The sequence below is a fragment of the Pogona vitticeps genome, chromosome 3 (genome assembly GCF_051106095.1).
Source record: "Pogona vitticeps strain Pit_001003342236 chromosome 3, PviZW2.1, whole genome shotgun sequence".
In the NCBI taxonomy this organism is placed as follows: Eukaryota; Metazoa; Chordata; class Lepidosauria; order Squamata; family Agamidae; genus Pogona; species Pogona vitticeps.
The window spans coordinates 6,771,369-6,893,264 of NC_135785.1; the positions used below are offsets into that span (position 1 = coordinate 6,771,369).

General features: G+C 44.5%; 5 protein-coding genes, 1 long non-coding RNA gene and 1 pseudogene across 8 annotated transcripts; 5 read left to right on the forward strand and 2 right to left on the reverse strand.

Annotated features, from left to right (window-relative positions):
• The first annotated feature begins 4,964 nt into the window (after positions 1 to 4,964).
• On the forward strand, positions 4,965 to 25,300 carry LOC110091591 (cytochrome P450 2J6). Its single transcript, XM_020815762.3, has 9 exons — positions 4,965 to 5,159; positions 7,369 to 7,531; positions 12,503 to 12,652; positions 12,873 to 13,033; positions 15,682 to 15,858; positions 18,378 to 18,519; positions 21,615 to 21,802; positions 24,121 to 24,262; positions 25,050 to 25,300. Exons 1-9 carry the CDS (start codon positions 4,992 to 4,994, stop codon positions 25,244 to 25,246), a joined length of 1,488 nt encoding a protein of 495 aa, XP_020671421.3. The 5' UTR covers positions 4,965 to 4,991; the 3' UTR covers positions 25,247 to 25,300.
• Positions 25,301 to 29,694: 4,394 nt separating this feature from the next.
• On the reverse strand, positions 29,695 to 30,471 carry LOC110091590 (5-aminolevulinate synthase, non-specific, mitochondrial pseudogene; annotated as a pseudogene).
• A 3,047-nt stretch (positions 30,472 to 33,518) lies between these two features.
• LOC110091597 (cytochrome P450 2J2) lies at positions 33,519 to 53,339 on the forward strand. Its single transcript, XM_078389752.1, has 9 exons — positions 33,519 to 33,836; positions 39,387 to 39,549; positions 42,629 to 42,778; positions 42,909 to 43,069; positions 44,335 to 44,511; positions 47,620 to 47,761; positions 49,429 to 49,616; positions 50,742 to 50,883; positions 53,147 to 53,339. Exons 1-9 carry the CDS (start codon positions 33,666 to 33,668, stop codon positions 53,323 to 53,325), a joined length of 1,473 nt encoding a protein of 490 aa, XP_078245878.1. The 5' UTR covers positions 33,519 to 33,665; the 3' UTR covers positions 53,326 to 53,339.
• A 3,265-nt stretch (positions 53,340 to 56,604) lies between these two features.
• On the forward strand, positions 56,605 to 92,818 carry ABCF3 (ATP binding cassette subfamily F member 3). Of its 2 annotated transcripts, XM_072996296.2 has the most exons (22): positions 56,605 to 56,756; positions 60,596 to 60,743; positions 61,197 to 61,276; positions 63,143 to 63,195; positions 64,030 to 64,127; positions 66,942 to 67,064; positions 70,343 to 70,609; positions 70,735 to 70,815; positions 74,461 to 74,520; positions 74,800 to 74,856; positions 75,738 to 75,760; positions 78,610 to 78,665; positions 80,190 to 80,466; positions 80,874 to 80,899; positions 81,634 to 81,710; positions 83,470 to 83,514; positions 84,364 to 84,496; positions 85,392 to 85,480; positions 86,833 to 86,924; positions 88,244 to 88,376; positions 88,920 to 89,007; positions 91,634 to 92,818. In XM_072996296.2, the coding sequence occupies exons 1-22, from the start codon at positions 56,681 to 56,683 to the stop codon at positions 91,790 to 91,792; spliced, it is 2,241 nt and encodes a 746-aa protein (XP_072852397.2). In that variant the 5' UTR covers positions 56,605 to 56,680; the 3' UTR covers positions 91,793 to 92,818. The 2 variants fall into 2 exon arrangements, with proteins under 2 accessions (XP_072852397.2, XP_020671424.2); XM_020815765.3 differs by lacking the exon at positions 80,874 to 80,899 and having other exon boundaries at positions 56,606 to 56,756; positions 80,190 to 80,390.
• A 3,130-nt stretch (positions 92,819 to 95,948) lies between these two features.
• On the forward strand, positions 95,949 to 103,737 carry LOC110091594 (PHD finger protein 13). 2 transcript variants are annotated; one of them, XM_072996297.2, is made up of 6 exons: positions 95,949 to 96,413; positions 96,889 to 96,932; positions 99,866 to 99,958; positions 100,101 to 100,653; positions 101,057 to 101,104; positions 101,331 to 103,737. In XM_072996297.2, exons 1-6 carry the CDS (start codon positions 96,251 to 96,253, stop codon positions 101,555 to 101,557), a joined length of 1,128 nt encoding a protein of 375 aa, XP_072852398.2. In that variant the 5' UTR covers positions 95,949 to 96,250; the 3' UTR covers positions 101,558 to 103,737. The 2 variants fall into 2 exon arrangements, with proteins under 2 accessions (XP_072852398.2, XP_078245877.1); XM_078389751.1 differs by lacking the exons at positions 95,949 to 96,413; positions 96,889 to 96,932 and adding an exon at positions 97,602 to 97,806.
• Positions 103,738 to 105,422: 1,685 nt separating this feature from the next.
• On the reverse strand, positions 105,423 to 116,172 carry LOC110091595 (uncharacterized). Its single transcript, XM_020815767.3, has 3 exons — positions 116,019 to 116,172; positions 109,324 to 109,404; positions 105,423 to 107,522 (listed from the first exon to the last, which is right to left on the reverse strand). The coding sequence occupies exon 3, from the start codon at positions 107,495 to 107,497 to the stop codon at positions 106,352 to 106,354; it is 1,146 nt and encodes a 381-aa protein (XP_020671426.3). The 5' UTR covers positions 107,498 to 107,522; positions 109,324 to 109,404; positions 116,019 to 116,172; the 3' UTR covers positions 105,423 to 106,351.
• Positions 116,173 to 119,645: 3,473 nt separating this feature from the next.
• On the forward strand, positions 119,646 to 121,573 carry LOC140706080 (uncharacterized). The gene is made up of 2 exons (XR_012085816.2): positions 119,646 to 119,822; positions 120,453 to 121,573. It is a non-coding gene; the product is annotated as an uncharacterized LOC140706080 (long non-coding RNA).
• The last annotated feature ends 323 nt before the right edge of the window (positions 121,574 to 121,896 follow it).

The following is a 121,896-nucleotide window of genomic DNA, read 5'->3' on the forward strand; positions in this document are numbered from 1 at the left end:
ATGGGAGAACGATTTAGAAGGGAACTTTTGGCATATAATGGGGACTCAAGAACTTACTTTTAGGGTGCTTAGCTATCCCAACAGTAGGAAGCTTTGCTCTATTGCTGTTTTCCTTGCTTCAGAAATGAAGCTATGCTGTCCTCACATTAAATAAGTGTTAGATTAGCTTAATTGTTTTATTGAACGTCCTCTTGTTTTCTGTAAATCTGTATTGCTTTTTTATTTCTTGTTCTTTTTGCCTTCTTGTTTTTGAATAAAATACAATCTTTTCTCCACGTTAAAGCCTGGTTATTGTGTAGAAATTTGGTACTACATCCAACCTGAATCCATCGATCAGGAATTACAACACACACAGTGTGTGTGTGTTGTAACAGTTTTATCCCTGGACTGGTCTGAAAGGGAAGGGCACAGATTTATGGGCTTTGGAGTCCCTGGGGTCACTGCCTACTCAGAGCCAGGCTATATGTGCTTGGAACTGAGGTTGCCATTAGAGTTTGTCGCCAGGGGTCAGTCAGCCTGCCTGAGTCTCTCACACACTTAGGATGTGAAAGGTAGCATGGCAGAGGGGCTAGATCAAAACCTGGGTATTGTCACAGAGTCAATTCGGCCATGGATGCTCTGAAAGATAAACTTATCCATGTGGCCATAAACTAGATCTTGTCTGTGAAATCTGTTCTTTTACTTGCCTAGAGTCCTCTGCTTTGTCCGTTCACACATTCAGATAACCATGGGCAGTCTATAGAGTGGTCTTACCCAGCTGTGTCCCATGTTAGCCTAGAACCAAACTTAAAATTCAGAATATTAAAAGGCACAGCACTGCTCTTTCAGCTAAGGTTGCACAATCAAGCAAGCACACGCTCAGTCAAAAAATTACTGTCGTGAACCTCGTAATTTTGTTTGTCGAATGGACACCTTTCCAAACACAAACCGTCTCGAAGTCTACAAATGGGCCAGGTTTTCTAGTGTAACACTTCTAAGTTCTGGGGGATAATTGTTTACTTAGATTTCTACTGATAACCTCGCAAACACAATTTCACAAAATGAGTCTCTTCTTAATAAACAGTTACTGTATATAGCAAACGAGAGGAGCAATCATAACAACAAAATGCTACAATTTCTGCACCCAAATCCTTGGCAAACAGCACCGATACAGAAGTTGCTTGTAAAATTGCAAAGCTGAAGTGTCGTTTTAAAATAAATTCAAACAAAAATCCAAGATAAATTCCTCAACTGGATGGAGTATCCATAAGAAAGAACAATCAAGCCCACAGGCAGAATCCTCAAAACCCTAGAATAAAACATAATTCAATTGGGTATGCATGAATTTCTTATGTGGATTTTCACCCCTCTGTAGTGCTAGGAAGGACAACCTGCTAAAGGGTTATGGTGTCTTTTCCAGATGCTATCTTCCTATAAGGCAGTAGGTCCCAACCTTGGGTAACCCAGGTATTCTCAGACTACAACTCCCAGAAATTGTGGCTAGCAGAGCTGGTGGTAAAAGCTTCTGGGAATTGCAGTTCAAGATCACCTGGGTTACCCAAGGTTGGGAACCATTGGCATAGGGCATTCCCCAATATTAAAAGTAGGAATTTTGTAAGAAGCAAGATCTGGGACAAGGAAGGGGATTCTAGAGAGTGAGGAACTGTTTAATAAACAGGGCTTGTGAATGGCATTAGAGAGTCAACATTTTGCTAAGACTGCTTACTGGGAGGACAGATCCTGAAGCTTGGCCATCTCATGAGAAGAGAAGACTCCCTGGAAAAGACCCTGATGTTAGGAAAGTGTGAAGGCAAGAGGAGAAGGGAATGACAGAGGACGAGATGGCTGGATAGGGTCACCGAAGCAACGAACATGAATTTGACCCAACTCCGGGAGGCAGTGGAAGACAGGAGGGCCTGGCGTGCTCTGGTCTGTGGGGTCACGAAGAGTCAAACTTAACAACTAAACAACAACAAAAACTCATGGCTGTTTTCCTATCAGTAAGCAGCCCAGCCCATTAATTTTATCTGGATCTTTTTATCAGATAAATTATGGAAGGTGAAGTTCTCTTATAAGCAGGCTGAGAAAGGTGGGAAGCAATGAAAGCAAAATGAGATCATTTCCAGGGTTGATGTAAGTTACTTTGCTTGACAGACAGATCATTGATGAATAGGAGAAGGAAAGAGTATGGTGAAGTCCTTTGCATGCGTACTCGGGAGTAAGCTTTTCGGGTCATAGAGGGGCATTTTCATGTACAGTATCTCCCCAGCTAATGATGTGGGAGTGTTTTCAGAATAATTCTATGACCTGGAAATACTGCAAATCTTTTGCATGCATTTATACATTCATATACACCCCACCTTTCTCCCAGTGCAAGGATCCAAGGTGTAGGTCAGAGAAAATTCATGTATGAATCCAGAGCACCAGCCAGTGGTGGAAGAGAAAATAGCAGACGCCTTTTGCTAGTTCCCATTGACAAAAAGCCACTGAATCAACCATTGAACAGTAATTCAGTACATAGAAGAATTCCATTGATTTAATAAGTTTATTGCAAATGGAGCTATAAATATGATTCCGGCTTATAGGAGTATAAACACAGAGGGTTCATCTTGACATTTTAATTTGAGTCTAGTTCCACCCTGGCTTGATTTGCTGGAAGGAGGGACAGAAGGGAAGGAATAAAGCCCATCAGGGTTTATGCCCACATAATTGTACAGGATAAGAGTATATACTATGTTGGCTCAGTAAAATTATATGCGAGACAGGAGATTAGACCACCTTCACATAGAAAGGAAAGACCAAGATCATCCACACGATTGTATTTCCAGTCACCATGTGACTGGTGTGAGAGCTGGACCGTTAAGGAAAATGATGGGGGAAACTGATTCATTTGAAATGTGGGGCTGGAGGAGAGTGTTGTGGATAATCCAGATGTAATCCGTTTTCACAGGTACAGTAAACCCTTTGCCTTCAGGAAAGAAAAATGTGGTTCCAATCACTGCTGCTATACGCCACAATCCTATAATGTAATATAGGTCAATTAGAAAATGGCCCTAGAAATCCAGCTAGACAAGTCTGTAGGGCCACATCCACCCAACGCTGCTGAAATGTAAATGGTATGTTGTTTAGTGAAATCATCCATCAAGTAAATCAGCTTAGCATTGCCACATCCAGTCACCACTGACACCGTTCATTATAGACTACTGGAAGGGTGTATATCTCTAGACTCTCCCTTTTAATTATAATTCAGCACAAAAGGAGCCTTCCAGATCATTCAAAAGCTGGATCCCTCGTTGGTGATATTTGCTAACGCCTAATCATGGCGTGGGCCTAGTATTTATTCTCTCATTTGTTTTCTGATAACCAGACCTTAGGACATTACTAACTTGCAGTCATTGTTTGTTTGAGGTGCACACGGAGACTCACAGTGAAGTCTAACGTTGATCTTGAAAGGAAATCCTGACCAACACAGTAATTTTTCAAAACCGAGGGAAATTCGATCGTCAGAAAAATCTGGCAATTTGGCACGAGAGTTTAGGCTGTCTCACGAGGACTCAAATGCCACAAAGCCTGAGAACGGGAAGCTGGTGCCTTCTCTAATTCACCCTGTAACCGCTGCTCATCAAGATGGCCCTCATGACGCTTTATGCAGAGTAAACAGTGTGTTTATTCTGCTACTCATAAAATGCACATATCTAAATCACGCGATAGCTGTGTCTTCAGAATACACAAGAAGTCTTTTATCTTTTTATTAATGGTGATTTTTTTAAAAATGGTGAGAACTAGGCCTATTAGTAAAAGAGCTACTCACATTACAATTGGGGGGGGGGTTTAATGGGAGAAGGGCAATCCACACACATACAAAACACATCTTACCAGGAGAAACCTCGTGGCACGGTGGTTAAACTACAGAACTGCAGTTGAGACTCTGCTCATGACTGGAGTTTCATCCCGGTGGACTCAGGAAGCCAGCTCCAGGTTTGACTGCATCTTTCTGAGGTCAGATAACGGAGTAGCCAGCCCACAGGGATGGAGGAATTGGGTATTCTGCACAATAAATTTGCAAATCATCCAGAGAGTGCTTTATGTGCTACGGGGTGGTATATAAGCAACACACTTTGTTTTGCTTTAGCAGACAGACACACAAACTGTTGGATCGCTCAGTGGCTTTAAGCCTTCAGTGGCAGAGCCAGACGTTGGGAATTAACTCCCAAGGGCTGGACTTGATGATTCATAAGGTCCCTTCCAAATCTGCAATCTAAATCATCATGCAATATAAATCATCATGTTGATGATGATTTATATTGCACTCTATACCAGAGCGCATTCCAATAGTCAAAAACAGTTAAAATACAACTGTAACATAATTACAATGATAAAAACATAGAGTAAACCATCATCATTCCATAAGACAATAAACAACAATCAAAATAACAGTAATAACAATATAATAATTGAAGTACAGTAGTTCTATCCCAATAATTGCCTGTTTCCATGGTCCCCACCCCCCTATGGTTCCAGGTTGGACGCGCAAGTTTTTAGGTCTCGTTTGAATTTGTCCAACTCTAGTTCCACACGAAGGTGTTGCAGAAGGGAATTGCATCATTTGGGGGGCCAGATGAGAAACCAAGGGTGATCCCTTGTGAAATAAAAGCAACTGTGTCCTATGAAGTATAAGCCACAGATCTATCATGACGATCCGTGGGCGCACAGTGAGCTTATATTTGGAACATACAAGGATTGGATGAAACTAACTTTTGCTGTGCTGACCTCTTCCCATAACAACGAACACAGTTAAGTGACAGATATCCTGCCTGTCGGATCGCATTCCAACACTAAGTAGCTCGGTGTGGCGCAAGAAACCCCGTTGCTCACCTGTCTGAAAATAACAGGTGTTTAGCAGCTCAACTGACAAGCCACATCGCCTCTGAGGGAGACAAGTAGCTATTAAAGAAGTCAGGATCAGCCCGACCAGATGGACTGGACAAGAGAGAGAAAGAGAAGGCAGGAGGATGCTGAGGGCACTGGGAGGTTGGGTGACGTTGGTCCCGCGGCTGATCCTGCACTATGTGAAACAGCTGTGGTCCCACCGGCGTTACCCTCCTGGACCGGTTCCTCTTCCTTTCATTGGAGGCCTCTGGCGGCTCGGATTCTGGCTTACTCGGGATACTTTCACTAAGGTACTTTCTTGTTGTCGCTGTTATGGGTCACCAACTCGCCTCCGACTTCGGGCGACCCCGTGAATGGGCAATCTAAAGAAGGCCCTCTCCTCAACAGCCGCCCTGATCATCAGCTCTTGGAAACGTTTAGGGAGTTAGTCCATTGCATGTTATTGGGTCTTCCTCTTTTCCTGCTGCCTTCCACTTTTCAAAGCATGATTGTCTTTTTCAGAGAACCCTGCCTTCTCAGGATGTGCCTAAAGTAGGAGAACCTCAGTTTCAAAATACAATTGAAATACAATGAAAAGATTAAAACATAGAAAAGATTAAAATTACCTGCAAAAATGGGGTTCAGGGATTCAATTGCAAGTGTTTAAAGCCTGCCTGAAGAGATGGGGTCTTTGGCTTTTTTCGGAAGGATAACAGGGAAGGGGCTCACCTGATCTCCCGAGGGAGAGCGTTCCATCGCCTGGGAGCTGCCACCAAGAAGGCCCTCCTCTCCCGGGTGTCCCCATCAGCTGGGCTTGTGCTGGCAAGGGGACCGAGAGGAGGGCCTCCTCTGCTGATCTTGATTGCCAAGAAGGTGCCTATAGGGAGATACGGCCCTTCAGGTTGCCTGGACCCAAGCTGTAGAGGGCTTTATAGGTAATGACCAATACTTCGAATTGGGCCCAGAAACGGACTCTGGTAGCCAGTGCAGTTCTTGTAACCCGTGCATTATATTCTCCGTGTAGCTGTCCCCAGTTAGTAGTCTGGCTGCAGAGTTTTGCACCCGCTGAATTTTCCGAACTGGAAACTTTAATCCTATAGCTTTGCACAGAAATTCTTCAGTCCTTTGCAGTTTGTTTAGCTGGGATGTTTCTTGTTGAATCTCTAACTTGAAGTTAGAGATTCAACATCTGGGCGGGGGAGCGTTCAGAGGAATCAACTCCTTTTGATCTCAAGGTCTTTTGAAACGTCTTCTTCTGTGTCAGATACACAGGAAATAACAAAGAGGTACAAACGCAGCTGTTTTTCAAGGGTAAGAGTTCAACTCTTTATGCTCGGTATTTTTTTAAACAAAATTATAGGTCCCAAATATTTTAATTTCTCCACACTTTGTAAATGCCATCAAAAGTTGCAGCTTGATTGGAAGTAGACCAAGCAGGGAAAGTACCTCTCTTGACACATTGATGTGACGTCCTTCTCCAACCTGTTGATCCACAAGCTAATTTTAGTTGGAAGAATGAAAGAAGAGAGAAAGAAGACAGGGATCGGAGAAGGAAGAAACAACTCGGAGTGAGAATGGATAGAAAGGAGAGATGAACTACAGTAGGACCGTAGTATCCACAGGGGGTCAGTTCCAAACCCCGATGGGTGCTTTACAAATGCAGAATTATCAAAGGCTATACATTACACATGGGCTCCATGGTCACTGCAGATGGTGACAGCAGCCACGAAATTAAAAGAGACCTGCTTCTTGGAAGAAAAGTGACGACAAACCTAGACAGCGTCTTAAAAAGCAGAGACATCACCTTGCCGACAAAAGTCCACGTAGTCAAAGCTATGGTTTTTCCAATAGTGGTATATGAAAGTGAGAGCTGGACCATAAAGAAAGCTGACCACCGAAGAATTGATGCTTTTGAATTGTGGTGCTGGAGGAGGCTCTTGAGAGTCCCCTGGACTGCAAGGAGAACAAACTTATCTGTTCTGAAGGAAATCAACCCAGAGTGCTCACTGGAAGGACAGATCCTGAAGCTGAGGCTCCAATCCTTTGGCCATCTCAGGAGAAGAGAAGACTCCCTGGAAAAGACCCTGATGTTGGGAAAGAGTGAAGGCAAGAGTAGAAGGGGACAACAGAGGATGAGATGGTTGGACGTGTCACTGAAGCGACCAACATGGATTTGAGTCAACTCCGGAAGGCAGTGGAAGACAGGAGGGCCTGGCGTGCTCTGGTCCACGGGGTCACGAAGAATTGGACATGACTTAATGACTAAACAACAACAACAAATACATTACATGGGCTCTGGCTCCCCCTAATGGCCAGTTCTGGAAATTGCACCCTGGAAATACATATAAATAGGTTTTACTTTTAGCTAGCGGATAAGTGAATCAGCAGATACTAATCCCACAGATAGGGGGGTCCTACTGTAGGTGAAATTTCTGTAGAAGATAAGCAATTTAGTACTTTTATAATAACTTGGTTATTTATGCGTAATACTTTTGTTCTCTCGATTGATCTGAATGGCAGCTGAATAAGCATTATGGAGAAGTTTACACCTTATGGATTGGACACCTACCTGTCGTGTTCTTGTCCGGCTTCCAAGCAGTGAAAGAAGGCCTGATCACCCATTCAGAAGACTTAGCAGACCGACCAACAACTCCCTTCCTTGAAGCTGCATTAAAACATAGAGGTAACGTGTTATGAGCTTTTACCAAGGTTCAATCCTGGGAAATCTGAGTCAGGCAGGATCTCTCAAATCTGTGCACTTCATTTTTAAAATTCATATCCAGTTCCATATGTATTTATATATTATTTTTATGAGGGGGGGACCTTTAAAAGTTTTGCACATTTTCCAAATCAATACAGAATTCAGGTGTGCATGCCCCATTGACCAACAAATGTTTCTGCACAATAACGAAATACACACAGTCTTTTTTGGACATTTCCACACTACAGATGTTATGCTCTCCCCCCACCTCAGCTTTTACTGGAAGTCATTACAAGCATGAAAATGTGGATTTCTAAGCTGTTTGTCCAGGAGATGCAGAATCAAACAAATGCATTTTTAAAAATCCATACTGGAATACAGTAAGACCTCTATATTCATGGGGATCGGGAAACCGATTATAGCAAACACTATTATACAATAACAGGGAATGCTATTCATAGCATGTTTTCTAGCTCCCTCTAATGGCCAGAATTTTCAGACCATGGATAAGTGAATCAACAGATAGTGATCCTGCAGATAAAGGGGTCCTACTGTCCATTTGCTACACATCCTTAAAGAATTGATGTAACAGCAGGCAAAGGAGGACACAGTAAAGCCCTGGCTGTATCAGGTGGTGGTTGGATCTGAAAGTAGTTGTAGTGAATTTCCAGCAACCTCATTAATTACCACGTAATCTGCATCACAAACTCTTCCACAAAGCAGAAGACAACAAAGTTGATGTGGGAATTTACTGTGAGCTGAGAAACGTCCTTGCAGAAAGGTTTCACAATGACCGTTGTACTGTCTGCCTTGGGGATGTTTAAATTGTGGTGTCTGGCTTTCCGGACTATGCCACTGGATTTCTCTTGCTTATTGCTTCTGGATGCCACAACTGTGTTAAATGTTACTTTTGAAAAGGGAAACAACTGTAAAATCCCACAGCCAAAATCACCAGTAGTCATGCTTGGCTTCATGATGCTGGGAGTTATAATTATTATTATTTTTTAAAAAAAGAACTTTAGGAAGTTCTGCAACCTGGTTGTATGTTTTACTTCCACTAGGGGGCAGACGGAGGTCACGTTATGGCTCTTATGAAGCTCTTGTGCCATAGCTGTGGCCATTTATTATCTCTCAGGCTGAAGGTACAATTCTGTGCCCACCGAGCTGGAAGTCAGTCAGGATTGGATCATTAAATATGGCTTCATACAGACTGTGGTGTTCTCTCAAAAAGATCCAGACCTCTTGTTTACTTGGGAACGTTTTTGGCTTGCTAGAAATTAGACGGCATTCCCTTTAAGATTATTGTGTATACTGTAATTTAAAACCTTATAATTATTCATAATGATGATGACAGTAAATTCAACAAATGCCCTCCGACCTCTTCAGCACACACAGTAAGGTAGGGTGCAAGTCGATTTTTGTTCAATCCTTAAATACATTTTTATGAAAGTAACATTTTCCCCAGTTTTTGCTCTGTGCACCTCCAAAAACTATAAGCAGTCTTCTTTATCTTCAAGTTAGGTATTTTGCGTGTGTGTGTGTGTTTATTTTTACAAGTGGGAAAAATGGGCAAAATATACAGATTACATTCCTTATCAAAAAGGGCAAAGAGAAAGGCCGCATGAAATTGACGATTTAGCAATCTGATCAAAAGAATATGTATCAACTTAAAGACGCAAGACAACTGCTGGTTAGCTCAGTGGTTTAGGCCTCCGGCTGTGGCCAGAGGTTGGGTGTTCAAATCCCCACTGGGCTTCCACAAGAACGGTTGGACTTGATGACCCAGACGTTCCCCTTGCAGATCTTCAGTTCTAAGCTTATTAAAGGTTTAAAAGGATGGACTTACATTATGTTGAAGACTTGATTCCAATAAATACGAAATAAAACTCAGTTTCTCATATGTTTTATCAGTTATTACCGTATTTTATTTTTATTACTGCTATTTATTTAAAATATTTTTAGCCCGCCTTTCTCCTAAACAAGGACCTGAGGTGGTTTCGCATCAATGAAAAGACAAGATTTAAAGCTGAAAACAATGAGTTTACAATGGTGATTTACATCATTAAAAGACAACATTTAAAGCTGAGGACAATGAGTATACACATATTTAAAAGGAACAGACAAATGTCACTCTGAGACATGGCAAACCCAAGTAGTCCTAAAGACCCAGTCAAAGCACTAATGCATAACAATTCTATTTTTATATCACACCCTCTTAATGGCCTTGGCGTTACTCTGGGCATTTTCCAGCAGTAGAATAAACATACAAAGAACAGTCAAATCCCACACGAACCAAAAATATAAAAGATACTGTAGATAACAAAACAACGCGTCTAAAAGTTAAGATGGCGACAATGGACAAGATAAGGATTACAGGATGTAATCGTCAAAATAAGATGAAATGACCAACAATGATCAAGGAGGGATACCATGAAATGTCTCTCTGAAAAGCAAAGTTTTTGTGTGCTTCCTGAATATTAGGAGGGGGGAAGAGATCCGGCACATCTCCACAGTGAGAGCCTTCCATAAAGAGATGGCCAGAAAGCCTAGCACCTTTATTTCTTCCATTCATTCAACAACAATCAGAAGAAAAGGAAGAATCAGTTTATTTATTCAAGCTGTTGATCTTATCTTCCTAAACCAGTCTGACCTAGAGAGAGGATTTAGAGCAGTGGTCCCCAACCTTTTTTAGCCCCGTGGTCCGGCTGGGGGAGGCAGGGCACCCCCTGTGCTTGTGCGCATGTGTGAAGGAGCACTCTCTCTCTTGCACGCGCTTGTGCGCATGCGCAAAGGGCAGCAGAGCACTCGTGCTGGCGCGCTCACACGCAGGTGCAAACAGGCTGTGCGTGGAGGAGTGCGTGTAAGGGTGGAGGGAGGTCTCTCTCCGTGGCCCAGTGTGGCTCAGGCCACGGAGCGGCACCAGGCCGCAGACCAGGGGTTGGGGACCTCTGATTTAGAGGTTTCCCTTTAGGCACTGCACATGTTCTGGCAGCTAGTCAAAAACCAATTCTCTAGCTTGAGACCTCCATGGAATCTGGGGGAAGTGGATTAACTGATCTCCCCCTATATCTCTAAACCCTGCAGCATCAGCCAAGGTAGAAGATAACACGTCACAGGCTGATTTGCTGTGTTCCTTTCTTACAGTCTCCCTATACAATGTGGAGACGGCTTAGCGACTCCATGTGCCCAGCTGGGGTAGCTTGACAAGCATGGATCAGACCCATCTGAATGGAAGGGGTGCCTTCAGACCCCAAACCACAGTCAGTCTTGATGACAAATTGCTGTTCATGAATAAAGTGCTCGGGGTGTTTCTGGATCTGAATCTGATCTCAATAGCAGGCACATGCCAAGGAATACCCTAACACCTCAAGGGATAATTTGCCACCAAGGTTTATGTGATTTCCCCTTGACATTTAGTCCAGTCATATCCGACTCTAGGGTGCGGTGCTCATCCCCATCTCGAAGCCATAGAGCCAGCGTCTGTCGGAAGACCGTTTCCGTGGTCATGTGGCCAGCATGACTAGACACGGAATGCCTTTACATTCCCACCGAGATGGTACTTATTTATCTACTCGAATTTTTTGCATGCTGTCAAACTGCTAGGTTGGCAGGAGCTGGGACAAGCGACGGGAGCTCACTCCGTTGCATGGATTCGATCTTACGACTGCAGGTCTTCCAACCTTCGAGCACAGAGGCTTCTGCAGTTTAACCCGCAGCGCCACCACGTCCCTCTAATTTGATTTCCCATTGGTCAGCATAAATTGACAATAAAAGTGGCCATTGACAGTGAGACTTCAGTTGGTGTTAGCAGCAGCTCCACCCCAATACAACCCCTATGAAATATTGGTTCAGCCCAAAGGGATGGGACTACGAAAGAGAAGGGATGAGAATAAGAGGTTTGGATCTTAGAAAGAGCGGGAGAGCCAAAGAGGCCGGAGTTGCTGTTGCCCGTTGGATGACTTGGCAACTTGGTTTAGGGTTCTGGAGATTCTTCTTTGTTATCGATACCCAACCCAGCTGAGGAAGATACCTTGGATTTTTGTATCACTTAGAAATCAAAAGGACCCTTGATCTTTGCAAATTATGCAAGCAACTTCTGTATTGGTACTGTTGACAAGGTCTTGGGTGCACCAACTGTAGCATTTTGTTGTTGTTAGAATGGTTCGTGTTGGCTGTTATATGAATGCAAAACAAGAAGAGATTTATTCTGTGAAATCTTGTTTGCAAGGCTCACCAATAGTAAGCAAATAGCCCCACAGAACTTGAAAGTGTAATCCATCCATCCATTCAAATCATATCCATGTGAGGGTGGGGGAATCTTGATCAGGACCAAAGAAGGCAGCAAAGGATTGAAGCCCATTGTCCTCCAATCCTTGTCCTGATCTGGATTAAACCCTCCGTGCCTCATAACTAGTTTCCAAATTTATTCATCAACTTTCCATTTGTTTGAATGGCAAATGTGTGGCCATGATTCTGCATGAGCCTTGTTGTTCTGAAATAGCCTGTTGTCCTCTAATTGCATGGACGGGACATGGTGGCGCTGCGGGTTAAACTGCAGAAGCCAGAGGTCAGAAGACCAGCAGTCGTAAGATCGAATCCACGCGACGGAATGAGCTCCCCTTGCTTGTCCTAGTTCCTGCCAACCTAGCGGTTTGAAAGCATGCAAATACAAGTAGATCAATAGGGACCACCTCGGTGGGAAGGTAACAGTGTTCCGTGTCTAATCGTCCTGGCCACGTGACCACGGAAACTGTCTTTGGACAAACGTCAGCTCTACGACTTGGAGACGGGGAAGAGCATTGCACTCTAGAGTCAGACATGACTGGATTAAATGTCAAGGGAAACCTTTACCTTTAGCTAAACCGTACTCCTCCTCATAATCATGACAGGAAGCTGGTACATTTCCTTCTCCTGTTGTGACAATAATTTATCCTTGATTCCTGGTGGCCTCAGGTATTATGTTTTCCAACGGCCACACCTGGAAGCAGCAGAGACGGTTCGGTTTGGTTACTCTGCGGAAGCTGGGACTGGGGAAGAAAGGTATGGAGCGCCAAATAGAAGAGGAAGCCCAGCAGCTGGTGGAGACTTTCGCACGTGCAAAGGGTAGGTGATATCTGGGGATGGCGCTGGCTTGTGTCCCGGTCCCTCTCCTGTTTTGTGGAGTTCTTTGTGCATTTTGTACTGCATCTGGAATTTGATCTGTTTAGTTTCTTGCTTATGAGAAAACTCAATGCCCTAAGAGATTTCCGTTCCCCTTTGCCCCACTGTGACACCCCAAGTCTTGGCTTGATGTCAATATGGCTTTCCATGACTTCTTCTGCAGGGCAGCCGTTTGATCCTTCACGACCTATCATGAAAGCGGTCTCCAATGTCATATGTGCTTTGGCTTTTGGGCACCAGTTTTCTACCGAAGACAAAAACATGAAGAAACTGTTGGAAACGCTTGAGCTCGGCTTAAACTTTGGAGGAAGCCTCTTTCATGTTGTGAGTGGACATCTTTTTTTAGATGCTGCATTTGGAGATGCTTGGGATAGGAATTAAACCCTCCAAAAGTAAATGAGCCAAAGCTCAAACAAGGCAGGACTTCCTCTCTGTCACGTTCCCCGTTTTTTCCCCTGCTACTTAGCGGACTGCAGGGGAAAGGAAAGGTTGCCTTGCCGGAAACAAAGAGAGAACACATGATGAAGACCTTTAAAATCAGACTGGAGCCTGGCTGGCCTACAGGCTGCTCTTGATGGTGCCCCTAGCCTCTCTCTGAACCCCTACTGCCCCCCAAATGCTCTCAAATTGCCTGGTCCTTGTGTCTTAAAGAGGCACTTTGAAGCTTAAAAAAATTCATGATTTAAGTGTCCACCCCCTTGAAGCTGGTGGGGGTACAGTTTACAAATTGTGGGTATTGAGGTATTGGAGGGAGTGTGGAGGCTTCAAAGGTCAGGAAATGTCTCGCAGACGCATGAAAGAGGCCCCACCTCTGAACTAGGGGAATCATAGAATAATTGAGTTTGAAGGGGTCTATAAGACCATTAGGTCCAGTGCAGGTATCCCTCCCCCAGCATAAAGAAAGCAGGCGTGTGGGCCATGTGGAGGGTGCAAAGTGAAGGCTCCACTGGCACTGAGCCCCCTCCCCTGCCACTTCCTAAGGTGACCTTGCCCCAGGTGCGGGCAACCCACACTATGCCACTTTCTGCCCTTCCTCTGTAGGAATACCTTTCAAGAATTTGAAAAGTCCTATCCTATCTCCCTTTAGTCTTCTTTTCTCAAAGCTAAACATATCCACTTTGTTCAGTCTTCCCTCATAGGAAGATCTGTCCTCAAAGGGTCTGAATGATTGCACCTGCTATGCTCCAAAAGGCCTTTGCTGCAGGTTAGCACTAACAAGTCACTGCTACAAATAACTTCTTGGTCAATTACACTCTCACCCTGATTAATAGTAAAGGTTGGATAACCCTTGATCATACTCCGTAGGATGGTCCTCCATTTGATGGCCTTATGGAGTTACCATCCTCTTTTTCAGGGTGTCTTCCATTTGAGAGGTGCTCTAATCCAAGTCTGATTTAGTGATACAGAACCATAAGAAAGAGGGAGGTCAGGCACCATGGCGTTTCCCACTAACAGGTGGTACATGGACAGCGGGCTGGTATACAAGTCACAGGTCTTCCATACTCCAGCAAGATGCTTTGTCATTCTCTTTACAGTATAAAAATCATTTCTAACTTTCCTTCTGTACATATACATAAGTGTTGAGGGAAGTGCCTCCTCAGTTGGCTGCGCTGGGGGTCTCTAACATAACGCTACAATAAGCATATGAAATATTATGCAAATCAGTAACCTTTTTGTCCTCTGTTTTGGTGATGTATGTCTCCACTGAAATCCATGGGACCCAAGTTGGCCATGATGAACATATCGTTAGGCAAGATAATGCAATCTGCTCTGTATCACATTGGCTGAAATCCTGTCCCTTAGCATTGTTAAATCACAGCAAGTTGGCCCATTGAACCAGCAGGGATTTGATGAGTCAACTCCTGTGTAAGTTCCATCAATTCAAATGAGCCTTCTCTAGTTATATATTTAGTATAGCGAGTCACAACTAGAGTAAGCCCATGTGACTCAATGGAACTTATGCAGGAGTTAACTCACCAAATTCCTCACTGGTTCACACTACTCTGGTGTGACTTCATATGCTAAACTACAGGGTTTCAGTCATTGATCTTAATGGATTCAGACTTAATACAACTAAATATGGATTTAACTATATTTCAGAACCCACTCCAGCTTAGTCCTGCTGTTCACTTAGGGCCTGTCCAGAATGGCCATTTTGGTGCAGGCCAGAATGGAGTGCAAATAAATGTACTATTTGGCATGCTCCTCCAATCCCAATGGTATATCCATCTTTATGTTCATTAAACACTTCCCCGGTTATCTGCGGAGGCTCAGGGGAAGTGAAATTTTTTCCATGTCTGCTAGAGCATTGCTGATGCAATGAATCACTTTGATTAAATTTTTAAAAAATATTTTTTCTTTGTCTGTGTATTGCTGATTGAGAAAACTACCTGCAGCCGCAGTTTTGGTTGCCAATACAATATATTTTTAATTTGATTGCATTTATTTATTGTATCAGCAACCATCTAGCAGATGCAATAACAAACAATTTCACTTCCTCCAACCCTCCTCAGATTATCAGGGGAAGTGTTCAATTTCTGATATCCTGAAAAAACTTGTAATTCAGGATACCAGAAATTGACATTGGGAGGAGCTGCAAGGCTCGGGTTTAATCCATTCCAAACAACCACATATACTGGGAATGGACTAAGCTGAAGCTCTCCAAGACACATCCAAATAGTAGAACCCCCAGACAGAGGTTCAAAAAGTGAAAGTTGAAGCAGATTGGTTGTCTCCAGTCATGTCCATGCATGGACGCCAGAAAGAACAGACCAACTCAACCCATCAGAGCACCAAACGGCAGAACAAATGCCAGGGTGGACCCACTCTCAGTTCAAGGTAAGTTTAATGCATTAGCCTTCAAGAATAGTTCAGACCAGTTGCTATCAAAGACATAACCCAATGAGTCTGACTTGCAATTGAATTGCTGTACCTTCTCCTCGAGAGTAATTTGCTTTTGCTTTTGCTTTAAGCTCTATGAACTATTCCCACGGCTCATGAAACATCTGCCTGGCCCCCACAAAAAGGCGCTGTCTGCCCTAGAGATGGTGCTTTCACTTGTAAAGAAGGAGGTAGAGGAGCATAGAAAGCACCAGTCCCTGCATGAACCACAGGATTTCATTGACTTCTACCTCCTTCAGATGGAGAAAGTATGTATCTACTGCGTGGTTGTTCAGCAAATTTGCTACTGTGATCAAATACAATTATTGTTCGTATTACTGTAGTTGTACACACAATTATTATTATTGCCCTACAGCAAGTCCCAAACTAGGTCCCCCTTTCCAGGATGTGAAGAAACATTGACAATGCCTTGGAGTGTTGTTGTTGTTGTTGTTGTTGTTGTTGTTGTTGTTGTTGTTGTTGTTGTTGTTGTTGTTGTTGTTGTTGTTGTTGTTGTTGTTGTTGCTCTTTTTAGTTTGTAATGCAGACAGATTGTGTTGAGTCTTGATGTTGCCAGATAGTTTCCTGAGGATCCTGGCGCCCCCATCGTGAGAGAACTTGTCTGCCATACAAGAGCAAGTTCTTTTCTTTTCATGATCCTGATTTCCACAGTTTGCACAAAACATGTCTAACGTTTTTCCCCTTTGGGGAAAATTGTGCATTCACATAAATGTGCCAGTATCAATTACATGTCAACTTTTCATCCCTGGCTTGGCAGGAGAGAACCTCACCTCTCAAAATAAGGAGGGGAAAAAAGTCCCTTGTATATTAAGCAAAAGCAAACCAGGTCAGGCCACTTAACACTTAATCCCCATTGTCAACATGTGTTGATTTGGGAAGTTAAAATCAGGGTGAACGGTGTGACTAAGATCACATTTAGTTTTACCCAGAAATTTTAGGGAGAAGGACTTTTGTACAGGCTACGGAATTAGAGCTAAAGCTTTCCAGGTCTGATTCAGGGATCTTAGGAACGGGCAACGGAAGTGACATACAGCCAAATAAATGCCCGCTGTGTTCTCTACCAGAAGTCGGAAAAACGTACATGTGTGGATGCCTTTTCCTAGCCGGAAAGAGGGCAGGATTCTGGGAAGGCGGACCTGTTCCTCCCATTGGTTGGGTGCAAGCTGTTCATAAACCAGGGATGGAAATTTGAGTTGCGGGACCCGCTGTCAAGTTGGGTTTATGTCATACCAATGACTCAACTTGGACTTGACTTGGGAGTTGTTGTTTTTCAATGACTCAGACACAACTCGCAACCTTGAAGCCGCCCACCCCTCCCTTTTTTCTAGGGGAAAAAGCTTGTTTTAAATAGGAACTTGGACCTGGGACTTGGGACCCGGAACTTGGTATTAAAGACTTGGGCTCAGATGTGGACCTGGGACCTGAACCGAAAGACCTGCCAACATCCTTGACATAGGCTGCATCAGGCCAATGAGGTCCTACAACCACCTCCAGCAACAGGAAAACTAGATCTGACTCACAGTAGCACATTGGGCCTTCTTTTTGCCACGTGATTAAATCAACTCTTAAGACTGTAGCATTACATCTCTCCTATGGTGTGTGTTCCTTACACATTCCATAGCTGCTAGTAAACCATCCCATGAGTTGGACTATAATGGCTTTATGTCCATGGTTGACAGCTGATATCTACATTGCTATTCATATTGTTGAATCTTGCCAATGTTGTTGCTATTGTTATTACAGTGATGCCTCGCTTAACAATGATAATCCGTTCCAGGAAAAACGCTGTTAAGTGAAAACATTGTAAAGGGAAATAAAAAACCCCATTGAAACGCATTGAAACCCGTTCAATGCGTTCCAGTGGAATAAAAACTCACCGTCCAGCGAAGATCCTCCATACAGTGCCCATTTTTGCTGCCTGTATAGCAAGGAATCCGTCCCTAAGCACAGCAGGGAGCCATTTTAAGTACCGGGTGGCCATTTTGAAAACCCGACGATCAACTATTTTTGATCGTCGTAAAGTGGAAATCGGTTCCTGAAGCAGGGAACTGATCATCACTAAGTGAAATTCCCCCATTTAGACCATCATTTTGCAATTGAAATTGTGATTGCAAAAAGATCATCGTAAAGCAGATTCATCGTGATGCAGGGCAATCGTTAAGCGGGGCACAACTGTATGTGCCATCAAGCACATTCTGATTTAAGGCTGTTCTATGAATGAATGACCTCCAAAAAAGTTTTAGCATTAACCATCTTTTCAAGTCCTAGAAGCTCAATCCCATGTCTTCCTTTATTGAGTCAACCCACCTCATATTCAGGCTTCCTCTTTTCCTGCCGCCTTCCCACTTTTCCCACATTATTGTCTTTTGCCATAGGTCTCATCTTCTCATAATTTGCCCAAAGTACAGTAGCCTCAGTTTAGTCATTTTTGTTTCCAGGGCAAGTTCAGGCTTTGTTTGCTCTAGCACTCGCTTATTTATTTTCCTGGCAGTCCATGGTATTGGTAAAGCTCCCCCTCCAACACCACATTTCAAACAAATCATTTTTCCCTATAGGTTTTCTTCACTGTCCAACTTCCACATCTGTATTTAGTAGTAACCTTAAATACTGGTTGAACATTAACCTGTCCTTTAACATGTCTCTCTTCTTGTTGATGACAATTTCAATGACGTTGGGCCTTGCATTAGTGCTTGAAACACATACTGTTATCAACAATGTATGGCGCAGTATATTCAAAAATAGAATTATTTCTTATTTTCAACAATAGAGTAAAGATGACCCCGATACGACCTATGACGAAGAGAACCTGGCTGAGTGTATTATTGAGTTTTTCGGTGCGGGCACAGAGACAACAACCACGACCCTAAAGTGGGCATTGCTCCTGATGGCAACCCATCCAGACATCCAAGGTAAGAGAGATCTGTGTAACAAAGGTAAGGCCAAGCCTCGTTGATTGGTTTGTTCCATTAATCCTGTAGTGCTCGCTTTGGATTTCTCTAAGACCTGGGTAGGCAACTGTGGCCCTCCAGATATTTCTGGTCTACAAACATCCCATCAGCTTTAGCTAGTATAACCAGTAGTGAAGGGTGCTAGGAAATTCAGTCCAAAAACATCCTGTGTGTGTGTGTGTGTGTGCGCGCGGGCGCACACGTGTGAGTGCATGTGCGTGTGCACGCATGCATGCACGCACACAAACAAACAAACAGACAAACACACACACACACACACACACACACACACCAAAGAAATTCAGGTCAACAGATCAACTCCTCTCACTGAAAACAAGGATACAGTATGTTCTAGTTGTTGTTCCAGCGTCTCATTAAGTCTCACTTCCGCCTTACGGAAACGTTCTGAATTCATGACCTCCCATTATCTTATCATTAACAGCCCTGATCAGATCACACTGATGAACCCTTTTGTTATCTTAATTTGTACCCACCCCAAGTAAACACGACAACATAATTTCAGTAACCACTCCCTACATAGTATATTACTATGAAGAGTTGAAATGCAACACAGGTGTTGTTTGTGAAAGGCATTTGCAATCAATAAGTTTGCAATGCAGTCCAATCCATCCTTATGAAATCTTAACTTGTTCCAGCTGAATCCTATCTAGAGCAAGGAAATCTCTTTGTGTTTAATTGGCTTAGTTATGGTAAGCTGGTGTTTTTTCTCTCTCTCTTTTGGGAATCAAACAGCAGAGAAAACTTATTGTGTTTATTTGGGGTAGAAGTTAAGGTAAAAAAGAGAACCACTGATATGCTTATGTTTTGAGGGGGCTTGATCAGTGGCATGACTTTCTTTTCAGAGTATAGCTGTAGGGTTATTTTTCACTTCCATTTGAGAATTTCCCTGTTTTCTTAATGTATAAGGACATAATCAGTGTTGGGAAAACAAAGTCCATCTGTTCTGAACAACTTAAGGTAATAGAAAAAAATATGTAAGTGTCAATATAAATAACAAATGAAACCATTGACAACAGCATTAAATGTCAGAAACCCACTATTGCAAATCTAATCTCTTTCTGAATCCTAACATGATTTTACGCATTGTGTAAGGTATTCTGTGGCAGCAACACAGGCATTTTCCACACACACCCCAGAGGTGGCCCAGGGCTGGGAAGTTGAGGAGGAAGGCAGCCGTTCCACTGCTTCCAGGGTTCTGGCCCACCCTCATGTTCTTGTGTTTGTGCCTCTCTTTGGGGGAACATTAAAAGCAACCAACTTGTTCTGGGAGAGGCAAACGTTGAAAGAGATATTTCCTCAGGCTCTGGATGGCATGGCCTGTGTCCTGAGCACACTCCTGTACTGCAATGAGTCCTGGACCCTCTGTGCACGGCAGGAGAGGAAGCTGAACACCTTCCATATCCGTTGCCTCCAACAGATTTTTGGTCTCACCTGGCAGGATAAAGTTCCAAATAGAGTAGTACTAGATCGAGCTGGAATTTTTAGCATGTATACATTACTGAAACAACGTCTACGTTGGCTTGGGCATGTCGTGAGAATGGCTGATGGTCGGATTCCAAAAGATCTCCTGTTTGGAGAATTAGTGCAGGGAAAGCGCCCCAGAGGGAGACCACAGCTGCGATACAAGGAGATCTGCAAGCGGGATCTGAAGGCCTTAGGAATGGATCTCAAGAGATGGGAAACCCTGACATCTGAGCGTTCAGCCTGGAGGCAGGCGTTGCATCACAGCCTCTCCCGATTTGAAGAGATCCTTGTCCAGCAGGCCAAGGCCAAGAGGAAGTCCCGAAGCCAGCAAAATCAGGGAGCTGGACGGGGGACAGATTGTATTTGTCTTTAGTGTGGAAGGGGTTGTTGTCACTCTCGAATTGGCCTTCTCAGCCACACTAGATGCTGTTCCAAGTCCTCCATTCAGAGCACGCTACCATAGTCTCCCGAGACTGAAGGATGCCTACTAGGACGGCATGGCCAAGCCAGAGAGGGCACAGTCTATGGTGTTGCTCTTATTTCATGCAGTGTCCTGGCAACAAGCCAACAACTGTCTTTTACCCCTGTAGTGGAAAATTTACTTCCGTATTCCTTCTGTAGCTCAGTTGTTATTCTGGTTTATTTAATTGATTGATACCCTGATTATCATCTAGGCCCAGGAATCAAGGCCACTGGCAGGAAGATACAAAAAGAGTACTGCTTTGTTTAAAGAGATAAAACAGATAACTTTATAATGTTAAAACACAGTTAATTAAGGTATAATAATAAAACGGTATTTCATTATAAATCAGTTAAATAATACATTAGTAAAACAGGATAGCACCAGTTCATGAAAGCATCCTTTCTCGGTAGCCCGTCAGTTAATGCGAGAATGACCACATAAAAAGGTCTCTGCCTGCCACTGGAAGGACAGAACAGAGTGGACCAACCTCACACCCCATGGAAGGCAGTTCCATGGACTGGGACCAGCCACCAAAAAGACCTTCTCTTGTAGCTCTTAAAAACAGCCTTATGAAAGTGAGAGAAGGGCCAACCCTAAAAATCTCAGAGCCCAGGTAAGTTTGTATGAGAGAATATAGTCCTTCAGATAACCAGGAGCTAAACCATATGACGTGGTGGCGCTGCGGGTTAAACCACAGAAGCCTCTGTGCTGCAAGGTCAGAAGACCAGCCATCGTAAGATCAAATCCACATGATGGAGTGAGCTCCTGTCGCTTGTCCCAGCTCCTGCCAACCTAGCTGTTCGAAAGCATGTAAAAATGCGACTACATAAATAGGTACCACCTTGGTGGGAAGGTCACGGCGTTCCGTGTCTAGTCGCACTAGCCACATGACCGCGGAAACTGTCTTCGGACAAACTCTGGCTCTACGGCTTGGAGATGGGGATGAGCACTGCACCCTAGAGTTGAACAAGACTGGACTAAATGTCAAGGTGATCCTTTACCTTATAGATTTCTTAAGTTGAAGTGTATGGAAAAATCACTGACTGTTCTTGAGATGAATCACAAACTCAATAAAAATTAGAGCTCATTTGCCTGTCCTTTCTCTCAGAGACTGTCCAGAAGGAAATAGACGATGCCTTCGATTCCTCTTACTCAATCTCCTATCAAGATCGGAAGAAACTGCCTTACACCAATGCTGTGATTCACGAGGTTCAGCGTGCCAAATACGTCTTCTTACTGGGGGTCCCCAGGCAAAATATGAAAGATATAAACCTACTTGGTTCATTGATTCCCAAGGTATTGGTTATATTATCAGCGTTTCAGGACCATTAAGCCCCATGACTGCCACTTTCCCCTGCAGATTCCTATGCCTACCAGTTGAGGACAATATACAATAAATTATACTGTTTGAGGGTTCTGCTTTAAGAGATGTATCATCCATAGACGTTTCTGTCCTTTTGTTAGATAGAATCCTATCACTGATTTCCTTATACAGTGGTGCCCAGCATAGCGACAATAATCTGTGCAGCAAAAATCGCTGCAAAGCAATTTCGTCGCTATGCGAAAATAAAAAGCCCACAGGAACGCATTAAAACCCGTTTAATGCGTTCCTATGGGCAAAAAACTCACCTTTAAGCGAAAATCCTCCATACGGTGGGCGGGATATAAATAGAATAAATAATAATAATTTTCGCTGTCCGGTAAGCGAGGAATCTGGGTGAAAACACAGTGGGCGGCCATTTTTTTTAACCCAGCGGCCATTTTGGAACCGCCAATCAGCTGTTGGGAAATCATTGCTATGCGAAAATCGGTAAGTGAAACAGCTTACCGATCATCACAAAGTGATTTTTTACCATTTAAATCATTGCAATGCGATCACTTTTGCGATCGCAAAATCTTCATCGCTATGTGGATTCGTCATTAAACGAAGCGCTCGTTAAGCGAGGCACCACTGTATACTCTAAGTCTTGGCAGGAAATTGATGCTCATTAAGTTCAGTTCCTCAACATTTTTCTGATTGTGCCATTAAGCATTTCCCCAGGAATGCAACCAGAACCTTGCTAATAGGATCCTGACCATTTTATTTTATTTTTGTTATATGGCTGAAACAGACTAAGGATGCAACTACACAGCAGAAAAAAACAGGACTGGATCTGCTGTGAAGTCATACATGGGAAGTCATGTTTCCCTAAGTCAATTTGTTTCAGGTGGCAATATAAGAGTCAGCAGAGGAGACTGTTATCAGTCAACCTGATTTGTTTGTTACTTTTAGAGGTAGCTTTTCTCTGGCCATCCAGATTTGCAAGTGGCATGACGAGAGGACAACTACCTTAACAGGCTGTAAACAAGGCTGATTGATAACTTCCTCCTCTCTCTCTGCTGACCCTTCACTTTCTTTTTCTTGTTTGACCATCTAGCTGTCCTACTGCTAGGACAGTAAGCTTTTAAAAGGGGGGGGAAAGGAAGGGAACAGAATGGAATGGAATGGAAGAGGAATAGAAGAGGAAAACAAGCAGACCCAGGAACCAGGTTTAGGGAAAAGAGGGTTCAAATGGCAGCCAGTTTCCCCACTGCAGCCAGATGCGATGGCTTCAGACAGAACAGCTACAAATCTCTCCACATTGACTAAAGAGCTCACACCATCTGAACCAATGCAAATGCACTATGTTCCAAAAAAAAAGTAGAAGCCCCAGCAGTGGAGAGAAAAACACTGTGGGTTGCAGGGAAGAACTCTGGGCTGATTCACGTTGACTTGTATGCCATACAGTCAATGAAAAATAATGTGAATCTGACCATTCCAATCACAGAGCATTTCTAGCATTATTTGTCAATGTAGCACAGCTATCTCTTTGAAAACAGAAATGAAAGTCTTCCTTGTTTCCATTAGCCGAATTAAATAGAAGTAGCTATTCCTATCATAGGAAGAGCCGTGCTGTATTTGCCCTCCGATATAAATGATTAAGGATGAGCCTCTGAGAAAAAAGAGGTAGCAACCTTAATTTAATGCTAACATGGTCAAATGCGCAGGGATTCAACCTTGGACTTTGAAGAAAAGTTGGAACACTTGATCGGATGCCCCCAGGTTCTGGTCTTGCATGAGAGGGAAAAGAGCTTCCCTCTCTCCACTTGATTCATCCCCTGCATCATTTTATCCATCTCCATCATGTCCCCCCTCAGGTGCCTTTTCTCTAGACTCAAGAGCCCCAAACGCTGTTGCCTTTCCTTATAAAGGAGGTACGCCAGCCCAGTCATCATTTGAGTCGCTCTCTTCTGCACCTTCTCCAGTCCCACCATGTCTTTTTTGAGGTGCAGCCCCCAGAACTGGACATAATACTCCAGGTGCGGCCGTACGAGCGTTTTGTCCAAGGGCATTCTCATATTGGCTGTTTTCGATCCCCTTTTTAATGATAGAGGTGAGCTCTCGCGCCTGTCTCTATCAGGGCATTCTTTTAGTGAAAGGCGGGCCCAAAGCAATTTTAGAAATCAGATGCAGATGTGCCTCATACGGCTGGGCCAACAAACAACGATGTTTCATACTCGTCTTAGATGTTGAGGAGTGAATCTGACATATGAAGGTCCAAACATATTCTAAGCCAATTGTTCTTTCCTTTCAGGGAAGTTTTATTATGCCTGATCTGCGCTCCGTTCTTGTCGATCCCAAGCAATGGGACACCCCGGAAGAGTTCAATCCACATCATTTTTTGGACACGGATGGACATTTTATCGATAGAGAAGAGTTCCTTGCATTTGGCGCAGGTAAACGCTGACTGGGAAATACTAGGTTTGTAATCCAGTGGCTTAACTATCTGGTTGAGGAGCCTATAGTTGGGAGTTCAATTCCCCCGTTGTGCTTCCTAGGAAAAGAGCCAGGCCTGTGGATCTTCAGGTAAACTGCGGGGCGCCTCCAGAAGAAAGGAAACAGAGCCAGAGGTTGGGGGTACAATGATTATTTAACAAAGGCTACAACACATATATTTAACAAAGGCTGACCCACAATTCCCCAGAAAACATGTTGTAACCCTTTTGAGGGTCACAATCCCCAGGTTGGGAAACAGAAAGAAAGTACAGTGGTGCCTTGCTAGACGATGGTAATCCGTTCCACTGAAATTGGTGTTTAGCGAAATCATTGTCTAGCGAAAAGCATTTCCCCATTGGAATGCATTGAAACCTGTTTAATGCATTCCAATGGGGAAGAATCGTCATCTAGCGAAGATCGGCCATAGGAAAGCCAGTTTGCTAATTGCCGATCAGCTGTTTAAATCGCTGTCTTGTGAAGCTTAGGTCCCGGAAACACCTGTTTTGCAAGCGCAGAGGGAGCTGTCAAAATCATCATCTAGCGAAAATCGGTTTGCGAAGCAGAGACCAAACATTGTCCAGCGAAATTCCCCCATAGGAATCACTGTTTTGTGAATCGCTATAGCAATCGCAAACAGTCAATGTCTAGCGAAAAAACTGTCATGCGGGGTAACTGTCTAGCGAGGCACCACGGCAGCTGGAATAGGATTTTACTCACTGCATGTCTGTCCTTTTATTTTCTCTATAGGATCTCGGGTGTGTCTCGGGGAGCAACTGGCACGGATAGAAATATTCATCTTCTTCACCAGCTTGCTGAGATCTTTCAGCTTCCAGCTACCAAAAGGAGTGAAAAAAATCAGGACAGAGCCTGTGGTTTGGTTGACGATGCACCCCCATCCTTATAAGCTGTGTGCTATTCCCCGCAATGGTTCACCAGGAAAATAATTATAGGGACTTATTTATTTCCATTAATATCTGTGTCATTCTTTTCCGCGCTTCATCCAGTGGCTTACTCACATTCACTCTTACCCTTTACAATTTATTAGCCATGTAAGAACTTGAGGCATACATATCACTGAGAGAATTTCACATTGCTATCTGTTTTTTAAAAAATTAGAGGAAGGAAATAAAGGCAAGAACACCTTCCTGCTGCTATGGTTATTCTCACATTCACACACACGGTGGGGGGGGGAGCTCTTCTTTGAGAGGAATCATGGCTGCCAAACTGTCACTCCCTCCATCTGGACACTTGTGAATAGAGGGATGGTTTGCAGGTGGCTACTTTGATCCATAGCAGAGACGAGAAGGGAAACAAAATGCAAGGGAGATAGGGAAAGTTACAGAAAATGGAATGCGGACTTCCAAAGAATAGCAAGGAGAGACAAGAGGGCCTTCTTAAATGAGCAGTGCAAAGAAATAGAGGAAAAGAATAGAAAGGGAAAAACCAGAGATCTGCTCAAGAAAATTGGAGATGTTAAAGGAACATTCTGTGCCAAGATGGACATGATAAAGGACAAAAATGGGAGGGACCTCACAGAAGCAGAAGACATCAAGAAGAGGTGGCAAGAATACACAGAGGAATTACGTATACCAGAAAGATCTGGATGTCCCGGACAACCCAGATAGTGTGGCTGCTGACCTGGAGTCAGACATCCTGGAAAACAAAGTCAAGTGGGCCTTAGAAAGCATGGCTAACACCAAGGCCAGTGGAGGTGATGGCATTCCAGTGGAACTATTTAAAATCTTAAAAGATGACACTGCTAAGGTGCTACACCCAATATGCCAGCAAGTTTGGAAAACTCAGCAGTGGGCAGAGGATTGGAGAAGATCAGTCTACATCCCAATCCCAAAGAGGGGCAGTGCCAAAGAATGCTCCAACTACCGTACAATTGCACTCATTTCACACACTAGCAAGGTTATGCTGAAAATCCTACAAGGTAGGCTTCAGCAGTATGTGGACCAAGAACTCCCAGAAGTAGAAGCTGAATTTCGAAGGGGCAGAGGAACTAGAGACCAAATTGCTAACATGCACTGGATTATGGAGACAGCCAGAGAGTTCCAGAAAAACATCTACTTCTGCTTCATTGACTATGCAAAAGCCTTTGACTGTGTGGACCACAGCAAACTATGGCAAGTCCTTAAAGAAATGGGAGTGCCTGACCACCTTATCTATCTCCTGAGAAATCTGTATGTAGGACAGGAAGCAACAGTTAGAACTGGATATGGAGCAACTGATTGGTTCAAAATTGGGAAAGGATTATGACAAGGCTGTATATTGTCTCCCTGCCTATTTAACTTATATGCAAAATACATTATGCTAAAGGCAGGACTGGATGAATCCCAAGTCGGAATTAAGATTGCCGGAAGAAATATCAACAACCTTAGATATGCAGATGATACCACTCTGATGGCAGAAACTGAGGAGGAATTTAAAAACCTCCTAATGAGGGTGAAAGAGGAGAGCACCAAAAATGGTCTGAAGGTCTACATCAAAAAAACTAAGATCATGGCCACTGGTCCCATCACTTCCTGGCAAATAGAAGGGGAAGATATGGAAGCAGTGACAGATTTTACCTTCTTGGGCTCCATGATCACTGCAGATGGTGACAGCACCCACGAAATTAAAAGACGCCTGCTTCTGAGGAGGAAAGCAGTGACAAACCTAGACAGCATCTTAAAAAACAGAGACATCACCTTGCCGACAAAGGTCCGCATAGTCAAAGTTATGGTTTTTCTAGCAGTGATGTATGGAAGAGAGAGCTGGATCATCAATAAGGCTGACTGTTGAAGATTCCTTAGCAGTCTCATGGGCAGCCCTACATAGAGAACCTTACAGTAGTCTAATCTTGAGAAGGCTGACTGCCAAAGAATTGATGCTTTTGAATTGTGGTGCTGGAGGAGACTCTTGAGAGTCCCCTGGACTGCAAAGAGAACAAACCTATCCATTCCAAAGGAAATCAACCCTGAGTGCTCCCTGGAAGGACAGATCCTGAAGCTGAGGCTCCAATACTTTGGCCGTCTCATGAGAAGAGAAAACTCCATGGAAAAGACCCTGATGTTGGGAAAGTGTGAGGGCAAGAGGAGAAGGGGACAACAGAGGACGAGATGGTTGGACAGGGTCATCGAAGCTACCAACATGAATTTGAGGCAGTGGAAGACAGGAGGGCCTGGCGTGCTCTGACAAATGGGGTCACGAAGAGTCGGACACGACTTAATGACTAAACAACACAACTTAATCCATCATTACGAAGAAAAACGTATCTCATTTATTTACTATTTATGCACTAGTGGTTGGTATTACATTCTTGCAATGTAGGGGCAAGTTTAACCATGCATGGTTTTTTTGCAAAATACAGTATTGTACATTTATCCCATCACTGATTCCCATTCTGTGGCCACTGCCAAGAACCTATGGGTTCTTTCAATGTCATCTTGGGTCATCTTGAAATTTAGAGGTCGGCCACTGAGGTGGGGTTATTCTGTAAGAGAATAGCACCTTGCCAAAACCAAGCTGTGCTCAATCCAATCTATAACACAAAGCCCATCCTTGACTTAGATCAGCCCCTTGCTAGTCTCTTATCAGCTCTTGAAACGGCTTCTCATGACAGCTGGTAAGATGATACGGCACCTCAGCAGGTTTGTTATCTGGCACACCACCCCATCATTTCACTCCCATTGCTCAGAGGCACTTACACAATCTTTCGATGGAGAAAAAACACTGAGATTCAGGGGAGAAAACACTGATAAAAGTGTTGCTTCATTTCCATGTCACTGATGCTCGGCTGTGACAGCAATAAGCCTGAAAAGTGGGTGCCTTTAGCTCCCAGGAGTAGGAAATTCTGCCTATAATGCAGCTATATTTCCCTGCAGTGGGGACGGGTGTCACTGTGGGTTAAACCGCTGAAGCCTCTGTGCTGCAAGGTCAGAAGACCTGCAATCGTAAGATCGAATCCATGTGACGGAGTGAACTCCCGTTGCTTGTCCCAGCTCCCGCCAACCTAGCGGTTCGAAAGCATGCAGAAATGCGAGTAGATAAATAGGTACCACCTCGGTGGGAAGGTAAATGGTGTTCCATGTCTAGTCGCGCTGGCCACATAACCACGGAGGATTGTATGTGGACAAACGCTAGCTCTATGGGTTGGAAATGGAGATGAGCCTAGAATTGGACACGACTGGACAAATTGTCAAGGGGAACCTTTACCTATTTCCCTGCAGCAAGCATTGCCTCTACACGCTTACCCACCTCACATATTATGTGTGTACAAGTGACTACCATAGCATGTTAAACTCTCTTAATTCTGGATGTGTTGGCTGTAATGCTGTTGCTTGGCATTGGAAGTTGCAACTGGAGGAGGCCATTGAATGAATGGAATTTGTGGAGGAAGAACAGCACCCTGATGCACATAATTAGATGGGACACCGATGGAGCTACAGTATTGTGAAAGGTTCTTCCAGGAGAGCAGAAGACACTAGCCTCCTGCTTGGACTTATATGATGTCCAGAAGGGCTGTGGCATGAAATCCTACATTTCAGAACAAGTTCCCGGGAGACTATGAGATATTGCATGTCAGCGGAACATTTGCTAAGCCCTTATCATAAAAGATATGCCAACGCAGAGCTGACCCTACATATACGACGGGAAAAATATTCAGTCAAAATTCCATTCAGTCTTAAGACAGACTTTATGCTGCTCTTCACTGATTTCTAATTTCAAGCGTTACGTCAAAGAGTAGCAGTCGTTGACAGAAATAGTGTTCAGCTGAGGAACGTGGGTTCAGCGCCACCCGTCAACTTCCCATTAGCATTTTCTTTTTTTAAAAGTTCATCATCTGTGGATTGTGATAAGGCATGGGGTCAATTTGCAGGAGCTTTTTAGCACTGGTTAAGCCTCATCCAGAGTAATGGGCCCAGTTCTAGATACCACGTTTCACGAAGGATGCCAACAAACTGCAGCAGGTTCAGAAGAAGGTAGCCGGGATGTTCTGGGGACTGGAAACCAAGCCCTGGGAGGAAAAAGTGAAAGAATTGGGCATGTTTGGACTTGAGAAAAGAAGACAGAGGGGAGACAGGAGAGCACTTTTCAAATATTTGAAAGGTAGTCCTACAGAGGAGAGGCAGGATCTGTTCTTGATCATCCCACAGTGCAGGACACATAATAATAGGCTCAAGCTACAGGAAACCAGATTTAGGTTGAATATTAGGAAAAACTCCTTAACTGTTAGAGCTGTAGAACAATTGAACCAATGACCTCGGGAGGTCTCGGTGAGCGCTCCAACGCTGGAGGCATTCAAGAAACACAACCGTCTCTCAGATCTGCTTTGATTTGGACTCCTGCTTTGAGCAGCGGGTCGGACTCAATGGCCTCGTAGGCCGCCTTCCATTATTCTATGATTCTATGGCACGGTGGAACAGTATATTGCTTGAACCGAGGTGATAGGCTGGCTCATCATTTTGGCACAAATTTCAGTGTTTGTAGCAGCCTCTGCCACCCTCATTAGGATGATGTGATTGGGACGATGCACTCCAAGGAGCCCGCGATCCCACAGCACCTGCCTCACCAGTTTGAGGCTGTGCTGGTACTGGTGGTGAAGAATTTGCCCCTTAGCATTTTTTCAGGCTTCTCACAGATATTCTCACATGCCAGCTTAAACCAAGGGTGGCAGGTGATGTTGCAAAGATAAAGCAAAGCAAAGCAGCATAGGATCAAAGAGGGTTCACCAGAGAACTAGTACTGGCAATATAGCCTCCCACACAACCCAAGCTTTCTCAAGTGTTCCAGAGATAAGGTCCATTTTATGAATTACTTGGTCTCAGCCTCCCATTTCATCACCGTGAGTCACGTACAGTTGAACTGCATGTACTTCACCTATACAGGTTGTGGTAATGAGTCTCATTACAAAGTTCTTCCAAGGAACAGAAGACACCATCCATTGAATGGACAGTTCCAAATGTAGCCACGCTCAGAACAGGTGGATTGGACTTGTTTAACCGTTTTCAAAGAGGATCAAACATGTGCTACAGCACTCTGCTGTTTAAAATCCCTTGCATTGTGGAAGCAGGAGTGCCTTCGTTTGAATAAATTTCACAACCTGGCAACATTTTGGCCAACATGTTGAACCATTATCAACAAAGAAAGAGGAAAACAACAGGGCAGCATCTTTTCCATTCATTCATTCATTCATTCATTCATTCATTCATTCATTCATTCATTCATTCATTCATTCATTCATTCATTCATAACACCTATCCAGCTGCCAAGGCTGCTCTGGGTGATTTACAACATAAGAGATAACAATTTTAAACAGTAAACATAAACCATAAACATCACAATTAACAATCAAAATTAACACTGGTACATATAGTAAGAACGACATAAAATTAACTAAAAATGAATAAGGTAAATTAAAGGCAAGGTAGAGGAGCGGATAATTTGAACACTGAGACAACCCCTGTGTTATGATGTTATGGGCTCTGGGAAAGCCTGTCCGAAGAACTATGTTTTTAAGGACAATTAAAACATTCCCAGTGAATGGACCAGGGGAATTTCAAGTGGGAGGTTGTTCCAGAAATTGGGATCAACTGCTGAGAAGGCTCGGTATTTGGACCCTCTCTCAGGGTCAATGTTTTCAACCACCCAGCCTGGGAAAATCTTGTGGGACAGGCAGATCTCATTGGAAGGAAGCATTCTGCCAGGTATTGAGGTCCCAAACCATTTAGGGCTTTGTATGTAATCATCATCATCTTGAAGCTGGCATGAAAATGAACAGGAAATCAGTGTAAGGTGGTCAGAATAGGGGAGATATGATCGTATTTATTTACTCCACACGATAGTCTGGATGCCATGTTCTGAACCTGCTGAAGATTCCATAGCAGCCGCATGGACAGCCCTATGTAGAGAGCATTACAGTAGTCTAATCCTGAGAAGGCTGACCGCCGAAGAATTTATTCTTTTGAATTGTGGTGCTGGAGGAGATTCTGGAGAGTCCCCTGGACTGCAAGGAGAACAACCCTATCCATTCTGAAGGAAATCAACCCTGAGTGCTCACTGGAAGGACAGATCCTGAAGCTGAGGCTCCAATACTTTGGCCATCTCATGAGAAGAGAAGACTCCCTGGAAAAGACCCTGATGTTGGGAAAGTGTGAAGGCAAGAGGAGAAGGGGATGACCGAGGACGAGATGGTTGGACAGCGTCATCGAAGCGACCATGACTTTGACCCAACTCCAGGAGGCAGTGGAAGACAGGAGGGCCTGGCGTGCTCTGGTCCACGGGGTCACGAAGAGTCGGACACGACTTAATGACTAAACAACAACAATGCATATAGAATTTATTGGTCTTTATAATGTACTTGGAATATGATTTTAATGTGGATATGACATTGTCACATGGAATGGGAAAGGGAAGGTGGGAAGGAAGAAGGGTGCTGGGATATATGTGTGCATATATTTATTTATTAGAAGAATAAAATTTAATTTTTAAAATGGCATGGGTTTGTTTTCCTATTGTGCTGCCACTCATCATGTGGTGTTGCGTTGTACCGCTGTCTGCTTGCCGTCATTAAAGCAGGATAATTCTTTCAGACCAAGATTATAAAATGGAAAGTTTAATTAATCTCACTGAATGTATAAAATATGAACCTGACTATATGAGAGCCAAAGTAAAACTGGTATAATGAGCAAAACTCGCAGGGCTTAGCCTGCTGAAACACCCGCCAGTCCAGACTAGTTAAAACAGCTTGAGGGCATGACCACACCAAAGCTTGTCCCAAGTTGATGTGAATATCGGTGCATTTAAATCGCTGCCGTGGTTCACACATAAATATTTTATTTTGTCATCCAGGTGCATTTCAAGAGCCCAGACAAGCCCACCCCCACCCCCGACTGTTCTCTGCCATTATCACCACCCTCTTCTTATCAACCCCTTTTGCTGGCCTTCCAATCTTTTAAATATTATTATTTTATGTTTAGCACATGAAACAGCGCTGAAATGACAAGGCCTCGTGAATGTTTGAATTAGTGCTGTGTCGGTTTTGCGATAAATTGCTAAGCCGGGGGTGGAGAGAATATTTCTAGAATTACATTTTTCAAATTACATCACAACTATAGTCTTTACCAGTAAATAATGCAACTGGAAACATTATGAAGAAAGCACAAGTCCTCTGCTGGCTGGACCATGTCTTTATTTATCATAGATTTCTGACATTTATATAATGCCCTGTTAGTGCATAGCGCTATTCTGGGCAGTGTACTGTATATATAAAAATGAATGAAATAATGTAATCAAGCACACAAAAAAACAGATGACAACAAGCTAAAATAAAACAGATAATAAGCTCAGGTGGTAAAGCGACAACATGTACCACATGCACATGCCAAAAGGCCGGCTCTGCATGGGGTTGATCATGTAGACAACGGAACACATATCGGAACGTGAGAAGCAGCATAAACAGTGGGACAAATATCTGTCTAGGCATGCCCTGTGTATCCAGCTTTGTATCTGTATATAATTTTAAAATGGGGGGGGGGGGGAGAGTAAATCCTTTTTTTCTTTTTTGAAAGAACAGACTCCATGGAGCTGGGTGGAGATCAGAAGAGATATCACTATAGGTTCCAGATGTAAGATATAGGAGAACTCCACACAGAAAATTCACAAAGGAGGATGTGTTTGGGAAAGGGCTTGAAAATAATGTACTGAAACCAGAGTCTCCCCAGAGGAGAGAGAGAGAGAGAGAGAGAGAGAGAGAGAGAGAGAGAGAAAAGAAAGAAAGAAAGAAAGAAAGAAAGAAAGAAAGAAAGAAAGAAAGAAAGAAAGAAAGAAAGAAAGAAAGAAAGAAAGAAAGAAAGACTTATCACTGACTTTGTGATAAGTATTGACTGTAGTGTTGAGGAAAACCAAGACATCATCATCATCATCATCATCATCATCATCATCATCATCATCATCATCATCATCATCATCATCATCATCTTTTGGTGCTTAGTTTTTCAGAGCAGTGTATTCACCCTCTTCTAGACTGTGTAATTATAAGATTTTGTGAAGGTTGCTTTGGTGTAGCGATGGCTCCTTTCTTCCCTTCCCATTAAATGGGGGCGTAGGATTGCTCAGCAAAGCTGTCCTTCTGTCAACTACTTAATTGAAAAATATCACATATAACCATCTCAGCCCTGACACTAATATTCCTTGGCAAGTAAGAACAAATCCCATTCATGATTGCATTACTCCATGGATGGAAAAACAGAGGAGAACAGAACTGACAACCCCTGAGAGAAAGGAAAAGAAGAAAGACGATCCGTTGGAGGAAATACGTTCAATACTCTACCTCTGCTAGACTGGCTGAAAGAGAAAGGACCTTGAAAGAGAAGGGAAATGTTGGGCATCTGGGCATTTTTGATGCTTTTGATGGCAGGTCTTCTGGTTCAGCACTATGTGAAACAGCTCCGGTTATACAGATGCTACCCTCCTGGACCTTTCCCGCTTCCGATCATTGGAGGAATCTGGAGAACTGGGATCCGACTGGCTCCAGACCTTCTCATTAAGGTACTTCTCCCTCGGGAGGGGGAAAAATCATAATCAGCTTTAGTGGATAGAATTAGGACTCACTTTTGTTCCCAATGGTTATGATGATGGCAAATGTGTTGTTATTAACAATGCATTCCAGACAATGATTCTTGGGGACAAGAGACTTCTCTTTGACAGCACGCCTTGTGATATTTGTGGTCTCTTTAAAGAAACTGTGGATCATTTCACAAATATTCGGTATCCTAGATGAGAGGGTTCATGACTGGGGCAGGGTGGGTTCCTCCTCCCGAATTTTTGAAGTGAGGCACCACTGTGGTCCCTGAGCCACCCTAGATCCCAGGGATACCTACATGTACACAGAGCTATTAATGTGGGAAGGATGTCATTCTACTGATCCCGTCTTATCAATCATGTCCTTCGGCTTATTACTACTCTGACAATAATGATTTGTTTTATTACGTAATAGCAAGATACTCGGCAACATAACGGGTTTGATTTACTTTCTTCCATTAAACTGAACGACGCCCATTGACTTATATAGAAACGAATGGGGGTTGTCAACTGGTCGCCCGATTAAGGTGGAACCAAAGGTAGAACTGGGATCAGGTGAAATATCTGTGGTGTACCACCCTTATTCTACTCTGCATGCTCTTCCACTTAATCAAAATAACAGCTGAGACCATAGCATACCAGTCTCATTAAAGCCCAAACCTGTCAGAAGTTTGACACTGGTGACAATGTGTAATTTTGTAGTTTTCTTATCCTGCCCCGCTGAGATTCAATGACCCAGAGCTAACCACTCTGCCACAATGCCCTTTTTCTCTTGAGGTGGATGAGACCAGGGGAAAGCAAGCTGGAGAGGAGACTAAGGAAGCAGACTGTATTATTCCCCAAGCACTCCAATTTATTCTGCCCTGTCCATGCTTCCAGGGAGTTAAAAACAATCCATAAGAAGCATGCGCCAACCTGGCAAGGTAGAAAGAGCTGCCATCCCACCTACTCACAAGTACCAAAATCCCGGTACCTGGGTCAAGGCGAGACCTGCTTTTAGTACCACAGCCCTCTCAGCCAAACATCCAGACAGCTGCTTGAAAGGATTTTTGTATTTTATTAAAAAGGGCGAGGGTGGGGGTTAAAACGTAAACGTTCCAAAATATTACAAGAAAGTTGCAAGAGAGACTTGTAGCAAAAGACAGAGACTGTTTCGGGCAATGTAAGAGAAACACACTAGAAAACAACATCTAAATTTATCTGCCTAATACACCTTAGCAGAGCAGTAGCTTGGATCTGGGGCATACACAGAAGGCATCATTCCCTGGTATAGCTTCATCAAACAGTAGGTAAGCAAACAGGCAAGCTAAGCTAACTAGTTTTCCTAATCGCCTTTTATACAAATAAACCAGGATCAATCACATACAGTACCTGTTACCATCAACATCTCAATCCTTTTTCATGCACCTCAGAACAAACATACAGTATATTCCTTCCGATTTTCTTTTCTCACAGTTGCGATCTCCATAACTCCAGGGGAGGGAAGAGGACTTGTTTTTTTCAAGTCCAGAATTAAAGTGAAAGCATTCAATTCCTTTCTGGGCTGCTTTGATATGCCCTCTAATAAAAAATAAGCATGGAGGTGTCAGTTCCCCATTTAGTCATTCCTTTGATGTGTTCATTAACAGGAGATAAATGAAAGGTGTGAATTGTCCTTTTATTCTGGGCACCTACTGACCTCTGCTTGTTTGGCCAGCTTCCCAATACCCACAAAGAAGCATCAAAGCTTCCAGTAACTTAATCTCATGTTCCATATTCCCCCATTCCTCAGTTTCTTCACATAAATTAAATACTTCCCCACGGTACACTTTTTTAATCTTGTAAGAAGGCTCAGATCTGGTACTTCTTTTCTGGGAAGTCAGTTCCCTTACCAGATACTCCAGGGAAAAAGCCACACAACCTTGAAATTGCATAGTATCAAACACTGTCTAATTTGAAGTACTAATTTGCAATGTTGTTTTTTTGACTTATGTACTGTGCCATACTGCTTAGAGCACTATCTGGGCAGTTTATAACATAATTATGCAAACATCAACTTGCCCCCCAGTGCATTAGGTAATTTTATGATGTTGGAAAGATGGAAGGTTTGAGTCAACCTTGAGCTGCCTACCTGCACCCATCAGGATTAAGCTCAGGTTCATGAGCAGAGGCTTGACTGCAGTACTGCAGTTTAATCACTACACTATGAGGCTCAAAATTCACTTTCAGAGGTGGATTTATTTGAGCATCATGGGATCTCAAGGCAAAAAGGAGGAATTAAATGGGGATTGGAGGTAGTGATGTAAGACTTGGGTCTACATAACTGTTCTCATTTACCAAGCTTGCTTTCTGAAGTAGATAACTTCACCAAACACCAGGAGACCACTTTGGAAGATAAGAGAAGTAAGACTCTTATCTTCCAAAGAGAACAAGGAGGAAACTTTCCTGATGCTTTCATCAAGCTCCTTGCGGTCCTGGGGACTCTCAAGAATCTCCTCCAGCACCACAATTCAAAAGCATCAATTCTTCGGCCGTCAGCCTTCTTTATGGTCCAGCTCTCACTTCCATACATCAGTACTGGAAAAAGCACAGCTTTGACTATGCAGACCTTTGTTGGCAAGGTGATGTCTCTGCTTTTTAAGATGCTGTCTAGGTTTGTCATTGCTTTCCTCCCAAGAAGCAGGCATCTTTTAATCTCATGGCTGCTGTCACCATCTGCAGTGATCATGGAGCCCAAGAAAGTAAAATCTGTCACTGCCTCCATATCTTCCCCTTTTATTTGCCAGGAGGTGATGGGACCAGTGGCCATGATCTTAGTTTTTCAGATGTTGAGCAATACCAGTACTGTAATGTTATTGGAACAGGTACAGCAATGAAGGGGCAGCGGGACTGAATGCTACTTTCTAAAAGCCAGTGTTAACTGTGGCCCTGCTCATGTTTTATGGGTTTTATTGCATATATTATCATGGTTTATACCTTCTGTCTGTAAACTGCCCCTGGGAACCATTTCTACTGGAGGATGACACAGATATATTTTTAAGAGCAGCAGTACAGTATTTATTATATATACAAAAACTGGCACTAATGCAAGGAACTAATGCAAAGCTGGTTAATCTGTACTCTATCACTAGGGGAAAAATTTTCTTCTTCTTCTCTTGACCAAGATGAACTCAGGTCAAAAAAAGGGCAGGAAAAGTTTTTTTTCATTCGTAAGTCGAAGCTCTGTTCGCAAGTCAAAGCAACATTTTGCGAATGGAGCTGTTCGTAACTCGAAACGTTTGTAAGTAGAGATACCACTGTATATCCAGTTAAGAAGCATGATCCCAAACCTGACAGCAAGGAACAGGGCCTTTTCTGTGGTGGCCCCTTGTTTGGGAAATTAGCTTCTGCATGGTACATGAGTATGGGCCTCACTTCTAGACATTAGAGAGTGATACAGAACCCTATTCATTAAACTGTCATGTTTAGCAGAATGGGGCTGGCTTCATGGAAGAGATTTTTGAGTTGCCTTTTATTGCTCCTCTTGACTTTATATAAATCTGCTTTGCGTTAAGCCTTTTCAGAGTGCTCAAGCTTTGTATGCATAGACGAGAAGTGTCATTGATAAATGTCCAGTGCCTATCAGACCTGGCCAATATAGACAACAGTTGTGGCAATGAGAACTGTATTCCAAGAAGCTCTGGTCCCGGCTTTGCTGCTAGTGGCATGGTTTCCCTTTCATCTGCAAAGAAGCCGGTACTACATAAAAGGTGGTGGAGAGTCCATGACTTTAAATTCTAGACTCCAAAATGAACTAATGCATTATTGCTGGCCAAGGAAGGAGGAAGCAGGAAGGAATCACTGGGCACTGGAACTTTCTTGATCCTCTCCTAGAGCTGCAAATTGGAGACCTGCATCACAAATGTAACTACATTAAACTGGAAAACTGGTAATAGCAACAACAACAACAAAACAGCTGAATCTCAGTTTGCCCACTATTTTGGCAAGTGTAGATTATTAGGTCAATTTGCATTGATATGAGAGTGTACAAATTTCTCTCCATCTCTTACTTGTCCCTCCTGCTATTTAACAGGTTCAGAAAACCCGTTTTTGAGGTTACCCAGGGATTTAGAATGCACTGCTGATTGTAGTTCATCCTTCATTTTTTAAGACCGTGTCCATCATACTCACAAATTAAAGGGGAAAGAAAGAAATGAGCAGTTAAGGTTGGGGATTAGCGCATTGATTGGCACACAGATGGCTAACTAGCCCAACATGGGTACAGAAGATACATGAACAGGATCAGGTCAGGTCAGCTGATTCTGGGCTAGCTGGACCATTGAGGTGTTACATCCTTGCTTTGTGTTCTGATGACACACAGCCCTGCTTGTCTCTTTCCTTAGATGCAGGTAAGGTAGTGAAGGAGATTAACTAGTGTCTGGCTACTGTGGCAGCCAAAATGAAAGGTCATAAACCGAAGTTCAATCCAGATTAGACGGAGAGACTTTTGGCAACATCATGAGAAGACAAGGCTCAATGGAAAAGACCACAATGTGAGGGAAAGTGGAAGGCAGCAGGCTAAGAGGGAAGGCCAAGGATGAGTTGGATGGACTCCATTAAAGAAGCCACAGCTTACCCTTTGCAAGACCTGAGCAGGGTGAGGATAAAGGGCCAGCTGCCTATGTCTGTGGACAGTGCAGTGGAAAAGCAGGTTAAAAGCTTTATTTTTCACCAATTGGAAAACTTCTGTCCAGGCTACCTGAAGGACCTTATCTCCCTATAGGCGCCTTCTCGGCAATTAAGATCAGCAGAGGAGGCCCTCCTCTTGGTCCCCTCGCCAGCACAAGCCCAGCTGATGGGGACACCCGGGAGAGGAGGGCCTTCTCAGTGGCAGCTCCCAGGTGATGGAACGCTCTCCCATGGGAGATCAGGAAGGCGCTTTCCCTGTTATCCTTCCGAAAAAAGCCAAAGACCCTATCTCTTCAGGCAGGCTTTAAACAATTGCAATTGAATCCCTGAACCCCATTTTAGCAGGTAATTTTAATCCTTTTTATGTTTTCATGTTTTAATCTTTTAATTTAATTTTAAATCATATATTGTTTAATTTGTCTTTTAATCTTTAATTTATTGTGTTTTTAATTGCATAAATGTTAATATTGTGAGCCACTTTGGGTCCCTTGTTAAGAGAAATGCAGCATATAAATAAATCTGATAATGATGATGATGATGATGATGGTGGTGGTGGTGGTGGTGGTGGTGGTGGTGGTGGTGAGAACCATTAAGCCACGACGTGGTGGGTGTCCCATCGCTGAGAGGTTTTCAAGACAAGATTGGACAGCCATCCATTCGGGATGGTAGGAGGTCTCCTTTCTTGGGCAGGGGGTTGGACTAGAAGACCTCCAAGGTCCCTTCCAATCCTATGGCCGTTCTATGATTCTATGACATGCACTCAGGCATTGCAAAGCTGAGAAAAGGTGAAATTGGCTTATTGACTTGAAATGCTCCCTCTGCTTGCTTTGAATGTGACCTATCTTTTCTCTAACTTGATCCGCATGGCAGCTGGCTAAGCAATATGGGAACATTTACACTGTGTGGATAGGCCGTGCGCCCATCGTGGTACTGTCTGGATACCAAACAGTGAAAGAAGGTCTGATCAATCATTCAGAAGGTTTGTCTGGGAGACCAGTGACCCCTCTGCTTAAGGAAACGTTTAAAAAGAAGGGTAAGTGCTTGTGAAGTGGGCAGTGTTTTAATACTACTTCCTCCAGTGAAATAACAGAGGAAGAAGGAGTACTTCTTTCAGCAAAATAAAAATTTCTGGACGCATCCGTCAGCTGGAGTTTCTCCCATTGCACCTTGTTTGCTAGCTATCTCATTAGGCACTCAGATAAAAAGACAGCAGAGGCCATTTTTTATCTGACTAAAGATATACAATCCTATATGTCCACAAAGTCTGGGATATATGCAGTGTATCACAGAAGTGAGTACATCCCGTCACATTTCATAAATATTTTAGTCTACAGTGGTGCCTCGCTTAACTATTGCTTCGTTAAACGACGAAACCGCTATACGATGACTGTTGCGATCGCTTTTGCAATCGCAAAACGATGTTTTAATAGGCAAAATCCGCTTTGTGACAATCGGTTCCCTGCTTCGGGAACCGATTCTTCGCATTATGACGATTTTAAAACAGCTGATTGGCGGCTTCAGAATGGCTGCCCGCTGTGTAAAATGGCTCCCCGCTGTGTTTTTGGACGGACTCCTCGCTATACAGGCACCGAAAATGGCCGCCCCTATGGAGGATCTTCGCTGGGCGGTAAGTTTTCAGCCCATTGGAATGCATTGAACGGGTTTTCAATGCATTTCAATGTGATTTTTTATTTCACTTACAGAGGATTTCGCTCTACAGCGATTTCTCTGGAACGGATTATCCCCGTTAAGCAAGGCACCACTGTATCTTTTCATGTGACAACACTGAAGAAATGACACTGTAAAGCAGTGAGTATACAGCTTGTATAACAGTGTCAATGTGCTGTCCCCTCAAAATAACGTAACACACAGCCATTGATGTCTAAACCGCTGGCAACAAAAGTGAGGACTGCTAATTCCACAAGTTTTATTTACCTACGCAGAACTCGAAGTCTAAAAATAATCATACATGGTGATTGTGCAAAGCACAGTGGTTTCAGTTTTTTGGTTTTTCATTCCAAAACAGCCATGCCGACTTTGGGTGTTGCTCTCTGTGGGAAACTGGGTTTTAGTGATTTGTTGGATTAATTAAACATACTCTCATTCTGCTGAGCGAATCTTGAAGGAGGTGTGATTTTTCCCTGCATCCAGATTTTCAAAGGACATCTTGATTTTCAAAGAGCTTTTGAAGTCACTGAGTTTTCTGTCTGGACAGTCTATGTACCCTCAGGCTCCCTGCTGTATTCAAAGGGAGCTTACAAGCCATTGATGAAATGGGCTTTCCAAAACCCTGAGGAGTCAAAATGTATAAGATAAAGGGAATGTCCAAGCAGCCTGGCTAGGCAGGCCTGAAGCTTATTCCTATTAGTAAGGATAAGCTTGGAATCTTACTGTCCTAATTGGCAATGTGTATCCACATAACAATTATTTTTCTAACCTTGAACTTGTTATTTTCCATTGTCAACCATCTGTTTCATTCTGTTATTTTTCTTTATATGATTTCTTTTAATAAACCTTCTAAAGTCTGGTCTACAGGCTAACAGGGAGAGGGGGGTGCAGGTCGGTGTCCCGTCTCGGCCCTTTGGACATTTCTGAAGGGTCCACAGGTTGATAAAGTGCCGACAGTCCCTTGAAACCCGAAAATCTCGGGTGGTGGAAATAACCAAAACATGGAAAACTGCCTGGGGTCCCTGGAAATGTGATCTTGAGGCAGAAAACCTTCAGCCTGAGACTAAGTGGGGAATGGTGAATCATTACACTCTCTGCAGCATGGCGAGTGGTTCCAAATGAAAATGCAGTGGATGGCCACAAAAATGGCCTAACGGCGTGCGAAATTCTCAAATTGTATCTCTGGCCTTAATATGGTAAATAGGAAAGCCAATTAGATTTGCATAAGCCTGGGAGTTAGGAAAGTTTTAAGGATCAGATCATACTTTTGCACTATTAAAGAGCAGGCCCAGTAGGTGGGGCTCGTCAGCCATGGAAGGCAGCCCATCTAGGAGAAGGAAAACTCCGATTTCAAACCTCCACTGCCTTGTGGCTATATCCACTCATGGAAAAGGCTTCAGGAGTTAACCTCGAGGCAAAATCCGGAGCTGGAGTCCCGAAGGCAGCATGTGTCGTTCTGCCAACTCCTGCGACGTTGCTGGAAACAGTTGTATTGGCTCTTGCCTTTCCATTAGACCATTTCAGCAATGTGGAGAGGGGGGATCTGCTGCTTGGGTAACAGCCTATCCTCCATATTACCTTACCCGGGCTTCATGCTCTGGAGAGGACACTCCTCGATTCAGAGCATGTTACCATAGTCTCTCAAGACTGAAGGATGCCTATACAAGGCCACAAAAAGGATCATGCAGCTGGTACAGCTGACTCACAGTGAAGGCTTTTTAAAAAATATACACACACTCCCATCCCCTCAACCATCTCCTTAGGCAAGCCAACAGTGTTATATGTAGGCATCCTTCAGTCTCGAGAGACTATGGTAACGTGCTCTGAATAGCGGTCTGGGAACAGCCTCTAGTGTGGCTGAGAGGGCCGATTCGAGAGTGACCATCCCTTCCACACTGAAGACAAATACAATCTATCCCGTCCCCTGATTTTGCTGCTTTCGTGACTGCCTCTTTGCCTCAGCCTGCTGGACAAGGGTCTCTTCAAATTGGGAGAGGCCATGATGCACCGCATGCCTCCAGGCTGAAAGCTCAGAGGTCAAGTTTTCCCATCTGTGGAGGCCCATTCCTAAGGCCTTCAGATCCCGCTTGCAGATCTCCTGGTATCACATCCTTGTATTTATTTCTGCTAAAGTTGGTTCGCTGTCCAACTCTTCCAAGACAGGCAAGCCAACAGTGCTAAAACACAGAGAAGGCGAGCCTTGGACTCCAAAAGCAAACGTCTTGGACCACTTTCATTTAGGACAAATCGTTCTATTAAACCAAGAGGATGCTCTGTTCATTATGAGTCTAGAAGCTCTCTATTCGCTTCCCTGGTTGAGGTGCACGTTGGCTGCAGTTCTCCAAACGCTGGCATGCTCCTTGGAAGGCTAAGGGTGGTTGCACTAACCTAAAATGAATTCTGTTTGCATGTAATGGTTTCTTTCTCGTTATTGATCCTTTCAGGTATTGTACTTGCCAATGGGCACACCTGGAAACAGCAGAGGCGTTTTGGCGTAGCTACTATGCGTGCTCTAGGACTGGGGAAAAAAGGCATGGAGCACCAGATTGAAGAGGAGGCCCTCCAGCTGGTAGAAATCTTTGCAAAAACAAAAGGTATGCGATACTCAGTAGTAATGGGAAAACTGCCTCCCATTGTAACAGAAGCTGCATCAGGATACATTTCTGTAGTAACAGGCAATGCAGAATAATAGTTATACATTAACCGAAATTATTTTATTTCCAGGGCAACCGTTTGATCCTTTACTAGCGCTTACTAATGCTGTTTCCAGTCTGATATGTGTCTTGGCTTTTGGATACCGGTTTTCTCTTGAAGATGAAGAATTCCAGAAGCTGGTGGCCGCTGTTGATTATCTGCTAAAATTTGGAGGCAGCTTCGTCCATGGTGTGAGTTGTCTCCTTCCCTCTTCCTGAGTCCATGGGTGTTCACAGAACCCTAACGTCAGACTTGTTAAGTTTTGGGTTTGTCAGGGAAAAACCTATGTTTGACGATCTGTTCATCCACATCGTCGTGTTCCCTTTCATTGCCTTCTCCGTTCCTTTTTTGACCAGAACTTTCCAAAATGTCAACTATTTCTTCAGCAGAAAAAGAAAAAAAATTGGAAATGTCACTTTTCATGTGAGCACAAGCAGATCTGACCAATGACGTTATTCCAGCAGCGAGTTTTAGTCCTTAAAAGTCAGGCTTTGAATCCTTTCTATTCAGCCCATGTTTTGTTATTCCTTTTTAATGGGGACAGGATTGGGGGTGAGGGGATTTTGGGGCTGAGGGAATGGTTATGGGTAGGGAAAAGGTAAAATTCCAGAGAGTGAGAGAGTCCTTTTACATCCACTTATAAAATTATACTAAAAGAGGAAGATAGCAACAAAGAACAGCTTAAAGGGATTTACCAGAATTGCTATAGTGACTAATCTCTCCATTCCCTAAAGGGACCTTCACATTCTTCATTTATCTATGCTTTCCAATCCATATGGTATTGAATTAGGGTGGCTGTCCCTCTTTTCTGCTAGTCAGGGACGTGGTGTCGCTGCGAGTTAAACCGCAAAAGCCTCTGTGCTGCAAGGTCGGAAGACCAGCAGTCATGAGATCAAATCCACGTGACGGAGTGAGCGCCCATCGCTTGTCTCAGCTCCTGCCAACCTAGCCGTTCAAAACCATGTAAAAATGTGAGTTGATAATTAGGTGCCACCACTGTGGGAAGGTCACAGCATTCTGTGTCTAGTCACGCTGGCCACGTGACCACGGAAACTGTCTTCGGACAAACGCTGGCTCTGCGGCTTGGAGACGGGGATGAGCACCGTACCGTAGAGTCAGACCACAACTGCACTAAATATCAAGGGGAACCTTTACCTTTACCTTTACCTTTACATGGCAGGCAGGTAGAATACGATCCATCTTTAAGAGCTGCATGAGAAGAAAATTACTTTCAATATTAAACATAGCAGCCACGATGGAGAATTTGGGAACTTTGTGCGGTTTACGTCCATGCAAGAACTTACAGTACCAAAGTTTTCTTCATAAATTGGATGGAAACATATGTGAGAGAAGACAAAATGGACAAGAGTGTTAATCCAAAGGAAGCAATGGCTGGGATGCCCTGCCGAGCCTTCATAGGACAGCAGAACGAGTTGGCTTTCTTTTTTCCCTACAGATCAGTGAAATCTTCCCATGGCTGATGAAAAAACTGCCAGGGCCTCAACAGAAGGCCTTGTGCTCCGCAGAGCTGGTGCTTGCTTTCACGAGGAGAGAGATTGAGAAACATAAGGAGCGACACTCCCTGCATGAACCCCAGGATTTCATTGATTTCTATCTCCTTCAAATAGAAAAGGTTAAGTATCTGTCCTGTTGCAACCTGAGACATTTTGCAGCCAGAAGGAGACGCTAAATCGCTAGCATGACCACCGGGGCCAACAGTTTGAACATCATCCAAACAGTACATTGGGGTGGATGACATGACATTCCTTAACACCTCCCCATCCCCCATTTTATTCATGATGCAAGAGCAATGTTTTAGTTTAAACCACCCAGTTTTGCAAGATATATATGTTTTGGTGTGTGGAATGTCATAATCACATCTCCCTGAAGAGATGTTTGGACAGGGAGTCACGGTGGGCGCAAATCTACCCCCTTTATCTCTGAGGTTGGCCCTCTAGGCCTCAGAAGTGCATAGCGTAAGCCCCATGGACTATCCTGGCCTTAAAAGGAAACCTGTGCTTACTTTCCAAGTAACCAAGCATTGGGGTTGTGCTTCCTTAGACAGCACAACAGCCTTGTAGAGTAGGATCTCTCAACGGTAGCTACTTAGCGACCTTCTCAAATCTCCCCTAGATTTAGGTGTAAGTCCTGCTGTGATCCAGAGACCAGTCCTCAGCTTAAGAATTATATTTGTTTTTATTAAGAAAATAAAAGACTTTCATTAGTATACACTTGTAGCATTAAGGCATAAGCTTTTAACATATCCAACCATTGTTGTTTAGTCTTTAAGTCATGTCTGACCCTTCATGACCCCATAGACCAGAGCACGCCGGGCCCTCCTGTCTTCCACTGCCTCCCGGAGTTTGGTCAAATTCATATTGGTCGCTTCGATGACCCTGTCCAGCCATCTCGTCCTCTGTCGTCCCCTTCTCCTCTTGGCTTCACACTTTCCCAACATCAGGGTCTTTTCCAGGGAGTCTTCTCTTCTCATGAGATGGCCAAAGGATTGGAGCCTCAGCTTCAGGATCTGTCCTTCCAATCCAACCATTACAATGGTTAAATAAAGCTGCTATTTCTAGATACAATAAGAACAACTCAATCTCTACTACGTACAGTCGTGCCCTGCTTAACGATTACCCCGCATCACAACGAATCCACTTCACGACAATGTTTTTGTGATCGCAATTGCTTAACACGACTCTCCACCCCTATTTCACATGAGACCCACAGGTGTCTTTTCTCGCTTCCAGTTACGCGGTATTCTTGTCTGGTCTTCATTCTAGGCCCCTCTGGCCTTGCCGTCTTTATCTCCATATCAGGCGAAGGAACTCTCTGCAAAAACAGTCTCGCACATTCCATTGCCTTTAATGCATCTTATTCAAAACCTAACAGACTCCATCTTTATAGGACTACAATTCCCAGTATCCTTCAATTCATTACATGCCTCCCCTTGGAAGGGGAAGGGCTGGAGCATGGGCATCCCAGAGATCTCTGGAGGTTGCTCACCCCCCTTCATAACACTCGTCACGTCTAAGTTTCTGTCTTCACCCTTTCCTATCATGACATTGCTTCACGATTCTGCCCAAAATGTTCATTTTGAAACCCAGCAAATGTGTAAGTGTATGAATGATCTGCAAATATTCGTTGCCCATAGAATCAATATTTGCAAGATGGGTTCTTTGCTCCATTTAGCAAATCTCATGGCATATTGGCTAAACTGCAGTATTGCAGTTAAGCCTCTGCTCATGACCCGAATTCAAATCCAAAGGGTTCAGATAGCCAGCTCATGGTTCACGCAGCCTTCCATCTTTCTGAGGTCAGTAAAATGAGTACCCAGATCACCGGGGGGCAAAGCATTGTTTCCATTATTATATTGTAAACTGCCCAGAAAGTGCTATAGCACTATGGTGTGTGTGTGTGTTTAAGTCAAAACAACAGAAACAACAACAATAACTTAACCTCAAGTCATTTCTTTTGTTTCAAATTGATTAAATCCCTTGATCAAATTATTGTTTCAAACAGCAAATTGATCAATTGACCATACTGTGAACGACTTTTGAGCTAAAGCTACATCCAGTAATGAAAAATGTGTTTAAGATTTACTGAAATAACAGTCAAACTAACATAACAGCCAGTGCGGCAAAAACATATACAAAATTGTGTGAGAAGGTGAGGACATAGTGTAAAATAAAAAATGTTTCAAATCCTGTTGTTTAGCATTGTACATTACAATCAGATTAGGGCTATTGAATCGATGGAAATGACAGAGGATTTGACTCATTAAATCCCGACGGATTCCTACTCTTAGACTTGCTAAACTTAGCAACAGGATTCCAGCCAATAAGTCACACCAAGTGGTTAAAATGTTGAGGGCATAATCATTGAAGTAGTTAACATGTGACTACCAAATGTACATACTGCAGTTTAGCCACTATTTGACTCAACTCCAGGAGGCAGTAGAAGACAGGAGGGCCTGGCGTGCTCTGGTCCATGGAGTCGCGAAGAGTCAGACATGACTAAATGACTAAACAACAACACCACAATGGAGTAAGGATTTTTAAAAGAAAAGAATAATAACTGCAAATGGTGACATTATTCCACACACCTTCTCCTTCATCTGGATGGGTTAGACACCCTGGCCAAGGAATTTGCCAACTTACATGGGATTTGAGGAGGTAACAGTATTTTCTCTGCATTAATATGCCAAAGCAATTTGGGATTAAATTGTTGTTTCTTATATTGAGCCTTTGTTTCTGTTGTTTTCCAAATAGTCACCATTTTCACTGCTTTTAGTAATTTTTCCCTGCTTGTACTGATATAATCATTTAGGCTTCTTTTTTTTTTTCCTCCTCTACTCCCTGCTGTATTTGCAGCAATCCATGGCCTCTGATTTTTTGTGGCAGATATAATCTGTCCACATCACTTTTTGGATGTAGTACCTGATGCATGTTTATTAGTTTCCATGTTTTTCGATCCAATTCTTCGAATTCATTTTGAATCCAATCTATTATTCCAGCTGGATATATAATTACTAGAACAAGGGCCTCTTTTATCGCTTTGATTGTATTTCCCCATTTAATTTTGATTTTAAGAGTTTCCACAGTCTTTTATTATTATTATTATTATTATTATTATTATTATTATTATTATTATTATTATTATTATTATTATTATTATTATTATTATTATTATTATTATTATTATTATTATTATTATTATTATTATTATTATTATTAAACAGAGTAAGGATGACCCCACCTCTACGTACGACGAAGATAATCTGGCTGAATGTATTTGTGACCTGTTTATCGCAGGAACAGAAACCACTGCTACATCTCTGCAGTGGGCACTGGTGGTCATGTTGGCTTATCCAGATATCCAAGGTGAGAGAGACATGTGTGGTGAAAGCAGGAAAGATACCTACAGGGCGGGATTCGGGTTTTTTAGTTTGGTTTGTAGCCCCCTCCAAGATTCCACACTGAAGGGATGGTTAGCAATTTATCCATAACTGAAAAGCAACTACCACAAACCCCCTCCCATCATCTACCGGAAAAGTGTCATTGAATTCATAGGAATTCCAAAAGTAAAATACATATATTTACAGTGCATGTTCTTGAAAGATGAGAAGAACTGAAAGGAAGGTTCCTGTTAGACTAGCAGGCTTATTATAGGTTAACAGACTGATTTTTATGGCGTTAGCCTCTTAGACGTCCTGGTACATAAACGTTTCACAGCCCTGTAGTTGGATGTTGATCACGATGACAGCACAAATGTAGATGCAAAATGTATTGACAGAGACAGTTACTGACACTGGCCATTAACAGAATTGTTGGTATTAACACAAACATCATGGCCAAAATTAGGGCAGTTAACCCATTCAGGATGATGAGCCTCTGTCACCCAATAGAAACATATCTGTGGTGTATTGTTGTGATTTAACTTCGAGCCTTCTTCACATTACAGTAAAGTCTCCCATTTCCCCTTGAATTCTGGCATTCAAGGCGACAGAGAAATCATACATTTGTTCAGATGCAAAAGCCTTACCAAGCAGACTTGCTAATTCAACCCATATTTACCTTCCAATGACCAACAGTATCCCAGGGCTGAAACAAAGCACACCAAATGGGCTCAAGTTAAAGGAAGCCAGATTTCGGTTGAATATCAGGAAAAACTTTCTAACTGTTAGAGCAGTACGACAGGGGAACCTTTGACCTCTGGAGTTGGCGAGTGCTCCAACACTGGAGGCATTCAAGAGAAACTTAGGTAATCACCTGGCAGATACACTTTGATTGTATTCCTGCCTTGAGCAGGGGGTTGGACTTGATGGCCTTGTAGGCCCCTTCCAACGTCACTTTTCTATGATTTCTATGAAGTGCTAGTTACATAATTGAGGACCATCGCATACTGCACTATGACAAACCAGCATCTCATCACTTGTCTGTGTATTATGTGCTGTCAAGGTGGAACTAACTTATAACAACCCTAACCCTGTGCTGGCGGGATAGATAGCTCAGTGGTTTACATATTTGCCTGTAGAGCTGCAGGTTGGGAGTTCGATTCCCCACTGGACCTCCTGGGAGAAGAGCCAGCCTGCAGAGCCTTGGGCAATCTGCACAGTCCCGGGGCTCCCCCTAGAGGAAGGGAATGAGAAACCACTTCTGAGTTTTCTCTACCTGGAAAACCCTGGAAAGGGTTGACTTGATCACACATGATGATGATGATGATGATGATGATGATGATGATGATGATGATGATGATGATGATGATGATGATGATGATGATGATGATGAGCAGGGCTTTTAAGGTAAGTGAGATATTTAAAGAGAGGTTTTGCCCGTTCCATGCGCACCCCCAGTGAGTTTCCATAGCTGAGCCAGGATACGAACCCAGATTTTCTCATTACACCATCTTGGGTAATTTCACCACCTTGGGGGAGATTCTATCCTTAAAAAAAAAAAAGCTCAATGTATTGTCTAGTTTGACCCCGTCTCATTTTTCTGGATAAAACCAGTATTCAGGATAAAACTTTACTTTCTCCCGTGTCGCTCAGGAAAGGTCTACAAGGAAATTGAAGATGTTTTGGGTTCCTCTCACTCAATCTGCTTTGAAGATAGAAAGAGGCTGCCCTTCACCCATGCTGTGATTCATGAGGTCTTGCGTGCAAAGTTTATGTTACCCGTTGGGATCCCCAGACGGAGTGTAAAGGATGTGAACATGCATGGTGTCACTATTCCCAAGGTACAGAAGATGGGGGTACCTGCATTCTGGTATCCCATGAGCAAAAGCCATCGATGGGTGGCCATTGAAGAGATGATTCGGTACACGAAGTATCCATAGTGTACGAAATCTGAAAGGCAGGAATCTTCCACCCGTCTACAAAAATCTGGAAGTCAAGCAAATCCACTTGCCTAGCAAATCCACAGAACTACCCAGTTTCTTGGTGGCTTGGAATGAAAATTTGGCATCTAAACAAATCTTTGCAGGATAATTCACTTTCCTTCAATTTGTGAGCATTAAAAATGGTATCTCTTTTGATAGAATGTGTTGACACCTTAGTTCTGCACATTCACTGAGTCCTGATTGGTGCCACCCGGTTGCGATCAGAAATGGGGAAAAATAACCCTGGACCACAGGGTTGAGAATATGCCAGCCAGCCTGGTTAGCAGATGCTGAGGTCTCAAAAAGTGGTCTCTTATCTCTGGCTGCAATGTTCCCAATGAATTTCTCCCCAGTCTTCACATCATAGTTCCTTGTCACACAGCATTCCATGGAGCCCCAATCTGACTATACAAGTGACTTTACCAGTTAGACTACTGCTATGCAGTCTACATGGGGCTATCCTTAAAGATAACGTAGGTGCTGAAGCAAGGGCAGCTAGCTAATCTGCAGCTACTGAAATCTTTCAAATCCCATATGACACCAGTTCTGAAAGAATTCTTCTGGTGGCTCACACACATCTGGTCTAAGTTCAAGGTGCTTATGACACCTACCTCTTACGATCCTTCCTCTCTTGATTTCAAGGCTGGAGGTTTGAAATAAAGCACTGTGCAACATGTTTTCGAAATCAAGCCTTGTGTAATATGCTTTCTTTGGCCAAGGAAGCATTGAGGTAATTTCAGAATAACCGCAGAATCATTTTTCTTTAGCACAATAGACAATACTACTGACAACACCACACCTTGTAGGTTTAAAAAATGTGTCTTGGAAACTTTATTAACTTGGTTAGGAACGTCTATGTGCAATGAGAGTCTGCTGATGTGAGAAAGACAGAGATTAAAAATTAGGTATTTAGCTTATTACAGCTTTCGGCTGGACAATTTGTTGCTATGGATGGAATTTGAGTCAGCTCTTTCTTGCTTTCAGAGGACCATTGTTATCCCAGATCTGTGTTCTGTTCTCCTTGATCCCAAGCAATGGGAGACACCTGGGGAGTTCAACCCAAAGCACTTTCTGGACAAAGAAGGAAATTTTATATCTAGAGAAGAATTTTTACCCTTCGGAGCAGGTAAACGGTACCATCACCTTTACTAGTTCATTTCAAAGAGATCAAGGTGGCAAGTCTGTCAAGGGATCCCTAGTGGTCTGTAAAAACATTAAATCAGAGTGGCATTCTGGTGCTGTAGGGGTTTAAACTTTTCCCTCCGTAGCATGTTCCGAACATGAATTATCTTGGGTTGCTTTCTATCTAATAGAACAAACGGTATATCCAGAAGACCCATTCTGTTTGGGGAAATAGCAGAAGAAGTTAAATCCCCCATTCCCTAACACCAAAGGCCCGTTGATGGCTACATTTCACCCTTTAAAAATCGCACAAGAACCAGTTAAAGATCTCAGTGTATCTTTAGGTCTTAAGAGGCCAGGCCTCTTCAGTGGTGGCCCCATGTCTCTGGAGTCACCTCCCTTTCAGGGTGTGGGATTGTCAATTGATTTATCTTTATTGGTGATCCTTTTTTTCTCGTTGTGAATGCCATAGGTAGCAATAGGATTTTTGGATTTTCTGGACTACAAACGCCAAAATTTTCCATTCTGGGAATTCTATCTTGCAGGCACCTGACAAATATCTGAATGCAAGGCACCTGGGAGGAAGGTCCAAGTCAGGTGGCTTTGAGGTTCAGTTAGGCCAAGCTTCCTTCCTGAGCGCTAGGTTTCTTTCTGGGGAGGAAGCTTAGGTGGAGCTTGGCCCACAGCTGGAACTTAGACCTTTCTCCCAGGTGCATTGCATTCAGGTGCGGTACGATCCCCATATCCACCGGGGATTGGTTCCAAGCCCCCACCCCCATGGATGCTAGCAAACATAGCATGATCTCTGTCTTACAGTGGGGTCTTGACTTGAGAACTTAATCCGTATTGGAAGGCAGTTCTCAAGTCAAAAAGTCTGTAAGTCAAGTCTCCATTGACCTACAGTGCATTGAAAACCGATTAATCCCGTAACAGGCCGTTTTTGTTCCATTTTGGTTTTTTTCTGGTCTGTAAGTCAAATCTCAGTCTGCAAGTCAAACCTAAATTTTGCGGCCAGAGAAGTCTGTAACTCAAAAAGTCTGTAAGTCAAGCCGTCTGTAAGTCAAGGGTCCACTGTACTTCAGTTGCCCAACTCTGGAAAGGCCACTATGGAAATACGTATATTTCTCAATGGAATGCTATACATACCATGGTCTCTGGCTGCCTCTAGTGGTCAGTTCTGGTAACTTCACCTTTAGGAATATATATGTCCACAATTTTTCTTTTTATATTTTTAGACCATAGATAAGTGAATCTACGGATACTGATCCATAGATATGAAGGTCCTACTATATCTGTAAGGTGCCTGTAAGGTAGGTAGAACTCTCAGAATGAAGAATTGTGGTATTTATAATCCACAAATTCCAAAAATCCCATTTTGAGCTATCACCAGCTATTTTCATATTTTGGTTATTATTCATTAACAGGGTTAAATAATACTTTAAAGGTAAATTCATTTTTTCCTTTCTTGTTTTACCTGTGATATATTTTAACTGTGATAATTAGTGGGTTGTTGTTCTTTTTTCAATTGCAGTATATTTACAACCTATCTTGAGAGGACATTGTCTTTTAAGACAGCCTCAACAGCCTTTTACGTGAAAGTATAAAAATGCTACTTTCAGTTTAAGGATAATAGCAAAAAGGAGCCCCTTTCCATGCCAGATCCTTATACACAGGCAAGCAAAAAGAGCATGGAATAAAGAAATATGGAATTCAGGACAGAAATAAAAACATACACCGTGCTTTAGATGGACTAGCACTTATTTTCTAAATGAGATTTAAAAGGGAGAGAAACCGAGGGAGAAAAAGAGAGAAGATGGATGTGTGGCGTATGGGTTGGGTTTTATTTTCCTGCTAAAACAGCTGCTGAATTGACCTCAGCCAATAGCTGCACAGCCAAAATTAGAGCTGCTACTGAGAATGACACAACCCCTCAAATACCTTCTTAAATACAGTACTCCTAAAATGCTCCATGACTGGACCTTCTGAGATGTTCTACTTCATGATCTCACAGGGTTCTAGGGTAATGGCGATTGCCCACACAGGCTGGCACTGAGTGTTGGTGGCAACTGTGGCAGCAATAGCCCCAGTGGGGCAGAAGGAAAGGTTATGAAGCAGATGAATGGGATTCAAGGGCCGGTGACTATGAGGCCATCGATTGAAATTCTTTTCTTAGGGTCAAAACTGGTTGTTGACCAACGATGTTGGGCTGGAGAGTAGCCAACATGGAACCTTCCTCACTTGATGTTTTCTGCATTTTTCCTCTGCAGGAGCTAGGATGTGTTTGGGGGAACAGATGGCAAAGATGGAACTCTTCCTTTTCTTTACCAACTTGGTGAGGACTTTCAGATTCCAGCTGCCGGAAGGAGTCCAAGAACTCAATCAAGAACCTGCAATGGGGTTGACATTTCATCCCCATCCGTTTAAGCTGTGTGCTATTCCCCGTTGAGGCTCATCATAAAACCTACAAAAATTTACAGTTTTCAAATAAGTCAGTGTATTGATCTGTCCAATCAGACCAAAAAAGCAACAAGAAAACACATACACACAAACCTAAGAAGCAAAAATATTGTGCCACCTTAAAGAAGAGTGGCTATATTTTAAATGAGAGCTTTCATGGATGATGCCCACTTCCTCAGACATAGGAAAGAGATGACACGGTGCTTATATTTATACATGGCCCCATGACCAGGTGAGGATACAGATCGTGGACAAAATGGCAATGGTTCTCTAGCTACAAAACAAGACTTGAAAGAGAAACAACTGAGATAAAGGTACATGCGGACATTGGAAACCCAGTAAACAGGACTGAATAGCAATCAAGGGTTCTTAAGTTATTACCAAATGTCAAATCCTGGTTTGACATTTGTCCCTTGTGTTTCCATAATTTGTCCCTTGTGTCAACAATGCAATTGTTACCTTGGAAACTGAACATGGAAAATTGTACATCCTTTAAGTTCAGGTCCTACACCCTCTTGGATAGCATTGTTATCTTCAGAGACACAGTTAATGGCAATACTGGAAAGGACTTGTTGATACTAGTACTCCATCTGCTGAACCCCCAGCCTCAAGAGATTAGAACACACACCTCTTCCACTTTATATATGCTTCACCAGCAAACGTGAAGATTTCTCTGGGAGCAAGCATCTGACTTTCCTACTTTCTTTAAGTTTTATTTATTATCTGTTAGGTTTTGTGTGTATGTGCCGCAGCCTTTAGCTGGTTAATTTATTCTAGTGATTTGTTATTGTTTTTATGCTTTGTAAGCTGTTCTGAGTGATTTCTATTTCTGAATGACAAGTGAAATAAAATAACTTTTAAAAAATAAATAAATTTCACCACTGCAGAGACTTGAGCATAAACCATATGAATCAGTGTTCTGTCTTCAGCAAGGGAACAATGCTACGTTCTCCAACCCGATGGTTCTATTCACACCTTCTCATACAAAACACTTGAGTCTTATTTCTTAGCATCTCGATAAACGGTTTTGGCTGCTTCTATTTTAAAGACTTATTGTAAGCAGGACTGCAGAATGCATTCTGCCATTTTAGGAAGATTAACAAATTGGCCCTCTTTCTCCCACAAAACTGCACAGTACCAAGGCCAACCAAGTTATTTCTGCCACCAGAGACAGACAATTCCACAAATACTTCTTCCTCTTTCTCTCTCTGCCAGTAAAAATAAAATGGCTAAAATCCTGCCCAGTCAGAGCTAGAGTGGGTGCCATTGTAATCAATGAAACTTACGGAAGGGTTGACTCACCAAATTCCCACGGAGTCAGTGGGCAACCTACTATACTAAGGCTGTGGTCACACTGGCAATTTGAATCCATTTCTGTTTGGACTTTTAAAAAATCAGGTTCAAGTCATGTGAACTGTGTTCACAATGCACTGAATAGGCATTGATTCATTTCTGGTGATTTAAACTGGCTTTGGTGTCTACTCTGCTGTAACCGATTCATTTCCTTTCTGCTTTAGGTGCACACTGTTCTTGTTGCATGTCCTGCACTCTGGGATGATCGAGAACAGATCCTGCCCCTCCTCTCCGTATCAGTCTTTCAATTTTTAAAAAGTACTATCCTGCCTCCACTCAGCCTTCTTTTATCAAGGCTAAACATGCCCAGTTCTTTCAGTCTTTCCTGTTAAGGTTTGGTTTCCAGCCTTCTAATCATCCTTGCTGCCCTCCTCTGAACTTGTTCCAATTTGTCAGCATCCTTCTTGAACTGTGGGGTCCAGAACTGCATGTGAAAACAATTTTTCCTGTTTTTTCCCCTCCCTTTTACCATGCTATATATAGCATGAGAGAGGGAGGGAGGGAGAGAGATTGCTATTATCCATGGTTTTCAGTATCTGTGGGGGGCTTGGAACCAATTCACAGCAGATATGGAGGGTCCTACTATACCATGGACCCACTGAAACTCTTTTAAGTCAAGAGACAATTCTAAACAACCAAGATAATGGCTGTAGGCCAGGGAAGCAGACAGTGAGCTCCTTCCAGCTGTGCTGAATCTGAACTCTTCCTTGCCAGAGGCGTGGAAATTATTATCATCCTGGCATAGCTTTGTGCTGGATTTTACATTTGGTAATGTCTTAAGAACTCTTGGCTAATATTTTAATCCATTGAGATAGGTACTAATTGATTGTTTATTTAAAATATTTTTTTTAACCAAGCCCTATGAGGAAAGAGTGAAAGAAACGGGGCATGTTTCGGCTTGAGAAAATATTTATATTCCAACCTTCTCCTTAAAAAGGACTAAAGTGGCATTTAAAGGCAGTCTCATTTAATAACTGTGCCAAGTTCTAAGGACTGATCCACTTAAAGACTCAAAGGTAGTCGCAGCTACACTTCTAACCAAAACTGTGCGTAGCTCCTAGTGTTGATTTTCAGAGCCAAAACATTCATTCCCTTTGTTTTCTACCCCAAAATATTAAAATAGACAATTACCATACCAACGTTTCTGCAACAGAAAAATACATAACAATACAATATAAAGACAATAAAAATACACCTCCTTCGTAACATATTGTTTTCAAACTTCTTTGAAAAAAGTCCACAAGCACACAGCAATTAGTACCGGTAATTTACTTAGTAAAGCCGAGTGCTGCCATCTAGTGGCTTAAACTGAATAAGCACGACATAGTGGCCAACCTGGGGTCACCCAGGTGTTCTTAAGACTACAGTTCCCAGAAGGCTTCACTACAAGCTCTGCTGGCCTTGGTCTCTGGGAGTTGCAGTCCAGGAACACTGAGGTGACCCTAGGTTGGGAACCACTGTACTGTAGTTTTTTTTTTTTTAATTGTTGGTCAGTAGACCTCGCTGTATTTCAGCTTGTTGGCCCCCCAAAAGTGGGGGTGGCGGGACAAAGGACAAAACACTGTATCCCATGAGGAGTCTGAGGGAGAGATACACTGCCTTGAACCATGGAGGCTCCACGCCACCTGCTCTTTAACCACCATGGAGGCCAACTCTCCATACGATCATTTATTATAAGCAAAACTGCTAAACGCCAGTTTGAAGCCTTTCATTCCACCCGCCTCCACACAAAACCCTCTCCTTTTTCCCGCTCCCCTCACGGGCGCCATTTCGCGCCTGCGCGAGGGAACCCTCCCTGCTCCTTCCCGGCGTCCTTTGCGCCCGAGCGAAGGCACCCTTGGGGGAGGCCCTTGTTGTGGCCGCCGTCGTGTCCTCCTTCAGCCGCGGACTACGTTTCCCAGCAAGCCCCGCGCGGGGGGCGTCGTCGTCGTGAGGGGCAGGCCGGGCAGCGGCGGCGGGGCCCACCAGAGAGGCCCAGCGGCCGGGCGGCGATGGCGGCCTCCTGCGCGGACATCCTGCGGAGGGAGTTCCCGGAACTCGACGGGGAGATGTTCGATTACGTGACCGGTGAGGCTGAGGAGCTGGGACGAGGGTCGAGGGCCGGGCGAGAGGCTTCCCTTCCCTTCCTCCTCCCGGGAGGCTCGAACCTGCCCCGGCGTGGTGGCGGGGCTGAGGCGGCGAGAGACCGGGGGGGGGGGACGGCAAAGCCGTCTGGAAGCCCCCCCCCCGGTCTCTCCTTCTTTCCCTCCCCATCCCTCGGGGTCGGCCCCACGAAGCGGCGGTCTCTCAGGCTCTGAAGTAAAATCCCCTTCCTACTTTTAATTAAGCCTTTCAGGCCAGAGGGGGGTTGTGTATGTGTATTTTTTATTTACCCCTTTTGCTTTCTTTTTAAAGAAAGCCCAACAGGTTTTCCTTTTCTCTTTCTCTCTCCCCCCCCCCCCACTCCTTCCTTTGTCCCTCGCCTCCTAGGGTCCTCTCGGGGCCCCTTCCCCCCCCCCGGTGGCCCTCGTAGAAAAGGTGGTAAAAAATATATTAAAAAGGATAGAAATAAAAGAAACAAATTTTAAAAAGACAACCCCTTAAAGAGTCACGTATATGTACTGTATGTGTACACACGCACACACAAATCTCTACACGTGTCCATGTGAGAGCTCTCTCTCTCTCTCTCTCTCTCTCTCTCTCTCTCTCTCTCACACACACACACACACACACACACACACACACACACACACACACAGAGAGAGAGAGAGAGAGAGAGAGAGAGAGAGAGAGAGAGAGCTCCACGTGTCCGTGTGAGCTTTCATGGACCAGGCGGGTTCCTCAGACATAATGAGAAAGGGATGCAAGGTGGGAAATGATCCGCCCATGGCCTCAAAATAGGGAAATCAAAAGCCAGAGATCCTGCTTAATTCGTCTTTCATGTCCATTCAGTCCAGAAGGACTTTTTCAAGGTGAGAGCACCGGAAAAGACAGATTTATAGGCGCTCTATTGCTGTGGCAGATAATGATTCAAGTTAGGACCTATAAGCCTGCCGGCCGCTTTGCTTAAAATGCCAGCGCTTGCTTCAAGTTTAGAATATTTTAATAAGTTCAGGGGAGTGATGTTTGGAGAGTCATCTCTAATGGAAATCACGGGCTCTGAATAGGCCACTATGCTGTGGCTAGTTCCGTGGACTCAGTACGATATTTACACAATTAGCATTGACGCACCGTTCATCAGTTGGATTCGATAGATCTACTGTTAGAAATTGGATACTGCCTTTGGATGTACAAGAAACCGGCCTAAGCTGGGCAAACATTTCCTCAAAGCATTGTCTTTTAGAGGTTTCTGTATTTGGGGCCCCAGATGTTCTTGGATCACGATTTGGGATGTTGTCGTCCAAGGACATCTGGGACTTTCAAGTTCAGGAACTGGAAGGGCAAATGCTTGTTCCTGGCAGCTGTGCCCTTCATAAGTGAAATCCTTCAGTAGAAGAAAAAAAGCATATGCATTTTTAACCCATGGTTCATTAAGCACTTAATTGGTGTCCTGCTTAACAAGTTGTTCCTAACCACAAGCATGTATTTTGAGTGTGTACTACCTGTGCTTCCTTCCAGTCTATACAAGACTTTAGTGCGGAACAAAAATATTGATTGTGTTCCATGGCAAACGGTAGAGAGACTTATGGGCCAGATGACAGATCCATTTCTCCTACCATTCATGTTCTGTGACAGAGGCTGTAATAAATCTCAGACTGTCAGTTATGAAGCCCCTTCATGGACTGTGTGTATGATTTCTCATTGTTTCTAAAGAAGTTTTGTATGTATGTATATATATATATTTAAGGAAGTGCATGCTCATGTTTTTTTTTAAACTCTTGGCCTTTCAACAGAATCTGAGTGATGACGTGGAAAGAGTCATCTGTGTATTTTAAAGCAACAAGCATGGAAAAGAATATGCTTGTATGCACTTTGTATCTAACATGGCACACAAGTACTTAACAGATTGTACTGTATGAAATTGTTCTTAGGAGTTGCTTGTCTCATGATCCTCAGCTGAGCATCTTACATAGTGTTGTATTCATGTGATTTGTACCTCAGTCCTAAATGTTTTTAAATTCCCCTGAATTCAGCTGGATTTATTTCAAGACAAATATGCAAAGCCATGGCAAATTGCCTCGTCCCCAGAGTCTTCGATCTCTTCCTCTGTCGGCTAGTACTTCCAAGTTACCAAATGACAAAATACTTTGCTGTGTCTTTCCCACTTTCTTGCTTTCTTCCTTACTTCCAGGGGCTTTCTGCTGGAAAACTTTTGCAGGCTCTGATCACCTAAGGCCTAGAAAGGAGTCTATTTTTCAAACAGATGTGGTGTGTGCACTAGGGAAGAATACATCACAGAAAGCTGAGCCCTCTTATCAAGACTATGTTTCTTTTACTTGGCAAAAAATAACCACTTCTCAGTTCTTTGGAAACTCCTTAGTTTAGTTTTCATGGTCAGTGTTGCAACTTAGATCCGCACTATGAAAGCAAGAGGGGAAAATGCTCACATTGTTTAACCACCTGGATAGTAAGAGTAAATGCATAGAAGTCTTTACTTGAGTAGTATGTAACATAGTCCCCTTGATGTCAATATCTCTTATAATTCCCTTTTTAGCTTGTCATTCAAATAATCCACACATTCTTCTGGCTGTTCCTCCTGTCTCTCGCTGTAATGGAACAAGCTGCTGCATTGTTTTGCAGGGAAAGAGGGTGGAAACTTTTAGATAGAGTTCCCACCATACTTATTTTGGGTGCTTAAAAATGACATAGAAAAGATACCTAGATGTAGATGAGGATTAGGGTTTGTTCCCCTGAAACTTGTCCAAGTCAAATTTTACTTGTGCTGAATAAAAACCTGAAATCCCTACCGAATAGGAGAACTTGGATCAACCAGCTTCCATGCCTTTGAGAATTAGAACTGCAAGGTATGAAGGTGAGCAGCAAGCGGTACATCTGCCTAAGGAGATCAAAATGTGTTCATCCACATGATATGTGCTTATTTCTCAAAAGAGTTATTGTGAAGATGTAATATGCACAACATTTTTAGTAAACCTTTATAGCTTTTAAAGACTTGTGCTGTTTAAAGTAAAAAAATCTATTGTACATTTTATGCAGATTTGTACCATATTTGTTGAAACATGCTAGGCATTTTTCCATTCTATAAATTAAATATCTTGGAGATGAACTTGAGGTTCACCTTTTGTCTCGGGTATTTCCTCACAATTATCCTCTGTCTTTCTTGTCGCTTTCCAGACTCATTTCTTTTCTGGTAAAAATATTTGCTGTATCACTTCTAAGATGGGCAAGAAAACTCCTTTTCTACAGACAGAGATTTGGATGGCAGAGTGGCGATGTGTTCCTGTATTTAAAAAAACAACAACTCAAATGTAGAGATTAACTGTGATTTGATCACAATCTTTTAACAGCTGGCAGCTGGGCAGTATTTACTGCTTGGTGCTATAGGACGGGTGCTGGTTTCTACTTACATGCTGGAACATGGGCACCATTTTGGCGAATTTAATTGTATTAGCCTTGGTCAGCTGTGACTGTTGAGAGCTTTTTGTACTGCTGCTCCCAGAATTCTTTACCATTGCATATCTTGGACAGGAGTGATGGGAGTTCTAAGGCATGAAAAATCTAGAGTACTACAGTTGCCTTGGGCTATAAGAGTCAGTAGATGAAGGCCCCTGGACATCTCGTTTCACTCCACATTGACAGTATCAGAAAAAGCACAAGGGAGTGTGGCCAGGACTGATGGCAAGGAGATTTCACAGCAGGTCATTTGAACAGGCAGTTTTGAATCTTCTTGCACTTCTGAAGATGTTGCTGACTAGCAGCCTGGTTGGTCTTGTTTGGCTTTGAAGGCATGTCATGCATTTCCTTGGTAGGAGTCCTGCACAGTGGCAGCTCGGACTTCGAGTCAGTGGACGATCTGTTTGAAGCAGTTGGGGAACTCCTGCAGGATGTGTCCAGAGACTCCAAAGACGATGAGGACATCCGCGCGATCTGCCAGCGGATGTACAACACCCTTCACTTGTAAGTTTCGTTCAGCTGATGTTGGCCTTGGGTGCCTCCTTCCAAGGACAAGCACAAAGGATTTGACCCAGTGGCGAGATTGTAACATTTTGATGCCATGATGGGTTTTCAGATTCTCTTAAGAACCTTTATGCTGGTGGGATTTCGGAAGCCCAGTCGCCCCATAGAAACACTGAGCCCTCGCAGGCTGTGGTTTCTGCACTGTATCTTTTGTCCACCACTCAGCACGGCCAATAATTTGGGGCCACAAAAATTACTCTTCTACATTGTCCACACACTTGTTTAAGCTTTCTCCTTTGTTTACCTGGGTTGCAAGGCAGGACGGGAGCCTATAAGGTTGTTGTCATGATGATACCTTTATTTGAAATAGGAGAGGGATTTATGACGACTGTGTAGGAGACACCATTTCCAGGTGGGGGTCTTTAATTAATTCTCTTTTTTTCTTCCTGGCAGGGACAGCGAAAATGTGCAGGCCAACAGGCAGCTGCTCTTAGATGCCCCAATTCAGCTTTCTCAGATCACTGATAGTTGCGGTGAGTAATACTGGCAGGCATAGCCTAATATACCTGTACTCTCCAAAACCAGAGAAGACCCCCTCCTTGATCAGAGCAACGGCTCATCTGATCCAGCCTCCCCCTTCCAATAGTGACCAGCCAGATGCCTTTCAGTGGGGGCACAGAAAGAATGATCTTGTTCTTCTTTCTCCCAGCCACTGTTCATGGAGATTTCATTTAGTTATGGTTGCTAGAAGCTCCTGAAGGGTTATCTCCCAAATTGTGTAATTCTAAACCCATCAAAGCTTTTTATAACCCCTCAAAGTTGTAGCCTCTGTTTTTTGACTTCAAGTGCCTGAGTTTTGTTTTCCCTATCCCCTTTTCCTTTTGTGTTGTGTGTTTTTCTAATCATAAGACTATTAGCATAGCTGTGCTATTTCTGATATTTGTAAGCTGTTTTGGAAGTCTGTCTGGGAAAAGAACAAGGTAAAACTGTCTCAGATAAAATATATTCTTAGCCTAACAGCAACAGGTCTGAGGATCTAACCTCAAGGTGATTCTGACTCTGCATTTCTCAATTTCTGCATCTCCCTATTATCAGGTTTACTGACTTAGTTGTAATGAAAATCATTGTGTCCACACACAGAGTGGAACTTGAGTTTTGTCTAAACACGGGGTGGGAGAATGTGAACCCTTCAAACATTTTGTGTAAAGGTGTGACATTTGGTTTTTTAGACTCCAACTCCCAGAATTTACAAGACAATTCTGGGAGTTCCAACTAACAAGCACAGACCTGCTGAGAATTTCATTTCACTCACCTTGACAAGACTGAGTCCTCCTCCTAGGCCTTCACTTCCTGCTATGATACTCCTTGGGAGGAAGCTTCAGCAATGCTTCCTGGGGATCGAAGTCTCGTGGCCCTTCATGATGCCCTTCATGATTCATTGCCTATCACGGAGACTTGCTCCCATGGAAACATTGTGCAGCTTCCTCCCAGGAAGCATTGCAGCAGAAAACAAAGTCCTAGAACAGTGGTGTCGAACTGTGGCCCTCCAGATGTTTTTGGACTTCAACTCCCAGAAGCCTTCACCACCACCTCTGCTGGCCAGGATTTCTGGGAGTTGAAGGCCAAGAACATCTGGAGGGCCACAGTTCGACACCACTGTCCTAGAAGAAGGCTTGTTCAGGTGAGTGAAATGAAGACGTCTGCAGGTGTGTTTTTGTGGACTGGAGTTCCGAGAATTCCAAGGGGGGGGGGAAAGCAAACAAAACAAATGGCACACCTCTATCTTTGAGCTACAACACCCATGATCCCTTGCCATCAACCATACTGGCCAGGGAGATGAATTACTGTAGACACTACCTGGAAGCAGGCCCCACTGAATTCAGTGAACTTTGCTCCTGAGAAAACATGCATTGGTTTGCACTTGTAAGGGAGCATGGGGTGATGAGAGCTGCACCCAACACACCTGAATAGAGAGGTTAAGGAACACTGCTCTGGAGTATCCATTATATAAAATGGAACTGTATCAGTGAAATGCTGGGACTGACTGTATATGGTACAGGCATCTGAATCACAATATATTGACCCTTGTACCTCAAAGCAAAGGTCATGCAACTCAGTTTAAGTCAGGACTGAGGGCGTGATTGGCTCACCAGATGTTTCGGCTGGCACCTCCCTTCTTCTCCAGCCACCATGGCCATCAACCAAGTTAGAAAAAGCTGTTCTTATTTTAGTTCAGGCACTGTGAAAGGGCAAGTGAAGTGGAAGAGAGTCCGTGAACAAAGGTTTCCAGTCACCCCATCCCTCTTTCCAGCCTTCCCTTCCCTTCCAGCAGGGAAGGGATTTCTCTTGATGTTAGGTGTTGCTGGGCTGGGCGTTTCACTGTCTCCCTTTGCTTACAGAGTCCGGCTTGGAAATGCTGCCGGGGCTGCTGCTGAAGAGAGACCAGAATTCGGTAAGTGAATTTCAGAGCTGAAAGGCCTGAGTGATTGTTGGCTAAAAGCAGCTCAGGTGGTACTGCGGGAGTGGCAGGGATCCTCGGACTCTTGAAAGCAGGGATGGGTTAATTGCTGCCCTGAGATGATCCATGGCTCATGAAGGCTGGTTTTGTGGCAAAAAGAGAGAGAGGGTGAATGGCTGCTGTTGAGGGCCTCCAGGACTTGGGGGATACCTTTTGAATCTGAAAGTCCTCCTCATACTTTTACACTCCTCTTCCTTCTTCTGTCATCTTTGCAGCTCTGGGATGCTTCAGGAAGCAAAAAGTTAAAATTGTTCCCAGATCCACCCAAGTTGTCTCCTGCTTTGGACGCTTCCTGTTTCATTACCGTCTCTGTTTTATTTCAGAAGAGATTATGCTTTTTTGAGTTTCAGGAGTTTAGTTGGTGCTGGCCACTGTTTTACCACAAAACTGCCATTCTTAAGAGGCCTCCAGGAGCAAGGAGAAAGACATTTTGGGCCAAATAAGAAAAATAAGCAACGGGGAGGGCATCCGGAGAAGCTGGGGCTGCCAAGACAGTCATAGGATCTGCATGTGGCTGTTGGGTCCTGTTTTGCCGATCCAGTGTGTCCCACTCTACAGTGTGTTGTTGTTGAATGGAAATGGGGTCATCACATCGTTATTTGCTTGTACCTCCCCATGAGATCCTTAGACCTGGAGCAGGAGATAAATATTGTAGTAAGTGAAATAATCAGGCCAGCGAATTCAGCAGGGGCTGCTGGCCCAAGCAAGTGAGCTGTTTCTTTTGGAGATGATGAGCGCTTCTGATGTTTGCGGTCTTCTGTGCTGCAGATGGTGAATACCAAGAAGCTGGAGAAAGCAGAAGCTCGCATCAAAGCAAAGCAGATCAAGAAGCAGGAGCGAGATGCCACCAAGTCTGGCAACCCCCTGTGAGTATGGAAGTTGCTACGTGACTTTTGAGCACGGAGGGCTTGGGTCTTCATTCGTTAGAGCCAGGCTGGTGGAGGGAACATCACTGTGAAACTGGAAGCATGGTTTACCAAGTCTTGTCAACAGTACTGTCACCATTTGTTGAGTGTCTTGCTGTTGGGATCGATTCTCTTGGGGAATTGCTGAAGAAGCCTTCCAAGCCCCCATACCACATGGGTGACTTGGGGATCATGGGAGTGGTAGTTACCTCTAGATGGTGCCAAATTAGGAAGGCTGGGTTCTTGAGCGGTGGTGGCAGGGTGGAGGAAATACCAACCAGGTGAATGGACCCATGAAGCCAGAAGACTGTAAGGAAACTGGAATTGTTTGGCTGCTTTTAAAAACAGGAACTTGTATAACGTCTGACCCCAATGTTTGATATAGTTTCCCGCTGATCCTGTATAACAGGGGCAGTTCATCTGCACATTAACTTCAGATAAGGGAAAGCTAAGCAGTGCTCATGTGCGGCTCCAGGCTGCAGGTTGTGACAGTGCTGTGGTGTGTTGACAGAGTTTCCTGCCCGGGGGGGGGGGGGGAGAGAAGACTCACCCTATAGAAGCGTTGTGTATCACATCTTAAAAGTTCTAGCAGAATTCATGCAGTTGATTTGGACTGACAAAAGCCCTTCATTGCTTCAACTGCATCCCATTTGGCTGCTGTGTTTTTCTTGTCTGACAGGAGCAAGATTCCCTCTTAAGCTGCACAGGGAGCACAGCGTTCCTCTTCTGTGCACCTATAGTGAGTGAGGGGGGCCAAGTCATGCGGGTATAGGGCTGAGCCCCACCCAGCAGAGCTGAAAATTAGAGGGAATGTTGGCCAGGAGACTTTTGAATCAGTGGTAGGTTGGAGCAGGAAGAAGAAAAGAAACCCCCCAAATTGGGCTTTGGTAGATTCTTTGCGTATTCTTTTAATACGTGACTACAGTGGTGCCTCACTTAGCGATGTTAATCCGTTCCCAAAAAAACATCACTAAGTGATTTAATCGCTAATCGATATTAAAAAGCCCATAGGAACGTATTAAAATGCGTTTAATACGTTCCTATGGGCTAAAAACTTAAAGCGAAATTCCTCCATAGCGGCAGCCATTTTGGGTGCCTCTAAAGCGAGACAAAACAGCAGTGGCGATTTTGTTTTTGTGGCGGCCATTTTGGAACCGCCGATCAGCTGTTTAAAAAAGTTCACTTTGCCATGATCGCTTCCCGTGATCATCACAAAGCGAATTTTAGCCATAGGGGCCATCGCTAAGCTATCGCTTCAGTGATGGCCAAAAGTCCATCACAAAGCGATTTCAACGGAGTGATCGCTAAGCGAGGCACCCCTGTACTTCAAAATGTTTCCCCAGGTGTCTGCAGGGATAATTCAGTAGTCTTCAGAAGCGGGTGTCCTATGCTGGGCTGTTGGACAGGGATGGAAAATCTAGCCTGTGAGATCCCACAGGGATTGCCCTTCTCACCTGCAAGCTTCTGCTGATATTTAGCATTTAAAGACATTTAAATTTTAAATAGCCTGCATAAACGTGAACTGTGCTTTGCAACCCGTAAAGCTGTAGCTCAGACTGATCTGTGCTTTGCAGGTGGGGTGGGTATTTTATGAGGGCGTACTCCTCAGTAGATATAAATGGTATTGGGCAGTTCTTTGTATGCTTGGCATAAAAATGTCCCTCTTAGAGAGACTTCATATATCTCTTTAAACTCCACCACATCACTTTCATCCTACCTAGTGCTAGAATTTGAACACACACACCCCGTGACCAAATCCTAAATTGCAGGTCAGCCCCCCATGCTGCAACGTGTCTCTATCTTAGCTGCAGGGAAAGCCAGTATTTTAAGGATGCTGACTCAAGACCATCTCTTACGTGCAGTTGGTACCTGTGCTTTTCCATAGATTGGGCCAAAGGCAGCTGAAGTCCTAATTTCTACTTAATCCTCCTGCCTTAGGTAGCCCTGGCCCTTGATTTTGAAGTGGTGTTTCTTTATATCAACTGGAGAGCAGCTTCTGAAATGGTCACTCTTGTCTGGACAGGCTAGAAGGGTTCTGGATCTCAGGAGGTGGTGGATCTCAGGATGATGGAATACTTCTCCATACCAAACCATTTCCTGCTTATAGAAAGCTTATCAGGCAGAAGGACAGTGTTCTAGCTTGCGAGCGTTTCTATCTTAGGAGTATGTTTTTGTTGTGTGCCGTCAAGTCAGAATTGACTTATAGCTACCCTAAGAGGGCTTTCAGGGTAAGTGAGATATTTAAGGAGTCGTTTTACCAGTTCCACGCCCCAAGTGAATTTACATGGCTGAGCAGGGGGTTTAAACTGAGATCTCCTGTGTCCTAGGCCAACACATCATGCTTGGGTGTCTGAGAGTATGAGGTAGTTTCAGTTCCCTGTTTCTCCTGAACTACAGTGCACCTCGTTGGAGAGCAGATGCCAGGTTGCTTCAGATGGAACGCTGGCAATTAAAGTGGTTTCAACCTGATATGGCTGTAGAGCAGCCATTCTCGATGGGGGTTCCTGGAACCTGAGAAGAACTCCTACGAGGGCCATGGTCAGAAAAGGGTTGAGAATGGCTGCTGTAGAGTACAGGCACATATAAGTTTCGGAAGTTGGTTCCCCCCCCTTTTTTTTTGGAGGGACTGGTCTGTCCACTGAGCCCCCAGGTGGAGTCCAAAGTTGAAGGGTCCCAAAAACAGGCTTCCTGGCCTGTTGAGATCTGCTGGCCTGATGCTTGGGAAGCTTCTTTCCTTTGTGTTAATGGCCCTTCCTGTTTCGTGCCCGGCGACAGGGTACTCGAAGAGGCGACGGCCAGCCAAGCTGCTAGCAAGAAGGAGACTCGGCTGGAGACGTCGGGCAAGAACAAATCCTACGATGTGCGCATTGAAAACTTTGATGTGTCCTTTGGTGAGCGGTGAGTCCCTACAGGCAGGGATTAGAGACTGGAGATCATGCCATGTTTAGGTTATGTTGGTTGGTTGGTTGGTTGAAACCATTTACAGCCATCCCTGCATCACAAGATCTCAGGATGATGCTACGGAATTGTATAAAGCAATTTATAAACATAACATCTTTGAAACAGTTTAAAATTATCATTATTATTATCATCATCATCGTTGGACAGTTTAAAATGCTAATTTAAAACATTACAACCATTGCCTTCATGCCCGCACAGGCCACCACCCTCAAGCCCCATAGGCTGTAATAAGTGTGGTTTGACTTGATGCTAAAAGGATGCCAGCATTGGCACCGGTTGAGCCTCCAAGGGGAGGAGATTTCATGGTCTGGGTGCTTGGGTTACAGCGTTAAAGTTGCCATTTTGTTAAATGGTATCCAATCAATTTGAACCGTTCTAAAACATTTCAAATTGTACATTGTTTTAAGAGATCCTGCCTTGAGATTTATATATATATATATATATATATAGATATATAGATATAGAGATAGATAGATAGATAGATAGATAGATAGATAGATAGATAGATAGATAGATAGATAGAGATAGAGATAGAGATAGAGATAGAGATAGAGATAGAGATATACAGTTGTGTTCAAAATTATTCAACCCCCACTGAAATTGAATGTTTTGGCCATTTTGACATTGATTTTGATCATTCAGTCATCTTGCTTACATTTACATGAAAGAGGCACTTGTAGGTCAGAGAAATATAACCTTAAGTTTATAATGAAATAACCACAAATGTCTTTTCTGTGCTCACATCATTATTAGTTTTTATTCAACCCCCAAGTGACATTCAATCTTAGTACTTAGTACAACATCCTTTTACAGTTATAACAGCTTTTAAACGTGAAGCATAGCTTGACACAAGTGTCTTGCAGCGATCTACGGGTATCTTCGCCCATTCTTCATGGGCAAAAGCCTCCAGTTCAGTCAAATTCTTAGGCTTGCACACTGCAACTGCTTTCTTTAAGTCCCACCAGAGGTTCTCAATCGGATTTAAGTATGGTGACTGCGATGGCCACTCCAAAATGTTCCAGCCTTTCCTCTGCAACCATGCTCTAGTGGACTTGGAGGTATGCTTGGGATCATTGTCCTGTTGAAAGGTCCAACGTCTCCCAAGCCTCAGGTGTGTGACGGACTGCATCACATTTTCATCCAATATCTCCTGGTACTGAAGAGAATTCATGGTACCTTGTACACGCTGAAGCTTCCCTGTACCTGCAGAAGCAAAACAGCCCCAAAGCATTATTGACCCTCCGCCATGCTTCACAGTAGGCAAGGTGTTCTTTTCGTCATATGCCTTGTTCTTCCTCCTCCAAACATAGCGTTGATCCATGGGCCCAAACAGTTCTAATTTTGTTTCATCAGTCCACAGAACACTATCCCACAACTTTTGTGGTTTGCCCACATGACTTTTGGCATACTGCAGTTGACTCTTCTTATTCTTGGGAGACAGCAAAGGGGTGCGCCTGGGGGTTCTGGCATGGAGACCTTCATTACGCAGTGTGCGCCTTATTGTCTGAGCTGAAACTTCTATACCCACATCTGACAAATCTTTTTTCAGTTCCTCAGCAGTCACACGGGGACTTTTCACCACTCTACGCTTTAGGTAGCGCACAGCAGTCGAAGTCAGCATCTTCTTTCTTCCATGACCAGGTAGCATTTCAACAGTGCCCTTTGCCTTGAATTTGTGAATGATGCTTCCTATGGTGTCTCTTGGTATGTTTAACTTCTTTGCAATCTTCTTATAGCCATTGCCCTTCCTGTGAAGACAAATCACCTCTTCTCTTGTCTTCCTGGACCATTCTCTTGACTTCACCATGTTTGTAACCATACCAGTAAATGTCTAGAAGGAGCTGAGTATCACAGTCATTTTAAAGCTGCCTAATTGGTGCTTATTATGCTTGATTGGTGCTCTGTGACATCCACAGGTGTTTTCAATACCTGATCGAAAACACCTGAATGAACCTCTCTTCTTCAGAGTGGTAGTCTTTAAGGGGTTGAATAATTGTGGCAATGAAGAAACCACAAAAGAAACATTTACTACTGTATTACATAAACAATTGATGTTATTTTAGTTGCATTTGGTTCTTTAAAACGTCCTTGTAGGATTTCATTCTGAATACAATTCCAAATGTACACTATAGTCCCTAAACCCCTTTACAGCATTGGGGGTTGAATAATTTTGAACACAACTGTAGATATAGATTTGTATATATATATATATATATAGAATTTTTTTATTTTATATAAATACAAATCTCGAGGCAGGATCTCTTAAAACAATGTACAATTTGAAATGTTTTAGAACTGTTCAAATTGATTGAATACCATTTAACAAAATGGTAACTTTAACGCTGTAATCCAAGCACCCAGACCATGAAATCTCCTCCCCTTGGAGAGAGATAGAGATAGAGATAGAGAGACAGACAGACAGACAGACAGACTTATTTATTTATTTATTTATTTATTTATTTATTTATTTATTTATTTATTTATTTATTTATTATTTTTTTATTTTTTATTTTTTATTTTTTTATTTTATTTTATTTATATCCCGCCTATCTGGTTGTGTGAGGATTGGGATGTAATTATTTTAATTAATACTTAAAATAGAGCAGACACTGAACAGGAGGCTAAATCTTGTTTTAATGCTGCTGCTGCTAGTGGAACACTTATTTCTCCGTCTACATCTGCTCACAATACAGAGCTTTTAAAGGTCTGCATTGCTTGGGATCTCAAGATATGAAGGTCCGTGTACTCCAGATGTAAGCCCATTTTGGCTTTGCAAATCTTTTTTATTTCAGTCCCCATCAGCACTTCCCAGTGTGACCAAAATACAAAGCATCTAGAAAAGCATTAAAGTGTCTTCCTTAAACCAATCCAGGATGAGCCACCCACCCCACTGCCCACCCCCATATATTCAGATATTTCCTGGAGGCACTTTGGGTAGTGGCAACATTTGGAAAAGCAACACAGTGGTGACTGGGGGGGGGAGGCTTCCTTGGTTGGGAGACTCCATCTAAAGAATGGCCTTTTGGTGACATGCAGAGTACATTTTATGTTGGGCTTTTAATCTGTCATAGAGAGTTTGCTGTGGCTAATGTACCTAACTCCAATTGGGTTTGCTTAGTCCATTGTTACTCAAGTCTTATTCTCTTTTATTGAAATGTTTTACACTGAACCATGATCTGGATTTCCTAAAGGCCTGCTGGTTCCTGTTGTTCTAGGGTCCTCCTCACAGGTGCCGATTTGAACCTGGCGTATGGCCGGCGGTATGGCCTGGTGGGCCGGAATGGACTGGGCAAAACCACCTTGTTGAAGATGATTGCGAGCCGCAGCTTGCGCATCCCCTCGCACATTAGCATTCTTCACGTGGAGCAGGAAGTGGCGGGGGATGACACGCCAGCCCTGCAGAGCGTCCTGGAGTGTGACACCACCCGGGAAAGTTTGCTGAAGGAAGAGAAGGAGTTAACAGCCAAGGTCAATTCTGGAAGGTAACTCTTGTCTCGCGGCGCCCGGCCCGGGCCCAGCTAGCTAGGAGAGGGGCATCCTCGGATGCAGAGCTGGCCTTTTCCTTGCCGTGGGCGGACTGTCACATTCTTCCTCTGTCCTGTTTCAGGGCAGAAGGCACAGAAGGCGCCCGGTTGTCTGAAATCTATGCTAGGCTGGAAGAGATTGAAGCAGACAAGGCCCCAGCGAGGTAAGAGGAGGATCTGTTTTGGGGGTGGGCAACTTTGGATGATCCAGGACCCATCTCAAAAATGTGATTTTAAAAGAAAAACTGGAAACCATAACAGATTTCTTTTAAAGCCCAGCCATTTCTGGTTTCACAAATTCAGTTTCGGGTTGGGTTGGGTTTGTTTTAATTTTGAAGGCTGGGAGGAACTCCTCATTTCAGATCATGTTGGAAAGGACATGTTTTGCTCTCCCATTTTTTGACACGGTGCGGGCAGAGACCATGAAAACAATCTTACCCTCAAGTGATGCTTTGTCGACCTGTACTCTGTTTAGGATTGTCCAGTATAAATTTCCAGCACACATGTAGTGACATCTATGTTGGCTTGGGCATGTCGTGAGAATGGCTGATGGTCGGATTCCAAAGGATCTCCTGTATGGAGAATGAGTACAGGGAAATCACCCCAGAGGGAGACCACAGCTGCGATACAAGGAGATCTGCAGGCGGGATCTGAAGGCCTTAGGAATGGACCTCAACAAATCGGAAACCTTGACCTCTGAGCGCTCAGCCTGGAGGCAGGCGGTGCATCACGGCCTCTCCCAATTTGAAGACACCCTTGTCCAGCAGGCCGAGGCAAAGAGGCAGTCCCGAAACCAGCAAAACCATGGAGCTGGACAGGGGACAGATTGTATTTGTCTTCAGTGTGGACAGGATGGTCACTCCTGAATTGGCCTTCTCTGCCACACTAGATGCTGTTCCAAGAGCTCTACGTATTCAGAGCATGTTACCTTACTTTAACCATCTCATGAAAAGAGAAGTCTCCCTGGAGAAGACCCTGATTTTGGAAAAGTGTGAAGGCAAGAGGAGAAGGGGATGTCAGAGGATGAGATAGTTGGACAGTATCATCAAAGCTACCAACATGAATTTGACCCAAATCTGGGAGGCAGTGGAAGACAGGAAAGCCTGGTGTGCTCTGGTCCATGGGGTCACAAAGAGTCAGACACAACTAAACAACAACAACACCTTAGTCTCTCGAGACTGAAGGATACCTGGAACTGGAAGTGTAGCTATCTAATGGGATCTGGTAAAAATGTGTGCATGCCATTATTTCTGTGTCAAGATCCAGATAAAAAAACTCCAATAATGACTAGGGTGCATAAAATGGTATACAACGATTCTGGTCTGGTGTTCTTACAGCGTGCGTTCTCTACTCAGAATCAAGGAAGCGCTGCAGCCCGCCCGCCCCTGAGCCCCAGGTTGCTTTCAGCCTAAGAATGCAGTAGCTTGCTGCATCCATGTGGATTATCCATGTGAGCCACAAAATGGAAACATCAGGAGGAGGGTTGGCTCATGTGGGGAGCCTACACAGATACTGCAACCTCCCACTCTTCGTACTTTCACATATTGAAAGCAGTGACAGAGGGAAGGGAGGTTGCTATGCTCCTCACGTTGTGCACAGAGAACGTGCCCTTGAAGCCGGAACAGGGCTATAGACTGGAAGGAGAAAAGACCGACAAATGGATTCTTCCGAAAACCCACATCCCAGCTGGTTTCCTGTTCTTTTTCATCTCTGTGCGTGGCAAGATAATTTTTCTATAATGTTTAAAATTGTGTTCTAACTCCCCAAAACATCAACTCATACCTCCATCACTAGGTAACTTGTGTCTCCAGGTTGAATTTCATGGATGAAGAGGGAGAAGAGAAAGGGGGGAATCTAGAAAAGGCAAAAGGATGCAGGTGTACAAGCTCGATCTCTTCCATATCCATGCCCTGGTCATGGCGTAGGCCATATCAGAGTGTGTAGGGGCCATTTTCTCTCTCTCTCTCTCTCTCTCTCTCTGTCTGTCTGTCTGTCTCTCTCTCTCTCTCTCTCTCACACACACACACACACACACACACACACACACACACACACACACACCTGCCATAAACGTGCATTCCAAAATTGCAATCATGCCCCCATTCCTCCAGTACCTCTTGAGCACATGCTTTAAACTGTAAATAGAATCCCCTCACCCAGTCTGTTTTTAAATTGCTTTTTTTCAGTAAGGGTTTTCAAACATTAAATAGGCATTGGGTGGGGAGGGTGATGTTTAAAAGGCAAACCAAGGCCTCTAGGGGGCATGAGATCCAGTTTGGTAGCAAAAGTTACTTTTTTATTTTTTAGCAAGGGGATTGGGACCCAAATGGATCCTTCAAGCTGCACTTTGCTAGCCCCCCACTCCGATACATACCAAGCTGCTGTAAAAATGGTTTCTGATGGCTCCTTCACACTAATTAGTTTTATCTGTTGTTACAAGCTTTGCAAAAGTAAGGCTGTATTTAGACAAGGAAATGGCAGAGAATTGGCACTGATGATGCCGCATGCCATTAATCTGTGGGTGTTTCTCTTTCACATTCTCTCTCTCTTTAAAAGCAGTTGGATGGTGCTCTTCATTTGGAATTAGGATCTTATTGAACTAGCACTTTAGATGCTCACTGTATTACAAAAGAGTCCTGAATATCTGGCACTAGACTGAAGGGCAGAGCAGATTCCTTCTCCAGCGTTCTTGGTCACACGGGTACTGCTTGATTTTCACTAGCCAGATGTGCTGAATCAATGATCATGCTGGCTGGAGATGGTGAGAGCCCTGGTAATGATTAGTACAGCATCTTTGAGAGCGTGCCAGGTTAGGGAGGGTCTGCTCTGCTGTTCGTTGGAATCTTGCCTGGAGGACCAGCAGTCTTAACCTCAAGAGGAAGAGAATTTTCCACTGAGGCCAAGGCTGCAGACGGCGCCAGAGCATGTGATCCCTCTCAACCCTGTTTGTCCCCTTTCATTCATTCATCCCCTGATGAATGGGAAAACAGCTTGCGGAGGGAAAGTCAGGCTTAAGCAAAGGGTAGGAGTCCATATGGCGTAGGCTATGGAAGTTAACTGGAACTGTATCCTTGCCAACCCGCCTATGCTCTCAGATTTAGCAGCACTCCAGGGATATTTAGTCTCTTGGTTCAGTGGGCCTACTCTAGTTGCAGTTTGTTTGTTTGTTTGTTTATATATTTATGTAACTTATATGCTGTCCACACTACCCAAAGGTCTCTGGGTGGCTTACAACAATTAAAATACAGTACAATAAAAAAGATAAAACAATTAAAATACAATTAAAATAGATACTCTAAAAACTGTCATCATTTCTATGCTAAGGAACAAGATTTCAGCCCTTATCCTCTAACTCGTGTTTTTTTACATATTGTACTTTATTATAATTTTAGCTGCATGCATCTTTTAAATATTTTGTAAGATGCCCTGATCCCTTTATTGAGAGAAAGGTGGTGTACACCTGAAATAAATGCATTATCTCCTATGATGTTAGAAGCTCTTCCGTTCAAACTATCATCCTTCACATATAGAGGGGTGATAGAACAGTAGCAGAGGAGTAGGGCCAGAGGGATTGTCTGCCTTCTTGGTCAGTGCACATGATTTGTAATGCCCGAATTGGACTTTGAAAATGTAGGTGTTTCTGTAGTGTTAAGAGAGGGGCATGATTGTACTGGCTCTGATGTCTTAATACGTCATCTCAGTTGTGCCATAGGTCTTTTTTATCGGTCCCCACCTTCATAGGTAAGCCTCTGTCATCCATTCTGCTGACTGTGTTCAATATCTACTCTTCTTCTTCCTCCTCTCTACAGAGCATCAGTCATTCTGGCTGGACTGGGATTCAATGCAAAGATGCAACAACAGACAACCAAGTAAGTGATCCCTACTCAAAGTTGAGTCCCCCCCCCCATCCTGTTCTATGGGATCTGAGATGTTGGTCTTGGCTGTGATTAGCTGGTGGTGGCGGCTAGGCAGTATGGATCTTTGTGGCCTTTCCCTTTGGATTTTTTTGCCAAGGGGCGCAAGTAATAAATTGAACCAAGACTACTGTGAGATCCATCTTTGTACCCCTTAGGAATGGTAAGGCGACATGCTAAATCTATAGCCTAACAGAGAATCTGGTGTCGTCGTTCTTTGTTTCTTCTCTCCAGAGAGTTCTCAGGAGGCTGGAGAATGAGATTGGCTTTAGCGCGTGCCCTCTTTGCAAGGTATGTCTCATGTATATTGCTGCATTTGAGTTTGTGTCCATAAACTATACTGATGGCACTGGTGGACATCAAGCTAGCTTGATTCATTTATTCATTCATCTTGTCTATTGCTTCTGTTAGTGTCAAGGCACTATTCTGTGTGGCTTACAATTGACAAAACATCAGGCAGAGATGAAAATGAAACACTAAAGACAGTGAGAACAAATTAAGCAAATAACTATAAAAATAACTACAAAAACAGATGGCACCAATCAAACCTGAAAGGATTGCAGATTTTGCCTCTGGAACAAGAACTCGAAATATTTGCAGCTGTGCGACTGTTTATTAATCAAATAATGTTTGCGTGTAGCGTTGTGAGGATAGCTCTAGTGTTTTAAGTGCAATTGGGTGGTGTATAGACAATATGCTTTGCTTTGCTTTGGACATCCCTGCCCAAATCACAATCTGTCTGCCGAAAAAAGGAGAACTAGCCCAGAGTAGTCAGTGTTGGGCATCAGCTTAAAACCCTGGGCTGCCCCGTGCAACATCTTAAACTGCCTGGAATTTAAATGCCTATAAAGGTTTAAGTAAAAAAAAAAACTGCCTGGAATAAGGTGGGGTACTGTCTTGATCATTATCCATTTAATCTATAATCATCTCTTTATCACATGCAGTTGGTTTGGTTCAAATGTCAAAAACTGCTGAAGTTAAGTAGGGCAGTCCGGCCATGCTTTGTGAGGTATATTCCCGGTTTCGGCTCCTTTCCCACAGGAGGTTGTAAAAAGCAGGGCTGTGGAAGCAGCTTCAGACTGGGCCATCCCTATTCATGCTGTTTCCCTCTTTCTTTGTTATCTCCTTCCCACCACCCCTTCCTTTTGTCTTGCTGGTTGCGATGTCCCCAGGCCTGACCTCCTCCTGCTTGATGGTAAGTCTTTTCTGTGTGCTTCTGGGAGGAAGGAAGGGGTCTGTGCATTGTGCACCTTTGGCATGTTAGTCCAGATGGGAGAGGGACCCCATCATGGGCCCGCATGCTTTCTCCCCTCCCTCCCTCATGTCAGTTCGCTTGTCCATTTCCAAGAAGTTCTAAAGCGGTGTCTTGTATTGTTGAAGCCAGGCAAATCATGGTTAGTGATAATCTTGAAGCTGTGATCAACTCTCAGTTTACACACCTGACGTTACATATAAGTTTCTTGGCCAAATTCATTACTCCTCTCTTTGCATGAACTAAGAAGCTGCAGTTAACTATGTTATGTTTTGTCATGTTGGAACCAACTTCTGATGACCTTAATGGGGCTTTCAAGGATAAATGAGATATTTACAAAGCAGCTTTACCAGTTCCACCGCTGCCAGTGAGTTTCCATGGTAATTTGAGTTTAAACTTCCTAGGTCCTAGTCCGTGGCTCTAACCATAGCATATCATTGTATCTTAATTAGAAAAATGTGGTTAATGGGTTATGAGCAAGGCAGAATATGAAACCATGCTTCAAAGCTGCTTTCCCAACCCTGGCTTGTTTGGAAGCCATTAACTGACTGTTAAGACAGTTCATGGTACAGATATAATGGAAAGTTATGAGAAATTGTAGGTATCTGGCCTGTTTCCGCACTTGTTTCCCATTTATTTCAGTTGGCTGGGCAGAGATTATAAAGCTGAGATTTGATCATCTGAATGTGGCTAGCTAACTTGACATAGCGGGAGTTTTGAAAGCTGGCCCAGGCTATGGTTCATGTCATTCAGGAGTTGAACAAGCTTGTAGTCTAGAAATGGAAAATATGGTGTTTATTGGAAAGCAGAGGAGAATGCACCAAAGCTCATAGTGCCCTTGGCCTCCAAGCATCACCTAAACCTCTTAGTCCTGGACAAATCAAATTTCAAGTAATTTATGTCTGTTTCTATTCACATTTGGTTCTTTATGATGCAGTGCTGATAGGTAACTAAGCTTGCACTGAAAATAAATAAAGGTTTGCACTGGACCTTTAGTACTGTGTAAATTTAGTACTGTACTAAAAAAAGGGATATGGTGGCGCTGCGGCTTAAACCACAGAAGCCTCTGTGCTGCAAGGTCGGAAGACCAGCCGCCGTAAGATCGAATCCACACCATGGAAGGAGCTTCCGTTGCTTGTCCCAGCTCCTGCCAACCTAGCCATTCGAAAGCATTTAAAAATGCAAGTCGATAAATAGATACCAGCTCGGTGGGAAGGTCACGGCGTTCCGTGTCTAGTCATGGTGGCCACATGACCACGGAAATGGTCTTCGGACAAACGCTGGCTCTACGGCTTGGAGACAGGGATGAGCACCGCACCCTAGTTTTGGACACGACTAGACTAAATGTCAAGGGGAACCTTTACCTTTACTTTAACAGACTAAATGCTTAAGTTATAATTGGGGTTTTATAGAGTAAATCCATACCTTCTGTAGCATGATCTTAAATATCTCATACAAATGTGTCTCAATGCTGTGAAGAGAGAAAGTTCCTCTGGGTCTGAGGAGGCCAGAGTCTCTTAATATAAACCTATAAATACAGGCCAGTCATAAAGCAAAACCAGTTTTGGGCAGATCTGTTTTTGCCAGGGGACATCCACTCCAACTGAGTGTTTGGAAAGTGAGAACAGACAAAAGAAAATCTTTCTTTACCCAGCTTTCTTTGTTGGTCTGTGGAACTCCTTGCCACAGGATGTGGTGATGGCATCTTGGCTAGATGCCTTTCATAGGGGACTGGACAGATTTCTGGAGGAAAAGGCCATCACAGGTGACAAGGCATGATGGTGATATATATATTTAATCTCCAGGCTTAAAAGGAAGGTACTTCAAAATGCCAGATGCAGGGGAGGGGGATCAGGAGAAAGGTCCCTCGTTGGCTCATGTGCTCCCAGAGGCATCTGGTGGGGCCACAGGGAAATCCAGGGAGCTGGACTTGCTGAGCCCTTGGCCTGATCCAACAGGGCTCTTCTTAGGTTCTTATTCTATGTGCCATCAAGTCAGAACTGACCTATAATGCTCTTAATAGGGTTTTCAAAGTAAGTTAGGTATTTAAGAAGTGGTTTTAGCTGTTCGACCCTTCTGCCACCTCCAGTGAGTTTCCATGGCAGAGTTTGGGAATTGAACCCAGGTCTCCTGAGACCTGGCGTGTTACTCTATCCACTGTACCACACTGAGTACTTTGAACGGATGTAATAGCCTTTTATTGAACCATAGGATGCAAAATCAATTAATCTTTAGCCTAAACCCACATCTACAGAAAAGTCCATCTGTTGCCCAGCAGATCTGCCTATTTCATCCACTAGAGATGTGAGAAACTCTTAAATTTTCAAGTCTTGAGAAACTGCGTCCTCAGCTTCAAGGCTTGCACAATGCAGGCGAATGCCAATGGATCCTAACAGAAGAAAGTGTTTTTGGCTCCATGACCTTTGTGCTATGAGTCCAGCATAGTCACTTGGTGGGCTGAACCAAGACTGTAAATTTTACACATAGATGTGGGTGTGGTTATTGGTCTGATCCAAAATACAGGGGAAACCTACCCACTCAGTCTTCACAGGGGATATTTCATTGGTTTACCTGTAGTTCAGGGACAGCTCTCATTTCCAGGATGACTAACCTGGCTTTGATTGTGAACCACTTGAGGGTTTGAGAAGGCCAAACCCAGGATGACCACGTGCCTGGTATATGTGTTAGGGCAGTTTGCCAAAAGTGTCCTCAGAGAGTGGGTAGTATTCCATTTGCTACCTTGCCTTTGTTTCTCAGCTTCTGAGCTCCTTGTTTGTTTTGTTCTCTTCCAGAGCCGACCAACATGTTGGATGTGAGGGCAATCATCTGGCTGGAGAACTATCTGCAGGTTTGTTTGTTTGATTGTTAAGATGCCTTTGTATCCTGCCTTTTTTTCTGATGCTCTTAAGCCAAAGTATATGATTCTCCTCCTGGTGCGTTATCATCACAACAGCCCTGTGAGTTGGGGTCAGGCTGAGAAACTTACGTCTGGCCCAAGATCACCCTGTGACTTTCATAACTGAGTAGGGATTTGATTCCAGGTCCTTGAGTTCAGGACTCTGCCTATTTCATTATGCTGACTCACTTGGTTGAAAGCAAAAGATATAGCACAGGTGTCCCCAGTTTGATGGAGCAAGTTCAAAGGAGGGCAACAGATCAAGGGACAGGAAATCAAACCCTAGGAAGAAAGACTGAAAGAACTGGGCATGTTTAGCCATGAGAAAAGAAGGCTGAGAGGAGATAGGATAGCATACTTGGAAGGCTGTCATACAAAGGAGGGACAGGATCTGTTCTTGATCGTCCCAGAGCACAGAACATGTAATAATGAGATCCAGCTACAGGAAGTCAGATTTAGGTTTAATATAGGGAAGGACTTCTTAACTGCTAGAGCAGTACGGCATTGGAACCAATGACCTCGGGAGGCAGTCAGTGCTCCATCATTTGAGGCATTCAAGAGAAATTTAGATAATCTGTCACATCTTCTTTGATTTGGATTTCTGTATTGAGTGGGGGGTTGGACTTGATGGCCTTATAGGCCTCTTTCAGCTCAATTATTCTGTGATCCTATATTTTGGCTCCCAGTAGCTCCAACCAGCATGATCAGAAGTCAAGATTTATGGGATGTGTCATTCAGAATATCTTGAGGGCACCATGTTGGGGAAAGCTGAGGTAGTATCCCTTCTAGTTTTGATTGGGAATTAATGTATATGTTCCATATGTGTTGTCTCCGATGCATTTTTGGTATCACCTAGCAGGACAAAGTTCCAAACAGAGCAGTCGTAGAACGAGCTGGAATTCTTAGCATGTATACATTACTGAAACAGCGACGTCTGCATTAGCTTGGGCATGTTGTGAGAATGGTTGATGGTCAGATTCCAAAAGATCTCCTGCATGGAGAATTAGTGCAGGGAAATCGCCCCAGAGGGAGACCACAGCGGCGATACAAGGAGATCTGCAAGCAGGATCTGAAGGCCTTAGGAATGGACCTCTATAGATGGGAAACCTTGACCTCTTGAGTGTTCAGCCTGGAGGCCGGTGGTGCAGCATGGCCTCTCCCAATTTGAGGAGACCCTTGTCCAGCAGGCCGAGGCAAAGAGGCCATCCCAAAAGCAACCAAACCAGGGAGCTGGACAGGGGGCAGATTGTATTTGTCTTCAGTGTGGAAGGGATGGTCACTCTCGAATTGGCCTCCTCAGCCACACTAGATGCTGTTCCAAGTCCTGTATTCAGAGCATGTTACCATAGCCTCTGAGACTGAAGGATGCCTAATAAATCAATGTATATGTTAGAACTATGATATAGCTCTTCGGGGAAACAAATTTTGGGGCCTTTGGTCTGGTAGTGTAAGTCTTTCGGTTGTTGGCCCTCCTAGACTTGGCAGTCGACGATCCTGGTGGTGTCTCACGATCGGAACTTCCTCAATGCCGTGGCCACCGATGTTATTCACCTGCACTCGCAGAGGCTAGACAGCTATCGTGGCGATTTTGAGAACTTCGTCAAGATCAAAGAAGAGCGGCTAAAGAACCAGCAGCGCGAGTATGAGGCCCAGCAGCAATACCGGGAACACATCCAGGTGAGGAGGAGCAGCAGAGCGCAATTAGGAATGTGGCAGTGCCTGCTCCATCATGCTGTAGGAGTAACTAAAAAGGGTGAGGCCCATCTTCGTGAGCCATTTCACCCCACATCGGAGAAGAGCTGAGAAATACCCCTGCTCAGACATGGTCTCCTGAGGGACATTCATGCATCACCTTAAATATGGCAGGCAGAAGTTAAAGCTGGAATCTAGTGTTGGATCTTTGGGGGATAGACAGGAAGTGGGTTTTCACCTGCTGCCAATTGTGATCCCCACTGGAGATTTGTTTAACCGGACCCGTCCCTTTGTTCGCTCCTCATTACACTCTAGAAAACGAAGAATCCTCTGTTGGGGAGATAAGAGTAAATGGGATGAAATTTGATATAAGAGGACTGTTGAGCTCATTTTCTTGTACTGATAATAGATTCAGAGGTCTTCTGTCCTTTGATTGTAAGTCTATATTTTCTCTCAAAATTGTAATAGATTCAGAGGTCTCCTGTCCTTTGATTGTAAGTCTATATTTTCTCTCAAAATTGTTGTATTTCTGTGCCTGTATAATTCATACTTTCCATATATTGGCTAGAATCTTACTGATAGTCATTCAAGGTTTATATAAGTTGCCGTGGCTAATTGTACCTAATTGATGAGGTGCTGAGGTGTTTAGCCATGGCAAGTAACATCTGCCTTAACACAAACACTAATCACATTCTGGGTGATCTTAGTGAATCCTGAGATTCTAAAGGAAAACAAACCACACATTGTAAATTTGAAATTTGTTTGAAAAACAAGGAAGTTTTTTCCTCCCCTTTGCTTACAAATCAGTGGCCAGAATCCTCTTGTAGATTTATCATTGCATACAGGAAGTGGGCTAAGTCTGCCACACACTAATGAAGATCACATGCCAATTACGCAATTAAGCCCACATCTAAGAATGCAATCAGCACCTTATTAATGAGCAGCAATTTGCTCCCAAGGTTTGTGCTGTTTTCCTTATGCAAAGTTATCAACAGTAAGATCCCAATTTAAACCATCAGACAGTACTGTTTTGATTGAAGGTTAAAAATATAGGATTATTTAAGACTTCTTTAGCAGCATTACAATCCTAAAATGAACAAGTAAAAATATGTCCACTTAAAGTCACCAGGATATCCTTGTACACAATTGAATTAAATTAGAATCAGTAAGTGCAGTTGTGGGGGGTTGCTTCTCCTGTACAATACTCTGATCTTTTCTTTTCCTATAGGTGTTTATTGATCGATTTCGCTATAATGCAAACCGGGCGTCCCAAGTACAGAGCAAACTCAAACTGCTGGAGAAGCTGTGAGTACACACTTTAGTTTGCATTTCGGGTGGGTAGTAAATATGGGGGTATGTTTTGATTCCACCGTTCTCTCTGGAGACAGAAAACACTGGGCTCTCCAGATGGACAGGCAAAACAATGGCCACAAATCTTGCAGGACATCAAAACAGTATCAAGATATATTTGGGGGAAGGTGAAAAATATAAATCTTAATGATGGTTGTTAAGGCTGATAGTCAAAAGTTGTCAGTGGGAGACGTATGCGTCTAAGTATAAATAAGGAGATGGTATAGCGGAGGAAAGTTTTTGTTTCAGCGAAGTATATTGGAAAAGAAGACCAGAAGGCCAGGGGAGAAAGGGAAAGCAAAAATGGCAAGTAGAGAAAATGGTCCAAACCATGGTCATAGATCATGATGCACTCAAATTTGCACAGATGGTGTGATTAACATAAGTAGTAGGATAAAAAAAAACTTTGCCATTCTTCAGCCCAAGCAAAAGGATAAAGAATGAAATACTTCAAGCCAGTCATGGCGGGAACACATTGATGATTAGGCATGGGATTTTTTGGAATTCATGAAATATAATACCCAGAGATCTGGAGGAGTTTTCCCAGCCAAACATTTGGGAGTCTTTTCAGGTGTCTGTCATCACTTTCAGCTGAGAAATAATGGCTTCAATGAAGATGGAAGAAGTGGCTGGGAAGGGCCTAGGAACTCTTCTGGGAACTCCCAAGAGATTATAAGTCTGGTCATTTCTTGAGAAGGCACCCTAAATTCTTGAGAATTTAGCCCTGCCGTGCCAAGCCACTTCCAACTTTTGTCTTGTTTGAAAGAAGCCGTTATTTTTCAGTTGAATGTGGTTGCAGAGATTTGGCTAAAACCTCCCAAGGGTCTGGTTAGGAGAATTCCTGTAGACTTCTGGGGGCCGTAGTCCAATAATTCTGGAAATCACGTGCCTATTGAAAGGGTGACCTAAACTATTGCCAGGGTAGTAACATTTCTTCAGCTATATTTCCTTCGCGGGAAACCACATCTCAGGATTTCCCTCTCTTTTTTTCTGCCCCACTCCCCGTATTTTCAAGCTGAGCATTGTGACACCAAGCTAAGCCTCTTGCCTTCACTTTAGATGGGGCAGAACTGGGAAACATTATTGTGCTGGACCACAGTTCCCAGAATCACCCAGCCATGGACATACTGGCTAGGGAACCCTGGGAGCTGTAGTCCAAAAAAAAATATTGTTACCAAGTTCTCGGATTGAGGGAAAGAGAACCGCCGAGGTGTTTGTGCCTTACTGGGCCAAGGGAAAGTGGGGCAGTTGACTCGTTTGCTTTTGAATGGAGCTCGGAAAACACTCATGAGAAGAGAAGATTCCCTGGAAAAGACCCTGATGTTAGGAAAGTGTGAAGGCAGGAGGAGAAGGGGATGACAGAGGATGAGATGGTTGGACAGTGTCATTGAAGCGAGCAACATGAATTTGGACCAGCTCTGGGAGGCAGTGGAAGACAGGACGGCCTGGCGTGCCCTGGTCCATGGGGTCATGAAGAGTCGGACACGACTAAACAACTAAATAACAACAACAGGAAAACACTGCCTTGAGAACTTCAGCTGAAAAGCTGAAGTTCTCGAGGCCGTATATATAGAGAGAGGTGAGGAGTAGAGAGAGGGTGGCAGTTGCACCAGCTGAAAGACCTTGCCTAGATCTAAAGCAATGAAGGTAGAGCTCATCCTTATATGTGGTTCCTTCTTGGCGGTCATGGCTGTTCCATTCTTTTGTGTCTTAGGCCCAAGCTGAAGCCTGTGGACAAAGAGTCTGAAGTGATAATGAAGTAAGTGGCTCTTATACGGAAAGGCGACAGCTGAGTGCTGTCTTAACACAAGGGAGAGGGAGAGACAGGACCACCCTTACCTGTCGGTTCTGAAAGCTGCATGATTTCAGGTCTGTCCGGCAGTTCTTTTCAGAACATTTCGGAGGAGCGCAGTGTGTGTGCCTGACATATTCCCTTGGTACCCATGCCGCCAGGATGCCATACAGCTGGTGTAAGGTGATGGCAGATTGAGTTTAATTAGCGCTCTGGGCCGCCAGCCTTGCAGGTGGCCCTCTGCCTTGGCGTTAGCCTCCCATTTGCTAGAGGGAGATCCCGGTGTTGGCCTGCCTAACAAGAGGGCCGTTCAGACAAGAGAATCTACACTTTCCTTGCTAAGCTTATGTTCCATTTTTCCTATGGAACTCAGTTTTTTCCTGTGTTGGGTTCTCCCTTCTCAGCAGGTGGCAAAACCTAGACTTGCTTAGTTTCTGGAAGATGGTTGTGTAACCTCAGACTAAATTCTCCCCAGTCTAAATTCTCCCTTTGGAAATGTGGGACTACCGCTTTTCTCATCCCCAAGCACATCTGGGGATAATACGAATCATTGTCTAGCAGATGTGCAGGGCACCTGGCTGCAAAAGACTGCTTTAGAGAGTCTGCTGTAACATGCATGTGAAGTACTTTGGATAACAAAAAGCACTATGAACGTTGAACATGAATTGCTAAATAGTATTATCACAGAATGTTTTTCTGGAGGGCCAACACAGTGCTAGGAATAAGGCATCATACAGAGCAGGGTTGCCTGCCATGGAGCAGACGACCCTGTGGCCCGTCGTTCTTTGCTGAGCTCCTTTGTCCCTCTTCCTGCAGGTTCCCAGATGGCTTTGAGAAGTTTTCTCCCCCCATCTTGCAGTTGGATGAAGTTGACTTTTACTACGAGCCCGATAACTACGTTTTCCGCTCCCTCTCAGTCTCAGCGGACCTCGAGTCTCGCATCTGCGTGGTAAGGAGGGGGTTGTTTGCTCTTCTCCTCTTTCCCCACGGAAAAAGAAGAAAAGGACTAAAATAAAGGGAACAAAGAAACAGAACTCCTGAGAAACCAGTTTGTATCCTAGGCTAGAACTGATAGATGGAATTTCTTAACAAATGTACAGTAGCTGCACCCGTTAAACAAGCCCAGCTAGGTTGTGATGGTGACATTTTGCACCTGGACTTCCATTCTCCATGAATTGCAGGAGCCAGGTTTTCAGTAGACGTGAGGCTGTGGGGATCTCATTGATTGGAAAAATCCAACGTGCTGTTTGCCAGGTGCTCGATTGCAAAGCCTTTGGGCTCATGATGTTGGTTTAGATTTGAATAACTGCTAAAAAAAATGTAACAAAGAAGAGCCTTTAAAGCTAATGATGTTCAGATCTTTCTGCAGAAGGGAAAGGCTCACTTCAGTGTTGCAAATACCATAGAGCAGGTTTGGGCCTTGCTTCAACCTGTGCATCTCACTTCTGATGTACTTCCCGTCATCTTGCATTTGGTGCCTTCCTGTGGCCCCCTTTAGCTTTAGTTCATATCCTCTAAAAGGCTACGGCCGAAATCCTGTTGCGCTGCTCTGTGTGCGCAACAGGAGCAATGTCAGCAGCAGCAAATGGCTGTTGATTAAAGGCTTCCTTTGGCAGTTTCCCAGAGTACACAACTCATGCACAATGCAGTGAAGTTGTGTGTGCCCTGAATCTGTCAGGGAGCTGTGGGACCACATAACACAAAGTGGAGCTAAACTAAAATAACGGCTGAGAATTGCTGCTTATTCATGCTATGCTAGCACACGTTGTCTTCTCCCAACTCCCAAGAGTTACAGATCCACCAACAGATCTCAAGAGAATGTCTCTGTCCCCCCTCCCCCCCAGGTAGGAGAGAATGGAGCTGGCAAATCCACTATGTTGAAGATCCTGATGGGGGACCTTGCACCTGTGCGGGGGATTCGGCATGCTCACAGGTAAGAGGGCAGTGGGGTGGAGCGGTTAAACTATAAAAGGCTTGTTGCTGAACTCTGAGCTCTGAAAACAGCACAGGCTTCAGGTATGTAGCTCATATTGGCTTCTATCTGGTAGAAGCCTCATCCCAGCGATGGGATGAATTTCAGCTGCTTCAGATCCTGAAATACAAATCATGGAAATGTTCACATGTTTTTCAATTCCAGAAGTATGTTTCTAGCCCTTATGATTGCAGATGGGAAGACCTCTGGAATGTCTAGCCCAGTGCATCCCAACCTTGGGTCCCCATATGTTCTTGGACTACAACTGCTAGAAATCTGGGCCTGCACAGCTAGCAGAGAAGGTTTCAGGGAGTTTTAGCCCAAGAGCATCTGGGACCCAAGATTGGGAACCATGGGTCTAAAATTTTAAGGCTTTAGAAGAAATACCAGCTACTAAATATTGGGGTTTCTTTACTGTGCAGGGCTTGATTACATCTTACACGTCTTCCATCCATCTTAAATGTCTTGTACTATTCCACATTTACATTTATTGCTTTGCCCCTTATTGGAACAAAGAAACTTTGAATGTGGAGTGAGGTAGGAAAATTGAAACATCAAATCCTGCTCTGCATAAGCTATTTCATACTAATTGAAAGGGATTCAGCAGCATGCAATTTTAGATTCTTCACTCATTTTAGCCTGTGGCTGTCTTTAAACAGGCCTTAAACCCTTTCATTCCAATCTGCTTTTAATTAATTATGTTAATTGACTTGGCTTTTAAACTGCTGTTGCTTATTATTTGGTTACATTTTTATGGATCAAAGATTTTGCTCTCTCTCTCTGTATGTGTATGTGTGTGAGAGAGAGAGATATATGTTCATTGTTATTTTTGTGAGCTCTTTTCTCCCTATAAGACAACATAAAATATTTTAAAGAAACAAATAAATTGCCCCAGCCACCCCATTCCAGAGGCCTTTCACATGTGATTGATAGTAACAACGAATAATGGTTGGTTACTTAACTAAGGCAAAACTGCTTGTACCCTCTGAATATACACAGATGGGGAGGGTTAACCATTGTGAGTTGAGTATAAAAATTGGGAGTTGGTTCAGAGAGCTAGTGATACCTGCTTTGTAATACCTGGTGTGAAAAAGTTATGAATCATGGCCAACAGAAAGAACAACACAGTTAGTTAGATCCTTGAACTCTCTTCTCAAGGATGGGAGACAATACACCTGCTCATGGAGGGAGGGAGGGAAGGAAGGCGGGAGAAAAAAAGCTATTCTTTCATTTGAGCATTTTCAGCAGATGGTGGTTGTCCCTTGAAAAGGCAGCGCTTGTAAAGGTGCTTTCTCTCTCCTCTGACTTGGCAGGAATCTTAAAGTTGGCTATTTCAGCCAGCACCATGTGGATCAGCTAGATCTGGACATCAGTGCCACCGAGTTACTAGCCAAGAAGTTCCCAGGTAGGCAAATGGATTTCTATGGAGTTACCTTGTTCATGACAAAAACCGGGGTGGGTTTGATGTAGCCAGGTATGTGGCCGGGGGGTGGGGGGTAGGGATGTGACTCACTGCCCTTCAGTGACTCTACAAAAATATATTATGTGCCATCAGGACAATTCCAACTTAGGGTGACCCTTTCTAGGGGGTTCTAGCTACAGAGTACTCAAAAGTGATCTACCATTCCCTTTTATTTTCAACTTTGTTAAAGCTTTCCTAATGAACTTTGGGACAGTTAGTCCTTTGTCTTCATCCATTCATCAAACACTTGTATCGCGTCATAGAATTTCAAAAGATGCAAGCATCTTTTATATGGCATCCAACGTGCTCTAATGTCTTTGCCCTTCTTAATGTATTTTGTTCAAATGCATATTATATAACTTTGTCAGGAAGCATCAGTGGCAGTCTCAATGTTTGACTGCAGTTCTCTTCAGCCCCACTGAGCGTAGCCAGTGGATGATGGGAGTTGCTGTGTTATAATACCTGGAACGTCACATGTTCCCCATCTCTGTTCTGGTGCCTCTTTGCCCTCACTTTTTAGGTGAGATGTGCAAGAATGTCATGTCACAAAAGATGCTACCTGACTTACCTGGTGGCCTGCCTGCTAGCCTTGGGCCTTCTGCTTGTCATTGTTATGCCATTTCCTGTTTAGACCTCTCTATGATCTTCCGTACTGCCTTGTTCTGAAGGCCAGTCCCTCCCAGTACCACCCTGAACACACCTGATTTCAGAAACATAGCAGGATCAGAGGAGGGGTAGGATCTGTTCTCCATCGTCCCAGAGTGCAGCAGGATACATAAGAATGGGCTCAAGTTACAGGAAGCCAGATTTTGGCTGAGTATCAGGAAAAAATGTGTTACCTGTTAGAGTAGTATGACAATGGAAGCAATGACCTCGGGAGGTGGTAAGCACTCCAATGCTCTAGGCATTCAAGAGAAAATTGGTCAACCATCTATCAGATCTGCTTTGATTTAGAGCAGGGGGTTGGACTCAGGGGCCTTATAGACCCCCTTCATTATTCTACGGCAGTCAGGCCCGGTTAGTGCTTTATGGGATACCACCAGTGACCCTTCAGATGGGCTAAGAAAGAACCCTGTTCAAAAAGCTGGAGAGCTGCTGCCAGGCAAGATAGATTTTACTGAGTTTAGAGTGGATTTTACTGAGCTCAAGAGATGGACCAAGGGATGTTTAGAGATGCTTCTCTCCAGAAAGAGAGATGCATTGGTATGGTGACGTTATGAAACCCACGCATTTGATGCCTGTTTTCTATATGTGGGTTCCAGGGAAGACCGAAGAGGAGTACCGGCATCAGTTGGGGTGCTATGGCGTATCTGGAGAGCTGGCCGTCCGCCCCGTGGCCACCCTGTCTGGAGGCCAGAAGAGCAGAGTGGCTTTTGCGCAGATGACCATGCCTTGGTAAGGCCTTGTCTTGCCTTTCAGAACTTAGGGCTGGAGGCAGCCTTTATGTGGCTTGTGGTGGCGTGCATGCAGCCCCGCTCTTTCGCCTTCCTGTTTCATTTTTGGGCAGAAGCATCTTTTGAGCCTGCTTGGAAATAAGATAGGGTGAACTACTATATTTCAGTTCAGACTAGTGCTCCATTCTGAGCAGGTCTTCAAGAGGCTGAGCTCTATCGCAGCCCTTGCTTCCTCCGGCCATGTTAGGGATTAGAACCTGGAGCTTTCTATAATCAAAGCTATTGACTCCAGGCCTGTGTTGTGGCCCTTCCCCATAAGGCAAGGATCTGCTAGTTCAGGACAATGCCTTGGGAATCACCTCATGCCTCAGTAGACTTGAAGGCGCATAAGGGCCTTGTATTAAAACTGCTGAGCAGCTTCTTGGGTTTCCAGCCTTGTTAACGCTGGACGCTTCTGTCCAAACAGCAGGTGTGTGCATTTGAAGCTCATTTTGAGACTCTTCCAGGCCAATATCAATTTCATCGAATCTCCTTTACTTTCCAGTCCCAACTTCTATATTCTGGATGAACCGACAAACCACCTTGACATGGAGACTATCGAGGCTCTGGCGAAGGCACTCAACAAATTCCGGGTAAATCTTCCTCTTGAGTAGCAGCCGAGCTCCTCTGGAGACATGCTGTCTTTCTGCAGCTTTGCTCCGGCTGCTGGTGCTTTGCTTTCTGAAGAGTACGGTGGTGCCTTGACTTACAATTGTTCTGACTTGCGACCAGTTTGAGTTACAACCCGCTCTGGTCGCAAAATTTTGCTTTGTAAAAAGGGGGGGGGATGGGGAATTTAAACTGCTAACCCTTGGTCAGTGAAGAGGCTGCTTCTTTGCAGCTCCTGCATTCTGAGAGAGGCTTCGGACTGCCTGGTTCTGCTTTTTAAAATTTAAAAAACTGCCTGTTCTGGGTGAGGGCTGTACAGGATTTTGCAGTGTGAGTTTGGGCTGGGGGGTTATGTTTCCGTGTTTTTTAGTCCCTGCTGGAATGGATTTGTTTGATTCTGGGAGGATTATGTTTCTGTGTTTTGACGGGTCTTGCAGTGTGCAGTTGTAGCATTTTTAATCCCTGCTGGAATTTTTCCCGGCCGGAACGGATTAATCGCATTTCAGTGTATTCCTATGGGAAATGGTGCTTTGAATTACGACCAACTTGAGTTACGACCATAATTCCGGAACGGATTAAGTTCATAACTCAAGGCACCACTGTACTGAGATGTTTAGTCCCACCACCATCATCCGGTGCTGGTGATCGGGGGCACTTGTCTCTGAAAGACAATGAACTAGACTTACTGCCTGCTGCAATTTTCAGCCAGAGTAGGTTCTTGAAGGAGTTTACAACAATTCAGAGCCATCTTAAAATCCCTTGATTAAAATAGGTAATTTAAAATTAAGCAGAACAAGCAGTTGTCCACATGATAAAAAGAGGTGAGGGGAAAGAACTGCAAATAGTGACTACTGTTGGAGATTTTCTCCTTGCTGCCTTGGGCTCCCTGAAAGGAGCATTTTATTTCTCTGTTTTTATTAAATGTATCTCCCTCCTTTCCATTAAAAGGGGGGGGTTACAGTTAAAAGATCAAAACATGTTGATAAGGAAGCAATAATGGTACTCACCAGGTTAAGGTGATGCCACTGAAGCAGGATGTTAATGCCAGAATGACAGTGTCTGAATAAAACTGCCTTTGTAGGTTGCCAAAGGAACGGAGCTTGTGGTAGCTTAGCCTCCCGGGGGGGGGGGGTTGAGAGGCCAGCAGCAGCTGCCAGGAAGGCCTCTTGTGTTCCTGCCCCAAGAGGTCTGCTCTCTGAGGACATTAAAATCTGAACAGGACAGTTTTGGGGAGGGGGAAAATGTGGTCCTCAAATTGTGTAGGGTCGTTTTCTCGAACTCTGAACTGTACCTGGAAACAGACTGAGAGTAACCAGTATTCCTAACAGGGGAGGATGTTCATTCTTAACAGACCCATGGCTGGCCTGTTTGCACCCTGCTGGAGCCACTGACGTGTGCGGATACTTTTCAAAAGCCCCTCCACCTGTTTCTGCATTAAAAAACACCTTAATCAGAACACAATTCAATTCCAAACGCGTGCATCAAAATGTGGAATCGGGGTGTGTTATGTTTCCAGCCGTGCCCTCTGTTCCTCTCTGCCTTTTTGTGAATGCAAAATTTTTGTGAATGCCTTCAGAGGTTTAGCTGATCATGGGGCAGGGAGGAGAACGAAGGAGGCAGCTGATGTATGGTGACCTTTGCAGAGCCCTTGAGCAGGAAGAGCTGAAACACTAGGAAGTGAATGAAAACACTAGCCATTCCTAGTTCCGAGTCTTCTGGCCCACACACATATTCTTGTGCCTCCCTTTCCCATTTCTTGGACTACTATGTATTACTGCACGTGTGTCCCGCCATTCCTCTACTGGTCTCAAACAAAGAATACATGGCTCTTTTCCTCCCCCTCTTTCTTTTGCCCTTACAACAACCTGTGAGGTATGTTAGGCTAAGAAGGAGAGAGTGTCCCAGAGCAGGTTTTTTGACTCGGTGGCAACTTGAACCTGGACTTTCCGGGTCCCAGACCAGAACACTGTTACCCAAAACAGGCGTTCATGTATTCTTCCTTATTTTGGGTCGCTATATGGATACCTTAGAGCCAGAATGTAAACTTGCACTAACTTTGGAAACATGTAGATCCCTCCGTGCCATGTTACTTAACGTGGCCAAAAAGAACAGGTCTGCTTTTCTGTGTCCCGACGGGTCCATCTCATACAGAGTGGGTCTTGCCCAAGCCATCCTGCAGACTGGTAACGCTTAGTTACTGATGGAGCAAGTGCCACCTTCCCCATCTCCTATGCTGGTATTTTCTCTTTTAAAGATTTTTATTATTATTATTTGTTTCTGCAGGTAGCTGTGCAGTGCTTCTATGTAGCCATGTTGTTGTTCTTCATTTGGGCCTTACCTGTTGAATGGATTTTCTCATTGTTTTGCTTGAATAGGTCTTCTGTGCAGTCTTAAAGGCCAACAGACCTTAGTCTGCTCAAGCCATGCTTTCCACTGAATTTAAGATTGGACATTCCAGATAGATGACTCAGTGGCATTGGGAATGAGGGGTCCACATAATGCCAGCTCTTGGCTTAGCACCAAAAGTGGGGATGAGGGAGAGGGATTCCAGTTACCTGTGATTCATCCATTTTGGTACAATACTTTTTTCCCCTATCCATCTTTTTCTAGGGTGGTCTGATTCTGGTTTCCCATGACGAACGTTTCATCCGCCTGGTGTGTGAGGAGCTATGGGTCTGTGGGAACGGCACTGTACAACGCATTGACGGTGGCTTTGACGAGTACAGAAACATCCTGCAAGAGCAGTTCCGGAAAGAGGGGTTTCTATAAAACCGGTGCCCCGACTGCGTGCATGAGCTGGTTTGGAGCAGGCCTCGTCCTTACCTGATGGTGCAGCTGGGGATTTCCCCTACATCGTGTGAACGTGGGCTGTGAACGATCGATCTCCTTCGGGTTAACCCTTCCGCCCCCTTCCCAGAAACCAACGACAGCTGGGAATTGCAGAGCGAGGGGGGTAAGGAAAGTGAATGGGCCGGCTCCCTGCGCTGCTGGATCTGTGTCAAGTCTCTGCTGGGCAGGGGCCCAAGGACAGTCCTGAAGGAGGTGGGGAACCTTGAGTGTTGCTTTAGAGGAGCGGAATGGGGAGGGGAGAGGGGGCCTCTGCAGCAGGTGATCCCCCCTCTTCGTCACCGCTTGTCCATTTGTGGAATTGGACTTGCTGCTGTCATGTTCAATGAGCATAGAAAGGTTGCTTGGGTGAACGTGCTGCTCGGTGCTGCACACTTGAGGACTCTCTCAAAGAAATAGGTAGGGATGCCTGACCCACCTTTGAAGTTGGCATGGTGGTGAGTTTTCCTTCTCTCCTGCCATCCCACTTGCTGTGAAAACACACAAGCCAGGTCCTCTTGGACAAGCACTTCTCTCACGACTTAGGCTTACATTTCACTTTTCTTTCCAGGAGGTAATGCTTCTGTACACTGAGGAAGGAGCCCATGCTTACCCCCTTTTACCCTTAGCTGTGATCTTGAGGGAGGGTAGACAAGGGATCAGCCACACTTCCCTCGAGGTGGTGGAGGTGGTGGAGGAGGACATGCAGCAGCAAGTCATCTGTCTTGTCAGAAGGTGCAGTTCTTGACTCTTCTGCTGTTGGCACCTTGTATCTTAGGGACGATCCACACACCTGCACCAGTCTCTGGATTTCTACAAGTCCGGGTTCTAAACGTTCTATGTTCTGCCCCAGCAAACGCACCGTGTCTGGGTAATTAAAAGAGAAAGGTTTTATCTTGCAATGTAAACTTTCAACTCACTCTTCATCAGCATTGAGGTTGCTGTGTAAATAAAACGGGATCTCTCTGACTTTGGAGTTTGCTTTATTCTTTATTTTCATGTTTTTAGTATGGATCAGTTTACTCACGGAGAGCAAAGAAAAATGGACAGGGAAGCTGGTCGTAATCTGTTTGCAGAATGGTGGCTAATTTCACATCAGAGCAGACTGTCATGAGCAGATACTCCCCCCCCCCAGGAAGAAACTCCCTTAATAGTAATCCTAGTTTCTAGTCCTCCAAAAATGTAAAATAGTTGGACATAACAAATTGATTGTGTCTGCAGAGATATGAAGAGATGGCTGAATGAATTTCAAAACATGCTACTATCTGGGCTTGCCCTGATACTAGAAATGTTTTTTTAATGCCATTTACCTGGAGGAAGAAGGCATTGCCCTCATGTTGGCTACCAAACAATATGCAGCTTACCCCAGACAACCCTAGATCTCCACACAGGACTGCCATATCCCTGTGCCACGTTCAGCACAGAGATGTAAATACATCCTCTCCTAAAATTAAAAAGAGATTTGCATGTGTGCACATGTGAGTGTAGCTTTAATCTCTCTTCTTAGAAATCAAAAACCCTTCCCCCCCCCCAAAAAAAAACACTATATTTGGGGCTATTTATAATGATCTTCCTTTCTGATTTATGGACCTTAAGGAGGCTTGGACATTGTTGAGCTTCGCCCCAACTTCCAGAACCCTAACTGTCGGCCGTGCTGGTTAGAGCTTATGAGTGTCCAAAGGCTGAGAACCACTTGTTTTCAAAGACACAAGATGGTTTTTTATGTGTCTTTCTGTCTCCTGCCTCACTGGGGGCATCCTGATCGGGAGTTTCTTCAACACACTCCAACACTTCTCCCATCCCATATTCCAGGGGGAACCTTCACCTGCGGAAGGTTCCCCTTGACATTTAGTCCAGTCATGTCTGACTCTAGGGTGCAGTGCTCATCCCTGCCTCCAAGCCGTAGAGCCAGCATTTGTCCGTAGACAGTTTCCGTGGTCACGTGGCCAGTGCAACTAGACACAGAACGCCGTGACCTTCTCACCGAGGTGGGACCTATTTATCAACTTGCATTTTTGCATGCTTTCAAACAGTTAGGTTGGCAGGAGCTGGGACAAGCAACGGGAGCTCACTCCGTCGCGTGGACTCAATCTTAGAACTGCTTGGTCTTCTGACCGTGCAGCACAGAGGCTTCTGCGGTTTAACCCGCAGTGCCACCACGTCCCTTCCACCTGCCAGAGTAAACCAGCACAAATTGTGCACGAATTGAGTTGTCCGTTTAAGAAAACAAGCATAGCCAGGCCACCTGAGGCAAGAGAGGGACTCTCCTTAGACTTTCCTGGGGTTCCATCCATTGAAGAGATGGACAGTTCAAGATCCACACATGTACTGGAAAAAAACACTTTTCCTTGATTTTAATTCGGGGGGGTGGGCGGGAGTGATGGCTGATGAGCAAAGCCAGGGCATCCGCCTGCTCCCTGCTCCTCCATCAGTTCCCCTACCTGTTGTGGGATTTGGACAAAACAGTAGCTCTAAGGAAATCTAAGCAGGTTCTGCGGGGGGGGGGGGGGGAGCTGCATCAGTGCCTGGAATAGCAGTCCCCGGTTCGAAACCAACTTTCAGTCACTCTAATACAGCTTTCAAAGTGAAATACCTGTATTTACTTTAAATATTTTAACATCCTCTCTCCTTAAAAAAAAGGCCCATGATGGCTTACAAAAATTAAAAGACAAGTAATCATTTAAGATCAGTGACAATACTAAAAGGATCAATGAAAGCCAAGAAACATAAGCAGCGCCAACACACATTCAACGCAGCAAGCCTGTTACCCGTTCAACTGTTCTCTCTCCGATCAGTTCCCCTGGCCAAGTGGGGGGACTTGAACCCTGGTCTTCCCATTGGCACTCTGCCCATTAGCTCTCTCTACAGCTTCTTACCGCTATTTCTGTAGAGGGATTCCCTGAATCTGCAGGAATCTAGGAATCCCTGGAGATAAAAGAACGACGCAAACAGCACACGGGGCTATTTTAAGCCGCCATGCTCAGCCCTGGGTTGTTTTTTGGCCACGGCCCCTAAACAAAATGAAAGAAATGCGAGAGGAGTCAAGATGGTAGGAGCCGCATAATGGCCTCTCGAATTGGCCTTCTCAGCCACACAAGACACTGTTCCAAGACCTCCATACAGAGCACGATACCATAGTCTCTTGAGACTGAAGGATGCCTACATATTATTTCCTGTCTGTGCCCCCCTTCAAGTGTGCCAGGGGTCCTGAGAATGGCCGGCAGACTCCTGTGGGTCTAAGTCCCATTTCAATCGGAGGGGGGGACTGTTCTGTGGATGCCTCGCAAAAGAAGGGAAGGGCGGCGCTCCTGCCCCTCGGGAAAGGGGGCCGGCACAACACGTGAACGAACGAACGCCAAGATCCTCTCTCCCGTGTCTACAGCCCCCCCCTTCCCCGAGCGAGGTCCGATCCTGACGTGCTGCTGCTGCGCACGAGTCTGGCCGCTCCGCAGGGGCAACAGGAGCCAGCCTGCCCAAACCCCGCAAGGGGGCCGGGGCGCCTTCTGTCCTCCCGGGGAAGGCGAAGGCCTGCAACGCCCGCTTCGGAGATTCTGCAAGGAAGAGGGAGGGCAGCGGGCAGCGGCGGGAAGGAACGTGGGGGGCGGGATCCGGAGACCGGTCGCGAAGCCTCCTGCGGGGTGGGTGCCCCCGCCTCGCTAAAGCCCAGACCCACCGATCCCGCCGCGCCCCTCCGGCGCCTGCCCGAAGGACCGCGCAGACCGCGGGAAATCCGCCGGCGCGCAAGAGGGGAGACGCCGAAACGTCCCGCCCGGGGCGAGAGGCTTGGGCCCCTTTTCCCAAGGGAGGGGATCGCGAGTCTCCCCCCCCCCGTAAAAAAAGAAAAGAAAACCCACATCTACCCATCTGCCCCCCACCCACCCAGTTGCTGGGAGAGGGCGGGAAAGGGGGGTCCCGGCGGGGAAAGGGGCGGAGCTCCAAGGCCCCTCCAGATCCAATCCCAGGGCACGCCTCCCCCTCCCCTCGGCCCCGCCCCGCCGGGGGGGGGGTTCAGCTGATGGGCGAGCCCAAGTGCCCACTCACGGGCAGGGGGAAAGAGGGTGTTTGGAGGCTCCCCGACCCCCAGCCGTTTCTTCCTGGAGGCCCCGGGGCCGCCCCTTCCCTTTCCCAGGTGGTTCCGCCTCCCGCCAGCCCCGCTTGGGAGGAGGAGGAGCTGCGTCGTTGCTGCTGCTCCAGAATCGGCGCCGGTTTCCGCGGCGGGTGGGAAGGAAGGAGGAGAGCAGCCCCGCTCCAGCCTCGCCGCCGCTTGAGAGAGAGAGAAAGAGAGAAGCTTCCCTTGCCCGGCTCGCCTCCCGCCCTCGGCCTCTCGCCCCGGAGGCACCGGTTGGAGACAGCGAGCGGCGCCCGGTGGCCTCCTTCCCCCCCCGCCCGCTCGGCTCGTCGATGCTGCCCCGGCTGTGGGGCGTGGAGGCTGCGGGGCAGCCGGCAGGACCGTCCGTCCATTCGCTCGCCCGCCGGTACAAGGGGGCGGTTGCTCCGGGGGCCGCGTTGCCCGAGACCGGCGGCGGCGGGGAGGCAGAGATGAGCGGCCCCGAGGAGGACCCCGGTGGGTGAGCCCGGCCAGCCGGGATGGGGTGCGAGGGGGCGGGGGGAGATCGGGGGGGTGGCGGACTGGGGGGTGGGTTGAAAGGGGGCGAGTTGAGAGAGGAGGAAAGGGCGGAAGGAGCGGGCGGGCGAGGGAGGGAAGTCCTGCCTGGGCGCCTGGCATGGCTGCAGGCGGGCTGGGCGAAGGAGGGCGAAGGGGAAACAAGCCTGGACCGAGGGCGAGAGGGGGGGAGGGCGAACAAGAAGAGCAAGCTTAGGATTCGGGTGAGGGGGGAGGAGGAGGACCCGTTCCTTTCGGGGGGGACTACAACGCCCAGAATCCCCCAGCTATTAATTCCCTCCGAGAGGAGACAGGGAAAGAGGGAGGGCGGGCGTCTTCTTTTTCTTCCCCCTTCGGGGCAGCCTCGCAACCCACCTGACTTCTCTCGTCTTCCCTTTTTCTCCCGCCACCCCCTTCCCTTCCCACCCCCCTCCAGGAGCGAGCCCCGTGCCCAGCCCCGGCGGCCCGGCTTTCGACGAGGTGAGTCCGGCCGGAGGCCGAAGAGTGCGACGGGGGGGCTGTGGGATGTGTGTGTGTGTAGTTAGAGTGGGGAGCGCATCCATGAGGCGGGCGAGTGGCCCGCCAACTCTCCCTTTCCCCTGGGGGGGGACCTTTGGAGAGAGACGGTCGGGGGGGGGAAATCTCCATGAGGCAGGACTGGGGGGGTATTCAAGAGAAGATGGCTCATCCTGACGCGTTCTCCCCCCCCCCGTCGCCATACCCACCCGGCTGGGGGGGACTCTTCCTGGCAGGCATGGGCGCGCGACCCCCCTCTCCGGAGAATCTGAGGCGGGGGGGCGAGAGGCTAAGGCAGGGCGAAGGGTCTCCTTCTTCCTGAGGGGACAACCGGGGTGGGGGGGAGGAAGAGAGAGACAGGAGGGGCTGCCTCGCCGTCTCCTTTCCTTTCCCTCCCCCCCCTTTCCCCCCCTCCCAAGCCGGGTCTCGCGGGTGCCTTTGGCGCGAGGGCGGCTCCGGCGCTTGGCGGGGGGGGGTGGCGGAGAGGGAGGGAAGGAGGGACTTGGCGGCGCCGATGACGAGCGGCGCCCTCCCTCCCGCGTTTTCTGAAGGGCCGGCCGGCCGGCTTGGCGCGGAGGCCGCGAGCCGCTTCGTGAGGGGCGGGGGCGGGCATCTTGGGGCGGGGGGGGCTGGTGGAAGGAACGACGACGGGCAGGCTGCCTCGGCCGGCCCTCCCGCCGGGACCACGCTGGGCTCCCTCAGGTTCATGGCGGTGGATTTGGGGGGGGGGAGAAGCGAGGAGGCGGAGCCGCCCCTCTCCCTCCCCCGCCGCCGTCTCCTTCGCCTTCTCCTCCCGGGACAGTCGTCGCGGCGCTGGCGCCATCTTAGGAGTGATCAGGTGTGTGTGTTTATGGTGATGGGGAGGCCACACCCTGCGGGGCCAGAGAAGAGGGACGGGGACCCTTTGGATCCCTCGGTGTCAGCTGGGGGGGTTGTTGTTGGGGACTCGATCCAAAAGGCAGGAGAGGTGGCGGCCTCGTCGGATTGGAAGGGGGGGCGGCGGCGACGGGACAAGGGTGTCGCCGAGCCCCGGAGCTCCCCGTGGCCCAGGAAAGGATCCAGCCACTCGGATCTGGAGCCATTAGCTTGGGGTGCCGCCGCCTGCTTATCCATCCTTTAAAAAAAACACACACAAGACTCTCCCTCTGACTAGCGACTGCAATTAAGTCTCTCCTTCTTCCAAGCCCCCACCTCCACCCCGCAAGCAGGGTGCCGGCAATGATGGCTCTGAAGGAGGTTTTCTGTACCTGGGTTCTTCGTGGTGCGTGTCCGCCTGAGGGTTTGACTCCCAGGGCCGGCGGGTGTGGATGGGGTGTTGGACTGAAGACCTCGAGAATGGCCTCGAATGGTTCTCCCTGTTGCTTTTGGGGGATGAACCAGTACTTTCATACTTGATGCTGAAGTCCAGCTGAAATATATATTCCTTCCTAAGGTTTAGCTCCCACCTGGGCAACCCCGACTCAATCACTTGTAGGGTTAGGGTACTTTTGTACTCTAAAATAATTCCACCCCTATAATAATGAATTTGCTTGTGGGCGCTCAGATAGGAAGAAGAGAAGGACTTGCCCCTTGTGTGTCGCTAAAGAGGAAAGGCTTTTTTTCAGTTCAGTTTCTGTGTTTTAAGTCAAGTCTGGAAATTGTATTAGTCTTTGTACAAGGCGATGGGTGGAACTTGTTTCCCCTCTGTTTGTGGGGTGTTGTTGCTGCCAGCTTTGAATGATTTGGGGGTAATGGAGACATCACAAGCCCCTCTTGCTGAGTACATCCATAGCAGAGGGAAGCCTAAGCTTTGGCCTGACAGTGCTTCTTCCAGTGGCTGCTGTGACATACTAAGCATGTGGGAGAGGACGGCTAACTTGCACCAACCTCGCATGTTGTGGCTGGGAATTTGGTCTTCTGCTATTTCCCTTTGTTTGTCTGCAGGATGAGACTACATTTTGCTTTGTTTGCTTAAATTTGGGATCCAGAGGGAAATGGTATTTCCCATACTACTAGTGCTGCTATTATTGTTGTTATTACCAAGTAGCAGGGGAATTCCTTTCCCTGGAGAGGTGCCTTGTGCTGTTCTGAAATCTAGTATTAAGATCTGCTTTGCTTTCCTTGAGTTTTTGAATCAAGAAATCTGACAGAAAAGCAGTTGAGGAGAAAAGCAGTTCTGTGGCTGTGGGAAACTGAAATCTTAGTAATTCGGTATACTGTATATTATTTCTCTGGGGCTTAACATTCAAGCTTTGTTTCAACAACCCCTTTGTATTGTTAAGGCAGACAGTAGTCCTTTGGGGCTAAATGCTTTTTAGTGGTAGATCATATTTTCCTTGCAGAAAGCCTCAGATTCACTCCCCAACACCACCTTGGTAGGGCTGTGAAGCCAAGCTGAAACTCTGGAAAGTTGCTGCCAGATAATAAATAACTGGCCCAGAGGACTCATTTAATATAAAGCAGTTTCTTGCATTCCTACAGTAAACTGTATTGTCAGACATGATCATACATTGATAAGATTCTCTATCTTACCAGTGATGGATCTGAGTCAGCGGCAGTCCTAATGGTTGTCTGTATTTTGTTAATGGAGCTGCCTCATGTTAAATACCACAAAGTGTTGCTGTAGATATTTTTTTTAAAAAAGAAACAGCAATTTCCCATTCCAATTTGCCTTGCTGCAGGTACATTGTGCATGACTGACTTGTGTTATTGTGTGCATATTTGTTTATTTATTTATTTTACTTAAAACTCTTTATTATTATTATTTTATTGTAGTATTATGATTCTGTAAGCCACCTAGAGTGGTCATATTGACCAGATAGGTGGGATATAAATAGAATTAATTAATTAATTAATTTTACCCCACCCTAAGGATCAAGCTAAGATTCTGAATCCCCATGTCTTTTGTGTTTTTGCAGCCACCACAGAAAAGACAGAGAACTGTGGAAGACTTCAATCAGTTCTGTACCTTTGTGCTAGCCTATGCAGGCTACATCCCTTACCCAAAAGAGGTAAGATAGTTTCCAGTTTATCAGTAATAAAGCTGGATGTCTGATCTACTATCACTTGTCCTAGGCATTAGTGACTCTTGTTCAGTTACAATCAGAAGTTCATGAAATGGTTCAGGACTGATGTTTCTCTTTTTCTTTCTAGAATGAGCCCTGGCCACATAGAGGCAACATGAGCCCCCAGAACAGTACAGGAAGCACCCAAGACAGTGACAGCTGGACGTCTTGTGATTCCCAGGTGCTGTCAGATGACAGAGGAAATAGGAACACTACATGCAAGGGTTCTGGAGACCTGCTTCTGGACTGTCCTGACATTTCCAGCAGTTTCTGCACAGGTCGGCCCCAGCAAACAAAAAAGAGGAAACCATCAGCAAAGAAGCACATCTTGGGCCAAGAGGAGGATAAGAGCGTGATATCATTGACTGTGAAGGACACAAGACAGGAAAAGACTGAGTCAGTACAGGAGGCTTATGGCAAAGAAGAGGAGCTTGAATCTTGTCTCCCAAGAGAAGAGGTCCAGCCCAAATCTCTCCTGGAACAGTACATAAAAGACAATGACTGGGTCCATGGGTTGCAGGCAGCCAAGACACTTGGAGAACAGGACACATGCGAGGAAGAAAGAATCACCCCTTCCTGTTGGAACACCACAGACCAATGCAATGAGGAGGAACTCAGTAGAGATGGCTCCCAATTGAGTAGTAAGTGTGCAGCAGATTAAACTTCGGAAAAGAAGTTTAATAAGTATACTTTTGTATAGAGTCAGCAGGTTGATCTTTTTAGCCCAGTACTTTTTATCCTGATGAAGCAGCTCCTCAAGAGTCTCGTGCACCATCCCCTCCTAAGGGGAAAAGATTTCACTCTTTGTTTTTATTTCACCCTAAGTGAAATCTTTGTTGTTGGAGATGACAGTGAGTTGGGTGCTGCCAAGCTATTGATCTATGTGCTGAAATATCATATTATTAACAGAGAAGATAATCTTATGGTTGGGATTGTAGGTTCCTGGGGAACTGGAAAAAATCAGCCAGACACACAAAATATGTGATAGATGCAAAGTCCAGAAGGGAAAACCTATTAATGTGCTCTGTTTTCTTTATCTTGCAGCTACGTGTGAGGAGTTTAACGCAGCCTCCTCCGACACAAAAACTGATGGTAAGTGGATAGTGGTTTGTGGTACTACTGCTGGCTTCCAACTGGAGGAGCGGGTGTGTTTCAACTATCTTACTTTTAGTGAAGATTGAGAATGAGCAAGCAAATAGAGTTCAGAATTTCTTGCATGTACAAAGGCTTGTATTGAAGTCATGACTGTTTCCAGCATGCATATGGTAAAGCAGCTTAGACTGTCCTTTTAATACTGTGTTTTCTCTTTCTTTTGCAGAGGACGATGCTTGGGATCTTATTACTTGTTTCTGTTTAAAGCCTTTTGCTGGCAGACCTATGATAGAGTGCAGTGAATGTGCTACTTGGATCCACCTCTCTTGCGCAAAGATACGTAAATCCAACGTGCCTGACATCTTCATCTGCCAGCGATGCCGTGATGCAAAACAGGAGATTCGTCGCTCAAACAGAGCCCGCACTGTCCCTCGCAAACGCTTCTGTGACTGACTTTGGTGATGGGTGGGTTCCTTCTGAGACTGGATCCCCTGTTGGAAAGACAATCAAAATGCAGGAATTTCCCTGGGGGAGTACACCGGGACCCCCCCCCCGTTCTTCCAAGTCAGTGAAACATGTGTCTTGCTCAAGACAGTGGGAGGAGGAGGGGGTGTGCATGCTGTTCTCTTATTGAAAAGCCAGTAAACGATGTTGTTGAGATCTCAGGGTTCTCCTAGAGCAGCAGGACAAGGTACCTGGCAGACACAAGTGACTGGTTTGGAAGATTCCAGTGCACGATGCACTAAGTCAGCCAGAAGCCCCTTCCTTCTGCAGATCGCAATTGGTGCCTTTCCTCGGTCAGCCTAATGGAGTTGGCGCCAAGGTAGTTTCTTTGTGGTATGATAGCTACTCAAAGTTGCATTTGTAGATTGGTGCCCCCCATGTTTGTGTTCATTTTTGTCTCAGGCCTGTACTTCCCATTGAAATAGGAGTCGAGAAACATCTGGAACATTTTCATAGGTCAAGCACAGAGTGAAAGAGGGCCGTTGTCTTCCAGGGCACACTGCTTGGAAGGAATCTCCCGGCAGGTACAAGAACAGATCTTCTGTTAGTATGAACTGCAACATGGAGCAGACTTCAGCACTATAGTTATAGCGCCTTTTTCCTGTAATGTGGCTGCTTCCTTAGCAGATTCATATAGATTACAGTTTTTAGTCAGGCTAGTCACTTAAGTGTAGAAAGGTCGCCGGATTCACTTAATGTAAATATTTTGTATACATATTCCTAGAAAAGGTCCAGCTGCACCTGCTTGCCCCATTTATCCACACCAGACTTCCAGTTGCACTAGTATCTTATCTGAAGGAATGGAGGAATTGTGGGAAGAAACCAAACCTTGTTACTAGTAGAGATCATGGTGACTGCTCTAGAGGCTTTAAAATCTTAAAGAATGGCAGTTGTAGAAGACTCAAGGTGTGAACTGAACTGAAGAAGCAGATTGGGTCCTGCTTTTGTTTTCAGACTGCTTTCTTGCTGCTGCGGAAGTTTGCCCCAGGCGAAATTTGGATAGCACATGAGGAAGAGAGAGACCTGTCTACTATGCAAACCACTGCTGCTTATTCTTGGAAGTTATGCCAGCAAACTAATGTTTGTTTTGCAAAATGACGGGTCAACCTGCACTCTATACCTAATCCATTGAGTCTCTTCAGTTTGACCCATGTGCCTTGTTTATCACATCCCATACATGCACCACCTCCTCCTCCTCTTTGCCTATGGTTACAATGGTAACTCTTTTTTGTTGTATAAGGCATTTGCAATAGCTTAAGATGGGCCCTGTCCTACATAGAAGGGCAGGCTTTTTGGTCATCATGGTCAAAAGATTTCATGGAGCTGCCCCATAAGCCAATCAAAAGACATTCTCTCATTAAAGTGTTTACACTTTTTATAGTTAGTCACTTTCTATTAAAGATGTAAACTAGTATATTCTGGTCTTTGTCTTGTGTTGATTGTCTAGAGTGAAATGTATAAAAATGCTTTTAATCAGTTGTGTTTTTACAGTGCAAGCCCACTTTGAGCTTACTTAAATGCAGTTAATGCAACTGAAAAAAAGGCTGGAGTATTTCTTACTATTAAAAACACAGGCCAAGCTTTTGATTTACATAAAGTTGCCTGTCAAAGTAAAGCTTTTGTAGAATCTAGAAATCCATGAACCCGTATAAAATGTAATGGTTTTCTCTCACATTAAGTTGAATCTTAATGATTTTATGCTGACCTTATTTTTGGATGCTTTTCTAGCAATTTTTTGTCCAAATCCTACAACTGGACAAGTTATGCATAGTGTGTTCACTATGTGCCATCATATAAATTCTGACTGGATAGAGTGACAGATTAGGACTCAGGAGACCAGAGTCAGAATTCCTTCTTGGTCATGGAAACTTACGAGGGGGTGGGGGGTGTCAATAGAAAAGCTCTCCTTTAGTATCTTATATACTTTGAAAGCCAATTTAGGCTTGCTATAAGTCAGATGCAACTTGATGGCGCATGACACGTGCAAAATAACCACATAATTCTGGACTCTATATGTTCTGAGGACATGAATGGCTGCTATGCAATGTAGTCTCCAGAAAACCAAGGCCACTGAATAAAATATAAAATGGTTGAAATTCTGCAATAAAGGTGAAAATGTCGGAACAAAAGCGTGTCAACGGGTGAAAGGTGTTAGAAAATGTAAAAGGCCTGGTGGTTTATGTGCAAACATACAAATTATTGTTTGAAGAGAAATGATTTTCTAGTGTCACTTAGTTTTCCCTTTAGTTTGGAGGTGCTGTGGGGACTGTTTAGAAATGGTCAAAACACTATACATTTGCAAACTTGCCTCCTCACCAAAGCCGAACAAGGTTAGCTCTTTGGAAGACCCCACTTCCCTACAGGGATTTGTACAGACTGATTTTCTGGCTAGCGTCTACATGCCCATGCATTCTGCTCAGCCATCTCTATTTGCAGCCAGATTTTATACTCCTTGCTCCTTCCCTTTTCTTTATCTACTAAAAAAAAGAAAGAGAAGGGAGAGTACTTGTGTTCAAAAATCCAGGAAGTCTCTTAATAAAAGAACTAAATTGGCAGTTGTAATTAACATCCTGCTTATCAATTAAAAGCCAGTTTCCTGACTTTGTGTTATGTGAACATTGGCCACTTAGAATTCCTGTCTGTTCCCTAGGTTCTGCCAATCAGTAAGACTTACTGATTATATTATATAATGCTTTGTTATCATACATTTAAGACTGTACAGTAAAAAATTAAGGAGTGATGGAATCCAAACTTAGCAATCAGGAATAGAGTTGGATGCATTTCCAAGATGAGCACCTGTGACCAATTTCAATAGAAAACCAGCATTAGTACTTTACCTTAAAAAACAAAGTGTTAGTGCTAAGCCGGCAAATTAACAAAAAAGAGTTGGGTGTAGAAAGGTTTTGCCAAGGGTTTCACATGTTTGGTAAATAATTCCTGCAACAATTCTTAAGTGCAATTTATGGCAACCCTATTGCGATCTCAAAACAATGGGCTAAATAGGGTTTTTTCGCTTTGCGATGATCAGTTCCCTGCTTTGGGAACCGATTCTTTGCAAAACAATGGTTTTTTTAACAACTGAATGGCTGTTTCAAAATGGCCGCCAGGTGCTTAAAATGGTTCCCCGCTGTGCTTAGGGACGGATTCCTCGCTATACAGGCAGCTAAAATGGCCACCGTATGGAGGATCTTCACTGGACAGTGAGTTTTTACCCCCTTGGAATGCATTGAACGGGTTTCAATGGGGCTTTTAATTTCATTTTACAATGTTTTTGCTTAACGACAATTTTCCTGGAACGGATTATCGTCAAGTGAGGCACCACTGTACTACATATATCTAAAATAAATCTTTGAATGGTAAATGGTGACCCCTTTCAGGGTTTTCCAGGTAGAGAATACTCAGAAGTGGTTTATCATTCCCTTCTTCTGAGGATACCCTGGGGCTGTGCAGCTTGCCCAAGGCCACCCAAGCTGGCTCTACTCAAATTGAACTTTCGACCTTTGGATCTCCAGCCAGTTGTGGCTCAGAATAAGCACCAAGGTAAACCCCCTTATAGCTGCTGTTGTAATCCACAAAAAATTACTTTGACCTACATCTAATTAATCTTTAAGGTGCCATAATACTTCTGTTTGATGGTAGGAATGTGTTATTCTGCTTAAGAGTCAGAAGAATCACATTCCCTTAGCTCAGCTGGTGATCAGAAGGCAGAAGATGCAACTCTGGAGAATACCCAAGTCCTGAATATACAATAACTAATCCCAACTTTGTTCTTTCTGCTTCAACGGCACTTATCCCAACATATCAAAAGACAACATTGTGCACAGTAAATATTTTTATTTGGACATGATGCTTCATTTTGGACAACAGATTATAGGCAAGTTTTAGCAAGCAATCATGTTCTGCAAACTTTTTTTTTAAACTGGGTGTCCTATCACCAAAGGTAAACCAGAAGAAACTCTAGGTCTAAACAAAACTGACATTCTTAAAAGAACATTTTCTCAAGATAAACTAAACTGATATTTAGACTTTCCAAGCACAAGTTGTTTCAAAAGCCAAGACAGTCTTCTGTACTAATACTATCACAGGTCCAAAAAGGTTAAGTCACAAGAACGTTACAGTGTGCATGAATTGCTAAAAGATAGAACACAAAACTTTGATGAACATGTCCCAGACAGGCAGGAATTAAACTGGAACTATTAAGGAACTGATGCAATTGCCAGTTATCTGGGGTGAGCAAATGACTATCCATTTTATCTTTTTGCTCTTCCCACCCCTAGTGCCCACCTACTATCATGTTTAGCAGACCACTTTGCTTCTTAGAGGGACATCATCTTTGAACCATCTCTCATAGAAGAAGCAGTGGAAAGCCGTTTACACAACTTAACCATCTCTTCTGGAAGAAGCACAAGTGTTCACTCTGCCTCATTCAAGATGGACAAGGACAAACTCGGCTGCTGGAGCTCCGATACTCTTTTGTACAAGTGGCTGCCAAGCTGACGGCAGGCAATGCTGGGTTAGCTCAATGAATATTTTGCAAAGGCATGTTAAGGGCAATCAGTCATTTTGTGCTTGTTGGCAATAAACGGGTAAGAAACAAGAATACACTTCAGACAGAAGGCACGGCATAAGGATTTCTCAGAACTTGGATTTTAAGTCCTGGCAACTTTGATCCACCTAAGCCATGGTTTGGAGGATTCTGGGATCCCAAATCAAAAAAAAAAAAGTAACTTTTCACAGCTTGTTTTATTCTTCTCTAGCCCAGGCGGCAGCACTTTCTTTCTCCTCCAGATGAGGGACAACAGCATCGGTGTAAAACTTCTCCAGTTTGGGAACAGTTTTCTCCCAGAAAGCTGGATCAAAATCTACCGGAGCAATGGCTGTTTCTTTATTGGTGAAAACCACTAAGTCGGCTTTTTTATGGCCGCTGACTCCCATCTGGCACTGAACCTGGACATAATAGGGGTGTGTTTTCTTCAAGGCGTAGGAATCCCCCGTCTTCTCCAAGCAGAACGTCTTGTCCTTGCAAGCTTCTGTCACCGTCTTCTCTCTGTGCTTATAGGGACACTTGACCTCCAACAGCCCCAGGTCCTTGCCCGTACCGGCTTCTCGGACAACCCCGTCAGGGCTCGCAGCTAGCCAGGCTTTCTTTTTATCAATGAAGAGCCCACAATCGTCAACCTTCACCGGCTTCTCCCCCTTGCTGGACTTGAGCGCTTCGTAGGCCCGGATCGCTTTCTTCTCATTCCTGACCCCCCAAGACATGGCCGGCGTCTGCACAGAGGAGCCAGACTCCACCACGGCCTTCAGGTACGACCGAGGCACTTCGGAGCTCCGGCCGTTCGCAAACTTGCTGTTGGCGATTTTGGGAGCCACAGATGCCGTAATGCGGTTTTCTCGCCATTTGTACCACTCGGGGTTAGCCCGCTGACCCCGCGTCTCCCTCTCGATTTCGGCCACCTTTTCCGTGGAGATGGGCGAAACAAAATGGGTGCCTTTGCTTTGGGGCTTGGCCGCAGACTGCCGCGGACTCTCAGAGGTCCCTGTGGTGGCTTTAGGACCGGAAGCAGGGGATTTGAAGTCTCCAGCAGCTGCAGAGGTCTTGGCTTTTGCTCCGCGGCTTGTGTCTCCTTGCTTACCACCATGCCCTGCGGCAGACCTCGTCTGAGAGCTTTGTGCTGATGCTCTGGGACTTGGGACATAGGCCGGCTTTTCTCCTTCCCCTCGTCTGCTGTTTTCACTCTTAGAAGCTGGGGCACTTGGCGCTCTGGTCTTTGCAGGGGCGGTTCTGGAGGAAACCGAAGACTGGGCAACCACGGAGGCTGCTTTCGGAGCTGTGGCAGCAGGCCGAGGCGACGCAACATTGTCAGAATATTTTCTAGGCCTGCCCATAGTTTAGGTTTAAGGTACTCTCGTTCTGTGGACACAGGAAGGAGGGAGAAGATACCAAGAGTTTAAAAAGAAACCCAATTGTTTTTTGTGCCTAGTATCACAGCCTGATGTGTTTATATAAGCATGAAGTTGGAAGGGGCCTCTAAGGCCACTGAGTCCAACCACCACCACCCCGTTCAAGGCAGGAATCCAAATCAAAGGAGATCTGCCAAGGGGTAGTCTAACTCACTGGTTCTTAACCTTTGTTACTCAGATGTTTTTGGACTGCAACTCCCAGAAGCCTTCACCATCAGCTCTGCTGGCTGGAGTTTCTGGGAGTTGCAGTTCAAAAACACCTGAGTAACAAAGGTTAAGAACCACTGGTCTAAATTTCCCTTGAATAGCCTCCAGTGTGGGATCACCCACTACCTCTCAAGGTCATCGGTTCCACTGCCCTACTAAAATGTGTTAGGAAAGTCCTTGTGGTTTTCTTTTGTCTCCAAACATTTCCCAGACAGAATTCTAGGGTTCTAGAACATAGACACACACACCCTAGATTTTGCTCCTCCAGAGAAGAGCCTACCATTAAGGTTTTACTGGATACTCAGGCTTTTACTTACTGTTAATTTTAAGGGGGGGGGGGAGAAGAAAAAAAATCTGCCACTCTGCTTCCTGAGAGTCCTAGTTCTTTGGGAAGATGCCTTCTAGAGCAGTGTTCCCCAACCTTGGGCTTCCAGATGTTCTTGGACTTCAACTCCCAGAAATCCTGGCCAGCAGAGGTGGTGGCGAAGGTTTTTGGGAGTTGTAGTCCAAGAACATCTGGAGGCCCAAGGTTGGGGACCACTGATCTAGAGTACATAATAGGTCCCAAGGCTACAACCTCTGACTCCAGGAGATCAACAACTCTAATGCATGACAATAAGGTTCACCTGGGGATGAAGAAGATTTGGAGCAGCTCTGCTCCCCACCTCCTCCTTACCTTTTGTTACACCCTCCAACAAATACACATACTTATTTAGTAAATAAAATTTAGAACTCTGGAAATTTTAAATGGTCTTTTTTTCCTGATAGCTAAGGAGAAACAGTTTAGATCGTCTCTATTTTTCTCTTCTATGCTGGCTAGACTGCTGTTTGTATCCTCCAGGTTATCTACAATAATGCTCTATTCTCCACATTGTGTGCAAAGGAGAATCCACTAACTTGTTTAAATGGAAATCCCCCCCCCCAAATGTGGCTCAGTAACTATAAGTGGGAGATGGTTAAGCCAAACCTGGGGAATTCCACTGCAGGATCCTTATGTTCCCCATTGCCAAGAAGACCCTTCTGAGAATTTTTATATTTGTTACAGCCAATGCTTTCATGAGGAGTCCCCATAAGATTCCTATTACAGCCTAGTTGTTACTCTTAAAACATAGGATTCTTCTGTTAATCTTGCATGTCTTTCAGCTTTTGGAATTTAAGCTCATCAACCCAAAGCCTGCATCTTAATGGTCCCATCATTTAAAACAAAACTAGGGCAGGTGCTCATGATGTGAGGCTGTAACGACCAGGATGAGACCCTTCTGGAGCTATTCTTCCCTGAGATGGCAGGCTTTCCAAATCCTGCCTCCAGCAGACAATCAGGCACCACCTAAAACCCTGGTAACAAAAGAGAGAAAAGCTGTCCCTTCATTAGGTAATCAGTACTCTAGGGAACTCAAAGCACCCCCTGAAGGGGCAAGAAAACAAAGGGATGCTGAACTTTTGTACTAGGACTAGGGAGGGAAGAGAGGCCAACATGGCAAAAGGATGAATGGGGGTGTGCGGAAGAAAAAGGGGGAGCATATTGGCCAATCAAATCAACTTACTGTTTACAAGAAAGATCTCTGCAAATTCTGTCTTGGGCCACAAACCTTTACTTCAGTTCCATTCAAGTGTTTTCTTTTCTCCTGTAACAAACAAAAATACTCTTAATAAAACCCCTGACCTCCACAAAAATCATCTCAAAACATAACCCCGTCCTGCCCTGGCTGGCTCCTTTAGCAAACACACAACAAAAACCAATAAAATCACTTTAAACGAGAGGTAGGAAAACTTTGGCCTCCCAGTGTTGAAGACCCAACACCCATCATTCCTCACTGCTAGCTATGTTGGTCACACTGGCAGTATTCCCCAACCTTAGGCCTCCAGATGTTCTTGGACTACAACTCCCAGAAGCCTTTATCACCACCACTGCTGGCCAGGATTTCTGGGAACTGAAGTCCAAGAACATCTGGAGGCCCCATTTTGGGGACCACTGGGTCATGGGGTCTGAAGGCTGACATGTTAAAAAAAATAAATCTGGAGAGCCCAAGTTTCTTCATTCTTCTCTAAACTGACTGTGAGGGTTCGATATGAGGGGCTTCTGTCACACCCAATAAAGATTGAGACGGGTTTAACTCTTCAACATTGTCCTCATTTATTAACAGTCCAACATTAACATCAACCTCTTTCTGAACTGGGTTCAAAGTCTCTTGCCGTCTAAACTTCGACTGCAAGGGTGTCCAAACGTTAGTAATAAAAGGGTTCATTTCGTCAAAGTTCCATGATCCACATAATATCTTCTCTGAGACCAGGGCCTCACTTTCTTCTCTTTCGGTACCTAGAAGCGGTAGGGTCTCTTCATCTCCGCTCCACCCACAGAATGGGGAACCCTCTCCCGGACTGGCCAGCCACGGACCGGGTAGACCCCCATCTTCTGGAGCTCGGCAAGATGCCATGCTTTTTTGGTCTCAAGTTCTCTCGCCACCGCTTCTCGCTCCTCTCTTAGACGCCAACGCCACTCCTTCACCTCGGTTTCTCCCCAATAAGAAGGGCGAGGTTTTAAGCCTTGTCGCCGACACCTTTCAGCCTCCTCGTGGGGTACCTTAACCTGCTCCCACTTCCCTGTCCAGGGATCCTGGATCCATATCATCTCCCAACTGCCCGGGATGTCTTCCCGCCTAGCCTTTATATCTCCTACCCCCCCCGCCTCTATAGAAGCTCTCCCTCTTCCCGCCAAATCTCCACCAGCAGATGCCGACATGCTTAACCTCTTCATTTCCTGTACCAAATCCCGGGTGTCTACCCCTTGATGTTTCTGACCCTGTCCTTTTCTTAATTCTTCCAATTCTTTGGTGTCCACCTCCTTCTAGGCGGAGAAGGTGGGGGAGAAGTCTGGGTCTCCTTAGATTGAGATCGGAGTGACAGCACTCCTACATAAGCTTCCTGGCCTTGGCTGGGAGTCTTACACTGACAAACTAAAATGGCGATTTTTGTTATCCCACCTTATAGCAGGGAGTGAGTGACTTGACACGGCCATTGCTGTGTTAAGAAGACATTTTCACTATTTATCCATATCTTCAGCTGGTCAGGGGGCTATGGATAAATTATATAGGCCATTGTCGCGTTCCCCCAGTTTCCCCTGTTTGTTTTCCCTCAACCACAGGTCCACCTTAGGACACGATGTACTATTTTCTCCTATTTTCTCCTTTTACACGTTGCCACCAGTGGATCTTTATCCACACTGTACCAAATATGTTTCTTAGACCCAGGCTGCCAAATATAACAGGTTTATTTATTGTTTGATGGGTAAATCACAGAAGTAAAGTCATAGATGTTCTTTTATGGTTCAGTAATTAAACTAGGATAGGATTACACGTTTGCTTGTTTGTATTCATTCACATTAACCACTGTAACACTATTTTATGACTATTTTCTATTACTTTTATCTCTTATCTATTCTTGTCTAACACACACCAGCTTTCCAATCTCTGTCTTAACACTTCCAAAACTACTTCTCTCTAACTCCCCTCAGTCTCCAACTGTCCTCCTTGACTCCGCCCCTCCTGTCCTGCCATAGGCTCCTGCCCTGGAGCTCCATATGACGGACAGGCATGCCCTAGGCATCTGAGGAAGTGGACATAAATCCACAAAAGTTAATACAGAAATAAAATGGCTGCTTTTTTTCCACCCAAACTGGAGAGATGATATCCATTCTTCTTTTCTTAGTCAAAGTCTCTTTTGCGGCTTTAGATTAGGCATCCTTCAGTCTCGAGAGATTATCCTAGCGCTCTGAATAGAGGACTTGGAACAGCGTCTAGTGTGGCTGAGAAGGCCAATTCAAGAGTGACAACAATCCCTTCCACACTAAAGACAAATACAATCTGTCCCCTGTCCAGCTCCCTGATTTGGCTGGTTTCGGGTCTGCCTCTTTGCCTTGGCCTGCTGGACAAGGGTCTCCTCAAATTGGGAGAGGCTGTGATGCACCACCTGCCTCCAGGCTGAACGCTCAAATGTCAAGGTTTCCCATCTGTGGAGGTCCATTCCTAAGGCCTTCAGATCCTGCTTGCAGATCTCCTTGTATCGCAGCTGTGGTCTCCCTCTGAGGCGATTTCCCTGCACTCATTCTCCATACAGGAGATCTTTTTGAATCCGACCACCATCAACCATTCCCATGGATTAAATCCCCCCAAAATCCTATACGTGCTATAGTGTTTAGGACAGAGATGCAGAGAGATTTGCTTCATCCTGACACAGATTTAATAAATGTATACATATATTTACACCGAAGCCTATTTTCTCCCTTCAAATCATTCCCCCAGGGCAGGAAAATAACCAAGAAGGATGAAAAAAATGTATAACTACACAAAAGAGAATAAAGCCACCACTGTTCTTTTTATTTATTTAAAATATTTTTACCCTGCCTTTCTGCTGGAAAAAGGACCCAAGATGGCTTACACCATTAAAAGACAATATTTAAAACTAAAAGCAATGAGTATACAAAGGTGGCCGAAACTAGGAAAGAATATGATCTTTTTAAAATTCAAACAGCTTCAGTCAGCTCTGTAAGGGACTGGGATGAGCAGAGGACACAGATGCTCACTGAGGGTTGGTCAAGTTTGGGGGGGGCACATGCACATACAAATGGAAACACCCATTCCTGTACATAATTAATTCTATGCAAGCTTTAAAAGACACAAGATCTTTAATTCTGAACCAAGTGGTATTTGGTTCAGAATTAAGTTTTCTGAACATCTGTTTTTATTTTTAAAAAGTAGTAACAAATAATCTCTACTAGTAAATTTCAGTGTCAGAATTCCATTCCAGATTTATGCTGATATAACTGTGTAAACTTTGGCAGAAAACTACTCCTAGATAAGGTGCTGCTCCCATTCCTGGTTGTGTACCAGTCACACAATTTGCCCGTGACCAGGAATGTGAGCAGTAGCTTGTCAATTGTGAGAAGATTCCACTTCGTTATAACTTCTGAGATGTCACTACATGTGTTGGAATTTAACAATTACAGTATATAAATATATTAAAACCACCAAGGTACTTTCTTACCTGCACAGTATATTATTTATTATTTATTTATTTATTTAATTTATATCCCGCCTATCTGAATCACATAGGACCACTCTAGGCAGCTTACAACAATGACAATAGCTAGCTAAATGTATTATGCGAAAAAAGCCATTCCTTAAAAAGCTGTGACAACACACAGGCATTTGCAGCAACAAAGAAGCCTCATAAAACAATTAGCACAGACATCCTATCCTTTGAATAAACAAGCTAAGGACACAGATATACGCTATCTGTCATACTAATTAGGACAGATGCAAAAGGAAATGTTATAATTGGAGAAACATCCGGTAAGGCTCTTCAAAGAAAACTATGTGAGAAAGAAAACTTGAAAGGAGTACTAGTTTTAATTACTTATTCTATGGTGCTTTTTAGAACCATCTATAAAAGCTATCCTACAGGTTCGGAACTTAGAGCTTCTATACTGACAAATGTGTATGTTTTGATTTCCCTGCTGGCATTGATACGTAATTCACATCTTAATATCCCTTCTAGCAGATTTTTTTTAAAGGAAAAAGTCTCCACCATTTTCAACTCACCACCACAATTTATGCTATCATAATTATGCCTACTGCAAACCCACAACAGGATTCTGCCCAGAGATTTATGAAAACATCTTTACCATCCCTGGATGGCTTCTAAACTCTGGAAGCTTTCAAAATGCTAGGCAGTATTAGTACAAACAATGTAAACGTGTCCACATCAACATACTACAGAAAGGACCAGCCACTAGCATCTGAAAATACAGAAGTCATCTGATAGATCTCCTTGCCCCCAACATTTACCAGATTGTTGGGGGAATCTCTGGCTTTCATGTATTTCAGCCACAATTCATTAAGTCACTTCTAACATCGCCAATAATAAGGATTGCAGAGATTATAGTTGGAAATATTGGGAGCGAAAATTCCCCACCCCTGTTCAGTGCCATGCCTTCTAGTTGTGCTCAGAAGTGAACTGAGCACCAAGGCAGGAATTATTGGCATCATCCCCAGTTACTGAAGATTCTCAGCATGGCATAGTGGATGGAGTGATGGCTCAGGAGGCCTGGGTTCGAATCCCTACCACGGAATCTCACTGGGGGTGTGGAACTGATAACTTGAAAGCCACATTAAGGTCCCTATAAGTCAGTTCTGACTTGACACGACATAACAAAATGTTAGTGAAGAAGGTGAAAAAACAGAATTTTTGGTGATGCAGGAAATGGTACTGTTCAATGGACTGAAGAGTATTTTTTCCTTTTCCCATCTTAAAATGATAACAAAAACTTTGGAATTTGCAGCCCCATCCTTGCTATTGTCCATATTCATGTCTCAGACCCACAAAGCAGAAGAAATACTTGCTAATTAAGTTTCCAAGTGCTTGCAGCTGAACCAAGTTCCAGCTCCCATCATCTCAGATAGTTCAAAGTGACCTTGGGTTCACTCCCCAGCTCTTTTGATAACCCAGATAGCTTTCTCCTGAGAACCATCAGCATTCTGAGCTAGCTAGCATCAATCATCCACAGCCATCAGCATTCCAGGCACCTCTAAGATGGATCCAGTTTGGCTCTTAAAATTCTCACCTAGGGGGTGTTAGACATTTTTAAGAACTCCACAATGCCCAGCCAGGGCAGGGAGGCCTAGTGGATAGGATTCTGGCCAAATTCATTTATTTGCTAGTATTGCCTCCCTCTTCCCAATAAGTGTCCTTAAGATTTGAGGAAACTTGGCCAAAAATTAATTAATTAATTAGATACTAGGGATTCCGGTGAGAACAGCCTTCCTCTACTGGCCTTGGATGTGCTAAAACAAGCGAGGGGGGAATCGAAACTGTTCTCAAAGCCTGGCTCATCAGAATGACTAATAACATTGCTGAGGAGACATGCCAGGACACATCACTCTGCAAGCAGTTCCTAATGAGCAGCCTTATACAGTATTACCGTTTGCCGTTTTTTAAGGCTTGATTACAAACATTCTGCAAAACTAAAATAAATGTTACCAAAAGGAACAGGAGAAGGTAAGGATGTGAGTGATTTTTAGAAGGCAAAATAAATTAAGAGTTTTGGCAGATTAGTCCCCATTTCAAGGGAAGCCCCCATAATCTTGGCACAAAAGGCACCAGCCTTTCCTTACTTTTGCCTTCCTGGGGAAAAGAATACTGCTCTTGTTCATGGAGGGTCCATTTATCTATCACACCTATTCTCCAAATTTAAAAAAAACAGCACTTTGTCATCAAGTCAATTACTATGTATGGTCCAGGATTTGAAAACTCAGAAGTGACTAACCAATCCCAAACTCTTAACTTCTTTTAAGTTAAAGCTACTCTAACTTTTGTTGTTTTTAAGGCTAGCCAAGGTAATGGGTTTCACCCCATCTTTTGGCAATGAATTCTCAGCTGTGTTAGCAAATGCTTTTCATCTGTCCTGCATCTACTGCCAAGCACAAAAATCAAATCGAAATCTGACAGGCTGTGGAGCAACACAATTTATTTCTTCTGCAGATTATAGCCCCACTTTCCCCAAACACAACGAAGGGGGACTCTAATCCACAAAGACTCACACTCTTACAGATAGCAAAATACTTCCAGCTTCGTTTTTGCGGCTGGTGAAACACGCCAAGATCCTTCCCTCTCTGGAAACCTCGACCAATTAATATTAAAATTATGCAATTTTATAAACTTCGACTATGTGTTCCCAATCTTTTTTGTTTAATTTTAAGAAAATAAATACACAGAGTACATAACATTCCTCACTGGAAAGAGGTCCCTAACCCCATTTCCTAACCCGGGACTCTACATCTACGAAACATTGCAAAACTCAAATCGAACTTTACCCTGGCGTATTGTGGGGTCGCACTGTTTCCAACTCTACCATAACTTCCTACAAATAAAGGAATATAAAATGGGATGATCAGAAATGGGCACAAAATTAAAAATGCGAACTTGCGCCAGGTGAATAGCACAGCGACTTTGCCGCAGATAAACCTTCCGCTCCGGATCATTCACCGTACCCAAAAAAAAAAAAAAAAGCAAGCAAGCAACGTAAAACCATTCTTCGGTTTGCGACTTAGCTCTGCGAGAAAATGGGTCTGGCAAAGATTTTTTTTTTAATTTTATTTTATTTTTGCAACCCAGGCCGCAAACAGAAGTGTCCAAAAGTCTGCAAAGAAGTTGGGGTCCGCGCCGTTTGCACAAATACGCTTACCTGCGCGCGCACGCGCACCCCTCTGCAAGGCGATCTCACTTGGAGGGCTCCCCGCTGGGAAATTCCCGGGACTTTAGCCACGGGGAGCGCGCGCGGAGTTAGGCACTCTCTAGGCTCCGCCCCATCCCGTTGGGGAGGGAGGAGGGGGGAAAGTGGGAAACTGAGCATGCGTGAAGGCAGCAAATGAGGGGTTTGGGTTTTTTTTCCCCTCCCTTTTCTTCCCGCCCTCTGCTTATATAACTGAAATTAAACAGAATTCGAAACAGAAACTCTGGAGGATTTAGGGAAAGGGACGAGGCTGAAAGAGATCCTTGCCCACCTGGCGTGATCTCTCACCTTGTGAAATAAGGTGTAATGTAATAATAGGTCCATTTTTAAAAGGGGAGAGCTAAGAGAAATTTTTTCGTTCTTTCCCTGAACACCACACCATTGTGTTCACTCACCCACCCGGTCCAGAGTAAAAAAAAAAAAAATGGTGGGCGGGTAGCTGAGGATCTGGCACAACCGCCGCTGCCATGGGCGAAGACTAGGAAACATCTTTATACAGATATTTCAGGGAGCCCACAAGGTCTACTGCCTCATTTGCTGCCTGCAGGTCCCTAAAACCAAGGAGGACTGAATAGGTAGCTGGAGTTTGAATAAGAAGTGAATAAGAAGCTGGCCGAATAAGAAGCTAACTTCAGCCTCGTGGGAAAGGGTTGGTTTCGACGTGGGATTTCGTGGATTGCCAGCAAGGAGTGGAAACATTTAGTCACAGAGTTTTAGATAATACCTGAGGGGGACGGGGATGAAAAAATGTCAATATTTTGCTTTTTAGCTTTATTTAACATGCTGAAGCAGACTAACGGAGCTGCCTGCTTGGACGGCATCATAGTATGTCCTGTTGCCTCCATTACTGTTACTGAGGTTCTTCCTTGACCATTGGTTTCCCCTTCATTTTATTTATTTATTTATTTATTTATTTATTTATTTATTTATTTATTTACCTTTTATGCCGCCCACTCTACCCAAAGGTCTCTGGGCAGCTTACAACAATTAAAATTCAATTAAAATACAATAAAAGATAAAATGATTAAAATACAATTCAATTTCACCTTGAATGCTCAGCTTATAACCACCTGCCCCCCCCTTTTTTGCTTCTCCTTCCTTGATAACAGCAATCTAGATTTCTGCATTTTGTTTTATGCTCTCTTTTTTTCAATTGCTTTAGTACTTTTTGGCTGACCTTTTAAGTTAGGAAATGCCATTCCCCACATCCTGTGGAACTCCTTGACACAGGATGTGGGGATGGCATCTAGCTTAGATGCCTTGAAAAGTGGATTGGACAGATTCTATCTTGGAGGAAAAGTCCATCGCAGGTAACAAGCCATGCTGGGGATGTATATAATCTCCTGGCTTAGAAGGAAGGGACCTCCAAAGGCCAGATGCAGGGGAGGGGGATCAGGAGACAGGGTCTCTCGTGGGCTCCCAGAGGCTTCTGGTGGGGCCACAGTGAGATCCAGGGAGCTGGACTGAGGGGCCCTCGGCCTGATCCAGCAGGGCTCTTATGTTCTTGACCCCCCCGCCATAAATCTATATTCCAACTGATTCAAACTTTTCTTTTTAATATGCGTCTATTTCTGTGCCATCAAGTCGGAACAGACTTATAGCCACCCAAATAAGGCTTTCAAGGTGTATCTGGAGGACAGGTTACCTTAAGATATCTTAAGGACTGGTTTTATCAGATCAATTCCAGTGAGTTCCCATGGCCGAGCAGAAAATCGTACCCTGCTCTCCAGAGTCCATGTCCATCACTCTTATCTACAATACTGCCCTGGAAATCCCTAAATAATAATCAGTAGCCAGTGTGGGGGGAAAACATTCTCGCCTCTATGCATTACTTCTAGAAAACCATGATTATAGTAATGCACATGCTGAGGGCCCATGTTAACTTTTATGTCCGCACAGCTTTCACCATGTTCAGGAGCCTGCCTACGCAGAAGCCTCTGTGCTGCAAGGTTGGAAGACCAGCCGTCGTAAGATCGAATCCACACGACGGAGTGAGCTCCCGTCGCTTGTCCCAGCTCCCGCCAACCTAGTGGTTTGAAAGCATGCAAAATGCAAGTAGATAAATAGGGACCACCTCGGTGGGAAGGTGACAGCGTTCCGTGTCTAAGTCGCACTGGCCATGTGACCACGGAAGATTGTCTTCGGACAAACGCTGGCTCTATGGCTCTATGAGCACCGCCCCCTAGAATCGGACACGACTGGACTAAATGTCAAGGGGAACCTTTACCTATGAGCCTGTGGTTCATTCATTCCACCCAAGCGACCACACTCTCCTCCTCCCCTGCGTGTTTACAGGGGTGGCCAACCTGGGCACCACAGTCTTAGGGGCATGTGAGACACACACACACACACCGGCGTGCTCCCACAGCCACCCCTTGTGCTCCTCTTCCCCCGCCAGTGGTCAGAGTCCGAACAGGCGCCGCCACCACCAGTGTGGACTTCAAGCAGCCCCAAAGGTTGCTTCATGGCACCATCTCAGGGGCTTCTCCAGCCCAGCATCCCACACCCGATCCCCACATTGCGGTGACCCCCACCCAGCAATATTTGCCTTGTCCTGGGTGTTGGGCACCCACACTACGGCGAGGGTGTGTCTGAGCTCTCAGACTAGCAGCTCTGCCTGCATGAACCTTCACTGTTTGAGAGGAAATTGACTGGGAGACAGAATATTGCAGAATATGGCTTGATGCTGAGAGGAGGGTGTGGACTCTTATGAGAGCGATGGGAGGTTACGGATCCCTCCAGTCTGAGCTCCAAGAGGCTTTGGCATTGACAGATGATGGGGGCAGATGATGGCTTAGGCTGTGGCTTCTTCCTCCAGCCTTCGGAATGGTGGCTCCAGGTAGATCCTTGGGAGGATACAACAGATTGGATACAACAGATTGTAAGCAGAAGGCGGTGGGGTGTTATTGTTGTTGTGTTTTTTGTGTGTGTGCTGGAATCTAAATTCCCAAAGGTCCAGCCTTTCCATCCACTGCTGTGACGCTACTTAGAACAATGGTTCAGGCACCCTGTTGCAGGCACTTTGAAGCATGTGAAAGGGAGTACAGTATAATATGTGCTGGGTGTACTCGTAGTCTTTGGGTGAAAGCTGTGCCTGAATTAGGCTTCAGTGTTTGTGGGAAATGGTTTCTAAAGGAAAGTGTTACACGCTCAATTGGATGAAGAAGGAGCAAGAGACACTTCTACCAAGGCATGGCATGTAGGAGCACATAGGTAGTCACTGCCTTTCTGGTACTGTACTGTGAATTTGATTCAGAGGCTGACACCAGGTGTCTTTTCGGTCTATGCCTATACTACCCTATTGAATTATGGTGCTGGAAGAGGCTCTTGAGAGTCCCCTGGACTGCAAGGAGAACAAACCTATCCATTCTAAAGGAAATCAAACCAGAGTGCTCCCTGGAAGGACAGATCCTGAAGCTTAGGCTCCAGTACTTTGGCCATCTCATGAGAAGAGAAGACTCCCTGGAAAAGACCCCGATGTTGGGAAAATGTGAAGGCAAGAGGAGAAGAGGACGACAGAGGATGAGATGGCTGGACAGTGTCATCGAAGCTCCCAACATGAATTTTTGACCAAACTCTGGGAGACAGTGGAAGACAGGAGGGCCTGGCGTGCTCTGGTCCATGGGGTCACGAAGAGTCAGACAAGACTTAACGACTAAACAACATACTACCCTAAGCATGTTGGATTTTGTCAGATCTCAGCTGCTCAAACTGATTTACACCCAGATGGAAGACTACCTGGGAATACCGAGGGATGTAGGTTTTCTTCCTCGTTCTTTCCATTGTTCCCATCCTTTATCATAGTTTAGCCATCTCTGCTCTGCTGCTTTCCTTTTTGAGCGTGCAGTGCATTGGACAGCTGCATTTTTGGATCACAAGAACTCAGTGGAGGGAGTGTGAGAAGTTTTTTTTTAGTATTTATTTATTTATTTATTTATTTATTTATTTATTTATTTATTTTATTTATTTTATTTTATTTTATTTTATTTTATTTTATTTATATCCCGCCTATCTAGCCAACTCAGGACCACTCTAGGCGGCTAACATCAAGTAATAAAAGTATACATACATACAACAGCGTAAATAATAAAAACTTTACAAAAATAAAAACCAAGTGCAGCGGAAAAGAAAAGAAACATCAGGACTAAATATTTTATCTGAAAATGTACTGTAGTCTTAAAATTCAATATTAATTCCAGATTTCCTTTTTTTAGCTTCAGTTTTTCGTACCACTGCAAGTCAGATCTATAGAGCGAATCATTACTGTCTTTGTTTTTTCATAGTGTAGCATGTCTACATTAGCAGAATCTTAAAAATGAGTCACAGTTTTAAATTTTAGTGAACAGCTTTTAGGTTGTTTTAATATGTGACCTTTGTTTTTACCAGGAGACAAAGTACAGTACTGAAAAACTAAAGCACAGGAGACATTGCAATATGTGTGAGTATTGTCAATCTTCTGGTTCAAAGGAAGCATAATGAGTGGAAACGTGTCAGAGGGAGATCCAACCTGGAAATAAGGAGGAAATTCCTGACGACGAGAGCCATTAAGCAGTGGAACGCCTTGCCTCCCAATGTGGTGGGTGCCCCATCGCTGGAGGTTTTCAAGAAAATATTGGACAGCCATCTGCCCGGGATGGTTATGAGGTCCGGGATGGTATGAGGTTTCCTACTCTGGGCAGGGGGCTGGACTAGAGGACCTCCAAGGTCCCTTCCAACCCTACAACCCTATGATTCTATTCGATTCTATGAAATGCTTTACAACCCAAAAAGCTGATTCTCTTTGCCTGATAGCTGACCATTAGAAGGGTTAACCAGCAGAGGGTGCTATTCACTCAACTACTGTATTCTGTCATCTGTCAGCCCTTCCAAAATTCTATGGTCACCAATAAGACATTGGAGCACTTTCTTATTTTGGGAAAATCATTATTTCTCAAGCCTAGATCCCCACCTTAATGTGATGAGAGGGTTTGATTGTGTCAGGGAAGCTGAGAATAATGGAGACTAGATTCTAGCTGCTGGATTCTGTTATGAGTCTTGGCGGGGATACCCAAGAAGGAACGATCAAAGCTGAGACATCAGACTAAAAGACTGTGAAATGTTGTGTGTATAGAGTGTTAAAATAATTAAGGGGGGGTGTAGAAAAAGTAGTGCTGAAAATGAAGTACTGTAGTTCAAAAATAAAGGCTTGAACAATAATATACTATAGTCATTGCAAAACAATTAGTCAGCTTTCCAGCAAAGCAAGGTCACGGTACCATAACAATCCTAACAGTTGAACATGTTTAGTTGTAAACTTGTAATATGTCAATATGGAGGTGGAATTTGTGGGTCCTACAGCTACAATATTTTGGCATTCCAGGACTTTGGTGTTACAGTACAGTATACAGATTCATGCCCATCTCTAATTGTGAGGTCCTGTACTATAAGTTTTAATCTTTTGTAAACCTGCCAATATAGTGCTTACACTAATGGGGCAGAATGAATAAATAAATATGGGCTGTTCCTCATCTTGTTGAAGCACATGTTATGTTTTGTGAAAGGACAGTTTATCTTGCTCTAATGTGGTCCACAACAAGCATACAATGCTTTGTCTGAAATTGTCTTGTATTTTTAAAATTATCGTTTGTTGTTTTTTTCTTATTGGCAGTTGTCGCATTTGGTATGTGTATTTTCTAACATTCATAGTACTGCAAACAAATGCAAGGTAACATGTAAAGACAACAAAGTGGAAAGGCAGATCTCTTTACAAATAGCATAATCTGATGAACAGTGCACAGCAACTTTAGTGCTGCTGCACAATCACATTCTATAGCAGAATATATAACACAAA

What these genes read in the sequence shown, in the direction of transcription:
- LOC110091591 (XM_020815762.3), top strand. Translation starts at nt 4,992, where the DNA reads ATGCTGAGGGCACTGGGAGGTTGGGTGACGTTGGTCCCGCGGCTGATC. An exon ending in GAGGAAGCCTCTTTCATGTT is followed by an intron (nt 13,034 to 15,681) that starts GTGAGTGGACAT and finishes TTTTGCTTTAAG; the next exon opens with CTCTATGAACTATTCCCACG. An exon ending in GTTCCTTGCATTTGGCGCAG is followed by an intron (nt 24,263 to 25,049) that starts GTAAACGCTGAC and finishes TTTTCTCTATAG; the next exon opens with GATCTCGGGTGTGTCTCGGG.
- LOC110091597 (XM_078389752.1), top strand. Translation starts at nt 33,666, where the DNA reads ATGTTGGGCATCTGGGCATTTTTGATGCTTTTGATGGCAGGTCTTCTG. An exon ending in CTCCAGACCTTCTCATTAAG is followed by an intron (nt 33,837 to 39,386) that starts GTACTTCTCCCT and finishes TCCGCATGGCAG; the next exon opens with CTGGCTAAGCAATATGGGAA. An exon ending in AATCTTTGCAAAAACAAAAG is followed by an intron (nt 42,779 to 42,908) that starts GTATGCGATACT and finishes TTTTATTTCCAG; the next exon opens with GGCAACCGTTTGATCCTTTA.
- ABCF3 (XM_072996296.2), top strand. Translation starts at nt 56,681, where the DNA reads ATGGCGGCCTCCTGCGCGGACATCCTGCGGAGGGAGTTCCCGGAACTC. An exon ending in GCGCGTGCCCTCTTTGCAAG is followed by an intron (nt 74,857 to 75,737) that starts GTATGTCTCATG and finishes CGATGTCCCCAG; the next exon opens with GCCTGACCTCCTCCTGCTTG. An exon ending in ACTAGCCAAGAAGTTCCCAG is followed by an intron (nt 86,925 to 88,243) that starts GTAGGCAAATGG and finishes TGTGGGTTCCAG; the next exon opens with GGAAGACCGAAGAGGAGTAC.
- LOC110091594 (XM_072996297.2), top strand. Translation starts at nt 96,251, where the DNA reads ATGCTGCCCCGGCTGTGGGGCGTGGAGGCTGCGGGGCAGCCGGCAGGA. An exon ending in ACATCCCTTACCCAAAAGAG is followed by an intron (nt 99,959 to 100,100) that starts GTAAGATAGTTT and finishes TTTTCTTTCTAG; the next exon opens with AATGAGCCCTGGCCACATAG. An exon ending in CTCCGACACAAAAACTGATG is followed by an intron (nt 101,105 to 101,330) that starts GTAAGTGGATAG and finishes TTTCTTTTGCAG; the next exon opens with AGGACGATGCTTGGGATCTT.
- LOC110091595 (XM_020815767.3), bottom strand. Translation starts at nt 107,497, where the DNA reads ATGGGCAGGCCTAGAAAATATTCTGACAATGTTGCGTCGCCTCGGCCT.